We start from the raw sequence: 138,966 nt of genomic DNA, 5'->3' as shown, positions 1-138,966 counted from the left end.
GAGATTGCCCTAGGTAGACTTCCAGTTCTGATATTGCAGGATTCAAACTCCTGCACCAACATCTTTAAGCACCAAAGTCTAACGAAACTTCCACTGAGCATGCGCTGATGAGAAGAGAGGATTCCTTGGGTACCTGGCACAGAGATGTGGGCCATCCACATGTCAGCATCACTACTCTTGGCTTCAGATTTAATTTGATTAAAGCAAATGAAACAAAGTGACATTCTGTGGGTACAAATTCAGAACCCTTTGCCCTGTCTTTGGCACCTGCGGCTGATGTCGACCCAAGATCCTGGAAGCGGGTGATAGTGGGCCCTAATCTTCTGAAATATGGCGGAAGAAAAAGGCCTTAGGTCTCCAGGACCCTTTGGGGCTTCCCTACTGACCAGCCCCGGACTCATGTGGTCAGCGTGGAACTGTTTTGTAAGCTGGGTGAACACAGATGGTGTCATGCCAGTTTTCCACCAGAAGCACTCCATGATACACCATGCCGGGCAGCTGTAGCCTCCAACAGGAACGGCAACGGGACCCAGGTGGTGCCTGCAGGCAGCTGGCCCTCAGCAAGCTCCCTTACATCATGAACTGACGGAGAACTCCTGCCCAGCTCAAATGAGGGGAGAAGCACATTTTGAGTAGTATATCCCATCGCTGGAGACCAAGAACCTATGAAGGAGAGATTAAATAGTCTCGCTGTCTCTGCTCTCTCCTCTATTTTTTCTCTTTTCTCCTCTTCCCTTCTTGTTCTCTTTCTGTATCCTCTCGCCACTTCTTTAATTGTCCCTCCCCTCCCTTCTGTTGTGACCTCTGAGTTGGCTCAGCGTCGTTCAAGAGTTTAGTAACAAAATATGGCTTATGAAAGCAGAATAACTCTGCTGCCTGCAATGCCAGGCTGGGTGAAACCCGGAGGAGAAGAAAATGCCTGGTGCTTGGCACTTTTGGGCTTTCTTGGACGCTTTGCAAGGAGAATCAGCAGAAAAGGGCTTACGTGTTCAGAGGGCACCAGACATCTAAGTCTCTCTTGAGACCAACTCTGTCTTGGAGCTTTCCAATCTGTTAAAAGGCAGAGGAAGAATGTGTCAGAGACAAGGGAGGGTGGGGATGGAGTAGGTGGTGGCAAAGAGACTCAGTGATTAAGTAAATGTGAGAACTAGGGCAAGACCCTTCCATTCTTTCCAAGCTCTGTCACCACCTCTGGAATTCTTAGTTGGCATCTCTGCTGAAATTTTTGCACAATCCACATTAGTTTAGTAGCCCCTAGAAATGTTTCTTGGTTTCTCAATAGTTGTGTAGACAGAGAGGCAGGGCCATATCAATAGCTTCAAGCTCCCAGAAGTGACTTACGTTAACTTTGTCCCCTGGGCGATGGCCCTGGCTCCCAGATCTTGATTCTTCGGGCAGAAATATTAATACAAGCCCCTAAGGGTCCCTCCTGGAAATGCTGTGTCAAGAACATAGAAGTCTTTTGAGGTTTCTAGATTTGTATGCGTTCTACTGGGGACTTGCCTTTCTTTCCTAAGCATCAGAAGCAGGGCTGATCTGTAAAGTCACTTTGTAGAATCAGAGAAAGTGTGGCCTAGGCTAAAGGGAGAATCAATCTCATTGTGTAGACATCTTCTCCAGACATTTCAGTCCAGGTGAAACGTGGACTGCAATGACTGTCAAGGGTGTCTTTGATGGGAAGGAGATACCTCGCAGAGGGGCATGCAGGTCTGGGCTTGTAGTGGACCTAATATGAACGCGGAGGTTACAGCCGGCTTTGGAAGGCCTGACGGAGTTCAGTCTGGGGACTTATTTCCATGCACAAACACAGACTTTGGGGCTTTTTTGGTCCCTGGAAACATTTCCTCTGTCTTCTTGCCCGCTCCAGCTTCCCTGCATGGCTCCCAGAGGACTGTCCTACAGTTTGGGAGGAAGAAAGGAAGAGAAGTAACCAAATTACCCCTCCCTCCCAATTAACTGTGGACACTGAACTGGAAATCCTTAATTCTGCTCTCTGACAGCCGAGAGGGAACACTTAAGAACAGGAATTGAAAGAAGGAAACCAGAAACCTTGAATAGAAGACGTTCTCTGCAGGATAATGCTTCAGTCTTTACTATTGTCTCAAGGCCAAAGCTGCCCATTGTGATCAATTTAAAGATTTGCCCACAAACTCTTTGATATTCCTCCCCTCAAGAGGTAGAGCTTTTCCTTCCTCTAAGTGTGGCTTGGATTTAGGGACTCACTTCCAGCGTATAGAGAATGACAAAAGTGATGGGTTATTACTTCCAAGATTAGGTTATAAAAAGACTGTGCCTTCCATCTCTCTCTGTGTGTCTGTCTCTCTTTCATTTTCTCTCTTGCTTCGCTTGCTCTGAAGACATGTCATGAGTGACAAGGAACTGAAGCCTCCTGCCCAGTCATGTGACTCAGCTTGGGAACAGATCCTGCAGGGCAGTCAAATCTTCGTAGACTGCAGCCCTGACAGTTTGACTTCAACCTCCAAGGAAACCCTGAGGCAGAACCACCCAGCTAAGTCACTCCCAGATTCCTGACCCCAGGAAATCGTATCAGATTAATAAGTTTTTGCTGTTGTAAGCTGCTACATTTTTGGAGTAATTTGTTCTGCAGCAATGGATAATACACTTCAATGCTTTCAAGTTATATATATCTGCCCCTCAGGGATGGCGAGTACTGGGCTGAGTTCTCTGGGGAGGATCATTGTCCAGTGCAGGAGAAACCATTTTCTTTAACCTAGAAGAAATGAGTTTTAAATCACTGCATGGTTAAATATTCCTGTTATTATCCATGTTGCCTCATGGGTAAATGATGAAATGTTGCCTCATTTTTTTCTCCCCAAAAGAAACACTGCTTTAAGTTATGATTTGTTCATTTCTTTCAGACTTCTTCAACATACCTGACTTTCTGAATTCAGTTGTGAACCTTGATCACAAATAAGTAACTGTAAGTTGAAAGAGAACTCATCCCCCAAGAAAGCAAATTCATCCCTCAGCTGCTTCATGGTTCACAACACAGAATTCTAAATCTGGAAGGAATTTCAGCGATGTCCATAGCTTATCTCAGGCTGATTCTATAAGGATGGTGGCAGTTTCTGTACAAATGAATCATTTAGTGCCACATAGTCTAGGTGTGTTCCCAACTGTCCCTTCCCAAGGGCAGGAAGGAACCTGCAAGTGTCAGCAGCTTCTGGGATATAGCAGACGAGATGATCACCCTCAAAGGCCCTGCATTTGGGGTCAGGAGGAGGAGAGTATTTCTGGACCAGGTAATTTGGGATTAACTACAGGAGTGGAGACGTTCATACATAAATCATTAACATTGAAGATTAATCCTTGTGAATTAACTGCCCTCCCACCCCCACCCTCCACCCCAGTCTTCCATCCACTTCTTTTAGCCACTGACCCTGGCAGTGACCTTTCTGTTAATTCAACAAACATTTACCAAAGGTTTACACGGCTGAGTGCCTTGAGTGGGCTAGGCCATAATGTACTTATGTAAAGATGTTAACAGGATGGCAGTTTCTGGTTCCTAAGCCCACCTAGGCATGAGTCTGGTGGAAAGTGGTTTGGGGAGAGAAACCCACTACGTTTATTTTATGATTCCCTCTTATAAAGAAAGCCATGGAGAAGTGGATTCTCCGATTTCCTGTCTCTCAGAACTTAACTCCTCATGTATCACAAATTCCTTCCCAGAGACCAGACAAGTGTTCACTTCTTCCAAAACAAAAACCAAACCAAAAAAACAAAAAAACAAAACCTTCTTTCCTCCCTGCTACCAATATGCCTCTGTACTTCATTATGCCGCATTATTTGAGTTGAGTTACCAAAATCACAAAATCACTTGAGGATAAGCTAGCAACAGGCCCAGAAGTCTCATACCACTTCATGATGCCAGTGACACTTTTAGCTGTAAGAGGGATGGCGATGAAGGAGAGGAAGAGACTTTCCACTCACTTGACCCCATCACTCATATGTTTGCACCAAAAACACCAAAAAAAAAAAAAAATCATGTTATTTTGTCCTCATTCTATCTATTAAATTTTGGAGGTATCTTGAATGCCTCTTCCATTTAACGTCAGTAGAGCAGAAAAATAGTCACAAGAGAGGAGTTACTCTGAACCTTTATCGAAAGGCAGTTGCAGGACGGCTTTCGTGAAGACTTAGATCTGGAGTGGACCTCAGCAGATCTGCTGACGGCACCGTAAGGCGGAGGAGTCCAGGAAGCTGAGACGGTTGCCATCCCAAGACAAGGCAAGTAACTCAGTCTGAAATCTTGAGAAAGAGGACAACACGCTGAGGGCCAAGGCCCTCCAAAGGCAAGTCATCAAATGACAGTAGGAACTGCAGAGACACTTCCTCTGTATCAGGGCACTAGGACACCACCCCCTTTACAGCAGGGGCTCTCTGGGCAGTGAATCATAGATAAACAATTAGCTGGCCGCACCCAAGAACCTCCTGCCCATAAAGCACAGGGGAGTGTGGGATCCGAAAGGGTTGGCGGTAGAATCATGCTTTAAGAATGATCATAGCTTCTATGTCTGGCCTCCCCACTCCTAGTGACGGCTTCTCAGGACTTTTCAGTGAATCCACCTGAATGTGTCCTCCTTCTGGAAAAGATAAAAGTTCCTGTCTCCTTTATAAGGTGCTATGGCTTTGGCAAAAATTTCATGATACCTGTATTGTGTATCTCATGTGTACATACTTACATATGCCCTTATTTGGTGTCTGCGTTTTGTATATGTGCATATATCTGAATACCATAAAATCAAGTTTTTTTTTTATTTAAATGAGTGGTTAGCGATTGAGCTAAAGGCTCTAATCAGGTCAAGATTGTTTACAGTATCAATTTGCCTGAAGCTTTTGGATTTACGTGAATTGCCACTACTCATAAAGCATCGTGGGGCTCTTGGGAGCCTGATCTCAGCCAGACTTAACCAAGCTAGCAGTCATTAAAAATTCAGTGAAACAGAACTTTGCCTTGGTGCTATGGCCAGAGTGAAAACACAGCCAAACCGCTAAGACCTTGTGGGTCTGACACCACCCAACAGAGCTCTGGGCTTAGAACTCACAACACTGATTACTTTAAAATAACTTATTAAACAAGTTCTGCAGGCACCGTGACGGGTCAGGATACAGTCCTGAGAAAGGAAAGCAGGCTCCCTGTCTTCATGAAGTTTGCAATCAGAAAGTCTAGTGAGTGATGGGCTTTGGGTTAGCAAGTGACTTACTAAAGCTTTGCACCTTTCATTGGTATAAGGGCCAAGGAGTAGCTGGAATTACCTAAATGAAGCCTTTGGCAAGGTATCTGGAGCCTGGGCACCATGTATTTGTTTAGGACCTTCTTTTGTTCACTCGTGTAGGTAGCGTGGCAGCCGGCAGCACAGATCTGGCTTGTTAAATGGCCTCAGTAATAATTATCCAAGGAACTCTGGAATCTTCTATTAGCTCCGTGACACTCCTCTATTAGCTTGTGTTGTCATTTAGCTCTTACCAGTAACTGGCAGAATGAAATGAAGGGACTCGTGTTTAAAACTGAGAACGCCTTTTGTGAATACTGGCCTGTCTCTTTAAGGCTGAATGAAGGCTTGGCCGTCATTCTGTCTAATCTATTACAGATAAAGATATCGCATAAGCCAGTGTCTGCTAAATGAGCTATAAAAAACACCTTAGAAATACAAGGGAATTGCACTGTGAACTGAAGGTCAAAGCTAACTCTAGGTAAGAGGGTGGAGAAGGAAATACAATGGTTGTTTCCACCTAAATCCTGATCACATTCATTTAGAATTCCCTTTCAGGTAATCTGTCAGAGATTCGGTTACAATGAGCCCAAAGGCAAAGTGCCTCAGTGCAGTGCAGAATACCCACGTGGCCAAGGACTACAGGAGTGCCCTGGGGAAGCCACCTGCAGCTGGGGAGAGGCAAGCAGAGCTTCAGTTGAAATAATTTATCAGCAAAACCAGGAAAATGCTGAGAGCAACGGAGGGCACTCTCAACAATCATGCCAAGACATGGTGCAACCTGGGACCACTCGGCAAAGCAACAGGCGAACATCAGCCTGCTTTGAAAATTATGTCAGGAGGTAACCTTTCTAGAAAAAATGCACATGTCTAGGATTACCTAAGACTAGAGCAATAAACACTTGCCCCAGAGAAAACTGTCATCTCTAAATGTGCTGTTAACAGTCTCCGGCGACCTCCACCTTTTAAGACAGTTAATACAGGGCACCGCATTTAAAAGACAGTAATTTACTGCTGCCCGCAATACCTGGCACCTTGCAAGGTTAGAAAGTGTTGGATGAGTAAGTGCTTTTGCTAGAGGTGTGTGCACGGCACCAAGGAGCAGGAGGGAGCGCCTGCCCAGCCTGGTGGAAATGAACTAAGGTAGCAGAAGTTGGGAGGACGCGGAAGAATTTCTAAGTAAAGGGACCGAGAGCAAGGGCACAGAGGTGTCAGTGTGGAGTTTTGGGGGACAGCACAAGCAGCTCACTGGTCCAGTGCAAGGAACAGCACATCCCAGGCATATCTGGGTCTGGGTGGCCCTCAGCGCAGCCAGCCTTAGAAGGCTTTTAACCAGGGTAGCAGCGTGGTCAGTATTTGCTATTTAGATGCAGTCACTGGCAGCTGGGCAGAGTGACCAGTAGGGACAGAGATCAGTTGAAAACACACTCAAAACTTTAGGCTACTATAAAATTAAGCCAGAGAGGTGTTCAAAACAACATGTAGCATGGTAGGGCAAAGCCCAAGCTCTGGAGCAGGAAGGGCAAGGTTGGGGTTTGTCCCCTATTACAAAACTCTAGGGCTGGGAGATGCCTTAACCTAGACATCACAAATACCCAAAGCGTGGGGAAGAGCTGGTTGGCAACATGACTCAGGAAAGAGTTTTTTAATTCCAAGAACAGGTAAACCTGAACTTACTATGCCTCTTTTTAAAAAAATCTCTTTTTTTGGTGGGAAAAGAAGGGAACAAAATGGCACATAGGGATTTAAAGGAATCACAAAGAATCAAGTCAGAAGAGATCTTATAAATGTTAGGTTGATTTATAAGAGCTGCTCTGGGCAGTTAACACAGTTTGTTTACAATGAGGAGTTAGTCTAACTCTGAACATACTGTACATGGCAATTAGAAGTCATCATGGTAAGAGAAAAACCACAGCCCATCCACCGCAGCCAACACAGAAACAGCTAGAAACAGGAGGGGAAATGTAGGGATGAAGGTGGGGTTTGTTTTTATTATAAAAGAAAAAAATAACTCCTCAGGAATCTTAACAAAGGAAGGGAATATTTCACACTCAAGAGAATTGACACCAGGATACAAAATTACAAGTGTTTTGACTCCAGTCCTGTCCCCGTCTCTTCCAAGAGCAGAAATGGGAACAGATAGCTGAAGCAAACAAGCAATTCTGTGAAACAAAGACTTAGAAACCCTACAAATATGATTAAAATCTAAACTTGTTTTGCTTTTTAAAAAAAACTTTTTTTTAATATATCAAAAGGCCTGCTTTAGTGACATGCTAGTCCCACCAGAAAATTACCCCAATACCCCTTTGTCAGTAACATGCTCAAGTTGACCAGCCAACTCATATTTCCAAACCTGCGTGTACAAGTACATGTGTGTCTTTGAAACCAAAGCCCCGGGGCTCAGGTGTCTGCTTCTGCTATCATGGGCTTTCCACCTGCTAACTGACCAGTGTCCACCCCTCCAGAAGGGTGGGCAGGGCACAGAGACACCCTGGGGTGGTAGTGAGGGAGTAACAGCCCCGAACTGCCAATATTCAATGGCACCGCTTCCTCCCCTCACCCCGACTCAAAAGGAGATCCTTATTTCTAATCAGACTCCTCCGCTCAAATTTGGCTTCCCGGTGACCAGAACGGTTTTTCTGCCTTAGGAAAAACACACATTTCATCTGCACACCCATATATATAATTTTTTTGTTTTTACATTTAAATATAAAAATACTACTCTGCTTTGTGTTATAAATGGAGGATCAAGCAATAAGGACTTTTTCTTTTAAGGTAGGGCTATCCATCCATTTATGCTGAGCTTGTCCGGGCGTGTAGCCCCAGGGAAGCACCACACCAAGAGATCGAGGGCATTTTTGTACTTGATTCTCACCCAGCCCTCTCCCCTAATTCTCACTTTTAATAAAAGTTCGTTATAACCTTGTAAGAAAGGGGACTTCGCACCAAGAAGGGAAGTCTTAACCTAATCACAGCCAGCCCCCCCCGCCCCCCACTCAGCTACCACTCAGAGAACGTTCTCCCCACTCCCTGCAGACACTATGCTCTCTGTCCAGACAGCTCTGCCTACTGGACAAACATACCTGATTAAGTGGAAGCAGTGGTTATGGTTCCCCGCCCTCCTCCCCGTTAACGCACTAGAAAGCTTCAGTGATAGGGGAAAATAAAGGGGGGGGGGTGAGGAGATTAAGAATGTGACCCTTCTATTCTGGCCCAAGAAAGCAAGAGATATTAACTGGGCATGAGGAATAAAAAAAGACCATGATATTTCGTCCTTTGAGTTACAGCTATTATGACAGTTGAGAAGGAGCGGGATGCAGAATTAGGAGGGGTCTGATGGCTACAAGTCTAGTCCGCTTAGTTTTTGTACTGGAAGGGCTCATCGCCAGTTTCGTTCAGAAGACACGTGCGGATGAGGGCTTCTGTCACCGCAAAGGGGTCACAGTTGGCAGAGGGGCGACGGTCTTCAAAGTAACCCTTCTTCTCCTGGCCGACAGTCCGGGGAATGCGGATGCTAGCACCACGGTTGGCCACGCCGGCAGAAAAGTCGTTGATGTTGGAGGTTTCGTGGAATCCAGTTAGGCGCCGGGCGTTGTCCAGGCCCCCCTTGGGATCGTAGGCTCGGATGTGGTACTGGTGCCGCCTGCTCAGTTTCTCGATGGCCTCCTCGATGTACCTGAGGAAACAGGTAAGATCAGGGTTCCTGTCACCAGGAAACCCACCTCAAGGGCAGAGGAGCAGGTATGGCTCCAAGAATGGAGTGACTCATCTACCAAAGACTGTTTTCCAAGGTCCAACTCCCCAAAACATGGCCCCAGGGGAACAAATACTCCAGGAGGGCAGCATTCTGCCTTGTAACCTGTGTGTCTCAGTGCTCAGAAGACTACTGGGCACGCAGGAGATGGCATCTGGTGAATGAAAAGGCCCTAATCAAAGACTTCCTCTCACCCACAGGTATTAAGTTCACTCATAAGCTTGTGTTGTTATTCATTTCGTTCTTACTAAAGACTTTCAGATGCATTAATCTATGTCAGCTTTCCCCCATCACTATCCTTGAATCCTGTCCCTAGAGTATTTGGGGGTACTTTTCAGGTAGAAACAGAACGATAGGACTAGAAGACAATTTTGGAAGCAGAGTGCCAAGAGCGGAGGCAGAAACCGAGGGGGTTGCTTTACTCATCCATCCCAGGCAAGTATTCCTGCAGAGGGAGTGAAGCGGCCCCAGCAGCGGGCGGCACTCACTTCAGGCCATTCTCCTCTCGCATGGCCTTGGTGCTGAAGTTGGTGTGGCAGCCAGCGCCGTTCCAGTTCCCAGGAATGGGCTTAGGGTCAAAGGTGGCAATCACGCCGAAGTCTTCGCACACGCGGTGCAGGATGAAACGGGCCACCCAGAGATGATCGCCCATGTCGATTCCTTCGCAGGGTCCTATCTGGAACTCCCACTAGAGGGAAAGAGAAGACTGGCCTTTAAAGCGAAGCCAGCTGCTCACCCCAACCCAGAAGCTCTGACACTTGTTCCCGTCTCACCTCTACTCCAAGCCACCTGGAGGGTTTTGGGTTAGGAAGCGGTGCCCCACAGCAGCCCTTGCCAGCAAAAGCCCCCGCTTGCCCCGGCGTGGGGCAAGTGACGGACCAGAGCCACTCACCTGGGCAGGCATGACCTCGGCATTCGTGCCCCCGATCTTGATGCCGGCGTACAGGCAGGCCCGGTAGTGAGCCTCCACGATGTCCCTGCCGTAGGCTTTGTCTGCTCCCACGCCACAGTAGTAGGGACCTGCGGAGGCGCCAAGATGGGGTGTCAAAGGCGGGACCCCGAGGAAATTCCTATCTCTGTGAGAGGCGCGGCCCGAAGCCAGAAACCAGAAAGCCCTCAACACCTGCTCCCTGGAATCGCGATCCGCACCTTCACCTGGAAGGAGGGGAGGGGCTGCAGGGGGCTCCTCTTGGCCACGTCCTCAGTGAAGCCAAAGGTGGTCTCTCAACGTTAATGTCTAAACAGCCACCTCTGGGTTTGCGTGACACGAGGGCTGTATCTCTTTAGTTTTCTTTCAGCCATTCTCAGAGCTGACAAAGTCTCCTAGCTTTCTGAGCCACAAGGATTCACTCCCTTCTCGGGAGAGAGACTTTTCTTGCAAACTAAGCACCTGGAGAGGAGCAAGACTGACCTCTCACCAAGGGACTCACCTTGGGGCCCAGGGAAGCCATTGGAAGGCCAACCAAAGGGGTGCCCATCTGTGCCCATCAGAGTGTATTCCTGCTCCATTCCAAACCAGGGGTGCTGGTTGCACACCATGTCCATTATCCGTTTACAGGTGTGCCTTAAATTGGTCTCTAGGGGAAAAAAAAAGGGTCAACACACAGATGTTCAAGAGGTATGGACAAATGTACCAAATCTCCGTGTGGATGGGAAACGGTCCCTGGATTCCACATACCTGTGATGTTGATTATAAGCTGAAATGACCCAGTGTCAACCTTCCCGTGCCCCGTTGGTATAAGAGGGGACAATGAGAGAAGCTATAATTATGTATCTGTAGGGAGACTCTCAAAGGCTTTATTTATAACTAAACTGGGTTACAACAAAGTCACATGGGAGCAGACCCAGAACAGAGCAACTTTTCACCTTATCTGCAAGCTGGCCCCCTCCCAAGTACCAAATGTCAGGCACTTACATCCTCTATTCACAAGAGCTTCTAGCTGTCAGACTTAGTCCTGGTTTCTCAGGCATTTAGAGCTCAATCTACAGTTTTTATTGAGCATCATTTGTCTACTAAGAGCCTTCCGTTCCAGAAGACAAAGTGCTAAGTTCTGTAGTACTGGCTAGTGCAAAAATAACAAATATTAAAATGTGATGAGCTCAACTGCAAATGATTTCTAAGCTAGAAGAGAACTTATAGACTGGGACAGGTTCCTATGCCCCTGGAACCATTTTAAGACGGTATTATATTAAAGAAAACGAACAACTGAGTCTTCCTAACAACTGTGAGGTGGGTATTAAGAGTCTATTTTTACAAATGGGAACACGAGGCTGGGAGATGACAGGCAGCCCACCCAGGTGACAGCACAAGCAACGGTCAGGAAACCCTGCTCGTCTTGACTTCAGAGCTCAGGCCCTTCGCCACAATGCGATACTTCCTCTCAAAACGATGACACGTAAGGCCCAGAGTCACCAAGTGACTTGCCAAGAAGTCTCACGGGCAGAGTGTGGCAAGAGATTTCACAGAAGTGAGACTTCAGCTGTTTAAAAAGACGAACGATGGAGAACTGGGAGGAACTGGCACGCCCGAGAAAAACCAAAGGGGCAGTTATAGCAAATTTTAAGGCAAAGACACGTCTATCAGTGAACCAAGTTGCTCGTATTTTCAAGCTGTCTGGAATGAAAAGGCAACCAGTATTCGACATACAATTGTTCTCAATTATTTGCACATGTTAATTCAGTCAATCCTCCAAACAACTTGATGTGATGAATTTTACTATTTCCCCCATTTTAAAATTCGGGAATTGAAAAGTATAGGGGTAAAGGATCTTGCCCCAAAACAAGTTCACAGCAAGTAAGTGACAGACCTAGAATTCAAATCCAACATTCTAACTGCAGAATCCACGTTCCTAAAGTCTGCAGGCAGGCAGGAGGGCTGTGACGTGGGGGCTCCTCCCGCAAACAGATCTAGAAGAATCCAGTGTTGTTTTATGCAATCATTAAGAGACGATGGCAGGAGGGGCCGCACCACCTCTCTGAACAGGGATGCTGAGGATGGAGAGATGTGTGCCCAATCCCTCAGACTTCTGATGCAGTTCTGAGATCGGCTGGTGTTCCCAATACTGATTCTGGAATATCCTCTCCCCTGACCTTTACAATTCATGGACTGGGGTGGGGGCACCTATACCCATCCTACACACACCTGCAGGCTTTCGGTTGTACTTGAAGACTTCACAGAATACCAGCTTGTTGGGGTCCTTGCGGAAAGGGTCCCGAAACATGGCAGCAGGGACGAGATACATGTCACTGTTGGAGCCTTCAGACTGAAAGGTACTAGAGCCATCAAAGTTCCACTCAGGCAACTCTGGGGTCAAAAAGAGAGAGGAAAATTTAAGTTAAAGTGCACAGGAGCTTTCCAGGCGCGAGCACAGCCCCTCACCCACCTTTCCATCTCCAAAGGTCCATATTCTCTTTTCCAGAAAGGCAGTGATGCATGACTGCCACTATTAATATGCAAACCCAGACAACTGCATGCAGCCCTACTGTCCTTCCTAGCTGAGTTCCAAGTAAGCCTACTGCATCACTTTCTTAAAAGAAGTCACAGGAACAATCTAAGGATAACATTCCCTCCCTAAATAAAGTCTACTGGACACCAAGGAGATCACCAGTACGTCAGTCTTCATTTAGTTTTGAAATAGAAGTAAAGATTCTCTGGTTTCTCTCAGTAGCCCTCTGTGTTGCTTCTTTCTTTAATTCATCCCCTCACTGTGTTGATGGACAATCCTAGCTCAAGTCGGGTCTTTATTTTTTAGGTGAGGAAACAGATGACTGGCAAGATGTCTTATTCAAGGATACTCCCGTATCATTTATCCACTTTCCACGTTATGTTTTAAAGACCAGTTTCAGACTCCCATCTCATATTCCAGGGATGCCCAATACCTGCCCCACAGCAGGTGCACAATACATTATAGTCATTCATTCATTCACTCAAATATGAACATTATCAGAAGAGTAAGCTACCCTAAAAGTAGGAAAAAGGTGATGGACCATGAGGAGGGTGGCTATGGTTTGCTCTAGACCAAAAACAAAAACAAAACAAAACGAAATCATAACTCACCTAAGAGCTCCTGTGGGATCAGCAATCAGCCAGTTACAGAATCCCAAATGTGGCTTTAACTAAAAGCACTTTTGCTTTGTATTGAGAACCTCAGTGGCATGAGTATGAAACAGCATTCAAAGAGTTTGTAAAGTAGACGGCATAGTCAGGTTAGAATGGTGGTTTTCAAACTGGGTTCCTGTGGGTACCTTAGAGCCAACTAAGTAGGGGTGCCCAAGTCAGCAAAGTCTTCAACTCCCCTCTCCCCCAATCCAGACTTAATCTTTTGTCCTTCAATATATGGGCTTTATACGCAAGAATCTATTTAAACAAAAGGGTCCATTGTTGTCATGCTTGGAGGCAGTGTAGAAGCTTAATGTTGATGGAATGAAGTCTGCAAAGTCCTGTCTTAGAAAAGTTTCACAAACAGAATAAAAAAGAGGCCAAATCTAGTGGTCTGGCCCCAGGCTTCTGTGCACCACTACACTGCTCCCCTCCCAGCATGCACGTGGCACTCTGCCCAGTCTCTCACCTTCTATACACTTGGGCTCACAGTCCAGGGTCCGGGTCTTGCAGCGCAGTCCTTCTCCGGTACCGTCAATCCAGATGTACATAGCCTGGACCTTCTCACCCTGAGGCAGGGACATGTACACCTGCTTGATGCCTTTGTTCAAGTGGGAGCTCGCTGAGGTGGCCATGGTCGAAGGTGTTCTGGAGAGAGAAAAACAAAAAACAAAACAAAATAAGAACACCAACTCTAAACAGAGCCTCTGCAGGAATGACTCAACAAAGACAATTAAATTAAGAAGTCATGGTGGGAGTGGTGGCCTCTCCCCTTGGAAGTCACACACTCAACAGCACAGTATATTTATTTAATTTGCCTTCAGGGAGATCAGTTTTATACTAGACAATCATCTCCTTACAGACTTCCTCACGCTAGAATCTAACCTTGTGAGGACTAAGCTCTATTTTTTACAGGGTATCATTGGTAGAGGAATTTTTTTATTTTTCATACTAAGATGCTAGAGGGGAAAAACCCCAAAACACATACATAAAAATACACAAAAAAGTTCAGACACAGGAAATTTGCAGAACAGCTAACACCTCCAAGTAAAATCCAGCCCCAGGAAGGCTTGGCTGCTAGGATTTCTGGGTATGCGTCCCTTTTCCTTGCACCCTAGAGGGTGCATCAATTTAAAAAACCCTTTAAGATTCCTCCACTTCTGCAAAAATCAAACAACCCCTCCACACACATTTAGTTGGTAGAATGAAACAAGGTAGCCACGTGATTTAAAGGGCTGGCGACTTCCTAAAAGAATGGCCAAGATGTAAAAATAGCTGATCCAAGCTGGACTTGAAGATGCACACTGTCATAATTTCCATCAGTCGGGGCAAAGTTCTCCCTCAGGAAGTAGATTCGAGTTTGAGAGTGACCAGATTACACCAGAGAACTTCTCAAGTAACTAAGAAATTCCCACTTCTAAATCATAAAGGATCTGGGGCTTCAAAAGCTGAGGCATGCTGAAAAACTGCAAGCCACCGCCACAAAACCCCTGCAAGACAAACTGAAGCCACAAGACCAAGCCTCAACACAAGAGGAAACGTTCCACCCCTCCCTCCCCCGATAGCCCAGGGTGGCTGGAAAGGGAACACATTGTTCCCCTCCAATGACTTGGGCAACTTTCTGAAGTACAGTGGCAAAGTTTCTACGGGCAACCGTCCATGTTTGCCCAGCTGAAAACATAACTGCTTCTCCTTCCAAGAGCCTCACCCTTCCCCTGGGGGAAGAGAAGCTGTCTGTCGAGTTGTGTTAGCAGACAACCACTACCATAGCCTATTCCCGCTAGAAGACTGGGGTGTGTCAGATCCCACCCCCCACATCCATCCTGCCTTTAAAAGCCAGAAGGAGCAATCCCTTGACCCTTTCAGCTCCCACTACAAGTTGCAACCCGTCTCCAGCTGTCCTCCCCAAACCATTACACCTCAGACAGTAAGCCACGCTTTCTCCCTTAATAGCCTCGGTTCCTGCTCTTTTCGGGGATGCCAGCTGGGTTCCGTGACGAGTTGGATGTCAGCAGCCTAGTCTACTGTATCAACTGGTGCCGAGATCTTGTGTGTGGGGGCGGGGGTGGCGGGATGGCATGGGATTTTGCAGTTCTTAGCTGTTTCTGCAGCTGCTGCAGGCACCGGGGTCCTCGTCCCTGCCTCCTCACTCACCCCAGCCACATAACTGTGTCGATGGGGTTGCCCTCCTTAGCCCTTCTCCTTTTGGAGTTGCGTTCGCGCCTCTCGTGGGTCTCCGGCTCTGGCTGGTCCACGCACCGGAGCTTTCTGGGCGAGGGGGATGGAGAGGGAGAGGGAGTTGGAGAGCGGTCGGGATCGGACGAGCAGGAATACGAAGGCTGGTGGCTCGCGGTCTTAATCCTGACTCGCGGTTTCTCTCCGGGGTTCACTGAATAGGCGACGAAGCCGAAGCAGTTGGAGGGGGACCCCGAAGACCGCGACTCCAGGTCATTTTCTTCTTCGTTGGTGGTTTTCTTCGAGGATTTGCGGCTAGGGGAGGATCCCCGCTTCCCGCCCCCGGGGCAGTTGGAATAATCCACTTTGAGAGCTGCCTTTTCCCACTTAAATATCCCGAAAGTCGGCGCCCCACCCCTTGGGCCCCGGTGCGTATCTCAGGGCCTCACCCAGGGGGCCATGCCTCTCCAAGGCGGGGGCTGGGTGGGGGAGGAAGGGGAGGGGGTGTCCCGCCGGAGGGACAGCAAGCCGCTGCTGTCCCTGCCCGGCCGCCCAGGCCTCTCCACCCGCCAAGCCCGCCGGCCACGCCGCGCCCCGGGCTCCCCATTGTTCAGTCACAGGGGTAGGCCCCCGGGACCCGGTGGCGGGCGCGGGCCGCGCCACCAAGGCTCACGGCCCCTCGCCTCCACGTAGGCGTCTAGGCACGAGGACCGCCCCCAGGGCCCGCCACCGCGGAGGGAGAGAGCCAGGCTCCCGCAGGGGGACCACTCCATCCACCGCGCACACCACACAGCCGAGCCGGGGGCGCCGGGCGCAAGCAGAGGCTCCACGGCTCGCGCCGCCGAGCGGCCTCCAGGGGCGGCGCTTCGGGCCGCAAGCAGCTAAAGGAAGATCAAAACAACTCCCCACCCTCCTCAACGCCTGGCGACATGCGCGCCCCGCAGTCGCCAGCCCCGGCCCGCCAGGAGTCACGGGGGCGGCGGCGGCCCGCGGGAGGGCCCGCAGGCGGAGGCGCAGAGGCGCAGAGCAGGGGCGGGAAGTGGGAAGGGGCCAAGCCGAGTCGATCGGCCGGGACGCCGCGGCTGGGGAAGAGGTAGGGGCGGCGCGCGTCACTTCCGAGCCCCCCGGCCGGTCAGCCGCTTACCTGAGGCGGCGAGCAGGCGGCAGGGCGGGCAGGCCGCGAGAGCGAGGTGCGGAGAGGAGAGGCGAGGAGGCCAGGGGTGCCGCTCAGACGCCCTACTCTTCTCCCATTCTCGGCTCTGCACGGCCGCCCGCAGCCCCGCACTCTTTATCCGCGGCCGGGGCCGCCCCCGGCTCCCTGATTGGCTCCCCGCGGCCGGGAGCCGGGCGGATCAGCTGATGCGCGTCCCGACACCGCGGCCATTGGGCGAGCCGCCGAGCGGGCGCCCGCGGGGTGGGGGCGAGCCGGCCGCGGAGAGAAAGAAAGGGAAAGGGGCGTGGGGGAGGGGCGCGTGGGGGAGGGGCGCGAGGAAGGGCAGGGCGGAGAGCCGAGTGCCTGCCGGGAAGGCCCCCGGGAAGGCCCCCGGGAAGGCCCCCGCCCGCCCCCCGCACCGCCGCGCGCCCCGCGCCGGCCTGGCCTGGGGTCGTCCCCGCCGCCCCCTGCTGCCTTCAGGTTGGATTTTTTGCGGGAGACCCCTCTCTTTTACGAGGGCACACTGCACACCCCAGAGCCCCCGGAGGAGGATCTGACCCGCAGGCACCCCCTTTTGCCTTTTGTTGGTAGAGAACCTCCCAGGCCCCCTTCCCGGCGCTCGGGTCAAGTTCGGGGGGCGGGGAGCGCGCGGGCCGCGGGGGCCGGGGAAGGCCTGGGCTCGCAGGGGGCGGCGGAGGGAGGAGGCTGCGGAGGTAGTCCTGGAAAAGCCCCCTCTCCGGCTTTCTCAGCGGGTTGGGGGACGTGAACAAAAGTCGAGGATCTCACATTTGTAATCAGCGTGCTGTGTTTTGTATCATCCCTTAGAGAGAGGATCCTGGCGGGCCGAGACACAAAGTCGGGAGACCTGTCGATTCCGCCCGGGCCACACCTGCGGCCGCTCTCTTGGCCTCTCTGGGCCCAAGCTCCCTCCTCTACAAATAAAGCGGTTCCAGAAAGAACCTTTAGAGCCTCCCCTCAGATTTGAAATGCTGTGTGCCAACTGTTTCCCAAGGGCTGCTGAAAGGAAAGCGAGGTCTTGGCATCCCCTCTTTGAAGCCCAGGGTACGTCAAAAATTTAGAATTCTCTCTGGTTTTGCTTTTCAAATAATTTATTGCACTTTCTTTGCCGTCTGGAAAATGAGAATCAGTAACCCTTCCTCCTCATTAGCCTTGCTGTGATGGTTGAGAAAATGCATATGTGAACAGCCTTGAAAGGGATACCTGTCAACATATACACAGTAATTGTATGTATGCATATGGGTACTCGATCATTCTATTTTTACTGCTTGAAACCTACCTGATGGTGTCTAACCTTTATTGCATCTTTCAAGAGCCCCAGTGTTTGAGGCTTGGAGATTTTCTGTTTGAACTCTAAGAAAGTCATGCTTCCAGTGCCCTTGGAAGAGGAAGGGAAGAAGTTTGTTCTTCTGGTTATTTTTTGTACCACAAATATGGAAAAGAAATGTTGCCTGTGGCCACACACACATAACTTGGCTTCTTGGGTCAGCATCCCTTCCCTGTAAGTCTGTCTAACACTACAGTGCTTTAAAATGACAGATGCACGGGATTCATCTCAAACTGGGGCTATTGCTGTGTGTCAGACAGGTGACATTCTGGACCAGGTAAGCCACCCTGCAAATATAAGGGATTCTCTCCTTTCTGTGATCCTTCAAGATGATGATTAAAGGCTGGGCCTCAGGTCAGACAACTGTTAGGTTCCAATCTGGGCTTTGCATCTGACCAGCTTTGTGCTGGCTAGCTACTTAGGCCTGAAGCTTCAGGGTCCTACCTACAGAATCGAGGTATCAGCTACCTTGAATAATGTACGGATTAACTGTGGTGGTGCATGCATGTAGTAAATGCTTAGTAGACAGAAATTATAATTATTATAGGCCCAGATAATCTGAAGAGATTGGATTATTTCTTTCTCCACAGCAACCTACAAAGTACAACTTTGTAACTCAGTGAAGGGCCCCACGTTTGGTTTTCTGAGAGTAGGCTTAGACCTGGTAACAAAGTGAGCTGTCTTCATTCCATTTCTTTCCTCTCCCCTCCTTTTCCTTCGCAAAAGGAGGGGAGAGGAAAGGTCATGTTCTTGTTTTAAAAAATGTTCCTTTCCAGCGGCCAAGCTGCCAGAAGTAAGCCAGGGCCTTTTAACAATGCTCGTCCCCGCCAGCACCCGCAGTGGGGCCGGCACCCAGAGTGGAAAATGGAACAGTGAGAGGCAGGTGCAGCCCCCAGAGCTCCCGGGGTGGCATCCCGCTGTGTGGGCGCCTGCTGCCCGCGCTGTGTCTTCACCTCCTTGAGCTGCTGGTTCGTCTCTGTGTCCCCCCATCGTGTCCAGGGGGAATGTTCAATACCTGCTGTTTGTTGACCACACAGAAGTGACAGCGGCACCATCAAGAGAACACGCGCTTTGAGCTCCTTTTCCAAGAATGGCAGTGGATTTGCTTTGATCCATTCATGTGACCGGGGGCACACTTGGTGAGGGTCAGGGAGGTAATACATGACCGCTGAGTGCTTCAAGAGGGAACAAGGGCCCTTGGCCTCCTGGGCAGCCCAATCCTTACTTAACCCAGCCGAATTAGGGCCCAAATGAGCCCAAGGACTGTTCAGGGAAGCTGGAAAGAGTATGAGGGAAGAAAAAGCAGAAGAAAGTCCTTCAGGTGGTTCACCCGCAGACACCCAGACTGTCCTTTCAGAGAAGTTAGAAGTGGAACGGCTGCTCCATCCAGTTTGACTTTTCTGTGGCTGTTGCCCTTTGTTCTCTTTCCCGTCTTCCCTAAATTGCCCCCCCACCCCCACTCTCCACCCCCTCCGTAAAAAGCCCGAGAGTACTTGAACTCCTGAACTCCTGGTCTCCTGGTCCACCCAGGATCAAAGCTGACAGGGGCTTCTGTACTATTACATGTGCTTTGAAGTCGGGTTTTTCTCTGTATCCAAGGGTGGGTGGAGTGGGAGGGCAGTATCACAGGTAACAACTTTGTTCCAAATCTGCAGAAAAGCCCGGGACTGAAAAAAAAGCGTTTCTTCAATGTTTTTCTGCTGCCTGAAATAAAGGCCTTGTTTTGGGTGGCCTTTGCCTGTGAGTTCTTCTGAGTTTCTTTCTCTCTTTTTTAAAGGACACATTCTCACTCTGCAGGTCACAAGCCCTTCACTGAGTGGTCCGAGCGTGCCTCCCCGGGCTTGTGTGGTTGCCTTCCCTCGTTAGAGACACAATTTGGGGTAAGGCTCAAACATACCCAGATCTTCAACCAGAACACGCAGTTTGGGAAGTGGAATTTTTCCTCTATTTGAATGATTTCAATAGACATTCAGCAAAAGCCTTGACTCGCTAAAGAGACAAAGCTGAGACCCAGGCTTGAGGAACACCCTGCAAACCCAACCCAGAATTATAAACTTAAAAAATTTTTTTAATAAGCCAATACCAATTCTTTCCTAAAGAATAGACCATTGTATAATCTTCACACACAACAAAAATGAAACAAAAGGGAGAAAATGAAACAGCCTTGGAAGTCGATGTCATGACTCTTAAGCCTAATTTTGGGAAGAAGCTGCAGTTGCTGAGTTTTCAAATTTCATGCAACATAATTAAAGAAGGAAAGACCAGATTTTACAATTCATTACCTAACACTGACCCAGAGAAATTATTTTTTATGTCCTTTCTCATGGTTTGATATTCTTAAGCTCAGGTTAGCAAATTAGAAGTTCAAGTATTTTTCTTCAGTCTGACTTCTGTTGAAGGCCCCTTGAAATCATCCAGATAGGTGGAGCATTCCACGTCCCAGCCTGCACCTTAGGACTGAAGGTTTGGGTCTGAGCCCTGCCCCTAAGTCTTGTCTCTACTAGGAAACTGCTTGGATGGTTGGGAAGAATTAAATCCATCTTATCTAACAACATGGGAAAATCAGTCCTACTGAGAGAATTACAGCCGTGCAATTCTAGAATTCATCTTCACATCATTCTGTCTTAGCAGTGAGGAAGCCGAGGCCTTGATCACTTGCCGCATCTTACTGGAATCACCTTCGTGCAGTATTTCACAGCCCAGTGTGCTTCCAAGGTGTAACTCCCTCGAGAGCCCTTTTCTGTTTCCCTTCCTTCAGCCTTCTTGGCCTGTGGATGGTGCCTTCCTGGGCCACCACCTTGAAAACTCTGAAATCCCTACTGTACCCACGAAGGGAAGTACCCAGGGCAGGGGGCCCCCCAGTTTACCACGGAATCCTGTATCATGGTTTACCCAGTGCCTCACGTACAGCGGACGTTCAAGGTATTCTTTGTGAATAACTAGATTACCAGGGGAAAAAAAATGGCTGTATGACAGGTTCTCTTTAAAGGACTCTTTGGAGCTCATTCTGCATATTCAATCTGTCTCATTGTTTTGTGAATCTGGGATTTTCACAGATAAATTTTGTTCCTAATTCTCAATGTACGTATGGATCTTTGTTTTCTAGATTGATTGAAGCATTATTGAAACTTCTTTAAAAGTTCAGAAAATTTAGTGTCTTGGTCAAAAATTGCTTGGATCAGAGTGCGTCCTTTACTTGGTATTCCTCCCAGTACACCCTCAGCTGGACCCACAAGTCCTTCCTCCCGCACCCCCATCCCGTTCATTTCCCGTTCACATGCCAAGTTCCAGTGGGAAACAAACAGCCCTCGGGTTCATTTTCTGGATGCTTGGGCAATACTTAGGCTTGGTCTGTGTTTTTCCTGACCTCCTCTCCCCTCCCCCCACTCGTTTTAAACAGGTTCTTGGGAGACTTGTTTACAGGTTTGGAGCGAGAGGTTAAACTGGGGTGATGTGAATGTAGTGCCCTCTTGTGGAATATTTGGAGAATTACAAATATCTCCCCCCAAGCTTAAGAGTGGAAAGTTTCTCGGCTGGCCCTTCGCCTCTCTGTTACATCTCAAATATAGTAAATAATAACACGCGAGTTTATTACCTACACTGGATATTTAAGTTGGGGGTACCAATTGCTTACCAGAGGTTTGTCCATCATTATAAAATTAGGCCTCAAACGACTACAAATTGGCAGCTAGCGGCATCTGTGCTATTTCATCGTCTCCCTTCAGTATGTATGAGAGGTAAAGGGAAAAGGAGGGCTCCAAGAAAGGCAACTGAAAAGGGTCTCAGGACCAAGAGTTAAGGGGAAATGGCCACAAACGAGTCTTAGCCTCAGCCCTTACCCTGATCTGAGCCCAGATTTTTAAGACCCAGCCAGGAGTTGAGTCTTCCAGACTCTCACTCCCCGGGGGGACTGGCGGGGGCAGAAAGTGTGACACAGACACACCCTGTGGGGGGTCTAGAGTATTTATCCTGTGCCACTTGCTCCAGGTGGGCCTTCTGGCTGAGCCATTCCTTCTCTCTTGTCCGTCCTTCCTCCCCCCTTCCCTCCCTCTTCCTCCCTCCATTCTTTCTTTCCTTCCTTCCTTTTTTTTTTCTTTCTTTCTCTTCCTCCCTCCCTCTTCCTTCCTTTCTCTCATCTTCCTTCCTTCCTTTCTCTCTCTCTCTCTCTCTCTTTCTCTCTTTCCTCCTCTCTTTCTTTTTAATAATTTCATTCTGAGGATCACTCCCTTCTCCATTGCCATTAGTAAGGTCTTTGTGGCCCAGAGGACACAGTCGCTGGCCTGAATCAGAGACACCTGTGCTGGAGTTCCTGCCTTGCCTCGTACCAATTGTAAGACTCGCACAGGTCAACCTGCCGGTCTCAGCTTTCTGGAGGCTCCTTAAAGAAACATACGAGGATTAATAAACAATAACAGTACGCAGTTTGGAAACAGATTAGTGGATTTTGTTATCCCAAGAACGAGGAAGAGAGTGCTTGTTAAGGAGGTGACTCAGGCTTTGGGACTGTTGGTGTCTTCCCGACGTTCCCAGAACCTCGGGCCTGTCCGGAAACGCATTTAGAAGGAACAGGTAGGCGGGAATTCTGGAAGCAAATAAGCCTTTATCATGCATCAGCTATGCTACATATTTGGTGTGTACATAGGGGGTTATGTAACTGGGATGTGAAGGAAAACCTCCTCGGGGAAAATGATTTCAGAAACAGAACAAAGGAAAATGTGTCAGCTGTCTGAGCAAATTAACAAGGAGGATGTACTTTAAGTGCCTAGGGGTTCCAGAGCAAAGCAGTCAGTAAGAATATTGGAGAAGGCCTCCTTGGGGATGCTCAGTGGGGTCAGGGTGAAGGTGGGTTTTATGCTGGGTGCCAAACACATGGCAACAGTGTGATGGTGGGATGGCTTTCTGTGAGTCAAGGCAGTGAAATTTGCAAAGACCCAAGGATAGGATCTAGTAAATTCTGTGTGCAGTGGCGGTGATGCTGAAATACCTAAGTTTTGGCTGGAACAGGAGCAACAAAATAAGAAGCTGGGGAAGTAGTGAGCATTTGAATTATATACAAATTTACAATCTGCAAATTTGAAATGTTGCCATAGCTCTAATGACGTTTCACCCTATTAATCTGAATTTGAAGTGAAGCCAATGCTTAAAAACTGGGGCAGAGCAAAACATTTTCAACCCGTATAAATTAATTATAAATTCGGTTCATGCTACTTCCACATGGTGGCGCCACTTTGGTGCGCAAACAGAAATGCCCGCTGTTCTTTGTTGGGATGAGATTTGAATGGTTCCAGTTTTGAGTGTGAGAAATCAGTGTTCCCTCAGGTAAAAGGCTGGAGAAGCACCTGGTGACGGCATGGCTGCTGGACTCTCCTCAGCTCCCTTCAAAGGCCTCCCTGCTGCGTTCTCTTCCCCTCGTGGCGCTCTGCTCACTTGCCTCTCCCCCCCCCCTTCCCCCAGCCCCCGACCAATCCCACCAATGTCGCCTTCTTGTCTCCGCGGAGATTAGAGATTCGGGGACAGGAGATGTGCCAGCAGATGGAGACCAGGCTCTCCTGCATGGCCATTACCTTCACCGGGGACCAAAGAGGGTACCATGCACACGTCGGAGAGAACCGCAAGGAGGCAGAGGGGTGGACAGCGTGCCCGGCAGCGCAGGCCCGGTGTCAGGGGGAGCTCTGAGCAAGAAGGAGAGCCCGGTCCTCTTTCTCTGACTGCTCCACCTCCTGCAGCAGTTTGTAGACGGGCCCCACTGCGCTCGTGTGACACGGAGTGTCTCTGGACCCGGTCAGCCTCACGCTGGGATGGTGACAATGGTACCAAAAGCAGGAGACACCGTAGATTCCCAGCAGGCACAAAGCGTTGACCATCACGTGCCAGCAGAAGAAGGTGGTGACAAACATGATGTCATTGATGTCATCGTCCTGCCACGGGTAGCCGGTGACTGGTTTGTATAGAATGAAGCCCGCCTGTATCAGCCAGGAGCCCATCATCTGAAACAGAAAGGTCTCGATCACGGAGAGCTGAACCGCGGCCGGAGTCCACAGCGCTGCCGTCAGCAGCAGCGTCAGCAGGGCCACCACCAAGATGAGCAGCGCGTGAGTCTGCAGCTCCACCCCTTCCGAGTCCTGGACGTGTGACACCAGCAGCAGCAGGAGCACGGAGAAAGTCAGCACCAGGGTCCCTTTTTCTAGGAGCAGACAGCGCTGAGGCAGCAGGTTCCTGCTCGTGACGTCTACACAGCCGTGGAGGGTGAGGAGGACGAACATGGTGAGATGCTGCCACTGTTTGGCATACATGAACCTCGGGGGCAGCTCCCTGTTCATCAGTATCAGCCCCCCTTTGACGCAGCTGATCTCGTAAGCTATCAGGACGGAGCCAGCCAGTGTCTTCAGCAAACCTCCGTAGGATACTTGCCACAGCCTGGCCCATCTCCCCCTGTTCCCAGGAGGGGATGAAGGATGCAGGAGAGAGTCATTGAATATCACGGCTTTGGAGACCACGACGGCTTGATAAAGCCCATAGGAGAGTAGAAACAGCCCTGGGTACACGTGACCGACAAAGGTTCCCATTGAACTACAGATCCGTCTGATGAAGGCGAGAAGAGCAAAACTCGGGCACGTCCACACCTTCTGGGGCCACGCCAAGGTCTGGACTTTGGCAAGAATTGCCTTCCACCAACTTTTATCATTTCATGCCACCCACTGCTCCCCCACAGAGAGGAAATGTTTCTTGAAAGCAACCTCTGACTTTGGTGGCATAAAGCCTCATTATTCCATTCCATTCTGGGACATTGGGACCTAACTGGCTTCTGCCAAAGAAGAAAGTTGGTGAATGTGCCTTTGGGGGCTCCCCTCTAGGGCCATTGTGGTGCTTCTGGTCACATCTGTCCCCTTCTCCCATGGCTCCCTGAGCCTTGTACTGCCCAGCACTCAGAGGAGAAGGAGAGAAGGGTGTGGGATGGGGGAGGGGCTGCCATGGTCTTCAGGGAAAGCCTGGGCACTCACAGGTCCTTGAGTGCCCCTCAGTATTTCTCAGACATAACTTTGGCCCAATTGCAAGGTTCTCTTTTTGGACACATATACTTAAAAACATTTGGATATATGAGCATGTAATACATATTTCACACCTACCTGGCTTTCCTGTTCTCTTATAGACCCATTCTGAGGATCACCAAGCAAGCTCCCTCCCTCGCGTCCCCTTCCCTCTTCACATCCCCACCTGTGTCCGCCCCCAGTTCAGCATCTCCACTGCCCAGTAAATGGATTTGAAAAGCTACCTTTTGGCGTTTATTTTAGGGACAGTGGTAGTTTTTGCACTGTGTCAACCTAACCAAGCTTGAGCCGTGTTTGAGGAGTGCCCTTCCCTGTGGTTCCAGGCTGGGTTGGCGACAAGAGACGCTTACGTGAGGGTCTGAAGGTGGAAGGGAAGCAGCAGCCTAAGACACTCTGAAGGCGTCGGGGACCAGGAGCCACCGTAGCTCGGGCCCTCAGTTACTGACTCGCTGGCTCACCTCCCTGCACGGGCAGCCAGGCCTAGAGCTCCCTCAGCTGCTCTTAGTGTGAAGGGCACCAGCTCCCCCCACGGGCCGCCAGCCACTGACGCAGGAGCTGGTGAGAGGCAGACACTGGCTGCAGCCTGTCTTCGTAGGTCTCAGTTTGTCCTTGCTCTTTGTGTGATAGGCTTCTTCCTGACTGCTGCCTGCATTGAGCAGACATCACCCGCGGCCCATCACACAGCCTTCCAAGGCTTCTTCGCTACAAATGCGTAGGGTCTGATAGCCATAAGAAACCCGTATTCCCATGATCTGTCCCTAACTGATGTAAAGGATTAAGGTGAAGCCCGCAAAACGCAGATGCGGTGGACAGGAGTGACTCCAGTGAGCTGTTGTTGGCCATCTGTAGTTTAATGTGAATTAGCCCATCGGCTTCATTTGTCTATCACTCCCCTAGCGCCTTGCATCTCAGAAGACAGTCCTAGGCACCAGATAACAGCCACTTGGGTGAAAGGCAGAGAAGAACAAAGTACAGGGGATATGATGCCCACAAACGGTTGTGGGTTTGTTGTGGGATGTAAACGAAATGGGAGTTTCTCTGGGGGTGAAAATTATGCTGAAGGAGGAGGAAGTTCACTGCTCAACATGAACCGTGTGGATGCCACAGTCTTTGCATAATCATCTGTCCTCACAGTACAAGCAATGCTGGGGGCAGAGAGGCAGCACCTGTATGCCGACAGCGCCCCTAGTGGAGAGGAGGAGAACTTACATCCAGGTCACAGCACTGCCTCTGAGACCGCACTCCTTCCCAGGTACCTACTCTTTCTCAAGTCTACTTAATTCCAGAAAAAATTAGATTTCTTTCTGCTCTTGAGGATGGCAGTAATTCCGATTTCTTTTTGCCACTGAGAGATTTGGTGGGGCTAGGGATTTGAGTGTAAAGGTTGGTTAGAAAAGCAAAGCTTAATTCAGCTTTCGGAGGAAATTTGCTTATTTAAAATTTTAACTTTAGGTATTTACTTAAAAATTCAATTAATGTATAATAACTTTAGAAAACTCGGTAAAATACATTAGCAAATAGAAGAACATTACAAATCATTTATAATCCCATAATCTGGAGGTGACCACTGTTACCACTGACGTGTGGAAATACACTTTTCAGGAGGCAGCATGAAGTGGAAAATGCACCGACTGGAAGTCAGAAATCTAGGTTCTGATTCCCCTTTTCCCTTGATTGTCACACCCCTCAGCTGAAGAAAATTAGCGTTGAACTTAACTATTGAAGTGAAAGTAAAGGATGCGAATGCTGTCGCACAGAGTGAGCATGTGTCTTTCTGTCTCCCTTTTGGCGAGCCAGTGAAACAGCTGGAAGGACCTGTAAAGCTCCACACTCAGACGGAGGCGATTCAAAGGGGGAATGTGAGTGGCACCCCTGGCGTCGGGAGGAGAGAGCCTCAGGGGTGCTCCTGGCTTCCTGGCTTTGCTCTGGGAGGAGCAGAGGGGCCAGCGCTGCTCTGCGCGCATCAGCGGGGCCGGACGGGAAGCCTGGGGCCTGCAGGCCTCAAGAGGGATTGCGTCTGGTGGCTCTTAATGTTGCTTCTAGAACTTCGAGGCTGTGGATGCTAGTGAGGTGGGGGCAGCGGAGCTTCCTCCAGCTCCCAAACTCCTCTCCCCCGTTGCTCCTGGCGGCCGTGAGCTGGTTGCCAGTGGCCAGAGGAGGCGCGAACAACCAGGCCAGGCTGAAAGCGGCCCACCTGAGGACCAGGAGCCCCACTGAAGGGCCCATCCGGGCGGCTCAGCCCCACCTTGGCCGGGCACCGAGGCTACACGGTGCTCATTAAAATATGAACATCCTGACCAGGACTTTGAAGACAGGAGTCGCCCATCCCAAACCAGACACTGCCCACAGGCAGCCGAGGAGGAAGCCAAAGGTGGTGAATGATTAGCAGGACTGGCGGCCAGCGCCAGAGTCTGTGGACACCGAGTACCTGGGAAGAGTTTCATGAGGAAAGCTCAGTTTGACCGCAGGAGCCCACGGAGGTCCTTCATGGCCGGCTGCTCCATGGCGAGACTCCCCTCAGAGCTGCCCCCCACCCACCACCTCACATTCTCGAGGGGCCCCAGGCTCAGCCACTGCCCCTTGTCTGGCATGAAATGTCAGAGTGAGCCAGAAAGTCCTCGGGAATTCAGTGCATGTGAATTTACTAAAGGCTGTGGATCCTACTGGGTGCAGCAGGCAAATAAAATGAGTATATGACATAGTTCTTACTCTCAGAGAACTTAACAATTTGAAGGCACGCACCTCTGTACACACAGCCAAGCACACACACAACGCTAGAGAAGTGGTTAGACTACCTCTGTTCCATAGAAATCAAGTGTCACACAGGTAGTTTTAAATTTTCTAACAGGAACATTAAAAACATACAAAGATGAAATTTTATTTATTTGTCTTGTTTTTAAAATTTTTTTTAACTTTTTTTATTGAGTTATATTCATTTTATAATATGTCAAATTCCAGTGTAGAATTTTAATCAGATATTATATTTCAGTCAGTCTGTGCAAAATATAATTTCAGTGTGTAATTAATAAAAACATTATAAATGAAGAATTTTAGATTCCATATTTCATACTAAGTCTATAAACTCCGGTGTTAACGTTTTACACGAACAGCACATCTCAATTCAGGAAAATCCGTGTTATGGGCTCAACAGCTACGTGTGGCCAGTGGCTGACGTATTGGGTTATGCAGATTTGGACAGTATAGAATGACATGTTGACTCAGTTTTAAAGTTTCAGTGAAAAGACCAGTTCATCATTTGGTCAGAAAAGGCATCCAGACAGCTATGCTATGAACTTGATGACTGAGATTTTAGTACGATGCTTTCCCAAAGCATCTTTTAACTTACTTCCTTTCTGTTTAAAATGGGCATTGTCATCATAATCATCATCAAAAAGACATTCCATCTCACCTTGCCGTTAGGCAGAAATATGCCACAGGAAGAAAGCAAGCCAGAGGTGAGGGCTTGAGCAGAAACACACAGGGAGGGCGTCCATGGAAATCAGAACAAGGTCAGAGACAGCCCGTTTGTTCATGGGTCAGACACTTTTCATCTCATTTCAAGTGAGGGTTACTAAGCCTTGGGGTTTGTCACTGACTTACCAGAACAAAGCCCACAAGAGATGGAAAGCAGCTTTCTTATTTCTTAGTTTGGAAGGACCTACTTGCTTTCTTTCTCCCGGTGCACCAGCTCATAATTTTTCTCTTTGAAATTTCCTAGAATGGGAGATTTATACCTCATTGCACAACCATGACTTAGGTTTCATAGTTTGTAGGGTAGATTTCAGATACTCTTGAGGATCACATTTCAACAGCTGCAGATCTCTTTTTCTTCTGGAAACTGGTGGCAAGGTGGACGCACATACTGACCTCGGTTATACCTGTTTCTTCCTTTATAGCTATGGTATCAACTCGCACCCGTGGCTGAGGACAGAACTCAAGGTTCCTGAGTCTGTCTCACCATAGATCATTCCTCTTCCAAACCAGAATATGCATCCCCAAGTTAGGAGTTCACCTTTGTGCCCTCTTGTGCAGGATTCTTAATTCTGTGTTTTGGGAACCCCACTAAGTTTCAGAATTCCCTGTGGGAGATGCATCTGTCTCTGACCACTCCCCTCCCACGATGTAGAGTGTGGCTGGGAAGTGGCCACCCAGCCAAGCACCACGTTGCCCAGCTGTTCAGTGACTGAGTCTGGGCCAGGGGACTGTGTGTGGAAGACGCACAGCGCTTAGAGACGTGCCCCACAGAAACCTCTCCTATTCTTCACCCTTTCTTTTTCCGTACCTGCCGGCTGAATACCGAAGATTGTGAGGTACTTGAGAAGGACTAAGGCGCAAGAAGGAGAGAGTCTGGCTCTGAAAGGCCAGGGGAGAGCCTGCCTGCTGACCAGGAACGCTGGCATTTAATTTTATGAGTGTGGGAGAAATCACCTCCTGTTGGGTTAAGCCAATATGATTTAAGGGTTTATCTGTTTGAAGTCAGTTAATTAATCTACATTGTCTGTCAGGCCTCCAGCAGGCCCACTGGAATCTCATATGAATTCCACAGGCCGTCAACTTTGATGTGCAAATTACCTGAGAGGTAAAGTTGATTACTCCCACCCACCTCCCTCCTCTGCCTTCTGTATCCCAAAGTCTAGAATTCTCATGTCCTGTCCAAGCCACTGTTTCTGGGGCCCAGGAAAGAAAATTCACAAAGGTGCCTTATGATTATAGACCCAGAGCACGAGAACGTGATGGTCCAGAAGCTTCTCATTCTCATAAGGACCTCTGCTTCATTCTGGATGCGCTCTTCCAGCATCAGGGCCACACACCTTAATGAGACACAGCGTTCCTCATCACTGACCAGCGCTGGGTAAACCTTCACCCCAAAACGAATACCGCCTGTGATTAGTTTTCTATTGCTGTGTAACAAATTAACAGAAAATTAGGAGTGTAGACAACACGAATTGATTATCTCACAGTTTCCATGGGCCAGGAATCCATAATGGGTTAGTTAAGTCCTTTGTTCAAAATCTTACCACGCTGACATCAAGGCATTGGCTGGGGTGGTGATTCTCATCTGAGGCTCAGGGTCCTCTTGCAAGCCCCCTGGCTGTTGGCAGCGTTCAGCCCCTTCCAGTTCTAGGGCTGAAGCCCCCGTCTTCCTGCTGGCTGTCGGCAGCTAGAGGTCGCTTGCAGTCCCTTGCCTCACGGCCCTCACTGCAAGTTCACAACACGGCTGTTTGCTTTCTCCAGGCCAACAAGAGAGCATCTCCTTGACGATTGCCCTTGTGAAGACCACACTTGACTAGCCAATCAGCACAGTCTTTTTCTCTTTTCACTAATTCATAACTCAACTGATTAGTAACTCATCACGGGAGTATTCCATTATATGCTCTGGTTTCACGCACATTCAAGAGGAAGGGATTGTACAGAGCATGTACACCAGGGGAGGGATCGTGGGGGCCAATGGAATTCTGCTTACCACACCATCCAACCCTTCTTTTCATTCATCACTGTAAGTTGCAATATAATTGTGCACATCTTTGGACCTTTTTCATTATTATATTGCTAATTCCTGCATAGTACCTGGAAAATAGTAGCTGTTTTAGGATTTTTGAATGAATTAATTAATCTTTTGGTCATCCTGATTGAATTTGAAAGACCCCCCCCCCCACAATGTATTACCCACATGTTTATAAATTAGTCTTCTTTATTGTATGTTCATTTTTGTGAAATTCAGTTGTAAAAAATTTTCACTTGTCATTGTTCCAAATAATCTGGGAGTGAATTCTGCTTAAGGCTTCTGGCCTCCTGAGCAATGACTCCACTGGTATTTCAGATAAGGTCCCAACAGGAAACAGATGGCATCCCGAACTGGAGTAGTTCAGGGAAGGTTTAATAAAGGTACTTCTTACACAGATGTGGGTAGGGTGCAAGGACATTACAGGGTAGCTGAGTAACAGTTGGAGTTATTACTCCCTCTAGGCTGCAAGGGACATAGAATGGGAGAAATTCCTGGTGTTTGCAAGGACAATGTCATGGGTTGAATGGTGGCCCCTAAGAAGATATTTCCCAGAACCTGTGAATGTGGCCTTATTTGGCAAAGGAGTCTTTGCAGATATAATTAAGTTAAGGATCTCAAGATGAGGTCATCCTGGATTTAGGGTGGGCTCTAAACCAATGGCAGGTGAGCCTGTAAGAGAAAGGGAGGTTTGAGGCACAGAGGAACAGCAATGGGAAGATGGAGGCAGAGATTGGAGGGATGCACCCGCAAGCCAAGGAACACCAAGGATTGCCAGCAGCCAGCAGCAGCGAGGAGAGAAGCATGGGACAGGGGCTCCTTGAGGGCCTCCAGGAGGAACCAGCACTGCCCACACCCTGATTTTGGACTTCTGTCTACATTGCTATGAGAGAATAGATTCCCACTGTTTTAGGATACCAAGTTTGTGGTAATTTGTTATGGCAACCTGGGAAACCGATACTGATGGTGTGGTAGCGGCGGGGTACTGCCAGCCCGAGCTGACCCCGGGGGTAGCAGCTAAGAGAATGACACCCTGATCTCACTATTCTTTCCATCCTCCTGCGGGAGCTCGTCATTGGCTGAGCGCTGCCCAAAGCCAGAGGATAAAGGAGCTCAGTGATGTGCTACAGACCAGGACACACTCCTGGGAAAGGGAGAAGGGTGGAGACGAAAGATGGATTTGGAGGGGCAGATTGAAGATACACAGCTCTTTTTAGGTTATGATAGGGTAACCATGGATCCTTATTTGTCTGAAGTTGTTTGGTTTTTCCCTATTGTTTCAGTGGAAGGATTAATTTTGTGTCCTTTCCTTTTCCAGTGTCCAGGTTTGATAATAAATTACAGAGTCACGTTAGTTATAGATTAAAATCCCACTGGATCATTATTCAAATGGAGATAAAATCTGCTGTGGGGTGCGTTAAGCAAAGCAAGTCACCACGCCCATGAAGATGTCCCATTTCATGAATGCCCTGTGGTCCTAACCATTCTTGACAAGTGTCAGGAGAAAATGTAAGACTTTCTGAAGTTAACATGAACATGCTTGTCTCCAAAACCTGGATTATATGCCCCATATCTTCTACATTTAACTTTTTCCACTTTTATCTTGAAGACCTTTTCATGTCAGGACACAGACCTTCCCTGTTCCTTTTAACTTCTGCATAGTACCCTATGTTGTATTTACCCTTTCCCCTATTGGTGAACGCATTATTTAAAGTTCCCTATGGACACAATGATTCAGTGACCATTCCTGTACATGCTTTTTTGTGTGAATGTGTATTTCTGGAATAGACACAGTGTAAGAGATTCTTAGCTACAGACAACGAGAATCCATTCTGGCTAGTTTAAGGGAAAGGAATTTACTAAAATAGCAGTTAGTTCACAGAATCATTAGGGAGGCTGGAGAAATGCTCCAGGTTAAGTTTGACGGACAAGGGTCCAGAGCTTCACTGTCAAAATGGGCTTCGGTTGCTGCTCCTGGCACTGACCTCAAAACTCCAGGGCACTTCAGCCTGGTGACGAACAGAGGTTACCATCTTTCCCACTGCTCTTGCTACAGGAGCGAAACCCCATGCAGATTCAATTTCATTACACTGCTCACTTCTGAGTTGAAGCCTTAAGTGCATGTGTCCAATTGGTCACAGGCCTGTGCCCTAGCTAGCCACAAGGGAAGCCAGGCTTTAAAAACAGAAATCTGCCAGGAAGGCAGGCCTGACCATGTGGAAACTGACCAAAATGTTGGGAATCTATTTCAAAGATATGGTTAGGCTCACGTGACAGATGTCCAGTACGGGTAGCAGGAAGCAGGATTGTCTGCTTGCAGGATATATGCACTTGACATTCTGGCACACTCTGCCAAACTGCCTTCAAGAAAACGTAGACCACCGATATATGTAGGTATATGCATGACTGGGATGTTGTGCTGTACACCAGAAATGGACACATTGTAACTGATGGTACTTAATAAAAAATGAAATAAGTAAATAAATAAAAAATTTTAAAAAAAAAGGTAGACCACTTCACCAATTGCCACCTTCACTGTATGATAATCTGTTTTCCCCTAATCTTCTTCAGCAATAGGTAATACTGTTTTTTCAATTCTTGTGACAATTTTTGACAACCTGGTGAAAAAAAGATCCAACTGTATTTAAATCTGCTTTTTCTCAAAATTGTTTAGGTTAGCACATTTTTGTTTGTTTTTAACCATTTGTTCTTCTTCTGAGACATAGTTACTTATATCTTCTGCCATTTTTTATATTAGGTTGCCTTTTTGTTTCTTTGTCTGTTAATATTTGAACATCTCTATATATTCTAGGTGTCGATTTTCTGTGTGTGTGTGTGTGTGTGTGTTACATACATTGAAAATATTCTTCCTAGTGACCCTTTATCTCTTTTTCTTGTGTCTTTTATTTATAGGAAATCTAAATAAAATGGATAATCTTTTCAGAGTATTTTTTCTTGCTCAAGAAAGCTTTTCATGTCTTTTAGTATAAAATATCTTCCTTTATTTCCTTCAAAACTTTTTTAGTCTTATTGCTCATATTTAACTTTTCAATCCCTGTAATTCTTTTTTTGTGTGTGTATTGTATGAGGTAGAAACTAAGGCTGTGTTTTTTTTTTTCCCCCAAATAGAGTCATTTACTCCTCACATTGATTGAGGAGCCCGTTCTTAACATTTATTTAATTCTCACATATTTCTGTTTCTGGGGTCTCTGTTACATGACACTATGTTAATGTCAGCATATGGTACTTGCTCCTACACCACAGTTTTAATTATTGAATATTTATAATGTATTATGAGATGAGGCAATTTATTCCTCATTTTTCTTCTAGGGGGAAAAAATAAGAAACCTGGGCTCTTCTCTAAATTTCTTTCCCAGGTATATTTTAGAGTGGGTTTGTTGAATTCTATTAAAATCATGTTGAGAATTTTTTTTTTATCGGGAGTGACTTTAATTTAAATATGTTTCTACAAGTGCAGGTATGTTACCAGAAGATATGTTTTATGAGGTATTCTATTGGGAGAAATTCATTAATTATCAGAGATTTGTTTAGAACTGGGACACAAATGACTTGCTAAGCAATGAGCAAGCGTTTTCTGCATTTCTTCATCACTTACCATGACTGTATTAAAAAATGGGGGAAAAAAATGAAAGCCCAGAAGGAAAACAATGGGAAAGAGCCCAGCAACCAAGTGCGAAGAAGCAAGAGGGGTTAGAAACAGTCAAAGCAGCATGTCCCAGGCTCCGCTCTGACCTGTACCCACTTTCTACCCATTTTGTTGTCTGGATTGGTCACCCCCATCTCTGCAGAAAAGTCAGTGGAGCCCAGATGACAGAAGCAGGGGCTTGACTTTCTCACCTATCAGCTTAAGTCCCTGTGCCTTCTCTGACCAGCCCTGAGTCTTTGGACAAATCAACTCATTGGAGTCTTAGTTATGGAGGCTCCTGGAAAGCTACCAGGGCATACCTGATGTAGAGATAAGAAGCAACTATATACAGAGAAACTCATCTTTTTTTGTTGTTTTTCTTAACATGTCCAATTTTTTTTTGTTTACTTATTTGGGGGCGGTAATGTATTTACTTTATTTATTTATATATAGACATTTGTTTTTAGTGGAGGTACTGGGGATTGAAACCAGGACCTCGTGCATGCCAAGCATGCACTCTACCACTGAGCTATACCCTCCTCTGAGAAACTATTTTAAATAGCTCAGTGGAGTGTTTTTACACACAGACCAGAAAGAGAGTGGACCTGCTGTTTAGGAAACTCAGACTTCAGACCGTTGATGCCTCCCTGAGCGCTCACAGAGCAGTCAGATGTTACACTGAGGAGAGACAGGGCAGGGAGGCTCTGGAAGCAAATGAGACTTTATTAAGCATTAACTGTGTAGAAGGAAACATTATACTCTTCAGGAATGTGCAGAGCAAATTAGGTACCTAGGATACGACAGCCTCTGCCCTTAAGGAGGCTATTTTCTAGCTGGTGAGGGCAAAACCTCCCCGCCAGCAACACGAGAAACAGGACAGAGCAGAATGTATCCATCTAACGGAGGAGAGAAGAGTAAAACTCAGGACCTCTCCCTGAAGGGCCCCTCAAGTTTTGGGCTGTGTATGCAGAGCTAATGTCTGCTTACTTTTATCATCTCCCTCTGCCCACTGCTCCCAGGCAGGATGGAAAGTTCTGGACAGGAGCTGACACCTTTGGTGGGGTGGGTCTCACCGTTCCATTCCATTCCAGTACACTGGGGACTGGGTGACTTCTGCCAAAGGAGGAAGATAAATATTTTCCAGTGTGCACCTGTAAGAATATGTGCTCTCACGCGGTCTCTTTGGGCCTTCGAGATGTTTCTGGTTACACTTGTCCCTCCCTCTAATGGTTTGCTTTCTTTTGCTCCTGCTGTCAGGCACTTAGAGGAGCCGTGGACAAGGTGCAGAAACACAGAGACTATCCAGAAAAGGCCTGGGTTACCCACACCATCTGCACATCATTTAAGATCCCTTACTCCTATCTTAAGTCTTATGTTGAAAGCATAAAACTTAATAAATATTTGGGAGTGTGCTCACATTAAACATACTGAGCATCTATCCAGCCTCTTCATTTGTCTGTAACAGACAGATTTGGGGGACCACCAAGGAAGCCCCTCCGCTTCCCCCAAATCTCTCTCCATTGGACAGTAGATGAACCTGAAAAACCACCTTTGAAATCAATTTTGGGGCATTAGGGTGTCATTTCTTATTAAAATGCAGGTATGTTGAGACAAGTAGACTTAGTGAGCTACTTATATTTAATATGAATTAGCTCTTTAACTTTATTCTAATTGTCACCTGCTATGTGTCTGATACATCATACAGTTAGACAGAGTCCTGAGCACTAGATGGCATTCAGCTGCATTAGAAGGACTGTATCCAAGGCAAGCATCTTCATGTTAAAGGGGATGGCAAAGAACAAGGTACAGGGAATGTGAGGCATGCCCTGGGCATACAAATGGTCCTGGGTTTATTGTAAGAGGTACATGGAATAGGAGTTTCTCTGGGAGGGACAGGCTTGCTGACAGGAGAGGAAATTCATGTGATGCTGACATCACAGTCTTCTGCATAATTGTCTGTCTTTACCATATTAGCTATTAGTGGGGCAGAGAGGCAGCATGCATATGCTGACAGCGCCCCTAGTGGAGAGGAGGACAGTTTACACCCAGGCCACAGCACTGCCTCTGAGCTCTGTCTCAGCCCTCAGCTTTTCCCTTTCCTACACCCATTTAATACCAGAAAGCCTATTCTGTCCATGCCCTTGAGTGTAAAGGTCATTTCTTGCACGTGGGAGAGTGAGAATCTGAATGTAAAAATGCTGCAGAAGAGAGAGAACTTAAGGTTGCTTTAGAGAGGCACTTACCTTTCTTATTCCATTTTAACTTCGACTTTCTTTTCTTTTTCTCACCCAGGTGTGGCATAGGTGGGCTAGCAATTCACTGTATTCATTTCTTTTTCTTCCTTTGTATGCTGATAAACTACATTTGTGGATGCAGACTGGCAACTGAGCTCTAGGCAATGGAGTGTGAATGGAAATGATATATATTATTTTCTGGTCATGAAATCCTGTCTGACACACTCTTCCATGCTACTTTCCTTGCCTCTGGATTTATACAGACTATCACAGCTTACCTGGAAGCCATCTGTTGTTGCGGGTGGAGGAGCCCCAGCACGAAGTAACAGGTTACCTGGATCACTCCTTTCAGGAGGACTATACTTCGTTCAGGAACACTCTTTTTTTTTTTTACTACAAGTGGTCAGGAAATACTTTTTTTGTTTCAGCAATGGATATTCTTCACGTTGTTTGTCACAGCAGCTAGTTCACCAGAGCTAATGCAAAACCAATACGTAGCCTCTATCGACAAATTTGGAAAAACCCATAAGCAACAAATGAGAGACAAATAAGCACCTACAATTCCAAACCTGATGACAACCACTGTTAACGTTTTGCTGTAGAATCCTAGCTTTAGGAAGGCAGGGTGGTGAAATGGGGGAGGGGAGATGACTGGGAAAAGAGAACAGGATTGTGGTCCCAATTTCCCCCTAAGTAGCAGAGCTTTGGTTTCTCTATTAGAGAAGAGAAAAAGCTTTGGCATCTGTGTTTTCCAAGGAGAAAGAGAGAAAAAGAGAGAGAGGGGGGAAAGAAAGGGAGGGAAGGGGAGGGAAGGGAGGAAAGAGAAGAGGGAGGGAGACAAAGGGAGCGAAACATGGCATTGCTGCATAGAAGGGAGTGATTTTGTTACCCCACATTTTTTTCTTTTTAGCTGGTAGTTTAAACACCCAGAAACCTTTATAGAGCTAAATGCTCAGGGAGAGCAGGCGCAGAGGGAAGCCCTGCGCATGGCGCTGTAAGAGTAAACCAGGGAAGGGAAATCTCCGATACTGTCTTTGGTTCTTGCCTTTGCTCTGGGGGATTGCTGAGCTGCTCTGAGCAGAAGTGGCCTCTGTGCAGCCAAGTCCGTTACTCCCCCAAGTATTTACCATCAGCAAAGAGCCAGCGCCTGTTTCTAAGTAGTCCAGTTCCACCTAGATTGGACGGCAGTGTCAGAAAAGGCTGTGTTAGGTCACTAGCCATGATACCTACAGCTCCTCAGAGCTGTGGGTCTAAGGGACATGGTGGACATGGAGGGACAAACAGACACCACTCACGTCCTGACCACCACAGTAATCTCCACCTCTTGGCCATTTCTGGCAGCTGGTTGCCAGTGGCCAGAGGAGGCGAGAACGGCCAGGCCAGGCTGAAAGCGGCCCACCTGAGGACCAGGAGCCCCACTTAAGGGCCCATCCAGGAGGCTCAGCCCCACCTTGGCCGGGCACCGAGGCTACACGGTGCTCATTAAAACATGAACATCCTGACCAGGACTGTGAAGATAGGAGTCGCCCATCCCAAACCAGACACTGCCCACAGGCAGCCGAGGAGGAAGCCAAAGGTGGTGAATGATTAGCAGGACTGGCGGCCAGCGCCAGAGTCTGTGGACACCGAGTACCTGGGAAGAGTTTCATGAGGAAAGCTCAGTTTGACCGCAGGAGCCCACGGAGGTCCTTCATGGCCGGCTGCTCCACGGCGAGGCTCCCCTCAGAGCCGCCCCCCACCCACCACCCCACATTCTTGAGGGGCCCCAGGCTCAGCCACTGCCCCTTGTCTGGCATGAAATGTCAGAGTGAGCCAGAAAGTCCTCAGGAATTCAGTGCACGTGAATTTACTAAAGGCTGTGAGAGAATCTTGTCCTCACAAAGCTTACAATATAAAGTGAAGTAGGGGGTGGGTATAGCTCAGTGGTAGAGTGCGTGCCTAGCATGCATGAGATCCTGGGTTCAGTCCCCAGCACCTCCACTAAAAAAATAAAATATGTAAATAAATAAACCTAATTACTTACCACCCCCCAAAAAAAATCAGAGGGAAAAAACCCAGAAATTTTTTTAAAAAGTAAAAAGTAAAGACACACACACACACACAACGAAATGTACAAATACACACTTGTTAGAGAATTGTTAGAATTCGAGAATGTCATGCTGAGTGATGTGTAGAGTGCATATTAGAATATGTCAGTGACAGGAGGTGTTCAGGCAGGAGGTTCCAGGTTAGTCAGAATCAACCCTAGGTATATCTCAGAAAACTGCCAGTAACTCGGGGAAGGCTTCACTGTCCAGTTCTTTCAAAGGCCTTTAGAGCCAGTCTAAAGGAATCCTTCCTTTCTTATCACTGCAGGGCCGATATGGCTAACAACCCAGTGCTGTACTGTATGGCTTGTAGACGGGCAGGGCCAATTAAATGCTTGCCCCACCAGTCCCTAATGCCAAGATGAGAGCACCTGTCGGGGAAGGCGTGGGACTCAGAGAGTTGGAACAGGGAAACAAGTGAAGCTGAGAAATCTGAACTCCCCAATTCCATAGGACCTCTCTTTCTAATGGAGGAAACCTCTCTCCCCACCTGCACAAAAGTCTTGCTCTGCATAAACACCCGTCAATGGCCGCACCTGGGAGCGTTCCATCACAGGGGGATGCTAGTCCCTGTAGGACCTGCTCCCACCACTCTTACTACCCCCACGTCCATAACGAGAGTAGATCCCAATATGGCCCAGAGAAGGGTGTACGAGGCCTGGGCTGAGGTGGGAGAGGAATCAACGCACCAAAAGGAGTGTAAACTCACCAATCCGGATTGGCCAGAGTGTGGGGAGCCGTGGATGTGAACGAGTCCTACAGGTGCTCGGCCATGTGACGTGAAACTGGAGAGCTGAGTGAGCCACAGTTATCAATATGAGTTTACTTTCCTGAGAGTCTAGGTTTAATATGTGGCTTGAGCACCTGACAATGCTGTAAAGAGTCTGCTAGGTTGGCCAATTGGCACCTGGCCTCAGTGGCGGCCATTGGTGAAGGTGGCATGTTGGAATTTCCCTGGCGAATTCTAGAGAAGCACTGCCAGATAAAACTTTCTGTAAACAGTAGGAATTTTCTATAATCTGTTTCTGTAAAGGTAGGAATTTTCTAAAATCTGTTTCTATAAAGATAGGAATTTTCCATAAACTTCTAGCCATTTGTGGATATTGAGCACTTGAAATGTAGCCAGTGCAACTAGAGAATTGAATTTTTAATTTTAGTGAATTTAAATTAACTAGCCACACGTGGATAGTGGCCATTGTATCAAAGGATGTAGCTCTAGTGTAGAGCCTGAAGGCTCAGGGGAAATGGCAAGGAGGCTTCCTTTTTTGTTGTTCTTGATGGTGTGTAAATGAGCGCTTACTGTATAATTCTTTCAATTTTTCTTTTATTCATTTATTTTTTATTGAAGTATCGTTGATTTACAATGTTCTGTTAGTTTCTGGTGTACAGCACAGTGATTCAGTTATACATTTATATATATATTATTTTCATTACAGATTACTACAAGCCATTCAATATAGTTTCCTGTGCTCTACAGTAGGACCTTGTTGTTGGTCTATTTTATATATAGTAGTTTGTATCTGCTAATCCCAGACTCCTAATTTATCCCTCCTCCACTCCTTTCCCCCTTTAGTAACCATGTTTGTTTTTTATGTCTGTGAGTCTCTTTCTGTTTTGTAAATAAGTTTATTTGTGTTATTTTTTTAGATTCTACATATAAGTCATATCATATGATATATGTCTTTCTCTGTCTGACTTACTTCACTTACTATGATAATCTCTAGGTCCATCCATGTTGCTGCAAATGGCATTATTTTATTCTTTTTTATGGCTGAGTAGTATTCCACTGTGTGTGTGTGTATGTGTCTGTCTATCTATCTATCTATCTATCTATCTATCTCACAACTTCTTTATCCAATTGTCTGTTGATGGACATTTAGGTGGCTTCCATGTCTTGGCTTTTGTAAATAGTGATGCTATGAACACTGAGGGGCATGTTTCTTTTCAAGTTAGAGTTTTCTCTGGATATATGCCCAGGAGAGGGATTGCTGGATCATATGTTAAATCTGTTTTTAGTTTTTTGAGGAACCTCCATACTGTTTTCCATAGTGGCTGCATCAGATTACATTCCCACCAACAGTGTAGGAGGGTTCCCTTTTCTCCACACCCTCTCCAGCATTTATTGTTTGTGGACTTTTTAACAATGTCCATTGTGACCTGTGTGAGGTGATACCTCTCTGTAGTTTGGATTTGCATTTCTCTGATAATTAGTGACCCTGAACATCTTTTCATGTGCCTGTTGGCCATCTGGATGTCTTCTTTGGCGAAATGTCTGTTTAGGTCTCCTGCGCAATTTTGGATTGGGTTTTTATTGTTGTTGTTGTTACTGAGTTGTATGAGCTGTTTATATATTCTGGAAATTAAGCCCTTGTTAGTTGCATCATTTGCAAATATTTTCTCCCATTCTGTAGGTTGCCTTTTCGTTTGTTTTTGGTTTCCTTAGGAGACTTCCTCGTCTATCTGAGGCCACTCTGGCTGCATCCCATGGGTTTTGATACATGGGGTGCTCTCATTATCACTCACTTTTGAATAATTTTTCCATTTCTGTTGTTTTTTTCTTTAACCCAAAAGTTATCTAGAAGAACATACTTTAATTTCCAAAGAAATTGTATCTTTTTTCTTTCATTACTCTTCACGTTGACTTTTTTCTGCTTCTTAAAATATGTTGTTTTTCTTCATTAATGCTATGATAAGTACCTAATGATTCTATATTCCTATAGTTTTTATATGATATATATGAAGATTCCTGAGAGGTGTGTGTTATGTTCTTTGACTATGACTCCATATTTGTTCATTTCTTCTTCTATTTCTATCAGTTTTTATTTTATGCATATAGCTGCCCCAATGTTAATGCATTAAAATTGATAATTGCTATATCCTCTTGTGAGTTACATGTAATTGAAAGAAGAAAATATATTTTCCCTTTTAATTGTTAGTGCTTCTCATCTTTAATTTTCTTTTGTCTGATGTTAATATTCTAACATCTATTTTCTTTTATTATTTTTCTAGTGTTCTTTCATGCCTATGTTTTCAACGTTTCTGTGCCCAGTTTAAGCATATATCTTGTACTCAGCATATAGCTTGACTTTATGTTTTAACCTGTTCTGAAAATCTATTACTTTGACAGAAGAATTTAAGGTGCTTACATTTATTGGGATCATTGATATATTTGGACTTATTTTTAGCGTTTTATTTTATGCTTGCATATTTCTTTTTTTTTTTTTTTTGGTCCTGACCCCAATTCCTCATTGAAAAGTATTTCCATAGGAATGAATAACTTACATTTACTAGAATTAAAATTTCCGCTGAAACAAAGATATGTCTGTTAGAATGGAAGGTATGGGAACTTGGGATTGGCAACACATTACTGTGCTCCTGTGTTCCCCGGCTTCCCTCACCCCTCCGATTCCGGCTTAGTAACACTTTACAAACTGTCCTGCTGAGTCTTGGGGCCTTGACGTGCCGTACGGGCATGTCATGTAGGCAGAGTTGTCCTTGGGTTCTCATGGCATCACTTGCTTCTGTGACAACCTCTATTCTTTCATTCCTCAAATAAATGAATTTTTATATATGAAATTTCATAAAAACCAAGGCCTGACCCACTGGTACCTCATTCAGAGCGGCACCGTCCAAGGCGGCAGTTACTCGTTAATCCCTTTCCTGCCTGCTAAGAACACATTTTGAGGTAGCCTAACAAAGCAACAGGATGAGGCGGTTAGTAGCCCAGACCCTGGGACTGCCCTGCCGTGGCTGGAATCTCAGCTTCATCACTTTCTCTGTCATCTGGTGGTTGTAAGATCTCAGTCCAGTAACTGTATTTCTCCTGGTCACGCTTTCCTCATAAGAAAAACTGGGATCAATTGTAGCATCACCTCAGATGACGGGGAGCATTAGAAGACAAAATCCACGTGAAGGCGCTCGGCACAGTCCCCAGCACACAGTAAGAACCAGAAAAAAAACGGTAGCTGTTACTGTTAACAATCATCTTAGTCCACACCCAGGACTCTAGACAAGGCTGTTTTCACACCAACTGTCATTTCTTAATTACCTTCCCCTTCACTGAAGGAGAGCTGTGGGACTCCTCGAAGACTTACCATGTCTCTAGGAGAAGACACAATCTACTTCTCCTGATAGTCTTAGCATCGCAAGGCTGGTGAAGTCCATGAACAGAGGGTCCAGGGTTTAGACAGGTGCTACACACACTGACCTCGTACTGATAACCTCTGCCCTCCTTGTACGTTTTGTCTACAGTCGCTGGATTAAGAAGACCTGGCCTGAATGAAATACTCAGTCCTGGGTCTTTTCATGTTCCAAATCAACTTCAGTGAGCAAACAGGGAAAGATCAAGAGGGCTGCGACTGGGACGTCGGGGGAACTTTGAAGTAGAAGCCAGGAGGGGGTAGATGCCCTCTGGACTCGCGCCAGCGTTTGCTCTTGATGACAGCAAACCCTCAGATCTCGTTCAGCTGAGCTGCAAACAAGGGGCTCTGGTACCAGCGTACCTGAGATTTCACCTTTTGCAATGCCTCCGTGTTCCTCATTCAACAAACATGAGTTGAATACCTACTACGAGCAAGAAACTTGCTCTAATGCTTTTATTACATGCTTTGGGTAATACCAAGGTGAATAAGACACTGTCACTGCCCGCAAGGATTTTTTTTGTTCTAGCAGAGGAAACGAGATATACACAAACGGCCACATTATAAAGGGGAAGATGACATGTTGGAAAAGAGGTAAAATGTTCTATCAGATTGAGGAAGGAGCAATTGCTTCTGCCTTGGAGGCACCCAAGACTGCTGTGCCAGGTAGTTAGAAGCGAGCTACCCTTTTAAGAAAGATGGGATCTGGACCCACGGGGATGAGCGGTGGCCTTTCAGCTGGCGCGTACATGGTGAGCACTGGCAGGGGAGTCCCGGGGATGTTCTGGGGACGGCAGGTTGTACCTACCCTGTCTCTTCTAGCTGTGTTTTCATGGGAAAAAAATCTCTTAAATAATTTGAGTCTCATTTTCTTCATGGGACTAGTTTGGTATATGCCTCAGAATAATTATAAAGTTTAAATGACTTGTAATAGGCAAGTGTGTAGATCATTGTATGTGCTTCAGTAATGGTCATTAGTGTCCCTCTTGCCTGCTTTCATTTCTCCCCTTCATTCCAGTCCCTAAGCTAGTGAGAAATAGATTCTTAGGAATTTCTACTGGGATATGGAGTTTGGGGGCAAAAAAGGGGGAGATCTGCAGGTCAGTACTGATGTTTAAATACAGAGGTTCAGAATTGCCACAGGCAGCCCGCAAAAGAGACAGTCCCCTCCCGTCACCAAAGGGCCCTAGTGTCCTGGATAGAACTGTCCCCAGCTTTGTTGCAGACTCACGGATGGCATGGGCATCTTTTCCAAGTGTCTTGTCACATCCACATCACCAAAGAGCTTGTCTTTCACAGTCATTTCCTTCACTGCTTCCCCAGCCCTCTGGTTGAAGACTTTCCCAGAAAGGAGCTTAAGGAAGCCTCAGCTGCTCTGCTCCTAGCGGAGCCAGTTTTCTGTGTCAGGAGCAACAGACCTCATTTGGAACTCTGTCTTGTCATTTTCCACTTTTTGGTATTCGATTCAATAAATACTTGAAGCAGGATCTTAACTGTAATTCACTCTTTTGTCTCCAAGTTTCAGCAGAGGCTTCAAAGGCTAGTAGTACAACTGTTGATGAGAAATCTTATTGTTAGTCCCAGGGGAGGTGCTGGGGCCTCTTGCAAGACTTTCAAGGGAAGGCCTGGAGTCGTGCTGCTGGTCTTTGCCCATCTCATCCAGCTTAGCCCATATAAGAAATTGAAGTTGACAAGAGATGGGAAAGCGAACATTTCTTTGCAGAGAATGTCAGTGAAAGGGCATAAATTGCCTCCAGCTTGCACCCAGACATGAGAGCTCATTCAGCCAATGAGAGTCTGTGCCACAACCACACTGTATTAAGAGTCATGGGGGTCACCAAAGTGAATAAGCCTATTACTTGCAATCTAGGAGCTAAGGAACAGTAACTCCTTTAATGACAGGCAAACCCTGAGAAGCCTGACAGCAGCATTCCACTGGAATATAGGGAAATGGGAAAGAAATCCCATCTTAGGACCTGGAGCCTTTGTAGAAGGGGATCTGAGCTGGATAAATGGCACTGGTGGGGCAGAGGCATTTAATACAAACAGAGCTGCTTGAGACAAGATAGGTGTACAAGAAAGCACAGGAATGCTTGGAGATCAAGATCATACAGTCTGTGCACCCAGTGTTCATAACAGCACTGTTTACAATAGTCAAGTCCTGGAAGCAATCTAAACGTCCATCGACAGATGATTAGATAAAGAAGCTGTGGTGTATTTATACAATGGAATACTACTCAGCCATAAAAAAGAATAAAATAATGCCCAGAAAGAGAGAAAAATACCATATGATATCACATATGTGAAATTAAAAAAAAAGACACTAATTAACTCATTTATAAAGCAGAGACAGACTCATAGAAAACAAACTTACAGTTACCAGAGGGAAGTGGGGGTGGGGAGGGATAAATTGGGAGTTCAGAATTTGTAGATTCTAACTACTACATATAAAATATGTAAACTACAAGGTCCTACTGTATCACACAAGGAACTATATTCAACACCTTGTACTTGACCTGTAATGAAAAAGAATATGAAAAGAAATATATATGTATAAATGAATCACCATGCTGTAGACTAGACACTGATACAACATTGTAAGTTGACTATACTTCAATCAATCAAAAAAAAAAAAAGATCCTGGAGAGGGTGTGCACAGAGCGAGTTGAAGACTGAATGCCAGAGTGCTTGGATCTCAGCTAAAGGACTGTATTCCAGTTACTGAACTGTCACCAAGTGGACCTTTTAAAGTCATGATCTTCTTCGAAAAGGTTTTTCCTGTGTGAAAAAGGAACTTCTGCCCAGTCATCCTCTTGAATTATTGGAAAAGAATTTCCAGCTCAACCAAGATAAAATGAACTTTTCCGCACTGAGAAACATCCAGGGTCTATTTGCTCCACTAAAGTTACAAATGGAATTCAAGGCAGTGCAGCAGGCCCAGCGTCTTCCATTTCTTCCAAGCTCAAACCTTTCACTGGATATTTTGAGGGGTAATGATGAGACTATTGGATTTGAAGATACTCTTAATGACCTGTCACAAAGTGAACTAATGGGGGAACCACACTTGATGGTTGAATATAAGCTCGGTTTACTGTAATGCATTGTGCTGTTCATGGAAACAGAGGGGCTGCTTCTTGTTTATTTAGTCTTCTCTTTACTATAATTTGATGTGCACAACATTGAAAGTACTGACATCTAAGAATTTTTGCCTAAATAGTATCTGTGACCATTTGAAATTATTTGAGTCTTTGGTTTAAGGCCATGTGGTAATTGAAAGCACTAAAAGGGAGGTGATTTTAAAACTTCTCATTTATATTAAAACAGTAGCCTTCTATGTCTTTAAAAAATTGTTGCTAATTAATATTATAAAACCGTCCACAGGTTCCAATTCAGTCTGTTTCCTAGTTATTCAAATGGAATATTTGAGTCTGCAGCTTCATAGTAGCATTTTTCAGAATAAACCTTTGTAGTCGATTTCGGTGGCAACACTTCCAAGTAAGTACAAAATAAAAGTATTGTATTTTACCTTGTTTCAGTATATAGTCCATTAATACTCATAAGGATAATATTTGCTATTCTGATGCTACTTTAGAATTATAACTATATTCTTTGATTCTTTCATGTTGAAAAGTATAAGTTCAGAGGTTTTGATTTTGGTCTTTAAAGTGAAAAATAAAAGAACAAACAGATGTTGATAAGAAAAAAAAGATCCTGTAGTCTGTGATTGTGACAATGGGAATGAAAATTGCAGTATGTTTTAAAGATAAACATAAAACAAATTCTTACAGTGCTTTATAGTTTGGAAACCTTTTTTGGATATCTTACTAAATTTGACAAATACCGCAGCCCATGGAACAGGTGGGGACTGTGCTCTTTAATCTTATTTAACAAATGAAAAAACTGTAGGTCAGCATTACTATCTTACCCAGCAGAACAGGGCTAGCCAACTAGGATCTGAACCCAGGCTGCCTGGTTTCAGGTTTTGTTAGTTGTTTCATAGCATTTAATCCTGTCCCTCCATGCAAGTTAGGTGCAGTTTATTTCTCACGACTGTTTCAAATTTTACTTTTGGAATTATAGGGGTGTGTTGTCAAGATTATATTGATTGATTCATTCATTCAACAGATAATTACATTTTAGTGGGAGGAGACAGATGATGAAAGATGACCAAGATAAGCAAGCAGTGTACGTATATGCTAGATGCTGGTAAAGGTTAGAGAAGAATAAAGCAGAGAAAGGGAATAGGATACTCCAGGCCCGCGAGGGGTTGCTATTTAAAATAAGGTCATCATTGAAGGCCTGGGTGATGCTGGTGAGATTTGAGCAGAGACCTGAAAGAAGCGAGGTCAGCTAGTGGCTCCCGCAGGTGCCTGGGGAAGAGACCTGTTAAGATGACAGCAGTTATCCAGGTGGGAGATGATGGTGGAATAGACCAGGATGAGAGAGGTGAAGATGGTGAGAAGTGGCCAGGGTTTGAACAAGTTTTGAAGGTAGCGTCAAGAGGATTGAGAGATTGATAAGATGTGTGGTATAAGGGAAAGGAAAGTATCAAAAAAAAAAAAATACAAAAAGCCAGCAACAGCAGTAGCCAGAGAACCTGCCTTTTCCTGCCCTATTCTCTGAGTCTTTGTTCCCCAAGGCAATGTGGAGGGGAACACAGTGGGTCGAGTGACAGGAAAGGAACCCCAGGCTGAGGAAACCTGACGCCTTTGTAACAGGCAGTAAGCGTGCCTAGCCTTTGTTCTGAGATGGACATTATCTGTATGTTCCAAAGCTGTTTGCTACACAGATGTCCTTGACAAGATAGTCTGGAATAAAGCCAGTCGGCATCTCTGCACATGAACCCTGCAGAAATGCGGGGGACCATGGAAAATCGTCACCCCCGAAAGAGCATTGTGGGAATCTTAAGGGGCACTTTGGGTTTTTTACAATAATCAGGGGTGCTACTGGCCTTTCACAGGCAGGAACCAGGGCTAATCAATAGCCCTGCAATGTATGGGACAGTGTCACGCAAAAAGAATGACCTCATGTCCCACGCAGCTTTTAATGTGCAATCAGGCATTCACTTCAGAAAAAGTAAAAAATACATATATATATATAAAATTATTTGAATTATTTGAGCCTAGGCTCTATTTCCACTTTACAAAATATTCTGAGTACAGGTTAATATACACTTAACATTTAATCATTTAAATCAAAGGAACATTGTCCTTTGCTCTATCTATCAAAGGAAGATTACCATCTGGGGGAAAAATTCATTGCTAGCAGCAATACCAGTTATTTGAGCAGCCGCATTTATATCAGATTACAGTCACAGCTGATGCAGTTGCAGTAACTTTAGCCGTGTGTTTATATATATTTATTCAGCCTTCATTTCACAAGACCAAATAGGAAAAATAATTTTTGGGATGTTATCTAACTTCTCTTAAATAAAACTTACTCATTATAAGAAGATATGGTAGAGTCAGATGCTTGTATCAAATCCTATTGAAAGGTCAATGAAAAAGAGGATTGGAAAGTGACCAGTGGATTTAACAGCATAGAAATCATCAGTGACCTTGAAAAGCACAACTTCAGTGGAGAAGTGGGGGCAAGAGTCTGTCTGAAGTTGGTTCAGAAGAGCAGGAGAGGACAGGAACTGAGACACGAGTATAAACAATTTCTTTGAGGAGGTGTCCTGTAAAGGGGGGCAGAGCAAGAGGGTGAGGTGCAGAGCACTCATCCTGGTGCCTCGCACGCAGAAGGGGCTGCAAAAAATGGTGGCCAGAGGAGGGCTTGATGTCTCACGGGAGGTGCTCGGTAGGTGTTGGTGAGCTGAGTAAGAGCTAATGGATAGAAATGTAGGTTTGGGGCTGGGTAGGAAGGGCTTCTTGGAGTCTTGTGAGTCTTAAGGGAAATGATGGATTTAGGGGAGGAGGATGGAGGTGAGAGGGTGTTTCAGGCGTGAGCCAAGGCGCCAGATGGGGAGGAGTTGGCAGGGGGCTGCCAGCCAAGCCAGAAAGCTTTGAGGGGAACAGCCAGGCTTGACTAGAGAGCCCTGGAGACACAGCTGACAGAAGACCTTGAATGCCAGACTGTGGCATTTATCTGGGGTCTGCTGAATCAGCAGGGAGCCGGAGATCTCGAGCCCTGAGGGACATAGCGGGAAAATCACATTAATTGTATTTCTCACACTACTGTGCTGTGTTTCGATTCTGAGTGTTGACGTTGGGCAGGTTACAACCCATGCCGCAGCCAAGCTAATGAGAAGCACATGTTTTTTTGCTAATCCAACCTTCAGTTTCTTCCCTGAGTTAGGGCCATCCTGGGAATAAAATTCTGGGGATTAAGGTTAATAGGAAATAGAAACTCACTAGGGGTTTCAGGAGAGGCAAGGAGAAGAGGTCCTCCTGAGTGAGTGCATTTGATGCTGGCTTTAAAACAGACTGTTTCTGCAGAAAGCCAAGCTGGCTGTTAGCAGGCTCTCGTTTCTCAGACAGGGACTCCATCATCATTAACAATTATTGTTATTAACAATGCCTCTTCATGTCCGTAAATCAGGGTGAGAAAGCTGTGTCCTGGCTGGGTATTTTAGAAGTAGCATTCTTCATCTTGTCACACATGGTGCTGAGGCGCTGACCAGGCATGGTTGGCACAGGTTACGCAGGGACATGAGTAGTGAGGGTGGGTCTGAGAGGCAGGTGGCCCAGGGGCAAGCACCAGGCTTTGGCCCCAGCTGAACATGGATTTGAATCCCCATCTTTCACCTCCTGGCTATGTGACCCTTGACAAGTCCCTGTACCTCGATTACTTTATCTGTCAAATAAGGATAATGCTTACTGTGAGGATTTGCTATTCACAGACGGTGTTGCATAAGAAGGTTTATTACTGCCATTCGTTTTTTTTTTTTTTTAATGCCATCCAGTTCTACTGAGTCAATAAATGTTGGAGACCCATGGAAGAGAAGCAGCAATACTTTTTGGCCAGAACTTGACAGTTCCACCCATTTAACCCTACTCAGCCCAGATTATAGTCCCCTTCGGCAGTCCTATTTTGTTCACGTGGTCCAGGTTATAAGGAAAGCTCTCACAGGACATTGCAGTCACTTCTGAATTCTTTAGATTATTAGGTTAACACTCAATATCCTTTTTTTTTTTTAAATTGAGGTATAGCTGATTTACAATGTTGTGTTAGTTTCTGGTGTACAGTATAGTGATTCAGCTATACATTTATATATATTGTTTTTCATTATAGATTATTACAAGATATTGAATATAGTTCCCTGTGCTATACAGTAGGACCTTTTTGTTTATCTATTTTATATACAGTAGTTTGTGTCTGCTGATCCCAAACTCCTAATTTATCCCTGCCCCACCCCTTTTCCCCTATGGTAACCATAAGTTTGTTTCCTATGTCTGTGAGTCTGTCTCTGTTTTGTAAATAAGTTCATTTGTGTCTTTTTTTATATTCCACATATAAGTGATATCATATGGTATTTTTCTTTCTCTTTCTGGCTTACTTCATTTAGAATGATAATGTCCAGGTCCTTCCATGTTGCTGCAAATGGCATTATTTTATTCTTTTTATGGCTGAGTAGTATTCCATTGTATATATACCACAACTTCTTTATCCAGTCATCTGTCAGTGGACATTTAGGTTGCTTCTGTGACTGACTATTGTAAATAGTGCTCCTGTGAACATTGGGGTGCTTGTAACTTTTTAAGAGTTTTCTCTGAATATATGCCCAGGAGTGGGATTGCTGGATCATATGGCAACTCTGTTTTTAGTTTTTTAAGGAATCTCCATAGTGTTCTCCATAGTGGCTGCACCAAGTTACATTCCCACCAACAGTGTAGCAGGGTTCCCTTTACTCAACACCCTCTCCAGCATTTATTATTTGTGGACTTTTTAATGATGGCCATTCTGACCCACGTGAGGTGACGCCTCATTGTAGTTTTGATCTGTGTTGATATCCTTTCTGATCTTGGGGCTTTTCACATAGAGAGATTAGGCAGGTACATAGCTAGAGGGAAAGGGCAGGCAAAGAAAGTGCTTATAAACCAGTGCCCCTGGGCTTGATCAGCAGCTCAGAGCTATAAGGAACTATACAGAACTATAGGGTCCTATTAGATCATCTCCTGCTGGTTGGGACGATGAAGCCACCAGATATGTTTCCATGGGTGTTAGGGCCCTGCTTGCCCCACTCCACCAAGGGAAAGCTGCAGTTCCAGCCACATAGGGGCAGCCACAGAAATTCACCATGGCCCACGCGGGGGGCGGGTCTGACCTCTCCACCTGGAAGGGAGGTTGAATTCCTCTTGGAGTGGAACTCTGAAAGCTGGCCGTGGGGATGGGGGGCCAGGGCTACTCTGGGCCTGAACAGAGAGTGACGGAGAGACACTGGGGCCTGATCTGAGGGTCCTTTGCTACTCTGCTCCCCTAACTAGCCCCTCCTCCCTCCTGCCTCCCATCAGCCAAAACAGCTGAATTCTGCCATTGAATGGAAACTGGGAGCTGGGGTCTGCCTGAACTTAAACCCTGACTCTTACACTTACTAGCTATGTGAACTTAGGAATTATTTAGCCTAAGTGTCAGTTTCCTCACTCTCAAAATAAGAATAATAATTAGCATTATTATTAGCATAAATTAGGATTTCTTTCTGATAAAGATTTAATGAGAAAAAAACTATAAAGCCTAACTCAATGTGTGTCACAGAACAACTCTCAGCAAACATTAGCACTAAGGACATGTGAGAATGTTACGCTGGGTAATGGCAGCATTTTTAGAAAATGCTTTCACAAGCATCACCACTTTCAGTTTTCACAACCAAGAAGAACCATCACTCTGTTTAATTAGGAGATCGAGGTTCAGATCAGCTATGTGACTTTCCAAGTTTATGGCATAAGGAAAATTAGGACTTCAACTGGATGGTCCAACTTCAAAAGCCAATTTTTTTTCATTGCAATATGCTGCCAGCATCAATGCTTTGAGAGAAGGGGGCAGGATCAGATGGGAGAGGGAGAGAGGGAGGGCACACAGAAAGGAAAAAATGAAAGGGTGTCCAAATCCACACTTTTATGCGTGGAGTTAGGTGTTAAAGAGTGGAATTTCTGAGAATAGTATCTACAGTTACACTTCAGTCACCCTTGAAAGTTCATATATAGGAAACCGTAAGTTTCCAGAATATAGAGACTGTCCAAGAATAAAAAGCATCCTTAAAAACTTTAGCTTGAATCAACGTTCTAAAGTTCAAGCAGTGACAATCACGGAGAGGCACCTAGAAACCTCACTCAGCACCAGTTCGCTCTCCTTTCATGTGCAAGGTTAACAAGTTTGTCTTCCTGGTTCATTTACTAGGTCATAGATTAGAAATAGCATATTAATCGAAGAAAACATTGACATATCGACAGCAGATAAGAACTAGCTGGTAGCCTAGAGAAAAACCTCTTGACAAGCAAAACAAAACTTAAACGATTTTAACAGTTTGGGGTTGAGTGTAGATAATCGCAGTGTCCCTTCGTACCCCACCCCCTGCCTCGTGGTGATCCTTCTTATATGATAGCACAAGATAACTGATAAAAAGCTATATTCACCATACCGTATTAAAGGCAGCAGAGATATTTCAACATATTTCAGTAATATTCACGCCTAAAATCATTTTAAAAACTAGGGGGAAAAAGCCCTCCATTTTAATTCCGGCTTCCTAGACACTTTGATGGCAAATAAACTTAAGTTTTATTGTCACTAACAAGTAATTCATTTGCATAAACATTATTAAGCCCAGGGGACTAGCAGAAAGGTCAGATCTCAAGGTCATGGCGCACCATTTCCTGGTTTAACGGAGTGAGCCACCAAAACGCTACTTGAATGTTGTGTTTCAGTGGATCAGGAGGGCCCTGTGGGACTTCTAACCTGCGTGTATGTATGTGTCCCTGCTGCAGGAGAAGTCTCCTTGTCTCCCTTGGGAAAAGAGATGGAAACTCACCAAGAGGAATGAAAGGTACGGTCCTGACTGTAGTGCCAGGGTGGCAAACGGGCCTCTGGGTTCCTGAAGTGTGGCTCCTGCTTGCCTCTCTGGAGGGTGGGTGGCTCTCTTTTTGTCCCAAAAACACAGACTCTTCCTGGTGATGCTCACACTATGGAAGCAGGAGGAGTCAGGATGGATCCTTTGTGTTTTAGGAAGTTAAAAAGCTGGCAGCAGCCCAGGCTTGAGGGAGATGCTCATGGGAAGAGTATGAGACTCAGGACTTGGCTGGGAGTAGATTCAATCGCTCCTCCTGAGCCGGACCGCAGAGGGGACGGGCAGCAGGGGTCTGGTAGGACTGAGCGGGGAGACAACGTCCCAGGGCCCTCGTGGGGAGAAATGGTGTCTGAGGTCGCACAGAGTGGCCTTGGCAGCTCAGAGTGGCCCCAGCCACGGGGTTGCTGGAGGAAAGAGGAGACGGGTCCTGGTGGATGAGGCAGGATCCATTTCCTGGCAGTCTGGCTGACTGGGGCTGGAGCCAGAAGTGAGTGACATGCCTTCTGCCAGAGAGTGTGAAACCATTTACGTGGACTTTTTTACATCTGCAGGAAATCAGGAAAAAGGGCCACGTGCTGTCCTGTCTGGGGTTCACATGAGCGAGTCACTGATTCTTACAGCCACTTCAAGGATATGAGTGATTCTGATGTCCCTGGGTCTGCTTTCAGAATGACCCCAGTAACCACAAATTGCTCTCTCACTTCTCCTGATGGAGATTCAAGCAAGTTTCCCCTCTCAGAGGCACATCCAGGCCCAGAGCTGATGTTCAGTGTGACGTGCACAAGGCCGGCGTGGTCCTCGGAGGCTGGCTCACCAGCTGGCTGAAGCATCGCGGCGCGGAATCTCGCAGATGCAGGCGGATGGCGGGAACCAAACCGCGTGGGAGGACTTGAGATTCCCGGACGGCCTGGAAGTAGCAGCCCCTCTGCTGCTTCCCTCACCTCATCGGCTTGAGGATCCTTAGCTCATGTGGAAATAATGCCAACGAGAGCGGGCAGGTCCCCATAGTTACAGTCATTGCCACAGGGTATGAGTTCACCGGGGTATGTCTAATGGCTCTGACCCTGGCTTAAATAGAGTTTTCTGTGTGCATCTCTCTACGTCTGTCCTCCTAAGGAGAAGAGAAATCAAAGTCCTTTTCAGGTGGTTTGGGACCCCGTTACAGTCCAGCAACGTTCTCTGATTTCTCACCAGCACTGAAGGCCCCTGACAGGCGTGGCTGTGCCGGGGACAAGGGCCACGCTCAGGGTCCTCCTGTGGGAGTGACCTCAGCCCGCGGAGGAGGCGCCTTCTAGACCGCAGACACCCTCTCCCACCCACATGTGCACACAGCGGCTTGGCTGGACCAGAGCCCCCGTGCCTGAGAACACAGCAAAGTCCCCATCTGGGGGTGAGAACTGCCCCAACTCAAATGCCCTGCTCCCTTTAGAAAATGCACTTCTCTTTAATAACTGCTCCGGGGATTTCCATTTTCGGCAACACAGCAGACTGATCTAATACCCCCATCCTTGCTCCGTAGGGAAAGACATGCTGGATAAAATAAATAAGATGTAGGAGAACAAGATTATTAATTTCCATCCAAGATCTAAATAAGAAACCCCAAATCCCCAAGTGGTAAAATATAAACTGTGACTCAGAGCTGGATGTCAGGCTGATGTGGGTCCTGTGGCAGGCGGCGGTGGTGGGGAGGCTGGGGGGCTGGACCCAGGTAGGAGCTTTACCAGCTGGGGTTTTCATGCCAGCAGCATGGACTTGGGCTCAGACATTGGGGGAACTAAAACGCAGGCTTGTGCATAAAGGCTGGATTTGGAAATGTAAGGGAGATACTCAGCGTAAGGGAAATAAACTCCCTGCAGCTCAGAAAAGGGTAAGGGAGCTGCTCTGCTAGGAGCTCAGGATAGAAAACAAGGCAAAAGTGAGAATCGGAGGACTCTCTGAATTCACACCACTCAAGTTTAAAGGATGCAAGGATTTTTTAAACATTTTTTTATTGAGTTATAGTCATTTTACAATGTTGTGTCAAATTCCAGTGTAGAGCACAATTTTTCAGTTAGACATGAACATACATATATACATTGTAGCATTCTTTTTCGCTGTGAGCTACCACAAGATCTTGTATATATTTCCCTGTGCTATACAGTATAATCTTGTTTATCTATTCTACATTTTGAAATCCCGGTCTGTCCCTTCCCACCCCCTGCCCCCTTGGCAACCACAAGTTTGTATTCTATGTCTATGAGTCTGTTTCTGTTTTGTATTTATGTCCTTTTTTTTTTTTTCTTAGATTCCACATATGAGCAATCTCATATGGTATTTTTCTTTCTCTTTCTGGCTTACTTCACTTGGAATGACATTCTCCAGGGACATCCATGTTGCTGCAAATGAGGATGCAAGGATCTTGAGCCGTGAAATTGACATAAAAGCTAGTTAGCCCTGGACCAGTGAGACTCGTGGGGTGCCCAGCAGGAGCAATGAGACTCCCAAAGAGAAAAGCAAGCCCAGTGGGAGGCGGGGTAGCACCTGCCCAAGGAGGCTGTATCAGTTTGCTGGAGCTGCTGTAACAAAGTACCACAAACTGAGTGGCTTCAACAACAGAAATGTATTATCTTTCAGTTCTGGAGGTGAGGCGTACGAGGTCAAGGTGTCAGCGGGGTTGGTTCCTTCCGAGGCTCTGAGGGGGGAGTCTGTTCCACACCTCTCCCCAAGCTTCTGGTTGTTTATTGGCCATCTGTGGTGCTCCTTGCCTTGTTGAAGCATTGTCCGGGTCTCTGCCTTCATTTTCATGTGGCAATCACTCTGTGTGTGTGTGTGTGTGTGTGTGTGTGTGTGTGTGTGTATGTGTGTCCAAATTTCCTCTTTTTATAAGGACGCCAGTCTCACTGGATTAGGGGCCCACCCTACTCCAGCACGAACTTATATAATTACACCGGCAGTACTCTTATTTCCAAGTAAGGTCACATCCTGAGGTGCTGGAGGGAGGACTTCAACTTATGAATTTGGGGGTGGGAGGTGGGCATAATCCAGCCCAAAATAGATAATCCACAAAAAGGAGGGTGAGCTGATGCACATGGTGGGGGAGGAGCACCCCAAGAATGTACCATAGAAAGTAATAGAAGAATCTGAAAAAGACAAGGCTTGTGCCACTCTCAGACTCAGTCCCTCAACCTCACAGGGAGGGAGCATCCTTCCCCTGACGTGGTGGTTATGATGCTCAGACCAGATAATGTGCAGAGAGCTCCACAAACTGTGATAACATGAGTGTTCATTTTTTATTATATTAATTAAGAACAATGACTCCCATCTATTGAGGGCTGTGCTAAATTCTATCTCGTTCAGTTCTTACCGTAACCCTGTGTGGTCAATACCCTCACTTTACGGATAAGGAGTCTGAGACTGAGAGCTTCTGTCAGTGGCCTGAAGTCACGTGGCTCGTGAGCGGCAGAGCTGGAACTGGGTCCAAAGTGTGAGCCCTAACTTGTTCTGAACATTTCCTGGAATTAGGGCTGAGTTCTGGGCAGCGGTGAGGCTGAGGAAGAGGCAAAGGAAATTCAGTGCCTCGCTGGGACAAGGGTCCAGCTACTGAGGAGGAAAATCCAGTCTCGTGAGGAGAGTAGATGGAGGTTTATTTTAAAAGCAAGTAAGCATGGCATTAGAGGGTGGCGAAAAACGAGACAGAAAATGATGAATGAGTCCCTGCCCTGGAGGAGGCGGGGCGGGCACATCACAGCTGTGCAGTGCGGCCTTGAGGGCAAGATGCCGCTGACCCTGGAGTGAGTGACTGAGGTCAGGGAGGCTGCAGGGGGCAGGTGGCTTTGACCTGACCTGGAATGTGCCAGGGTATGGGCTCTGCTTTGAATCCCAACCTGGCTGCTTTCAAGTTGCATGACCTTGAACAAGTTAATTAATTCTCGAAACTTCTCTTTCTTTTTTATTTTTTGGCAGTTCTTTTTTTTTTTACATTGTTTTATTGAGTTATAGTCATTTTACAATGTTGTGTCAAATTCCAGTGTAGAGCACAATTTTTCAGTTATACATGAACATACATATATTCATTGTCATATTTTTTTTAGCTGTAAGCTACCACAAGATATTGTATATATTTCCCTGTGCTATCGAAACTTCTCTTTCTTAAACTGTAAAATGTAATTTTTTTTTTTTTTTTTTTTTTTTTGCTTTTTTAACAAGCCATTTGCCTTTTCTTTCTTTAGGTGTGGGCACGAAATCCAGGCCCAGTCAGGGCGATGTGAGGGAAGCTGGTCCAGTTACTCTGGTGAGTCCTCCCCCATCGTAAAGAAATACACACATACACACAAATGCGGAGGGGCTGTCTTCTCTGCCTCTGGATCTTCTCTGAGGACGTGGTGTCTGGAAGTTGGCAGCATCTTGAAACCGTGGTGGTTGCTAATCTGAGGACAAGGCCCAGGAGAATGGCAGAGAGAAGAAAAACTAGACACAAGCTGGACCCTCGATGGTTCCATTCCGTTAGCCACCTCTGGAGCCACATACCTCTGGAGTTCTTCAGTGAGACGATGTGTGTCTTAATGCTTAAGCCAGCAGCACCAAGGTTTTCTATTATTTACAGGCAAAAACATACGAAATGACTTACTGCCGCATAGATTTGAGTAGAATAAATGAAGTCATTCCTGTCAATTGTTTAGCACTATGAAGTATTAACACTGATCATCAATAGAACACTTTATTGTGAAATTATATACTGCTTTCTTCTTAATTAATATGTGTCCTATTTGTTCAAATGTATATGACATTTTTGGCAAGAATCTAAGATTCTGCATCTTTGGTGCCCAACTCAGTTGCCAAACAAAATGCATCGTAGATGTTTAATATCTGTTTCATAATTAATCTATATATATATATATTTTTTTTTTTTCCTCTAAATGTAACCCTGATGGACAATATAATCCAGCTGCCCTTGTTAGCTGGGTGGAGATCCTGTCCCCAAGAAGATCGTTTTATTTTGCCACTGAGCAGTGAATTCCAGAAGAATCTAAGCAATTTGAAAAAAGGGAACAGGCAAGACCTTTGTAAAACTAGAAGGTTCCAGAGTCACAGGCGGTCGGGGCTGGGGAGGGCCTGAGGATCATCTGGTCCATCTTCCTCATTTACAGCTGAGGCCCAGAGACTTCCTTATGGTCACACAGCCAAGGGCCAGGCCAGGACTGGACTTCAGCCTCCAGCCTCCACCTCAGTCCCTTTCCTTTCTGTGTCATTACTTTCTCAACTTTCTCCAGAGTCAGCTTCTCTTACAACCTGAATAAAGAGGACACCGTCTCCCCAGAGGCTGTCTGGGCTGCTGGAAACCCGTGGGAATCCGTGGGAATCTGCGCATCCACTTCCTACCAAGGTCGTTCTGCAGAGTTGTTGCCAGAGACCAGGTGGCCTGGCATGAGATCTGAGACTCGGCATCCTTTGCTGTCTGCAAACATCAGCCCCTCATCCCCAAGGGGTCACCGAGGGCCAGGAGTGGGAAGAGGCCTCTTCCTGTCCATGCACTGGTCAGTCCTGGCCTGGGGTGCTGGTAACGAGGGCCGTGTACAGGCTAGCACAGCCCTGCTGGCTGGGCGGCCCCATCCATCCCGGGGTGAGGCTTCGAGCTCTTGAAAGGCCACTGTTCCGGTCTGTCTGCAGCTGGTTGTGTGTGTGGCCCACCCTCACCCTCACCCCACCCCCACACAGCGTGCGCAGTCAGAGCTTTGTTCACGCCATTGTCCACAAATGAATGCTCCTACCTACTCTCGGTTGCTCCCCGTCCCAAGTTGTTGGCCAGTTCAGTCTCAGTGCCAATGGCTGCTCCTTTCTCAGAATTAACCACAACCTACCTGATGTTCCCCTGACACTGGGTTTATTCCATCATCATAAAATTTACTTCAGGATGGCTTTAGCTGGATCTTTCCTACTAGATCAGTGCTTCTCAAACTTTATATGCGTACAAGTCACCTGGAGATCTTGGCAAAGTACATGTCCAGATTCAGGAGGTCTGGTCTGGGGCCTGGGAGCCTGCATTTCTCACAAGCTCCCAAGTGTCGCTGACACTGGTGACCTGTGGACCCACGTGGCATGGCAAGTACTTCCTCTGAGTTCCTTGAAGGCAGCTGCCATATCTTACTCATCTTTGTAATACCAGCTTTTAGTACAGTGTCTGGCTGATTACAGCTGGTTAATAAACATTTGTTGAATTGAAATGAAATGGGTTAAGGCACTGGTGTCTCTGAAGTGTTTCCTTTAGGTATAAATCTGTGATCTGGGCAGTGTTAGAGGATGGTTGTAGCCGAGACAGCTGACAGGAGGGTAGGGCAGGTCTTGGGACTCAAAGGAAGGCAGGATAAATCCTGAGTAGGACCAAGACCTCAGCTTTACAAGACTCAGAAACTCAGTCTTTTTATCAGTCTGTTCAGGATCTGAAGGACTGACTGACACTAACATATAAACCTGAAGGCCAGTGTATTTATTAACATCAAAGGATATGTCTTTCCACCCATCCAGGCTCCACCCCACCGCCCCACCCCTTGCCTGGGATCAAAGTAGCAAGGGATGGCTTAGCTCAGAACATCGACTCAGAACATCAATAACCAAGTGTACTTGTGGGGAAAACAAAGTCGGTGAATGAAGACCTTGATAGGTTGTCCCTTCTCCAAAAAGATTTCGCTGGACTTCAGCCTCCAGCTGAAGAGTAATAGAGTATTTATTTTCTCCCAAATATAGCCTTTCACTGGATGAAGACAGATAAATTCTTGCTCCTAAGCATCTATGTTTCTGGATTCCATATTGACCAACTACCCCCACTTCAGCCAACACATCCTTCTACTAGGAAGCCCAGCTTCAAAATAATGGATCCACTGACGACCTTTTCCAGCTGTGCTTTAGTCTTGAGGGTACATTCAAGCCGGCAAGTTCATGATGGATGTGTGTGTGGTGTCTGGCAGCTCTTAGGGTGGGATGCTTCTGCAGAGATGATTCTGCTTATTTGACACAGACTCTGCTGGACTTCCAGTTCTGGGGGTGCCTCATTTGGCCTCTTCTCTTGACAATACCCCTGAGGGGCTGGGCAGGGTGGGACAGACCAGCATCCAGCTCTTGGGCCAGCTGCAGTGCTGGGCTCTCCTGTGGCCTTGGAGCCATCAGCCGAGGGGGCTGCCTGGGAGAGAGGGCTCACAACCTTGGCCCATGTACCTTCCCTTTTGCCTGATGACAAGCTGAAGTTCTCTTGTACTTCTTACTGACAGTCAGCTTGTACTTTGTTACTAACTAACCCACTAACCACGTGACATCTTGTGAGTCACTTTTCTCTGGGCTTCAGTTTCTTCCTTTGTGAAAGAGGGGATTTTGAAGAAATAGACCCTATGGTCTCATCCAGCCCTAAGGTTAACAACTTAAAGTACTTCATATTAATAACCTGCTTTAAAATACAATATTTCTTGGGATCCTCACAATTAGAATTCCACATTTACCTATGAGGAGAATGAGTCTTAGAGAAATACCTTAAATATCTTGTCTTAAAATGGCCTCTTAATATTTATACAATGGAATACTACACAGCCATAAAAAAGAATAAAATAATGCCATTTGCAGCAACATGGATGGACCTGGAGATTGTCATCCTAAGTGAAGTAAGCCAGAAAGAAAAAGAAAAACACCATATGATATCACTTATATGTGGAATCTAAAAAAAGAAAAAAGAAGATAATAATGAACTCATCTACAAAACAGAAACAGACTTGCAGACATAATAAACAATCTGATGGTTATGGGGGAAAGCAGGTGGGAAGGGATAAATTTGGGAGTTCAATATTTGCAGATATTAACTACTATATATAAAAATAGAATAAAAAACAAATTTCTTCTGTAGAGCATAGGGAACCGTATTCAGTATCTTGTAATAATCTTTAATGAAAAAGAATATGAAAATGAATATATGTATATATATGTATGACTGGGACATTGTGCTGGACAGCGGAAATTGACACATTGTAACTGACTATACTTCAATTTAAAAAAAATATCCACCTAGTAACTGGCCAGACTAGGTCTCAAACCCACACTTTCTTAATCACTAGCTGGTAATGTCACCCGGGCCTGGACAAGGAGGCTTTTTTACTTCTCTCCCACCCTTGGGAAAGAAGGCACAGCCTTCTGACTCCCTCACTCTCCCCTCTCCTCATGTCTCCTTTCCAGGATTTGGGCTGCTTTCACCCTCTTTTTCTTTTTTCTGTGGAGGTCTCCATGTTCCCCCTCAGCTTCCTCCATCTCCCTTTCTCTCTTCCACCTTCCCTGCCCTCCCCTGCCCTCCCTGCCCTCCCTCCTCCTGCATGCCAGCCTGTCTTGGTGGGTTTTGCTTTTATGAAGATGTCACCCCCATGCTCCTGTGTGAATCTTGGGGTCAGTGAGGGCAGGAAGGTAGCATCCAGGTGTGGCCTGATGACCAGGGGGCTGTTTTCTAGTCCAGTGCAATGGTTTCCAAGCATCAGGTGAAGGAGGGCCTGCGCTGGACTCACCGGTGACAGGAGAAGGGGTATGATTCAAGATGCAGATTCCTGGGCCCCAACTCAGAGTCTTTATTCAGTAGAATCATACAAAACTCAGTACTCTGTGTTTTAAAAAAAAAAAAAAAAAAGCTCTCTGGAGATGACTCAGATGTGTAGCAAGATGCATACTTTACTGCTGGGGCCTGTGCCCATCAGACCCACCCCTAGGGGTAAGCCAGTGAGTGGCCAAGTGTCCACAGTAGTACCAGGAGGGTTGCCTCAGGCGGAGGCCTTGCTTCTAGGTCACGGAACGTCAGTTAGTGAGTTTGACACCTGCTCCTCCCCCATCCTGGCTGGATGCCCCCATAGAGGTATGTCTGGCTTAATAGCGGGGAGCTCCTTGCTTCCGCCGCATTTGGAGAGGCGAGTCTCCTGATTTGCACTTCGTCTATTTTTGGCTGCAGGCTGTACATCAGAGATACACTCACCCCTCTCATCCTGTTAGGTGTCACTTCCTCCTCTCCCACAGTTGTCTCCCCTGTTATCCACTGGAGAGGAAACCAATTTTCACTCAAGTACTTCTAATTGAACATGAGTTTCCTAATTAGTTTAATTAGTTTCCTAATTAAATTAGTTTTCTAATTAAATACCAGGGCTTTCCCCCCCGAGATCTCTGGGCTCTGACAGTCACGTTTGCAGAATTTGGAGGGATCTTTGAAGTCATCTAGTCTACCTCTCACTAGGGACCCACCCCCCCAGCCCCCACTGCCTATCACTGAAAGACAAACGTTTTTCGAAAGGAAATATATTCTGAAGATGAGCTCTGTACTGCATCACCAGGCTCTTTGCTGGGATTACACTCTGCTCCTGGTTTACACTATGTGCTCTCAAAGGGGGAAGTACCACCCCCAAGGAAATAAAAATTTGCAATTTTAGATATTACAATGGATTGTGGCTTTCCAAGAGGCCACAGGACATAAAACAGATAGACAGTACATCTAGGTATTAATTATTCATGGGGGAATATGATGAGGGAACACATGTTGAGAAGCTTCCTTAGGGAGGACAAAAATGAGAAAGGGCCTGAGAAACACTGGTTTATGCAAAAAAGAGTCTGTGTCTCTGGGAAGTTATAATTATGCCACGTCATCTACACCCTTTCAATCTGCCTCTTCTGTGTTTAATTAAGGACAAAGGAATCAAAGATAAAATCTGGACACATATATGTTAGTCTCTCCAGCTGTTCACTGGGAATGACCCCATTTGCCCTGACTTCTGCAGCTGGGATGAGCCCTCGCCTCTAGTTCCATAGCTCTGGTCATTTGTTCTACACGTCTGGTGTTTCACCCTTAGCATGAGTGACCTTGCATCATTTGAATGTATCTGTTCTGTCTTTATAACTAGATTAAAAGCATTTCATGGTAGAGACCACGTGTTTATGTGATAGCTCATTCATGAATTCATTCATTCATCAAACATCCATTGCGCACCTCCAGGCATGAGGCTAGATTCTAAAGAGACAAGACAGGACATGGTCTCCGACTTCAAAGACTTCCGAGTGAATGGAGAGTGGTGCACAGCACGACAAGTGTAATTCTAGAGACGTGTGGATGTTGGAGAGGTCTCCTTCCCGGTCGAGAGGAGACAGTGCTTGAGCTGGGTCTTAAAGGAAAGGCAGAGTTTCTCAGACAGAGGAAAAACGTGTAATAGGAAGACCATTCCAGACCGAGCTGGAAGGTTCTGACATGACTGGAGAAAACGGTACAAGGGGAAAGGGACCGGAAATGAGGCCAGGGCAAACCATGAGGGGCCTTGAAGCTCGTGCTAAGGGCCTGGATTTTATTCACAGTCAACGGGATGCCACGGGAGAATTTAAATTAGCCAGGGGCATGGCTCGCTCTCTATTCCCAAAGCTCGCTCTGGTCGCAGCGTGGTAGGAATCGATGAGGACTGGAACCCGGTTAAGAGATGCTGCAACAATGCAGGGTTGGTAATGGCTGAACAAGTGGGTGGGAGGGGGCGGGAGGAACTGACCAGAGGAGTTACTTAGGAAGGAGAATCTGGAGAACTCGTTAATTAACAAACAGGCGGTGGAGCTGAGTGAAAACTGGCACCACTACTTTGAAGGGACATGTATCAGCGCCTGTTAAAACTGAAAGAGGAGATACTAGCCTATGACTCAGAAACTAACTTATGCTTATCTACCCCGAAGAAGGATATTTATTCAGCATGTTTGTTTTTTTAAAAATCGGACGGACCAATGCACGCATCAATAAGGAACTAGATAAAGAGTATGACGGGAACAGGAGCGAGCAGAGTTTCTATATAAAAAAACGGTTCTGTCTCCATCACAGTATATGGCTGACTGAAAAAAGTCAGTTGTAGAATAATGCATATGAGTGTGATGTCCTAGAGAAAAGCTCATTTTGGCATTTGAGAGAGCGCCTTTGCAAACAGCTAACTTCCTACCTTCTCACCCCAAAGCAGCCTTGCTTGGCACCAAGTCTCACCCACACAGCACTTTTACTCCGTCTTCTTATTTCTTAAAAAAAATTAACATTGAATAAATACAAAATAACATTTATATAATGCACGGACTCTACAGAGGTGGGGTACAACCCTCTTATTCTTATGCTCACCACACCGTGAGAACAGGAAAACACTGCCATGATTTTCTATGTCTTGTGTGTCCCTCTCATATCTATCTCATCCCTTCCCTCTCAGAGGTGACCGTTTTCCTGCATTTTGTTTATGGTTCCACATACGTGTTCACATTGTTCAGTTTTGTGTGGTTTTGAACTTTATATATAATCATCCAGTATGTATTATTTTGTGACATTCTTTTTTCATCCAAAATTATGTTTTTGAGGTTCCATGTTTGTATTAGTCAAGGTTCTCCAGAGAAATAGAACCAGCGGGAGACACGTATAAAGAGATTTATCACAAGCAAGCGGCTCACGCAATCCTGGAGGCTGAGAAGGCCCGCCACACGCTCTCTCCAGGAAGGCCAATGGTATCGTTCCAGTCTGAGTCTAAAGTCTACTTTATTCATTTGACATAAATCCAGTGCAAGAGCAGAAGACCCATGTCCCAGCTCAGTAGACAAGCAGGACAAAAAAAAAGGGGGGGGTGCATATTCCTCTTTCCTCTGTCTTTTGTTCTTTTCAGGTCCTCAACAGATTAGATGAGACCCACTCACATTGGGGCAGGCCATCTACTTTCCTCAGTTACCAATCCAAATGCTAATCTCACAGACACCCCCAGAAATGATGTTTAACCTGGGCGCCCTGTGCCCAGACAAGCTGACAGGAAACTTATCACCACAGCGTTGTTATTGAATGTAGCTGTAATTTTCATTTTCACTCCCCTATGGTATTATTTTATTTTATGAATATTTTATAAATTTATCTGTGCATTTAAATAGTGAAGGACATTTTGAGTATTTCTGTTCCTTTCTGCCAATTATAAACAGTGCTGTTGTGGGCATTCCTGAGAGTTACTATGTGCTATGCGCAAGTAAGAATGCGTTGTCTTCAACTTCACTATCTCATGCCGTATGCTGCCAAATTCTTTCCCAAAGTGGTTGTATTAACTTACATCCCCCCTCATAATGTATTAATTATTCTATTTCTTTCACATTTTCAGACTATTTTCAGGCTATTTTTTGTCAGTCTGTTAGGTGTAAAATGATAGCAAGCAAATGAGGGGACCTCAGTCCTACAACCACAAGGAACCAAATTCTGCAATAACCCTGTCAGCTTGGAAGAGAACCCCGAGCTTCGGAATGAAACGCAGCCTGGCTGACACCATGATCACACTTTGTGAGACTCTTGAGCAGAGGACCCAGCAAAGCTATGCCTGCATCCTGACCCACAGAAACTGAGAATAAATGTATGTTGTTTTAAGCCACTAATTTTGTGTTAATCAGTTACACAACAACAGGTAACCAATACAATATGGATCCGTGGAGAAGGAAATATAACCCGAATACACGGCTTGTTTCTGCAGTGAACAGAAGCCATACAGTCTGTGAAAAGGCTGAGAGCTATTGTCTTTGGTTAAAAAAAAATCTGGTGAAGGGCTTAGGTTGCCCTGCTGGGTCATGTGCCCATCTCGTGGCCACTCCGTGGCTAGGAATGCAGAATCTGTTGGAAGATGACAGCTCCCATCTAACCCAGATGGTTTGACGGGACACTTCCCCAAAAGAGGGAAGCTTTCACAATCAAAATGATAGATTTCTACCATGCCAATTCAATTAGAAAAGCCAATTAGAAAAGACTGAAATATATCTAAAAGGACACAATTTCCCCCCCCTTATTTACAGATAATATGATTACATAAAATCATTTGAACATTAGTAAGAAGAGTATGTAAATGCAACAAGATGGTGAATATAAAGATCAACATAAAAGTATAGTTTCTTACATCAGCAAAAGTTATAAACTAAAATGGAAGGTGCATTCATAGTAGCAACAAAAAGCAAATAAACCAAAATGGAAATCCATAAAGTCAATATAAAACACAATAAATTTGAGACACTCCCTGTCCTTGATTGGCTGTCATGAGGGGTAATATGACCAGGAAATGCTTTTTTCATGAGCGGGAATATCTGATGGTTAATTCACATGAAGTTTACTAGCTTAATAGGACCTTCTTTCCTATCAGTACCTACATTTTACTCAGCGTTTCTCAAAATTTGGGATGCTTAAGAATTACCTGGGATGTTTACTGAAAGGCTTATTGCAAGACACCAGCCCAAGAGATTTCAAATCAGTACGTCTGAGTAGAACCTATTTACCTGCATTTTAACTTGAAAAAACACTGAAACCCAAGGAGAGGAATCTCAGATGGTGGCAGCTCAGTCCTGTCTGGAAAGGAGCAGAAGAGATTCTCAGGGGTGAACTGGCGTCCTCAAGTAACATCAGAGTCACTGGGCTGTGTGTGCTTCCTTGTGGCTCTTAAGACTGCTTGTACCCAGAAGAACAGACTCGTACCTCGTGTTTGTGTGAGGTAACCTGTGTGTCCTCCCCGTTTCCTCTGAGTTGTTCCTTCCGTTCTGTGAATCTGGGGGAAAGTAAGGAAGGTAGAGACCACATCAGGGACCAACGGGGGGAGAGGCATGGTCTCTGAGAAGGGCAGAAGCCAGGCGTTGTGCTGGAGAATATGCTTATTTCACCATTTGGCAATGGTTGGTTAGCCATCAGTGAACCAAGCAGAAGACCAGAACGGAAACCAGGACACCCACCCCACCGTAAGTCTGGGCCTTCTCCAAAACCGTTTCCCTTTTGCATGTGCATGCAATGAGCTGAATATAAACAGACTCCGAGAAGCTCCCTCCACATCCTAGAGCCCAGCACGGCCATTCCCCGAGCCTCTTGCCTCTGCTTGTGGTCAGACCTACCTTCAGTTCCATGGGAGGCTTCGAGGGTCATCTGTACCCAGGACTGTCCCTCTTCTTCTATGGACTTTATCACGCGCGACTCGTCTCCAGGGCCTTGATATGCAGCCAGCCTGCCCAGTACCCGCCACGTCCTCCCTGGAGCAAAGGCAGATGGGCAAAGCTACGGCAAGTTCACTACGTGGGGCTGCTGAAGATACTGAGCACCTTCGTTCTAGTGGCCCAAGAGCTGCATAACATTTCCGGGCCGTTTGTACTCATCAGGAAGACGTACCACGCGAGAGACTTCCTGTACTGCAAGCAGTGGCAGCACCTCACCATATACATGACCTTCGTCCTGAGCGGCTGTGTTGACGCGGTGAGCCAGAACCTGCTGCCCCGCAGGAGTGCCGCGCTGGAGCAGGCCGCCCAGGCCCTGGGCCTGGCTCTGATCCTGCCCCTGATGCTGTCTCACTTGCAGGGCTCGGAGGGCGTGGACCTGCAGTCCCACCTCCTGTTCATCCAGGCCCTGTTCCCGCTGGTGCTGGTGGCGGTTGCCGAGCTGTGGGCTCCCGACGCGTGGCAGCTCTGGGTGATGAAGGCCTTTCTGTACATGCTTACGGGCTCTTGGCTGATCCAGATTGGCTTCATGCTCTACAGACCGATCTCCGGCCATAAGTGGATGGATGATGACAAAAACAATATTATGTTTGTCACCACCTTCTTCTGCTGGCATGTGGTCGTCCTCGCCTTTTTGATGGCCTGGATCCACGGCGTCTCCTTTTTGTGGTATCGCTACATGTGCTAATGCCTGAACCAGGTGAGCCCGGAGTGGCTGCTGTCACCTGCACACGCTGGGACACCTGGAGGAGGACTTGCCGGAGGTCGGAGCTGCAGGAGGGACACCAGGTGTCCTTCCTCCAGAGGGCACTCCCGAGCCAGCCAACTCTGCGGGAGGGGCATCCCTCTCTCTCCCCCTTCTTGGCTGCCCTCCGTCTGGTTTGCCAAGCAGTGTGCAGAGAAAAGGCGAATGGAGCCCAGGAGGCATGTAGACTCTGACCTTCGCTTTCAACTCCCCAAGTATTTCCCCCAACGCCCCTCAACTGTCCTCAGCTCCAGCCACTGCGGTCTGCTGGCCCTTCCCCTTTCTCCCCACCCCTGCCCCCCTTACTCCCCCCTCCCTGGTAGAGCATGAAAGTAAATGTACTATATCCTGCCTTTGGGTTTTTATACATACCCCTCGCCCACCTCATGGAATACTGACATTTATTGCATCCTAAGAATTTGCATTCTTTAGCCCAATTTACCCATCATATGAACCACCTCCTCATTCTTTCTCTTCCCGGGTCTCTTCAGTACTCATACTAAATCTGAACTATCATTTTAACCATCTAGAACTCACAGAACTGTTACTGAGGTCTTTCTTTCTTTTTTTTTTTTATTACTTTATGGTTTATCTAAGAGAAAGTCAGATTCTTTTTTCTTTTAGCTTTGTGGAGGTACACTTAATGTACAAGCAATTGTGCATATTTAATGTATACATTTTGATGAGTTTGAGCATCTCTGTACTGTGAGACCATCGCCACAATCCTTAAAGGCAGTTTCCTCTGCAGGGTCCAGTAGAACAGACCAGCATCCTGCACGTAGTGAGGGCTCAGAGGGTATGTCTCCTTCTAGAATTTCTCCACCCCTGTCTCCCCAAGTGCAGAGTCTGCCAGATTCTTCTGCCTGTGTAGATCAACCCATTGCTCTGCACACACTTCAATTTCCAAGTAAGACTCACCTGGACCTGCTCCTTTCTGGTTCTCATATCACATAAAAGCCAATGGTTTGTTTATTCTGCACACTTTTCTCTCTAATCCTCACAACTCTTCTCTGAGCTAGGCTTACAGATGGTGATCTAAAACTTCAAGTCTTAGGAAACTGGCTTAAAGTAGCTAGACATTCAGCCGTGTCACATAACACTCTGGCTGGGAGTATTTCATACGTGCCATCTGTATGTCACAGGGAGTGGCCTTCTGAGAGGCAGAGTTAAATTCCTGGGGACTTGCAAAAAAAAGTGTCTTTCTGCCACCTGTTCTGCTCTCCTCCTTGCCATCCCCAGGATACAGAGAATCTGTTAAGCTTCCCTTGCTCGTGGTCACAGCTAAAACATCCATGCTTAGGACAGAGTGAGGCTGGGGCAGGGATTCCAGAGGGCCATCATCTTTCTACTTTCCCCTTTGCTTCTAGTCCCTAGGAAAACTAGGGGTAGCCCTCTTCCTCTGGTTCTGGCCCTGTGCTTCCTTGTTAATTTTCTCATTCAGAAGTTAAGGAGTAGCAGGGGTAAATTGTCATCCGGCTGTTAAGGGCAGCTCCCCTCTGGTCTGGGGGGCTGGCGAACATCCTGAGTTACTGCAAAGGAGGGAGGTGCCTGCTGGTGTTACTCACAGGGGGCGCAGCGATGTCTTGGAACGCCGCCTGGCGGGCACATGCTGGACGTCGAGCGTGTGACCAGCAGGCGGCTCTCCACGGAAGGCTTACCCCTTGCACCAGCAGGATGGCCCACAGGAGATGAGCAGTGGTCCCCGGGGCAGAAATAAAATCTTCCCAGTGCATTGGTTCAGCTTCGGTGCATCTCTGTGCTCCGGGTGACCGCGGAGCTCCGCACCGTCCCCTGGAGGTCCTGCCCTGTTCCTGCTCGTCACCTCTGGGGCCTGTCCCCTTGTTTCTCGCCCACCACCGTGGGTACCTTTTCAGGCCTTGCCCAGACTTGTGGCTCCTCCGTCCCGTGGCCCAGCTGAAACTCCTCTAGGGCCCTGAGGTTCGGGTGGTAGGGAATCCCTTTTCCTCTATACTCTTTCCTAGTGATTTGGCAAAACTGTTCTCTACTTCACTCAGGCCTCCTCTTTTTCATATTAAAAGTATATTTTGTTGTTGTCTTTTTTAAACCTTAAAATTGATTCTTTTTTTGCTATTACAATCTGGCCTCATCTTGAGGTCATTAATTAGGAGATAAGTTATTATACACAAGGGCAGAAAAGCAAATCCCAAATATGAATATTTCAAGGTGTTCTCTCTCGACAGCAGTAGAAGCTGAGGAGATGCCAAAGCCACCTCTTGGCAGATGTGTCCCGTTTCCGAGTACTTTTGAGGTCCTGTCAGATACCAACGAGCTCATCTCCTGTAGTAAATTAATGCCTTCAAATATTATTATGTATCACAACATGCATCTTTGAGGTGAAATAATAAATTTTAGCAGCGGCCTTCAAAGCCACAAAGGGATTATTCCTGAGGCCTGAAGGTGGAATGGACAGGCCTGCTGTTTGGGTGATAAGGACCTTTCTGTATTCCTCACATCACAGCACCTACGAGCACTCTGCCAGGAATCCTAATCATGTAGAATGTAAAACCAACCGAAGATAAATCCAGGAAAACAAAACAAAACAAAGCAAAACAAAACAAAACACTAAAATAAAAACCCAAATGGAGTTTTAGAGAAAAAAGTATAAGCTTTACCACCATCCACCAGAGGGCACCATGTTTCCATGAAATGGGAAGGGGCCCGTGGGCTCCATTTGTACTAAGTTATCAATTTAAAAGAAAGGCAGGAAGGGTGAAGAGGAGGGTAGAAAAACACATAAGCAAGTGCTTTCCAAGTGCCTAGTAAACATAATGAAGGTGGACGTGAATGAGCATAGAATTCAACCTGATAGATGTAGGACACATATGTATAGATCACACATAGATACATAGATACACGGATACATAGATGTATACATGCCTATATAGAGATGAAGTATCTGTACGTACATAAATATATAGATATAGGGGTATGTGTGTACCTCAAAAACACAGCGGTGTCAAAATGCTTGAGCTAAAATGGCTACATTTTTACAATTCTATAAAAATCATCAAAATGTTCATTTAGCTCATTGCATATCAGGCACGCAATAAATGGCTGATGAAAGAGTAAATAAAGCAGCTAGTACAGGTGTAACGTGGATGAAATGTCAGTTTAATTATGATTTGGGTTTTGAGGGGTAAATAGGAGTTTGTTACAGGAGTTCAGGGCAGGCATTCTGAGGTCTTGTACATTCCTGTACTCATACGCCTGGCAGTGCAGTTCCAGTGATGGGATGCCATGGCCCGATGATACCAGAGAAGGCTGTTGAGTTCTTGCCCCCGAGGAAGGGTAGCTAAGGAAGAGCCACACAAATTGTTTTATAGAAAGCTTGATAATTTGCTTTTCAAGTTAATGACAGAAGATTATTAATGGGCTCTTACAATGGAACATGGTGCCATTAACAACAACAAAATGCTTGCAATGGCTTTATTATAATCAATATTCAATATACACATTTAATAAACTAATTATTAAGCTTTTTAAAACATTTTTATTGAGTTATAGTCAGTTTACAATGTTGTGTCAATTTCCAGTGTAGAGCACAATTTTTCAGTTATACATGAACATACATATATTCATTGTCGCATTCTTTTTCTGTGAGCTACCACAAGATCTTGTATATATTTCCCTGTGCTATACAGTATAATCTTGTTTATCTATTCTACATATGCCTGTCAGTATCTACAAATTTTGAACTCCTAGTCTGTCCCTTCCCACCCCCCTCCTCCTTGGCAACCACAAGTTTGTATTCTATGTCTATGAGTCTGTTTCTGTTTTGTATTTATGTTCTTTTTTTTAGATTCCACTGTGAGCGATCTCATATGGTATTTTTCTTTCTCTTTCTGGCTTACTTCACTTAGAATGACATTCTCCAGGGACATCCATGTTGCTGCAAATGGCGTTATGTTGTCGTTTTTATGGCCGAATAGTATTCCATTGTATAAATATACCACATCTTCTTTATCCAGTCATCTGTTGATGGACATTTAGGCTGTCTCCATGTCTTGGCTATTGTGAATAGTGCTGCTATGAACATTGGGGTGCAGGTGCCTTTTTGAAGTAGAGTTCCTTCTGGATATACGCCCAGGAGCGTGATTACTGGGTCATATGGTAATTATTAAGCTTTTAAACTTGGCGTATGGAATTACTTAGAATTACTTTTAAATGTAGTGATTTTATTTAAAATTGCTTTCACTTGTTCATTATTTTTCAATAATATGGTACATTTGATACGTAAGATTTTCCTAAACAGATACCATTTCCATATTTTTGTTAATTAAAATTCCTTAGACATTTCATATTATGAATTTAAAATATGATTTTAAAAAATACTTTACATATACCTAACAAGGCAGTTTTATAAACCTAACAAAGAAAATTCTAAGAACTTAAAAAGACTCTTGTAAATTTAATGTCATATTTTAAAATAAATGCAAAACAAAAATTTGGCATTTTATTCTAGAAAAAACAACATTCACAGGATACCAGATGTTTTTTTTAAAGTATATTTGCATGAATAAAACTTAAACAAAGGGAAATATTTTTATATGCTTGGGTTTAAATTTACTCACCCAACCAAAAGAAATAAAATTAATGTCTCCAACTACCTGGGGCTTCTTTGCCTGAAACTTGGAAGTCTCAAGTATATTTTGGGTTAACGAATATAGAAGCAAGAAAGACCTTCCAAGGCTGACCCTACAACTGTTGGCTAGACTCCTTCATATGATCATACACATGAGAGTTCTTTTTTTTTTTTTAACCTTTGACCAGGACTTAGCCAATCACCAATCACAGAAGACTGTACTTCTTAATACTCAATATCTTCCCCTGAAATGAATTGTTAAAGTTTATTTTAGTGGAAGACTTTCCAGCTTTTATTTTCTTTCTGTATTACTGCAGTACAGTTGCATCAACACCTAATATGCAGCCATAGTATCTTGAACCCTTTGCTCAGAAGGAAAGTGCGCCTCTCTTGACTTTAAATCTTGTGTGTATTGCACTGACCACCATTCTGAGGTCTTAGTGCTGAAATCTGTTTTACCCGCGAAGATCACAACAACAAGGGGTAAAACACAAGTTCTGTGAGTTCTGTGTGCTGTGTCCTTCCCTCAGGTGACTGACCAGGGGCAAAAGCAGACGCCAACCTCTGAATCAGGAGGCGCTGTTCTGCCCAGGAGGACTCCATGGGTTGTCAACATTATATCGAAAGCTTTTATAAGTGAACACTGGAACAGTAAATGTGTTATTCGCTCAGTCTCTCCCTCACCCTCTTTCAGTGTCCTGACCCTTTGCTGAGACAGTTGTTAGATCTTTGTATTTGTGCAGGACTTAAAGCTTTCCACATTGCCTTCACATCCATTTCTCTGCCGAATCAAACAAATGTTACTGAGCACCTACGAGGGCCAGGCCCATGCGGCACGAAGATGAGTTGGACATTGGAGGACCACCTCCTCTGTTGCCGTCTCTCCTGAGTCCGTTCAATTACTAATTATTGTGACTTCTTTTTCTACTGTTAAAATAGGATGCCATGTTGCAATAACAGCTTGGGAAAGTGGTAGCTACTTATTTCATTGTCATCCAATTTTCTATTTGCTTAATAACCTCTGAGTGCCTCTCCATACTGCGCCATCCTCTCCATCCCTGGGGTGACTTCTGCATTGCTAAACTCAGCTCCCAAGGGTTTTGTATACTCTTATGTGTGATGTCATTTTAATAAGCAACATCTCCTGGATATTCTGTCTGCTTAAAACATCAACTTCCAAGAGCTTGAATTCCCTTTCTCTGAAAGGCTGTCAGGCACTCAATTTTCTCCTTAAACAACTCTTCTACTCCTCTGGTCCTGTTCTCATAGGAAGTGAATATCAAGATGAAAGACCGTCAGCTCTGTGAATGCTAATAATTTAGCCCAAAATTACTGGGAAGGGAGGAATTCAATGTCACATCCAAGAGAGAGAAGAGTTTGTAAGTCCTCGGGTTGTTGGGAAGGGTATGTATATCTCAAAACCCTTATCCTGTGAAAGAAAAGAAATTTGGAAGTTGAAAGGAATGTTGTTAATAGTGAATTGCCAATAATATATCACTTACATTTGAAAAAATGTTGTACTTTCTTGAGTCTATGTAAAGACCAGAAAGTTTTTTGAAGTGATTTGGCTAAGAAGAGATTCTTTATCTCTTGATGTTTTTGGGTTCCGAGATGAGTTTGTAGCCTACCGTATTTCTTCAATCATCAGTTACTTCATTCATTAGTCAGTATAACTAACACAAACACACACACTTCTTAAGATAATTCAGGGTGACGCTCTGGATAGTTTAATAATCTCATTTTATTCCTTAGGTTATCACCTTTGAAAAAGAGCTATCATAGCCTGGGCAAAAGAAATTCTTTTAGGTCTTTTCCTAAAAGAGCAACCTATATAGCACTGATATACACCTACATTCCTTAAGACACTGTGCTTTCAGACTTGCCTTCAATGAAGCTGTCTGAAGCCACTCTCTACTCCTAATCACTGCCCCACTGCCTTCCCTGCAGCTGGAAGAGGTTGACTACTGGAGCTACTGGCAGCCAGATGGAGTGTTGTCACCCCAGTAATAGCAAGGACTAAAAGCCAGCATTGCTGGCTAGAGGCTTGAATTCCATGATCATTAGATCCCTGAACTTTTTAAGACTTATTTTTAATTGAAATATAGTCAGTTATGGTTATTGTGAATTTCTGGTACACAGCACAATGTCCCAGTCATACACATCTATACATATATTTGTTTTCATATTTTTTTCATTAAAGATTATTACAAGATATTAAATACAGTTCCCTGTTCTATAAGAAGAAATTTAGTTTTTTAAATCCATTTTTATATATAGTGGTTAACATTTGCAAATCTCAAACCCTCAAATTTATCCTTTCCCACCCTCTTTCCCCCAGTAACCATAAAATTGTTTACCATTTCTGCAAGTCCGTTTCTGTTCTATAGATGAGTTCATTAGTGTTCTCTTTTTTTCTTTTTTTAGATTCCACATATGGGTGATATCATTATGGTATTTTTCTTTCTCTTTCTGGCTTACTTCACTTAGAATGACATTCTCCAGGAATATCCATGTTGCTGCAAATGGTGTTACTGTATTCTTTTTTGTGGTGAGTAGTATTCCATTATATAAATGTACCACATCTTCTTTATCCAATCATCTGTCGATGGACATTTAGGTTGCTTCCATGTCTTGGCAATTGTAAATAGTGCTGATGTGAACATTGGGATGCATGTATCTTTTCAGATTAGAGTTCCCTCTGGATATATGCCCAGGAGTGGGATTACTGGATCATATAGTAAGTCCATTTTTAGTTTTTTGAGGAATCTTCATATGGCTGCAGCAAACTAACATTCCCACCAACAGTGTAGGAGATTTCCCTTTTCTCCACACTCTCTCCAACGTTTATTGTTCTAATTCCCAAAGTGAAAGGGTTCCAGAAGTGTCCTGAACTTCTGTGATGATAAGAATCACCCAGGCACTTGTTAAACGCATATGTTACCAAGTCCTTCCTCTGTCGATTCTGATTTAGCAGAGTCTGGGTGAGGCTCAAGAATCGGTATATTTAACAAGTGCCCCAGATGATCATTATTATCAGGAAAGTAGAAAAAAATATTGTTTTCTAAAAAATTATACTGAGCTCATGTCTTAGCTCTAATGTTAACTTACTGGTTGTGTGTTGAATCAGACCCAGTGTGCAATGATTTCTCAAATCTCTGGGCATCACCTTTACTCCAGGGCACACTTACCCTCGAAATGGCAGCAGACCTCTTTGGCAAAAGTTAGGAAGAAGATTCACAGTAAATACTTGCAAGAATATTCCAAAGTTCTTCCTAAAAGGCAAAATGCTTTCCTTTCATTTAAGATCTTCTGGTTCTGACTCAGGATTGAAAATTGGATGAGGGACCTGGTATCCTACATGGTGGCTCATTTTTTTTGTTCTTATTCATATCAATTCATTCACTCAAATATTTACTGAGCACTTCCATGCGACAGAAACTGCTCTAGGTGTCTGGGATGCACCTTTGAATCAGTCAAAAACTCCCACCACCATAAGCTTATGTTCTCAGGTGGAATCTTAGTGAGCTGCCACACATTTTTCCTAAGGGTTGCTATGATGATAGCCCCCACTAAGAATCTGTGGGTTAGATCAGTCTGATACCCACGCTGCCATGGCTGCTATTATATCTACATACCCTTTGTCTTTGGTGGTTAGCACCACCTCCCACTGAAATCAAAGCTAATTTTCAACTGAGGCATCTTCTTTCAGCCTTTGTGGCCACCCCCACAGTGCTGCTGGCACCGTCACCACCGAGCACTTGTTGTCATAGGCACCACCATGCATAACCTCTCATTGTCCCTGAGCTTTTGAGTCACCCCTTCAAGATGAAAAGTTCTAGATGGAGAATCTGATTGCTGGGTCTAGGACAGCTGTCCACGTCCTCGGCCCCTCTGGCATCCATAACGGGAGGCAATTCCTCTATTACTCACACAATTTTTCATCCCGAATAGGAAGGATGGTCAGAGACTGAAGGACCAAAACAAAACCCCACAAAATCCCAATAAATGCACTCGCTCCTGACCCAATCAGTGCTCTGGACCCTCTCCGGGCTAATTTACAGGTATCCTAGGACGTTGTAAAGAGGGATCCAAATGTGGCAAATCAGACCGGAAGCCTGGATGAACCCAAAATGATTTCCCTCTCCTTCAAGTGAACAACAGTATAGTCTTCAAACTCTTTTGAAGGCAATAAAATATGAGTACAAAAAGTTAATTTCCAGCATTAAAATATTCTATACACTTGTGTTAAAACAAGTTATTCCCTGTGAGTAAACTCATGCTGAGTTCCAAATTTCCAACTTGCAACAAATGTTTTAGTCCTTGGTAAGTTGGGGATATTCTAGAAATTTCTCCCATCTCCTTTCTCATCATTTATTATTGTCTTCTCATTTCTAGGACTATTTCTATGTGGACAAAATTTTTCTGCTCCTTTTATTGAACTGGTCATGATCCTAAAGTAGGCCTGGCCCAGTATACAGTTGAAAAACATTATAGCATCCTGAGAAAAATTTAAATGAAGGACAAGTTATAACTTTTCCCCCATATAGCCTCTTGCTTGCACTGTCTTTTCTGGCATGATCAGGTCTAGATGAATGAGGGTCTGATTAGGATTAGAACACTGGTCAAAACTGGTCACAGAAAATCCTCCAGTTCTTTTGTTTGCTATAATTTGATGAAAATATTAAATGGCATCGTTTCAATCTTCTGGTAAAATTCTTAGATATGTGGGGTACCTTTTTCTAAGTAATTTCTTTCCATATGGATATTGCATAGTTCTTCCTTTATTACGTCTGTGGCAAAGAAAGGCTAATTAAACATAAAAGGATACATAGAAGAAGTGGTGGGGGAAACTATACAGAAAAGACAATCATTGTGAGGAAGTCCGAGGGGGCTATTTTTAAGCCCCTTAAAATATATTTTTCATGTAAAAAGGAGGTTTGATTTCTTGGCACATTTGAACTAAGATGGGCACTTGAATCAAATAGAGTCTGATCTCAGTGTGGCATTTACTATCTGTCATTGCAAAGAGGGTGCTGATAATCTCTATTTTGCAGGGCTGAGAATTGAATGAGAATAAAGGATAATCACCTAGCCTAATTCCTCCTCGTGGAGGGCATTCAGCTAGTATTTATTCAATCTCTTTTCAAAGTCAATGGATGTAACCCACAACCAACCAGAGGAAACTGGGAAGAAACAGAGCGGGTAGAAAACAAAAAGTGGATATTAGGTTGAATTTTCCAGCTCATCTGAGTGACATGTCAAATCATTAAACATCCATTGAGTACCTGTTAAATTTCTACAAGGATGTTAGATCCAAAAGACACATCAGAAATAAATGAACAGACCCCTCCTCCCTCAAAGCATTAAATCAGGTTAAAGAGACAGAACTTAAACTCAGGATCCATAATTACACAACAATTATAAAGAAACTGTCAATGCTCACGAAACAGTATGGACCAAAGGCCTGAGTGTGGGAAGAGTCCGCACGTGCCAGGAAATCCCGGGGATCAGGTGACGTCCAGACCTATCCTCAGACTGAGGTCTATGCCAGAGGCAAGCAGGCCACTTCCGGGTAGAATCTGGAACCCCGTAGAGGAGGTGTCACTGTGCAGTCACAAGGTGCAGAGTTCTGTTGACTGGAAACTAATTCTGTCCCTAGTCAGTCACAGTGGCAGGAAGAGCATGGCAGCATGAACAATGCTGGTGAGTCCCCGAGGGGGAGGTCTCCGAGGCTTCGAGCCCCCAGATGAGGCAGACCACTCCCCTGCCCAGCCGTTAACAGGAATGAGTCATTCAGGGACACCACACGAAGACTTTGTGTTACTCAAGCCCTTTGTTTTTCTTCTCTCGTGTCCCCTTTACCCACCTTATGCCACCAGATCTTTGAGAATCAAATCGGGTCCCATTCATAAGACAACTAAGGCAGCTAGGAGGGATCACTAAGAGGGAAGAATTAAATTGCACGCACCTCCTCCAGGGAGAAGGCTAGCATGAGGGGTGGGGTTATCCAGCAGTTTCTTTGTTAACCAGAACAGTATCAGGATTGTGTGGAATGAGTGCTGAAAGCCTTCTCAGGTTCTTAGGAAGTTTGAAAGCAGAACAGGAGAGAATGGAAACCCAGGAATGAGGGAACAGTCGGATGGGGAAGGGGCAGATATGAGAGCCTTGTTCCTAGACCCCACGAAGACTGTGCTGTTAATGCAAGCACTGCCACAGTCAAGCTCTGGTCACCAACAGTGTGTGCAGCTACAGGAAACAACTGGTGGAGAAATTTTCTTCCAAACTTTGCTTCCTGCATTCAGATCGCCTTAATAATCTTAGTCAACAAATCCATGCCAGTCTTTATGAAGGACAGAAAAATAAAAGCCCAGAAGATTGAAGATCTTCTATCGAAAGAACAATTCATTCAACATACAGAAAACTTAGATGCTATGCAAACACTCTTAGTGTCTAGAAGAAGAAAGACGAAAAGACAACGTCTCTCCTCTCATGGAGCTCAGTCTGATGAGGAAGACAGATGCATCAATGAGTGAAAACAATGATGTGTTAATTGTCGTGATGGAAGTTGTACGTGACCATGTGGGGCAGGGATGGGGAACGTAGCAATCAATATTACTCTTGTGGTGGGTTCTACCATTCTTGTCTCACCAGGAAGATTATATGTAACCAGTTCTTGCCAGATGACTAATTTGCAAAGCAGGCCGGGGTTGAAAGGACATTTCAGGTGATTGGAATGTGGGACAAAGATGCAGAGGTTGGATGTGAGAGTTCATAGCATGTGCAGGAAAGAGCAAAGTCTTGTCCACAGGAGGCAACGTGGTGTGGAGTGGCGGCAGGTGAGGCTGGGAGGGAACCCAAAAGCCAGATTGGGTGAAGCCTCAGATACTGTACTAAGGAATTTAGACTTTACCTTGTAGGACATTGAAGAGTCTTTGAAGGGTTTTAACAAAAATATGGTGGCAGTGACTAAATTAGGGAGAACATTTTAAGAAACTGATGCAGTAGTCTAGACAAGAGATGATAGGGGCCTGAAATAAGAGTGGCTTTGTGGATGGAAAGGCAAGGACAGACATGTAGGAGAAATCACGTGCCCCTCCATCGCGCAGAGGAGTATTGAGAAAGAGAGGGAAACAGAGAGTAAGAGGAATCAAAGGTGAATTTCAGGTTTCTGGTTTAGACAGTTGCATGGTGGTTTCAGTAACTCAGACTAGGAATACAGGAAAAGGAGCAGGTTGGGAAGAAATATTACCAGATCAGCTTTGAAAACGTTGAAAGTGCCTGGTGGATGTCCATGTAGAGATGCCCCATAGCTCACTGGATATTTAAAACTGGAGCCAAAGAAAGAAGTCTGGACTGAAAACATAGATTTTGAAATTATCCATGTGGAATAGATTCAATAAATCAGGGAATTCTCATAAAAAGATGAGCAGAGGGCTGAGGAGGGAGACAGAAAAAACATATAAAAATTACAACACTAGATAGCAAAAAAAAAAAAAAAAAAGACATCTATAAAACGGAGGGCAAGAACTGGTATCAGCTCTGTTACAATAGTGTTTGATGGCCTGGGTTTCCATTTCTATTGTTTCTATTATAAGAAGACAATAACCACCGAAGTGTCATTAGGGGAAGCAAGGAGGGGATTGCTCAGTTTTCTTACGTTTTTGTGACTTTCCTCTAGCGGAGAGGCACGTACTGTTCTCACCAGGTGTTTAACTAGACTGAGAGATAGGACCCGTGTATATTTGTCTCTCTCATTTTATAAGTCTTTCATTATAAACTTTAGGTATGATGGAAAAATGCTGGGCCACTGATAGAACAATTAACTTCTTCACGAGTTAACCACTGTACCCCAAAGAGCATGGACAGTGACTTAGAGAAGTCACCTGGCCCACCTGTGGTCTCTGTGCTTGGCTTTGAGAGTCCGTTTATCTCCTTGCATTAACTCGGGCAGCCCAATGATCAAGCTTGAGAGAAATAAATGTGTTGCCCCACCAACATATTCAAAAAAGCTCTTTGGGGGCTTCAATGTTGGGTCCAAACCAACAGGTTGAAATTTAACGGGAATAAATGTAAATTCCTGCTTTGGTTGCTGAAAAGTGACTGTTTAAATAAAGGATGGTGGCGTTAATAGTGTAATGTGTGCATGCCCAGAGCCAAGCCCACTTCCGGTCACACTGATGTCACGTAGAACGTGGGATGCAGTTCGTTGTCTTATGCTCTTCCCTGGGAAGCACGTGGGACGCTTGAGTCGTGGGTGCCACTCCTGCCACCGAGACAGGAACCAGATGGAAAGGGGGCCATGCAAGGAGGAATCGCTGAAGAATTGCTTAGTGGCCCGTCAGCGTGGGGGGAGGTGAGCAGAAGGCTGTGCTGTCTTTACACGTATGGGAGCACTGTCCCTTAAAAGAGGATGTAGGTGACTTCTGACTAGCTTCAGAGGGCAGAATTTCAGCAAATGGAGAGAAGATAGAGGAAGGCAGGTCACGGTAGGAAAGACCTTCGTTTCATCTCTTCATTGATGGAGTGGGCGGCTTTGGGGAGGCGGCGAGCTCCCACAGCTGGGAGTGTGTGAGTGATGTTGAAGAGGGGCCTGAAGAGGGGGAGAGATTGAGTTAGATGACCCTAAGGGCCACCGTCATGCTGAGGTTTGCCCTTGCGAGATCATTCATTTAGTTACTTCATTTTCTCACCCTAAAAGCAATCTTGCTTCATAAGAGTTTATTTTTCTCTCCCTATATAGAGATCATTGGTTCTACAAATCTTATTATTCTGCTAGAGGATGAAATCTTTGCTGATTTTTTCAACACGTTTCTTTCTCTCCCGGTAAGCATTCTCAGACTTAAATCCAAATGTTTCCTCGACAGCTGAATAGTGAGCCTTACCGAGCTGAGTGCCTGTTTTGTTTTTTTTTTTAATTACACTTCTTACCAAATCAAAACAATTTCATTTTGAGCAAATAAATATGAATCAGAATATCCTCTCGAATCTCCAGGAGTCCCCATGATCAACACAGTCAAACCCCCGCCGCAGCCCCCCTGGCCACCTTTGCACGTCCACAGTTGTTCCCCATCAGGCCCTTCACTGGTGCCCAGGGCTCCAGGGGCAGCGGCTCCAGCCTCCCAGAGGACACCTGGCGTTCTCCCACCTGTGCACCTGTCCTCGGCTGTGTTCTTAGTTTTCCGTAGTTTCCCCTACCAAAGTCTTAACCACTTTTCAGATCTCTGCTTAAGCCCTGCTCTCCTTAAGGACTTCCTAAGCCCTCCCAGTCGGAACTAATTTCTCCCTGCCACTGGCCCCCTTGCGCTTTTGCGGCTCTCTTGTGCTGTATGTGAGTCTCTCCCCCTGGACCGTGAGGCTGCGAATTCCTGCAGGACCAGGACTGTGGGTTATTTGTTCTGCTCTAGTCCCGTCACCAGGTGTTTGGCACATAGCAACTGCTGAGTTGTTAACTGGAACCAAATCTGTATATTTTCTCAATCTATGCAATTAAAACAAACCTCAAACATCAAGGTAGTCTTGAACCCAAACCTACACTAATCCTGCATCGTTTCTGGCTTAAATCTTTGGTTGCATCTGAATGCTGGTGCCTTATAAATTCCTGTTTCCATGGAATGCTACCTGCTGAAAGATGAAATTTCATACAATTGGGGAAAAATACTCTTATTATCTCACAAACACCTATCGGGTGGTCAGCTTGTGCAAGCCGCTGGGCTTAGCACTGGGGACAGAGACATAAATGACACCACGTGTGTCCTCAAGGAATTCCCAGTCTAATGTGAGAGACCCAGTCCCTAAGGTGAGTGCAAAAAGGGCTGTGGGTGACATGACTGATGTCTCTAGGCGGGAGTGGGGTACAAGTGCATCGGAGGGAGAGGCCATTTCTGCCGGGAAGGTCAGAAAGGATTCAGTGAAGAGGTGACACAAGCCAAGCCTTGAAAGAAGACTCTGTGTTTGACAGTTGTCTGGGCACGAGGATGGGCAGGAAGAGTGGATAGAGAGGCAGGAGGGAAAGGCTGGAGAGCTGAGTATCGAGAGGAGCAGAGGCCTCGGAGAGAGAACAGAGTGAGTAAAGGCAGCAGGGAATACAGTCCCCTGGCGCTTTGGGGGAAACTTTAAGCAGCTCAGTAAGACTGAAGAAAAAGTCGTGAGAGGCAGACACAGCGGGAGGCAAGGCCGCACAGCTTCTCCATCCCTGAGAGCAGGTGGGCTGTGCTCAGGGGCATCACCCTGAAGGTGAGAGAGAGCCACTGAAGGGTTTTAAGTAAAGGAGTAACGTGATCTGACTTTCATTTAAGGAAATTATTTCAGCGGAAGTCTGGCCATGGGCTGGGCTGTCGGGACCACAGTGGAGGCAGGGAAACCAGTCAGGAGTTTGTCTCAGTAGTCGAGGTGGGAGGTGATGCAGGTCTAAAGGCAAAAATGATGCAGAGGATGGGATGGATAGGACAGATTTTTCACAAAGCGAAATGCAGGACCTTGTCACTTTGAGTGTCGAGGGGAGGTGGTAAACAAGAAGAGCGGAATCAGGGTGTCAGGCTTGGGTGCCTTGATGGGTGGTGCCAGCGACGGGGTGAAACACGGAGGGAGGACGTGGCCTCTGAGAGCGTGTGTTCGGGGGGACCCTCACTCAGGATTGCATCTGCCACTGTCTTAATGAAAGGTGTCCGAAGTAGCCGTAAGGCATTGTAGCTAATCAGTTTGTCAGCTTAACTACGCAGCCCTCAGTAACGTTACAGACGCGGAGGAAGAAGAATGCCGAGAACGTAAGCAAGTCCTGGCCTGCTGAGGAGGCTGTGGTCTGTTTAGGAAGACACTGGTACTTCATGTTGAATCCTGCTGTCAGTTTACAGATCTCTACCGTTTAATTTCCATAGTCACCCTGCGAGGTCACCATCACTCCCTTCTGACAGGTGGATCTCCTGAGATCCCACGGCCAAGCCTGGGGCAGCCCTGCGGCCAGGCCAGGCCCCGCGGCTCCCAGCCTGGCGTGTTCTCCGCGTCAGTCTCACTGCCCTCTGTGGTACAAATGTCATGTCATGTGGGGAACCTGCTTCCACTCACTAGTCCCACCTAATCGCATGCCTTCACGCTCCCACCGTACATCCCGCAGAGGTGACTTCACATGCCGGGCAGGGCGTGTCCAGCACCGAGTCCAGAGCAGGGAGGGGTCACTCAGGACCCGGTCTCCTTTCTAGACCAACATCTGTAACGTGCGGGCAGCGCCGTCACCTTCCCTTACTACAGCCAAGGGCAAAAGCAAGAGAAGGAGGGGACACAAATGGACAAAATTTGGGGCTGTGAGTACTTTCGAGATGGTCCGACTGACATGATGTGCTGAGCAGTTTAGCCAGGAGTTGGGGCTTCACCCTCGTCTAGTTTATCACAAATACTTCGGGGACATTTTATGACATTTTGGTGCCTATGATGAGACTCTAAGCTTAGATACCTACTGAAGCATCGAAACGCTTTCCCATTAGTCTCAAAGCCGGTTGCCCAGGGCACAGTCCCTTCTCCATGACAAAAAAGGACAGTAGCCTAGAATTATCTGTCCATTTTGAACACTCAATGCCCCCCACCCAAAGTAATTTGTATCCTTAATCCTCACATCCTCAGTTCTCTCTACTTTCTTCAGTTCAAGGACTTAGATAAATCCAAAGCTATTTCTCTTTATAAAAAGGCTTTGCTCTAACTTTCTAAGTCCTGGAGAAATGAATAATGCAATACACAGAGTCAATACCTTTTAATGTCATGGGCTTTGGCCTTTGTGCACAGGCAAGATAACTCCCAGGTCTGGGCAGGATGGAGCCAAAAGATAAACAAATCTTGCAATGTAGTCTTTCTTGGTTATTTTGTGCAGAGCAAGTTGATTCAGTGGAATAAATTTAACAATTGATGTCCCTTGAAATAGGAAAGCCATGGAACCCCTCTTCCCCTGTGGCTGCAGTTGGACCGTGACTCGTTCAGGAGGAGAAGCTCTACCCCTTTGGCTGTTTCTTAGCTTTCTTTTGCAGGTCTTTGGTCAGACACCATTTTACACTGTTGAAAATTCACAGTGGAGCTTGTGGCCAGAAATACCTCATGACTTGGTGAGTATGATTCTTGGATGGCAGAGGGTTTGGGATGGGAGAAGAGGGAGCTGGATTTGAAGTGTGGATTGGGAGAGGGTGGGGGAGAGGAGCTCCCGAGGGTAACCATGAAAGAAACAATAAAGTGGGCGAAGTAGAACAAACGGCATCCAGCCAGGTAGGCATTCCTCCTTTTTGCGTTTTTACCACTTGGGCAGGCGATTGCTGGCGAGCTCTTTCATGGTTAGCAAAAGCGACTCATCTCTCTTGTCCACTGTGATGACTGGGTGGTAGGTGCTTGGAGCACTGTGTTGAGAACCCTGAGGCCACACCTAAGCCAGAAGGAGTCTGGGAATCGATTGGTAATGCCTGCCACGGGTGTGGGATAGGAAGCGTGGGCCACGGGCCACATGGCAATGACTGGCGTTATCAGGTGTAGCGCAAGTCAAGACGCCACCTTGTGGTTCCTAATGAAGGCTTGGCCACGAGGCATGTCCCCCAGGCTTTTTTTCTCTTTATATCTTTTCCCCTTGTCCTTGTGCATTGTCTTCCTCCTCTCCTTTCCCCCTTCCTGTTCTCCTTTTCCACCTGCAGAACTTACACCTCCTGATGGCTTCCAGCTGCCCGACCCGTGGCGTGTGGGCTCAGAAGGATCACTCTAAGCAGTGCTCACGACAAGGTTTTGTTTTCCTCTGGCATCTGGAGGGTTGAGAAAAAGCCTCCACTGAGATTCTTCCCTTTGGTTTCTCTAGGAGAACCCTGAAACTTATGAAGTTTTATTTTCTTCTCCCTTCTCTGGTAGTTCAATCCCTCAGGGATCCATCCCGCACTCTAATGATGTTGTATGTGAGTCTGTGTGTGTTTTTGTACATGTTGTGCAGTTGATATGGGCTGAGAGCTTGTGCGAAGTGATCAGTGTGCTTACAAAGAAGCAAATGAGTCAAGTTATGACCTGACACCATAGACTGAAATCTCTTCTGCTTCTCTTTTATCAAGCAAAACTTAGATTTTTTTGTTACTTAGATCTTAAAAAAAAAAAAAAAAAAAAAAAAAAAACTTCACCCAGGAATAAGACTTTTTGATGAAAAAGGCAAGCTTTTTTTCTTTCCTACCAATCCATTCACTCCTTTGGGAGCCTCAACCCCAGTCTCCACTTCCCTTCGATACTATTTTTAATCAATACAACTCTCCTTTGGGCCAAATACTGCAAACGTGAGGTTGGTTTTTTGCCCCTTGCTAAGCTGCATTTCTTAGCAATTCAGTTCCATTTCTCATTTCTGTTCCTGTTTTGTTTGGACTCTAGATTGCAAAGTACAAAGGATTATTGACCTGGTTGGAAAAATACCGGTTACCTTTCTTCTGTAAAACCAACTTGTGTTTCCATTACATTCTCTGTCAGAAGTTCATCAGTTTCATTAAGTCCCCAGAAGGAGGTAAGCACGTGGGGGTGTGTGTGGAGAAACATGGGAAGCCAGGTTGGCATAGCCATCCTGTGCCTGTCAGTCCTACAGCAAAGCACAAATACTGGCCGCCTTTGTAGCCCTAGGTGTGCGGGGCCTCAGCCTGTGCTGTGGCAGTAGATGAAATCTTAGAGTGAAAAAATTGGTACCTAGAGCAACAGGCAGGAGTCACGTGGGCTGGGCTATTTGTCTCACTGCAGCCGGAAATGAGAGAGTTAATCACGGCCACAGAACATGGTCCACCTAAAATACATTCAGAATCAAAGCAGCTCGCCACCTTCATGCCGCCACCTGGCCTACGCCATCTTCATTTCTCACTTGGCTGTTGAAATCATCTCTCAGTCAGTCTCCTCCCTCCTGCCCTTGTTCTCCTGCTTCTAGCAGCCAGGGGGAGCCTTTTCAAGCTGCACTTAGATCATGTCACTCCGCTGCTCCCTGTCCCCTCCCCGCCACCACCTTACCACTACCAATGGCTCCCGTCTCTCACATTCCCATTTCCAGCCTCTGCGCTGGCTGTTCACTCTGCCTGGAATGCTCTTCCTGCATATACTCACACTGCCCCCTCAACCTCTGTGCAGTTCTCACCTCCCCAGTGAAGGCTGCCCTGATGGCCCGATGTCCACTCATCCAGCCCCCGCCTCCGCACTCCCTGTACCTGCTTTACTTTTTCACTGTTCCCTGTAGGGCTTAGAACCTTCAACCTTACTAGAAAATGTGGTTATCATACTCACTGCTTATGGTCTGTCTCCTTTGCTAGACTATAAGCTCCTCGAGGGCAGGAGGTTTTGTTCTGTTTGCTGATGTATCCCAGACACCTAGAAGGGTACTCGGCACCTAGTGGGCATGTGATACATATTTGTTGGAAGAATGAATGAATAAAATTTCCATCTAAGGTTGATTGGTGACTTGACTCCTGCCTCAAGCAGCCGAAGGAAACTAGGGAAAGTTAAGATTCAGGAGATCCCATTGAGTAAAATGTTGCAACAAATGTCCACTCTACTCATGACCCTCCTTTAATATGTGTTTTGGGGAAATCACTGTCAGGTGGGGACCATAGAAGGCAAGGGGCTTTGTTTGGAGGGTGATTTTGATCTATTGTATGCATGCTTGTGGGTCCCTCGCATGTCACCTGTGCATGTCACTAGAGGGTCTGGTGCCTAGCTTCAAAGGCACCACATAATCAGGGCCCTACTCATCTAACTGGCCACCATTCCCCCTCACTCAACACTGAGTGAATGGGGGTCTGAGCATGTGCAAGGCTGAGAGAGGGGCCGGGGAAAGAGCTCATTCTAGTCTCTCACCATGGACTTTTCCTGGCAGCCACGATGATGAGATGGAGGAAGGCAGACCAGTGGCTGCTCCAGAGATGCATTGGCGGGGTCAGAGGGATGTGGCGCTTCTGCACCTACCTCAAGGGCAGTGCAGGTGGGTTCTTGGAGTTGTTTCTGGGGCTTTGCAAGTTCTTAACAGCTTCCAGGTTACCCCTGAACACAACTGACAGTTGTGTATGTCTATGGTGAATATAAAAAATGCTTTGTAATGCAGTTTGGGTAAAAGTCTTTGAAAACGGGGATCCATTGTGTAAGTTCAAGAAAAGCAATCAGAGTCCCTTTCATTCATTCATTCATTCATTCATTCGTTTAACAGTGTTTCTTGAGCGCCACTCTATGGCAGCCACTGTGCTGCTGGGTGGGGATACAAAGGTGAACAAGAGTCATGAGTCCCTGCTTCCCAAAGCTGCCATGACAGTGGGGAGACAGACAAGGAACAAGGAAATAAACCAGTCCCTGTAGCGAAAGTGTTGGGATGTCCTGCTTTCTGTTCTACTGGGTCCAGGAGCTGTTGAGTCGGAGGCTGGCCGTGAGCACTGGCTGACACTCCAGTTCAGCATTATTAAACTTCAAGCAGACGCAAACCCCAGTTTAAGGGTAAAATCCTGGATCTCCAGTGATCAGGAGGAGATAAACTAGACAGACTATCTCGCACTTCATCTCCCTGGCCAAGTTGTAAAACAGAGAACACAGTCTTCCACGTCTTTTGGCTCCAGTGTCCTTCTGCAGGCTGCTCTGGGTCCATGATCTAGGAAACATTCCTTTTCCTCTAATCTTTTATTTTTTGACCAAAACTCAAATGTCTCATGATTCTTCCGCAGGGTTGTGCAGTTCTCCTCAAGTGACAGTTTTTCTAATAACCAAAAGCGAATCATGAAACATTCCTATCCACTGAAGTCCCTTTTTACCATGCTTCCCATCTGCTCCCAAATTAGGACATTTCTGGAGATGATGCTTTAAGCCAAAGGAGTGATGAAAAGTGATGTTGGAGGCAGTACAGCAGACTGGTGGGGAGGTGGGGTTTCAGCTGCTACGCTCAGATGCAGCCACTGAAGGGGCAAGACTGGGGTGCAGCTCAGTGTCCTACCCTGTCTGGTCTGCAGGTGAAGAGCTGGTAGATTTCTGGGTTCTTGTTGAGAAGATCCTGAGCATAGATGAGATGGACCTGGAAGTGAGAGACTCCTACCTGTCCCTCCTCTTCGTGCTGAAGGCCACCCACCTGCAGGAGAGCTCCAGGGTGGTGACTCTCTGTAACACGAACATAAGTAAGAATCATGAAGCATATCTGAAGTGAAATCCCTGGGAGACTGCCAGGGAGAAATCAACCTGGTGTCTGACTGTCTTCAGTATCTTGCTGTGCAGGCTGCTACCCTCTCCATCTTCTGTGTATCAGGAATGCCAGTGAGAACCCCAACCCTTAACAGGGCAGGGTTGAGAGAGACCAGCTGTCCTTGCTGGTATGTGCCTCTTCCCGAGACATTGCTTATCTCTGAAGATGGGCTGGAAAGAGTGAAGAGGAGGTGGGACAGGGTGATTGAACAGCTCATGCAACGTCTAAGCCTGCATGCCTTGATTTTTTTTGCTTTGTTTTATTTTGTTTTTGGTTGTTCTTTTTTCAATTGGGGTTCTTTAGAGCAAACTACAGTCCAGAGGCCAAATGCAGTGCATGTGGCCTATGGGCTAAGAATATTTTTGCATCTTTAAAGGCTTAAAGAAGGAGGCTGTGCAACAGAGACTATATATGGCTCACAAAGCCTAAAATATTTACTATCTGGCTCTCTACAGAGAATAGTTTTCCACTCTCTTTTCTAGAACATTAGATTTATTCAAATTTTTTCTTTGTTACTGGAAGAGGTGTTCCTAACCCAAATAGAAATGTGTTCCAGAAGATCTGCTATTTGGGATTAGTCATGCTTCTCTCTAATAATATAGGTAATTGAGCTTTAATGACATTAAAATCAAGGCTAGTCAGAACTTTTTCAGATTGTCCAGTCCAAACTCCTTCCTTCAATCAGATCTAACGTTGAGAAATCTCATTCAGAGGTACATGTTTTTTGTTCTTAAAAATATTTTCTTGTACCTTTTGCTTTTCTTTACTATAACATTCAGTAATCTGAAAAATGACCAGAGGAATCCCATAAAATGGCTTATTTCTATGAAGAAGAAGGAAGGTAATCAGAGAAAGGGGTCACTGTGTGCTGAGCAAACCCTAGAAACATGCACACTGTGTAATTGACCTGTCTACACCCCAGGATTGCATGAGGAATGAATGAAGTGCTGTGCCCACAGACATCTGGAAAAATTCAAAAACCACACCATCACCACATCATTGTCATCCTTTATCTCTCTTTATTCTTTCCAGAGTCCCTCCTGAACCTTTCCATCTGGCATCCCAACCAGTCAACCACCAGGAGAGAGATCCTGAGCCATATGCAGAAAGTGGCTCTGTTCAAACTCCAGAGCTACTGGCTCCCCAACTTTTATACTCACGCCAAGGGGGCCATGGCCAAGGAGGAGTCGTGCCAGGTGCTGATGCAAGAATACGAGACTCGCCTGTACAGTATTTGCTACACCCACGTAGGAGGGCTCCCTCTGAACATGAGCATCAGGAAGTGCCACCACCCCCAGAGGTGGTACTCGAGCAGGAAGACCAAGAGGAAGATGTGGCAGTTGATAGACCCTCGATCTTGGTCTCTGGAAATGGATCTCAAGCCAGAGAGCAACCTTTGCCTCCCCCAGGAGCTGTGTCCTTCAAGAGAAGGTGGTTATACAACTGTCCCCCCTGAAAGAGGCCTCTTCAAAGGAGAGAAGAAGCAGTTTTCTGGAAAAAGATATTCTCTGTACCAGGAAGTCCAACATGAAGAAGAAAGCCAAGAGCCACCTCCACATGGAGGGCCTCTTTGAGACAGCATTCTCAACCCACCTGAGGACTGTCACCCCCATCATCAGTCACTCCCACCACATGACAATGAGGAAAGCCATCAAGCAAAACCTCTCCTTGGGGTACACCCACTGGGCCTTGTGTGCTGATGCCTGTGCGGGGGGTCCTTTCCGGGACCACCTGAAGAAGCAAAATTTGAAAGAGGAGATCCAACTCCTGGACCTCTGGCAGGACCTGCACCATTTCCTCAGTGTCCTGATGAGTAACAGGAAGACTGGGAAAGCCATCTTTCGGCACATGCTGGGCAACCGAATCTGTGAGCTCTACCTGAATGAGCAGATCGGTCCACGCTTACCACTGAAGTCCCAAACCATCAAAGGCCTGAAGGAGCTGCTGCCTTCTGGGGATGCAAACCCCTGGATTCCCAGAGCTCAGAAGGAGATCTGTCAGGTAGGCCATTAGTATACGGAAGGTTAGGTCAAGACTGACCAAAGACCCCGTCTGGTCATCCCCACTGGCTAACTTAATCATACAACTACCCACACAGCCCTTTACATATTGAAGAGTTGGTTCAGCTCTTAGGAGCAAGCTGTGTAAATTCTCCAGAAGCAGCCAAAACCCCAAGTTAGGATGGAGGGAGAGGAGTGGTCCCTAGCCTCCTTTCATTCCTTCTTCAAGTCCGCCATCTATGGAGTCTTACTGCCTGTGTTGTGTGCTTTTCTGAGTTTTCTTGAAGCTCATTGAGTTTCTTCATGACAGCTGTTCTGAATTCTCTATCAGTTAGATTGCAATATTTTATGATTTTAAGTTTGGTTTCTGAAGAACTGTCATTTTCTTTTTGTGATACAGTGTTACGTGTTTTTTCATAGTGCTTGATGAGTTTTTCCCTCTGCCGGTGCGTTTAAAGTAGCAACATCTTTATTCTTTACGTAAAGCTTTTAAACTTGATTCTAACAATTCATGACGTTAATAATTAGGGTCTTTTCTTTTGGTGCTGTTGCAAAAGTTTTTGGTTCCTCGACCTGAGCTCCTTCTGACTATATTTAAGAACTGGCACTTTCCATGCTCCACCAGCTCTGCCAGAGTTGTCCCTGGTGCCCCTGCTGTCACTCCTTGTGCCTTGCTGGTCACTGGTGCCTTGCTGCTGCCAGTGCCATTGCTGTTGCTGGCGTAACTGCGTGGGGCACTGGGATGGTGGACACCGCCATCGTGCCTGGGTATACCTGGACCGTGGGCTTAGCTGCTGGGAGGGCGGGGAGAGGATCGGGGTAGGAGCTGGACTTGTGCTTGCCTCTACCTGTCCACCCATCTTTGTACAGATGTGTGGAAACCTTTTACATCCTGGTGTGTTGGGCAGAGGAACATTTGTTGAATTATGGGTGTTTTATTATTCGTAAATTGAAGGAGAAAGACAGAGGGAGTATCTCATTATACCATGATGCTGACATCACTCATAAATCTTTTAAACCAAAATAGACATGAATAGACTACTCATTTTATACATCTTTATTTTTCATATTTAATATATATATTTAGAGCTTATCCATTAGTAACATTATATTACATTATATATTGCTATTATTCAATCACTGAGTTTCATTCTTTCAGGAAGATACTTGACTTTGGTTCCCCGAGGAGCCTAGGAGAGCTGATAAAGTTACTAAAATTCATACTCTTAACCTCTGTTCTTGGCAACGTTACTTGGGCAGTTTCTGGAGACAATCTTACATTCCTTAAAAAATTATTATTGGCAACTTAATTGCCTGCAAGATAATGCCCAGGCTACTTACCAAAGCACTCAAGTCCCTTATGTGCAGTCCCAGCCAACCTTCCCTGTCTCATCCGTTGCCACCGCCCCATCCCTGAGCTCTTTGCGGTGATGCGACAGCTCAGCCATGCTGGAGTACTCATCATTCTCTTCCATGTTCTTTCCCATCTCTGTGTCTTTGCTTGAGTTCTTCCCACCACCTGGATGGCCCTTTACTCCACGTGGTGAGCTCCTCCTTATCCTGCAAGGTGCAAATTCTGGTTTAAACCCCCTTGTCTTTATGAACTTTTCCTGGATTTCCTGAACTCAAAACATAAATAATGGTTTCCTCCTCTCTGCTCCCAAAGAACTTCATTCTTACCTCTGTCTTAGCACGAGTCCCACTGCTGTTCATCCTGCTAGAAGGTTAGCTCCTTGAGAACCAGCCTTGTAGCACGTTGATCTGTGTATTCCCAGCCATGTGCACAGCGCCAGGCACCCAGAAAATGTTTGTCAGATAAATGAATAAGAATGAGAGTGCAGATAAATAAATCTAGCTAAGCACTGACTTGTAGGGGATGTTTTTGTTTGTTTGTTTGTTTGTTTGTTTGTTCTAATGTAATGAAATATTCTTCACAAATGGGTAAGGTCTTCAAGTGGGAGATATTAAGAGTAGACATATTAAAGGAGATATTTGGTTTCCAGGACCATTTTAAGAATTAAATGAGATAGTACTTTGCAAAGTAGCAAAGACGTATGAGGATGTCAAATAGTTGTCCTTCAGTAAATTGTTGTATCTCTTCTTAAGTAACTGTTGATTATTATTGTCTGAGATTCAGAGAGAGGCTGCATGAGCTGCCGTATTCAGAGAGGCAAAGGAATACCCCCTGTGTGGTCATGACTGGTGTTTGCTGTCTGGAGAATCCAGAACCCGCAGCCTAGTCTCCTCCCACATAAATGCCAGCAGGAGAGAGCCCGCAGGCATCTCATAGCACTTCCGTTGTGTTTGGGTTTCAGATGCTCAGCCCCTGGTATGCTGAATTCCTGGATGAAGAGGACTACTGGTTTCTCAGTTTTACAGTAGGAAGGATTTTGAGTTGGGGAGGAATCATGAAGTTGAGGGAATAAAAAGAGAGTAATCGCTCTTTTAGACATGCTATTTGTTAAAGCAAATGAAATTCTGATTTTTCCTAGTAACACCTAGCGGTTGACATGGTCCCTCGTGTTCTAAAGATAAATCTCCCCAGGAAAAAGATTCAAGTGCATACACTGACTCTGAAGAAATCACATTCATATAGAATTTCTCCCTTATAGAGAATGAGTTTGATTTGAAGAGGGATGGGGGTGGGTTTGTGTGTAAAGGAGCAATAGTTCTCAACACATTGAAAATAATCTGCGAAGTCTATGTGACTGGGAGGCACAGAAGGACCGGGCTGTAAACATCTTGCTTCTCGTCTAGTTTCTGTGGCAAATGCTGTCCGCCCCCACCCCGTTCTCTTAGACGCAGACCAAGGTCGTCAGCACCAGGTGGCATAAAAGAGACTCGATAAGCAAAGAAGAGAATCTCCTTCTTTATAAGAGGTTTGAGGAATCTCTAGAGTTAAGCCAGGGCTTGACTAACATGGAAGAAATGGAATCCATGCAGTGGCAGAAGATCGCTACCGAGGACCTGAAGCAAGGCGGATCCCTCCGCGTAGAAAGGAGGTCGCCAGTGTTTCTGGCAGGTAAGGACAGTCACCATCACTTTTCTTGTCCTTACACATAGGCAGCTGGGAAATGTCAGTATTTAACATTTAGTGAGTGTTTGCTGTGTGTCAGCGCTGTGCAATGCACATGACCTCATCTGATCTTCAAAGTAACCGATGAGGTAAGTCCGGAGTCACTGAGGCACAGAGAAGACAAGTTGCGTTCCCAAGGTCACACAGAAAGTGGCAGAGCCAGGATGTGAATCCAGACTGAGTGACTGAAGGGAGCCAGAGCACTCAAACTGGGCCAGACTCCTGCCCACCGAGGCATCACCCCCTTACCCTGACTGCTTCGTTTCATGCGTCCAAGAAGCATGTTCCACCTCACCACACCTCCCCCAGAATCAAAGCGTTTCTGTGAAATATTTTTAACACCTACCCCACCCCCAACATAATACACCGGCCCCCCTGGCAGTGGGGAGGAGGCTGGGGTTACATCCTGGCTCTACTGGTGACTGTGTGAACCTGAGCACTGAATCTAAACTCTCTTTAAGCCCCCGTTTTCTCGTCTGTAAAATGGGAATAACAACAGGCTTGTTGTGACGATGTCCCAAGACCATCTGTGAAAGCTGTTAGCACGACATCTGGCAACAGTAAGAGCAGCCGTCACTCAGGCTGAGCGAGCTGCCTTAGTTATCGGTGCTGAGGCAACAGAGGGCTGTGGTGCTTCTCAAACTTCGGTCCGCAATGCATTTGGCTTCAGGATCCAGGGAGTGTACACCTGTGAATATGTGTGTGCATATATGTAGAAAAATTTTTCACAAAGCCACACCTGCCCTTACTGCGTAAGATGATACACTCTCATATATTCTGTTCTATTCTATACATATTACATATTATACTTACATGCTCTTCCATTTCATTCTGTGAAAGCTGGTGATGACTCTGTTTTTTGACATACTGTAGAGTCGTGACCTATACTTTGAAAAACACAGATAACTAGGAGTAAGCTAGAGCTCTGAGAATTCATTTCCATGACTCCTTGGCTCTGTGAGCTTGCCCAGCAAGTTACTTTCTCTCTCCGGGCCTCATTTCCTCCTCTGTAGAATGGGGATGTTGGTGCTGTTGAAAGGACTGGAGGTGATGCATTTGCACAGCAAGCAGGTCCTCGATAAGCAGTACTCGCTAGATTTACACAAAAAGATGTAACACTCAACTCTTCCGTGCACTCCGTGTACAAAGCCAGAGGCTGTGGCTGCCTGCCCCTCAGAGCATGCTTGGGCATGAGTTATTTAAACCTAGTATGAATGGGCCTTCTGTTTTATCTCAGAATTTCACCTTCCTTCTCTCTAAATCCCAAACATTCCAAATCCTCTTCCCAGAAATCAAGAGAAAAGTGAAAGAAAGGATGGCTGGTAAACTTGACCCCACACACATACTGGGCAAGGGTGTTCCCTTGGTGGCCACGGAATGCCAGGGAGGTAAGGAAGGGGAGAATCACCTCCATGGGGACGCCTCCTCCCTCCCCGCAACACACCCCAGCACTTCCTCCACCAGAGCTTTTTGGAAAGCAAATCTAACCTGATAAAGGGCCACCTGTACATTTGTCCAAGCCAGGGCCCTGCCTCCCGGGTAGGCTGACACCACCACTCAGACTGCACCCTAAATTCACTGAGCGCCAGAGCTGGAATACTCTCATCTTTCATATGGAGAAACTGCATCCCAGAGACGTGAAAAGACTTGCCCAGGGTCTCTCAGCAAGGCAGGAACTGATCTAGAACTGGAAACCTGGGCCGTTGCAGCAACAATCCACGTGGCTCTCACCACTCACAGGTTCCCCTGGGTGAGAGATGACAATGATGACAGTGACAAGGCTGACATGTGGACAGCGGACATCCGTGGGTCCACAGCCCATAGTCCTTCTAGACGCCATCAGTATAACCTCAGAAAGTACTGGGCTGCCCTGGAGAGTTCCAGGAGAGCTGTGTGTGGTTAGACTTTGCCCCAGAAATCACAACACACATGAGCGTTTTCACCTTGGTAGGTGCGGTGCTGCTGCTCAGCTGTTGCCCAATAATCATGAAAACTTCTCTTGCTGCCTCAGTCTTACTGTCCCATGTTATTTGGGATACAGAAAGGTGTTCCCTCTCGAGTCACCATGCATGACTAGAAACTGTATATTTAGCTATCTCTAGAAAAAAATTGTTCACTCTCAGTGGACAATGATTTACCACTATTCACGATATTCAGATATACGAGCTGTCAGTTCTGAAAGTAATTCCCAAAGGCAGAGCCAAGAAAGAGAAAAAGGCCCTAGTGAATCATGTGCCACATGCTATCCCTAAATGCAGAAAATTATTTGAAGCAATAGCAGAATGTTTGGAATGCATTTGCAGCTCCTCCCTGCAAAAGATGGGGCTTGAAGGGGTCAGTATTCATTTGGACGAATCACTTCTGATATATGTGTTAACAGTCAGTACCTCTTCCAAAGTCATATCTCAGTTACCCTAGCATACCTCAGGTAGACAATCTCCATGGGTCAGGTGTCACCAAGAAGGGCAGGAAGCTCCACTCCGGAGAGCAAGGGAGGCTGTATTTTCTTGCTTCTAATTTAGCCTAGGAAACTTGTATTCCCTGTGTAAACATTCCACTAGAACACTATTGTCTTACTTAAATAACATTTTAAAGGCATTACCTTCCAAAAAAAAGTATGAGAGTCTTTGAAACCAGGATGGGCAACTAAAGGCTTCCCTGTTTTCCCCTATTTGATAGACATGGAGAAAATGTCCTTTGAGGAACTCTGCTATCAGTACCCAAAGGTGGCCATAGAGAAGATCAGTGATGACTACAAGACGTATTGCAAGAAAGCACCTCAAACAGGTAAACATTTAAATTCAGGGATAGGTTTGAGACAACCAGGTAAGAGAGAATCTCCAAACTCAAGATGCAGAAGCCGAAAGAAGGATGGTCAGCAGAGAATCATCGTGTCTTTATTTTCTCCTGCAAACCCATGGAAGGGCATCGTGAAAACCAGATGCAATTATAAATGAATGTGGATGAAAATGAAACCATTTATTTCTACCTTCTCACCCAGTTATCACTCTGGGGTTTTAGATAATGCAGGTTTGTGTTTCTGCCAAGGTTCCTGGAGTCAGAGATTTGTGAAAGGTGGTTTGCTGTGGCGTGTTCCTAGGAATAACTCCCATAAGGGAGCGAGGAAAGCAGGACTGGGCAGAGGTGATGCTGAACCATGCGGCAGTTATGATAGACGTCAGCATAGCCTATAGGAAGCGCTGAAGCTAGGGTCGCCCTTCAGAGTGGCGCCCCATTGAGGCAGAAACTTTCGTACCTCCACATTGATTTATACGGGATGTGGATGCCCTCAAGGGGATACAACCTTGGGTTGCACAGTGCCCGTTGGCCAAGGCCGCTCCCAGAGGGACCTCAGCTGTGGGCTGTCAGCAGCCAGCACTCCAGGCAGCTAAGGGAATGAATGCTTTGCTCATAAAGGGAGCAGCCAAGCCAAGCACCCAGGACTGTCCACTTGCTTTGTGAGGAAGTCTTGCCCCATCTTTGAAACAGTTCTTCCCGGAGTGTGGTTGGTTTCTCTTCCTAGGCGGCTGATGCAGGAAAGGCCAACACGCACTACTACAGCTTGTCTGGAGGTCACAGCAAATTCTCCTGTCCAACCTCCTCTGCTGCCTGCCGTAGATTCCTTTTGTGCTCAGCTAAGGGCTCTGCTCGTCTTGGGGGGTTTACCTGGCAGGATAGCCTAGACCTTCATCCGTGAGGGACATGAGCTCCTGGTCATGATGACTTCTCAGGCTGTGGCCACTCCCTTGTTAATTTATCCTCAAAACCGGACAAGGGAATACAAGAGTGCCAGATGAATTCTCCGCTGCCCCTCCTGTGTAACCAATGGCCCTGACGATTGTCGTCAACTGCCCTGCCAGAACAGTGAGTGCTTTGCTTGCCTGCCAGCCTCTTGGCGTAAATAAGGAACTCGAAGTGCCCGAGCTCCTACTGTGTCCCTAGTAGAAGCACTCCCATCCTGGGAACCAGGCCCTCCAGGCTGGCACTGTCCAGCCCAGGGAGCCACTAGCCCCATGTGGCCACTGAGCAGTTGAAACACAGCCAATACAAGTAGGTTAAATAAAATATATTACTGAAATTAATTTCTCTTTTCCTTTTAGCTTTTGAATTTGACTAGAACTAGAAAAATTATATATGTGGCTTACTTTATATTTCTGTTGGACAGTGCTGGGCTGGACCCACAGAACCTAAAGTTGTAAGGATGAAAAATTTCCCTAAGAAAAACACTGATGCTGGTGGTGAACGGATCACGTTTGCTTTCATCCCTTGATTCCCACACCCAATAATCTACTTACTGGGACCACAGCATCTTTTAATGGTCTTCAGTTTATCCTGGGGAATGAGGTCCCATTTTCCCAACGGATCACCTTCAAGCTGGTTTCATAGCTAGACCTTCAGAACATGGCCCTGTCACTCTACCAAGCCAGCAGCCCTCGTAGGTGACAGACGTGGTGGGTGCCCTCCCCACATGCCCGTAGCCAGCCTCCTTTACTGTCAAGTGTATCCCTTGATCAGAGGCAATGTTATGTGGGATCCTATCCAGGGGATCACACACTTGTAAGCCCCCAGACAGTGATGCTGATGGTGGCCTTACAGTTAGGAATACGAGTCAGTTCCAGTCCAGATGAACTACTGCCCCTTTCAGAGTAGGAAGGTCCAATGCCATCAGTCTGCCACCAAGTGAGTAGCTGGTTTTCTGCAAGGGATGTTAAAATATGTGAGTTCAGCATCGGTCTCTGTTGCTGGCAAGTTGAACGCTTGGCAGCATTGGTAGCTGGGTCAGCCACGGTCCCATGCTGTTGGGTCCATACCCCGCCTCCATCCCTGCCACCTACCTACTCCGCTCATGAGCTCACTGTGCCAGGGCTCGGGTGGAGGATGGCAGAGACTTGCTGATACCATCTGGCTAAGCCATTCTGTTTTCTTGGCTGTTCAGTGCTGCTTTCATCCTGGTTGCTTATTGCTGGGCTTTAAGATACAATACAAAGATCTTCACGCTGCAAATACATATGTATGTTAAGATTGTCTGTTTCTCCTTGTGTGATTTTTAGCAAATTTTGTCCTTCAAGGAATCGGTCCGTTTCATCTATGTTATCAAGTTTGTGGCATAAAGTTCTTAGCATTCTTTTATTCCCCTTTTTCTAACCATGCTATTAGCAGTGACATTGTTGTTTTCATTTCTGATGCTAGTAATCTGTGTCTCCTCTGTGTTTTTCTTAGTCTAGCTGGAGCCTTATTTATATTATTGATCTTTTCAAAGAGCCGGGTTTTGGTTTCATTGACTTTTCTCTATTGATTTGCTGAATCCAATTTCTTACATTTCTGCTCTAATTCCTGTTGTTTCTTTTCTTCTGCTTAATTTGGATTTTATTTGCTCTTCTTTAGTTTCCTAAGGTGGAAGCTCAGATGATTGATGTAGACAATCCTTCTCCTTTTCTAATATACACGTTCAATGCTATGCGTTTCCCTTGAAGCACTGCTTTTACTGCATCCCCCAAATTTTGGCAAAGTTGTGTTTTTATTTTTATTTTGTTCTAAATATTATAAGATGTCTTCTTTGACCCATGTGTTATTAGAAGCATGTTGTTAAATCTCTGTCTGTTTTGAGATTTTTCCAACCATCTTTCCATTATTGATTTTTAGTTTAATTGCATTGTGATCTGACAGCAGATTATAATTTCTATTCTTTTACTAGAATATTAAAGCAGTAATTTTGTTGGCTGCCCATCTGTTTAAACTATTCATGGTTAATGTTCTATCAACCACATTTACAGCTCTCTGAGGGTCAGATCCTCCCGGCTGCCACTCTGACCTTATTACTCATTTCAATGCTAGCATCTTCCTTACTTCTGATAGCTAAGCACCTCCACCTCGCTTCTTTGATTTTAGGATTTTACCCCCATGGCTATTAGAAAACTCAATTTGATCATAGTCAACTGTGACCTACAGAAGGAAGTGTATTAGAAAGCTTGGAGCTGGTGTGTTAAGAATATGCAGATTATGACCTGCTGAAGGAGAAGGCACAGGCCACCTGCCCAGGGTCAGCAGGCAGTTCCCTAGACATCCAGGCTCCCACTTTGGGGAACTGAAAACCCCAAAGCCATTGTGACTGAAGGCACAGTTTCGATACACTCACACAAAGGAAGTAAACGTTATTACTTACAAGTCCCCAAACAAGGATACAGTGAACCAGGGAAGGGCCGTCCTCCATCCCAGGTCACGCGGGGGCAGGAGACAGTGAGCAGGGCAGTGAGCACCTATTACCTGGAGGAGGTCGAGGCAGCAGTCACTAATATTTTTGCTAGCTCAGACTTTGAGTGGTCACCTTAAAAGGTTCCTCAAGAAAAGCAAGGCGGGAGCTTGGGATGGGAAACCTAAGCTCAGGTCCTTATTTAAATGTCCAGACTCTGGCTGAGCAGAGTTGCCACACCACACAGAGCCTAGGCAGCAACTCAGAGCGACTGTTTCCTCACCACAATTGGCCCTGTGATGCCCTGGCGTTAGTCTTTGGGGAAAATCATGGGCACTGTCTGGATGATGGAGCTGTTAAAAGCCACTGGCAGGGTTTTGGTCACCCGATACCTGAAACATTTGAGCAAGAAACAAAAACTGCCAATCAACGATATCAATAGACAGATTATCATTTGTAACCCTGTCCATAACCACCCCCCCCCCCCATTTATTGGGGTCCATCCAAGAAAATAAATCAAAATCCCTGGATAAGGTTAAGGTAGGTATTTCATTAAAAACTTGGGTGAGACTACAGAATATCTGTACCTGTTGGGCCATCTTTTGTTAAGTTTGTCTGAATTTGTGCAGAACTATTAACACACATGCAGCAGGTGGTGCCCTTTGCAGTGCGTATACCTCCCTCTGTGGCCAGTAAGCGATCTGCAGTTAAAGCGTTATCCAAAACCGTCTGCGCTAGTCGTGTCGTTGTTGCAGTTAAGGCTGGGCGTTGGCAGTAGCAGCCCATCCTGCTCAGACAGGGTGGCAGACAGGTTGGTGTTTGCCTTAAGGACCTCTTGTGGTGCTGCCTAACCCAGTTCTTTTTTGAGGGGTGGTAGCAGACCTACTCCCACCTTAATCGGGATGGATATCACATGCTTTTGTTGGGAGGGGGCAGAAGGTTTGATGGGTGTGTCCGACGATCTGTGAGGGTAGTCCCGGGGAGACTGAACTGCATCGGTATGAGCAGACAGGACAGACTCCTGGCGGCCAGCGAGGAGGCGAACGCGTGGGAGGTTGCGGGAAGGAGAAATGCATATGTGCAGAACCACGGGTGCGTGACGGCCCCGGGGCACAGACCCACAGTGCACACCAACCGTTTGATCCGGGAAGACAAAGTCAGCTGGGGTTCTCCCGGGCAGCGGGACCCGTGGGAACTGCGCTCCTTGGGACAAGGTGTGGGTTATAATCATCCACCTGGTGTCAGTGTCTGGGCAGATACGGAGGATTTCAGAGGGCACACAGGGGTTCCTGCCAGGCGTCACATGCTCTGTTGTAAAGTGTCCTGCGTGAGAGCAACTGAGCACTGCAAAGATCAGCCAGGCGAGCTGCAGGGTAGTGTGGGGTGCCTGCTGTTGGACAAACGGGGACAGGGTCAGCCAACCAGCCAGGTAGGCCATGAACTCAGGCAGAAGCCTTTGTTGAACTGGTAACACGCTCAGCAATTACCATGGGCCAAAAATGAGACCTAGTGCCTGCTCATTACAGTAAAATATTAAGATTATTAGAGGGTCTGAAAGGGAGGATTGTGGGGCCCTGAGTGGTGCCGATGGGAGAAGGTCCCCTTTAGGGTGGTGCTGGTGTAGGAAGATGACCCTGTGGCTGTGGTCCTGGAGGGTAGTTGAGGTGTGGTGGGGGCAGCGTCCACAGCCAGGGAGGGGGTCCTCCCAACAGAAGTTAAACCCCCAGTGGGGCCAGTTTAACAGGTATGATGAGGGCAGGCAACCAGGTGTCTAAAGGGGCCCCTGTAAGGTCATGAGACTTGACACATACTGCGGCCTTGTGAAGCGCAAAGGCCCTCCAAAGGCAGAGCAGCAGCCTGGCGGTCAGAGCACCGCCTCACTCTCGAGCAGCAAGCGTTGTAGTAAGCAAGGGGGCTCTCGGGGTAATCACACAGTTAACTCTGCAAAGTGCCACTCAAGGGGGTTGTCAGTAGTAAGTTGAGGTAAACAAGCATTTAGCTCAGAAGCCAAGTCCTGGGGTGCGCTGGCCGTCATCGGCCGCCGTGTCTTCCTGGGGGTCAGCTCTGCTGCAGCGGGAGGTTGAGGTTGTGGAGGTGGCATTCAGGATGAAGTCACATCCTGTGACATTGAGGGCTGGGGCATAGCCTCTTCTAACATTGTCGCCGCTGGAGGAGGTCATCCCAAAGGGCGTGGCTCTCCCAGGTAGCCACCCGGGAGAGAACTTAGAGGCCAGGGGGTCTGAACAGGGTCACAAAGATTTGGGACTCACTGCTCAAGTTTTGCTTGCACCACTGGGAGTGTCTGCTAGCATCACAAATTCTCAGGAGATCTGGGGGGTTCTCAAGGATGCTTCTTGCAAATGAACTGGGCGGTGTTCTTTTTTGAGGTATAAGAGGGTTCCGTCCATAAATAATCAAGGTTAGAGGCACATATGTAAACTTAGTTTAAAGAAAATTTAGTTTTATGCTCCTGAAAATCTAATGTTTGGCTCTGTATGGCCAGAGGTGGGTCTGAACTGCATAAGCCTCTCAGCCAATTAGGGTTAAAAGCAGGGCAGTGTTGTGGCCAGTGCCCAGAGGTCAGGATGCTGGTGACTGTTTGGGCAGGGCTGGTGGCCTTCAAGCATTTGTGCCGTTGGTCCCATTTAAGAAAGAGGGCCGGAATCACCCAGCTGGCATCCGTGCCTGGGGGCATTTCGGGTGCATCCCCTCTAGGGCTGAACTTCCACCACTTGCCTACCCCCATCTTGAGTGCAATTGTGGTGCACACTGTGCAGTTCCAGCTCATTTCTAGTGTCGCCTCTCCAGGTTTAAGGAGAAGCCCCATGACCCAGATGGCACAAAGGCACAGAGTAAAGGCAACAGCGGCAAGCGCCTGCACTTCACAGTTTCGTGCCTGCCCACTGACTGCCCCACCTGAACACTGATCATAGGGCCCTTGTGGGTCAGCCACTTGTTGGGGGCCCCTCCTCAAAAGTGGGGTAGGGCCAAGGGTTATAAATGCCGCGCGTCACGTGTAGGCCAGCAGCAGCGTGGTGAGTGCGTGTTCTTCTAATGGGCCAGGGGACCCCAGCTAAGCGCCCTTCCCCGATCAGGTTGCCGGTGAATATTGGAAGGCAAGATGATCAACATCTTAAATCTGCAAGGAGACCCAGAATTGCTGGGGAAAATGTAAATGACATTGTTCTGTAAGATGAAAGCATTAGATTCCACCATATTAACGATCATAAGCAACACGGCCTGGCCAACCCAGTTGGGACAAGGACCGTGGTGGCCACAAGGCCTAGAGCTTAACTGATAAGTGCTTTTAGCAGCAAGGAGCCCTTTTACGGCCCTGTAACTTAGGGAACAAGAATTTTAGAAGACCACTGTGGCATTCAGTAATTCAGAGGCCTCTGGCCAGTGTGGGAAATGAAAGTTCCATGGGATGCCCCGTTGGAGAGCCCAGTGCTGGGTTGTACAGGCAGTAAAATGAGGTAGATCCCTGACCTGAGTCCGTGATGTCAGGAGGGCCAATGAGGGCAGGATGTATTTGGAAAAGAGATTACCCGCTCAGCAGAGGCGTCCTGGCAGATGTGGCTAGCTGCCGGCCGGTGGAAGCATCCGCACGTGCACTGGTGAAGCAGGTGGTGCCTGCAGATGGAGGCAGCAGCCCCGTGAAATCCACTCACCAGCCGTTGAAAGATCCCCTTGCAGAACTGGAGCTTGCCAAGGCAGTTTCCAGTGTTTGGTTTGGGAGCATAATTTGCAATTTAAAGCAATTTTTGCAAGGGCTGCGGTCCGAGGAACACCCGTGCAGCAGGCCCAGGCCAGTGTGGCAGCAGCTCCCCCATGACTCAGAGAGAGATGGGACCGTTCAGCCAGAGAATAAAGAGTATAAAGTGGTGACTAGGGAGGGCCAGAATGGTGGGGATGGGGGTGGGGGAACTGGGGGGGTTATGGTTTTCTGGTGGTGGGTGGAGCTGATGGACTTGGTGAAGAGTTGGAAGTTGAGAGTCCTGAGCAGGTGGTGAACTGGATTCAGACAAGCATGCCGCTTTGAGATTGAAGACAGCCTCTGCTGTGGTAGCATTTGTGTCTGCGGGAGCAGGTGCAACCTTATTTATGACTGGTGCTGAGGCAGGGTTCCTTCAAATTGGGGCACCCCAAATGGGACAGCCTTGATCGTGAAAATCACCCCACTGCCATTGGCCTTAACAAACCACTGGCTCGTTAGCAACTGCTCACGAGTCAGTAAAAATACGCACAGAGCCTTGTCGTGGGCAGTGGCGCTGTGCATGGCCATCTGTACCACCACGGGCTCAGGAAGCTGAGATCACCCCGACTTGCTGTCTTTGATAAGCAGGCTCCATCGCACACGATGGTGGCACTGCAGTCCGTGTAATACATGGTCTCCCTTTCTTGTCCCGTCAGCTCTTCCCAGGGGTTAGCCCAAGTCACCAGAGGTCTAGGCAGCAGGGGCGCCCTCATCAGCCCCTCAGGGTCGGGACTGGGGAAGTCACATCCTCCTGTATTTGGAAAGACCTGCCGTGTCAGGCTGAGCCCATTCCTGAAGGTACCATTTTCCTGTGAGGAGGTGGATATGGTCGTGCTGAGCCACTGTTGGGGGACATGCCTTATCCACGATGTGACAGGAACATGGGTATGGAGGACAACAGGCTCCACTCCTGCGGGAGCCTCTGTGTCTCCCAAAGCCCGACAAGCAGAAGAATCCGATGTTCTAAGGGAGCATGAGGAGATGGCTGTGGAGAGCAGCCAAGAGGAGCTGTGTTTAGTCTGCAGACTCCAGGGCGCATGGTCCATGGTGGCCAATGCCTCAACCCAAAAGAGGGAGCCAGGGGAATCGGGGAAGAGCTTGAGGAATTGACCTTTGTGCCTCCTATAAAGACCATCATTAAGCTTGTCTCCAATAAGATGTGGATTTGCACGTGACTGCATAAATGGGTCTGAGAGTGATGGACAAGTGTGGTGAAGGGGCCTAAGGCATGTTGCATGAGGCTGAAGTGTAAACAGTTGACGTTTAACTGCAAACAGAATGTCCCATCCTTTAGAGGACCACTTCATGCCCAGACGTTTCACACCTGTGGCTTGCCCTTGAACTTTGTGTGGGGCAACAGCCCATCTCTATGTCGTAGATTTCATTTTTGAAGAACATAGTCTCTGGATGTAGAATTCTTGTTGGAGTTATTTTTCTCAGCACTTTGAAGCTGTTACTCCGTTGTCTCTTGGCTTCCTTAGTTCACATTGAGGAGCCAGACTTCAGCCTTCACCGACATTGCTCAGTAGAAGGAAATATTTCACCTTTTCCGTCCACTCATTCCCTTTTTTCTGTTTGTCTTTGCTCTTACGCAGCTTCACTATGATGCGCCTAAGTATTTATGTTGTTCATGGTGTTAGGACTTCCTGCATTTCTAGCTTGGTGTTCTTTGTCAGTTTTAGGGGAATTTCAGTCATTACCTCTTCAAATATTTGTCCTGCCCTGTTTAATCTCTCCCCTCGATCGTACTACATATATTTTTGAAATTTTAGCCGTATGTCATATATGCTTTTTTCTGTATTGTTTTTGTATTTTTTCTCTCTGTTTCAGTCTGGATATTTTACTTTTATCTAACTCCTAGTTCAACAATTCTCACTTCAGCTGTGTCATTTGTCATTAAACGTTTTATTAATTCTTAATTTTCTAAGTTTCTGTCACTAAACTTTTTTATTTTTTAGAATTTCCATTTTTTTTCTTTCTTTGATATTCAGTCTGTGTTGATGATTCCCTTGTTCTCTTTTACCTCCTTGATGTATGTTAATAATAGTAATTTAAAGTCCATATTTGGATCTCCTGTCTGTGCTGGAAACATCTATACATGTCTACAGGTCAAACGTCATGTTTTCTCCCCTTGATTTTTGGTCACATGTTTTTAAATACCTTATTATTTGTTTTATTTGTGAACATTATTGGTATAAATTTGTAGAGGTAATTTGAGGCTCTGGGTGACGTCATTTTCCTCCAGAGAAGATTCTTCCTTCTGGCATATACTGAGCTAACAGCATCCGGAGACCCTTAATCCATTTAGGGATTGAGTTGGTTCAAAGCTGCGTTCATCCCTTCTGATGGATGAGCTGTTTCTGGTTTCCCTGACTGCGTGGGGTCCCAGCTGAAACCCAGGGCGTTTAGCAGGGCCTCTTCTCCTTTGCTGTTTTGCATTTTTTTTTTCCCTTCTGCCCTGAAAGCCTGCCAAAGATTTACTCAGCTTCTCAGCAGTTGTCATAATTGCCCAGTGCCTTTAGGGTAAAAGCAGCACTGGAAGGGCTTTTCGGCCCATTTTCTAAAGGCCTGTAGCCTCGTCTTCTGTCTCGCTGAGGCTTCAGCCCTGCAGACACCTCTAAGGCAGCTAGCGCGTTGGTGTCCGCCTACCTTTCTGGTTTCCAGCACTCCCTTTGTTTCTAATCTCTACACGTTTTATCTTAATTCCTTACACATTTGCTTACGAGTTTAAAAGGGTGTGTGTTTTTATCCAGCACTTCTAGGTGTTTGGGGTTTCTTTGGTTTTTTTGTTTTTTTATACCTAACGTTTGATTGTCTGGATTTTATTTTTTACCTATTCAATTGCATTTATTTAGATCCAGTACATAGTTCTATTGCTTTCAGTCGTTTTTGTATGCTGTTACTAAAAACATTAGCAAACCGCCCCCAAATTTCCTGTGGGCTACCATCTAGTTAACAAACGTTTTAAAGCATAAACTAGGCTACGTTCTAATTTGGGGGGTGAGCTGAGTAACATGCCATCCCTACCCCTAGTGAGTTGATAATCTGTACTTTATTCTACAATATTAAGCTCAAAAGGCTCTTCTAATACTGAGATCCTTGGAGTCTACTACTCTTCAATAGTAATGTTTTCATTTATTTTTTTTTAAATAATGGTTTCTAAACAGCTATGGGGAGCCAGATGCCCACTCTGAATTGTGTGTGGTGTGGTACAATCCCACTTGAGAAGCTTGCAGTGGAAGCAGTGTCCTCAGATAAGAAAATGTTTCAGGTAAAGCAAGAAGGTGGAGGATACTCTTCATGAAGAGGTCAAGCGTCTGCAGGTGTTGGCTGGTTACAAAGCAGGAGTTCCAGAGGGCGAGTGGAGGGGTTTAGGATAGGGGAGCAGAGGTGTCAAGGAAGACTGACTGCCGTGCGGAGTATGGTCTAGTACCAATGGCTGACTGAGGGAGCGGGGACGTTTGGAGTTCAAATGAGAAGTATGATGGACTTGGTCTCAGCCGTCTTCTGAGGAAGGCGAGCCCTGCCTAATGGCCAACAGACTTAGATAACACTGGACTGGCGTGAGTATCGGGGTGGAAATTGGCACTGACGGCCTGAGAGGGCAGCACTTATGGGGACCCCGTGCATTCGATGTATGATTAATGCCCTTGTTACTTTGTACCTTCCTAATCTCTGCAATGTTCTTTATAACACGGTGTCCCCCAATATTGTGATTTTTTAAATTAGATTTTACAGTGAAAATTGTCGAAGAACCAAGGATGCTTTCAACCTCGCGTAGGAAAATGTCACGCTTCAGAAAGACTGCTTTAAGGAAGCCTTCAGTAAGACCCAGGTAGGACATAGGATCTGGCTATGGCCACATGTCTGGGCACAGGCTGTCTTTAATCATACATACATGCACAAATCATTATTTATTTTCTAAAATTGGCCCCGTGCTCTCTATATTATAGAATTACTTTTTTAAACTTACTGAATTATCATGGGTATCCTTTCATGTGAGTATGAATAGATCTACCTCCTTCCATAGTATGGATGTAGCATCATTTACTTAGCTACTTTTTTTTCAGTTTTCGATTTTATTACGTAGAATTGTTACAATTTGACTGCACATACACAATGTATTGCATGTAAATGCATATACACAATATACTGCACATATTTTTTAATTTACATTTATGTGCTGTTCATTCTTTCTAAGAACATTTAGAGCTTTAGCTTTTTAAACTTACATAGTGATCAAAGGAATAAAGCCAACCACAAAATAAAAATTAATTCAAACGGATACATAGACCCTGCTATTAACAGCAACATTATTTATAATTGACAAGATATGGAGCATCCTAAGTGCATGTCAATAGATGAATGGATAAAGAAGATGCAGCATATATATGTGATGGAATAAAACTCACCCATAAAAAAGGGGCATATTTCACTTTTTTTTTCACTTCAAAAACCAGAATTTAATAACTGGCATAAACATTTCCATTGCATCAAAAACAACAAAATACCTAGAAATAAACTTAAATAGGGAGGTTACCTATGCTCTGAACACTGTAAAACATTGATGAAGGAAATTGAAGAAGACACAAAGAAATGGAAAGATATCTTGTGCTCTTGGATTGGAAGAATCAACATTATCAAAATGGCCATACTACCCAAAGCAATCTACAGATCCAGTGCAATCCCTGTCAAAATACTCACGACATTTTTCATGGAACTAGAACAAACAATTCCAAAATTTATATGAAACCATAAAAGACCCCAAACTGCCAAAGCAATCTTTTGTATGCTTTTTTTTCCCTCTCTCTTTTTTTCTTTTTGTTCTCTTTTCTTACGGTTTGATGACTAGAGAAGGTCCGTTAGCATTTGTTGTAAGGCTGGTTTGGTGGTGCTGAATTCTTTTAGCTTTTGTTTACCTGTGAAGCTTTTGATTTCTCCATCAAGTCTAAATGAGAGCCTTGCTGGGTAGAGTATTCTTGGTTGTAAATTCTCTCCTTTCATTGCTGTAAATATGTCCTGCCACTCCCTTGTGGCCTGGAGAGTTTCTGGTGAAAAATCAGCTGATAACCTTGTGGGAGTTCCCTTGTGTGTTATTTGTTGCTTTTCTCTTGCTAATTTTAAAATCTTCCCCTTATCCTTAATTTTTATCAATTTGATGACTATGTGTCTTGGTGTGTTCCTCTTTGGGTTGATCCTGTGTGGAACTCTCTGCACTTCTGGACTTGGGTGAGTGTTTCCTTTCCCAAGTTGGGGAAGTTTTCAGTGATTATCTCTCCAAAAAACTTTCTCAGGTCTTTTCTCTCTCTCTTCTCTTCCTGGAACCCCTATAATGTGAATATTAGAGCGCTTCATGTTGCCCCAGAGTTCTCTTAAACTGTCCTCATTTCTTTTCATTCTTTCTTCTTTTTTCTGTTCTGTGGTAGTGATTTCCACTAATCTGTCTTCTAGCTCACTGACCCACTCTTCTGCCTCATTTAGTCTATTCTTGGTTCCTTCTAGTGTATTGTTTATTTCAGTAATTTTATTCTTCAGCTCTGGGTGTTCTTTATATTTGCCAACTCTTTGCTAAAAACTTCACTCTGTGCATCAATACTCCTCCTGAGTTCTCTGAACATCTTCGCCATCATTACTTTAAACTCTTTCTCAGGTCAATTTCCTGTCTCCTCATCACTTATTTCTTCTTCTGGGATTTTATCTTGTGCCTTGGCCTGGGAGATATTCCTCTGCCACCTCATATTGTCTATCTTTGTATTTGTACTTTTAGGTAGGTTAGTCACATTTCTCAACCTTGGAGAAGTGGCCCTCTGTGGGAGACGTCCTATGTGTCCCAGCAGTGCACTCCCCTCTTGTCACCCAAGGGCCAGGCTCCAGCCGGGCCCAGGGTGGAGTCTGGCCTGTGTTTGTGGATTCCTTCCACAGGCTTTGGGATTGTTCTTTTCTTATTTCTAGTACCTGCCCTTGGTGGATGGGGCTGGACTAGAGGTTTATGCAGGTTTCCTGGCAGGAGGAGCCAGTGCCTGCCCACTGCTGGGTGAAGCTTGGTCCTGGTCCTCTGGTGGGTAGGGCCCTGTCTAGAGGCCTTGGTGGCTCAGGAAGTCTGCTGATGGGTGGGGCTCTGTTCCCACCCTGCATGTTGTTTGGCCTGATGCTTCCCTACGGGCTGTTGGGTGAGGCTAGGTCTTGGTGCTAATGATCCAATCAAGATGTCAGCCTCCAGGAAAGCTCATATAGATGAACACTCCTGAAATGTCTGCCACCAGCTTTTATGTCCCCTGGGTGAGCCGTAGCTGTGCCCTAAGTTCCCAGGAGACCTTCCAACGCCAACAGGCAGGCCTGGCCCAGGTTCCTATGAAATCACTGCCTCTGCCCCGTGAGATTCTGTGTATGCATCCCAAGAGAATGAAGTCTCTGTTTCCCCCAGTACCGTGGGGCTCTTGGAGTTAAGCCCCACTGGCCTTCAAAACCATATGTCCTGGGGTCTCCTCCTCCTCCCAATGCTGGAACCTGGGCTGGGGAGCCGGACGTGGGGCTTAGAGCTCTCACTCCTGTGGGAGGGCCTCTGCGGCTTAATTATTCTTCAGCTTGTGGGTCGCCCACCCTGGGGGTATGGGGCCTGATTATATTGTGAGAACACCCCTCCTACCGTCCCCCTGTGGTTCCCTCTTTGTGTTTCCAGTTGCAGAAGATCTTTTTTGTTAGGTTCCAGTCTTCTTTCCGATGGTTGTTTAGCAGTCAGTTGTGGTTCTGTTGTAGTCACGACGAGAGGCGAGCTGTGGTCCTGCCACTCTACCACCTTGACTGGAAATCTCTTAACTATATATTGTTAATGGACATTTACATCAGCTTTAATTTTTCATTGCTGTGAATAGTACCCCAATAAACGTCTTTGTACGTGTGGCCTCGCCAGGTTGTGCTTTTCTGGATTGCATATTGGTGTAGTACCTCCTACCTGGCTCCTTATTCTTGTCTCTCCCCCTCATAGTCAACCTTAGAGTCAGCCTCCCTAAGGTCTCACTGCTAAGGAAAGGCTCTGTGGCCCTTTTCTCTCAGGAGTGTCCACTCACCTTTCTTTCCACTTACCTTAGCACAAGTTCCATCTCTACGGAAAAAGTTCTCCAGTTGTATGCCTGCTATGACTTCCGTCTCTGATATACTAAACCCTTAAAATATAACATCAAGAACTTACTGTGTACTATTTTTTTACTGCTCTTTAATTTTTAGATATGTTTTCTACCTTCTCAACTTGACTATAATTTGTTGTAAATCATGGCAATTTGTTCAGCCATTTTTTAAATATTTATTTATTTATTTATTCACTTATTTATGTACAGTCAATTTACAATGTTGTCTTAATTTCAGAAATTATTTACAATGTTGTCTTAATTTCTGGTGTACAGCATAGTGATTCATTTATATTTATATATATATATATATATATATATATATATTCTTTTTCATATTCTGTTTCATTTTAGGCTATAACAAGATATTGAATATAGTTCCCTCTGCTGTACAGTAGTAGGACCTTGTTTTTTTAATGTTTTATATCTAGTAGTTAGTATCTACAAACCCCAAACTCCCAATTTATTCTTCCCCACTGCATTTCCACCATAAGTTTGTTTTCTATGTCTGTAAGTGTGTCTCTGTTTTCTAAATAATGTCATTTGTGTCTTTTTTTTTTTTTTTTAGATTCCACATATAAGTGATATCACATGGTAATTTTCTTTCTCTTTCTGGATTATTTTGCTTAATCCTAAAAGTGGGACGATCCCCAGGTCCATCTATGCTGCTACAAATGGCACTATTTTATTCTTTTTTATGGCTGAGTAGCATATATTCCGTGTGTAAATATACCACAACTTCTTTATCCAGTCATCTGTCAATGGACATTTAGGTTGTTTCCATGTCTTGGCTATTGTAAATAGTGCTGCTATGAACACTGGGGTGCGTGCATCTTTTCAAATTAGAGTTTTCTCCAGATATATGCCCAGGAGTGGGATTGCTGGGTCATCGGGTAAGTCTACTTTCAGTTTTTAGTATTTTCCATAATGGCTGCACCAAACTTCATTCCTACCAAAAGTCATGGGCACACACACAGACTAAAAGTGACAAGATGGAAAAAGATTTCATGCAAATGGAAACAATGAGAAAGTGGGGGTAGCAATTTTCATATTAGACAAAATCGACTTTCAAACAAATTATATAACCAAAGACAAAGAAGGGCATTATATAATAACAAAGGAATTAACACAGAAGAAAGTATAACCTTTGTTAACATATATGCACCTAATACAGGAGTAGCTAAATATGTAAAGCAAATATTAATGGACTTTTATAAAGGGCAAAATTGACTAATACAATAATACTAGGAAACCTTAACACCCCACTTACATCAACGGACAGACCATCTAACAGAAAATCAGTAAGGAAATGGTGGTCTTAAATGACACATTAGACCATTGGACTTAATAGATATTATAGGACATTCCATCCAAAAATAGCAGAATACACATTCTTTTCAAGTGTACCCAGAATGTTTTCCAGGATACATCACATGTTAGGCCACAAAATAAGTCTCAACAAATTTAAGAGGCTAGAAATTATCTCAAGCATTTATAAGTGTCCATCAACAGATGAATGGATAAAGAAATTGTGATACACACACACACACACACACACACACACCATGGAACGTTACTCAGCCATAAAAAAAGAAAAATTCTGTCATTTGCAACAATGTGGATGGACCTAGAAGGTATTATGCTGAGTGAAATATTATCTACATTATCAGTTTTATGTGGAATCTAAAAAAATAAAGCAAAGGAATGTATATAAACAAAACAGTACAGACTCACAGATACAGAGAACAAACTAGTGGTTACCAGTGGGGAGAGGGAAGCTGGGAGGGACAAGATAGGGGTAGAAGATTAAGAGATACAAATTACTACATATAAAATAAACAAGCAACAAGGATACATTGTACAGCACAGGGAAGTATAGCTACTATTTTGTAATAACTTTAAATGGACTATAATCTATAAAATTTTGAATCACTATATTATACACATGAAACTAATATAAAATTATAAATCAACTATTCTTCAATAAAAAAGAAAATGGAGACTAAAGTTGGTGAGATGATGCTAGCAAACTATACTCAAGGTAAGTAGAAGGCAGTAAATAATAAGTATTAGAGTGGGAATCAATAAAACAGAGAGAAAAAATAGAGAAAATCCAGGCATGAGTAGGTTTTTTGGTAATGATCAACAAAATTGATAAACCATTAGCTACACTGACAAAACCAGAAAAAAATGAGATGACACACATCGCCAAAATCTGGATAAAAAGAGAGGGCACAACCATTGACCCTACAGAAATTAATACATATGTAAGAAAATGTAAGGAGTAAATTAGACAACTTAGATGAAATAGATAAATTTCTAAGAGCGACTGAGGAATAGAAAATGTGAGTAAATCTGTAACAAGAGGAGAAACTGAATTAATAATTTGAAGTCTCACAGAGAAAAGTCTAGACACAGATGGCTTCACTGCAAAAACTTGTGAAATATTTAAAGGATAAATAATGCCGATCATCTATGACCTCTGTGAGGAAATACAGGGGAAAAGGACACTTGCTAACTTATTCTATGAGGCAGGCAAGTAGCATCCTGATCCCAAAGCCGAACAAAGTTATCAAAAAAAAAAAAAGAAAACTACAGACCAATGTCCGTCTTAAATCTAGATATAAAATTCCTCAAGCCAAATTCACCCACATGTAGGAAGGATGCCATAGCTTGGCCAAGTGGGATTTACTCCAGGAATGCAAGATTGATTTAACATCTGAAAATAAATTAATACAATGTGTCGTATTAATAAAATAAGGGAGGAAAATTTCACTTGATTATCTCAGTTGATGCATTAAAAGCATTTTACAAAATCCAGCACCCATTTATAATAAAAATTCTCAATAAAATTAGAAGAGAACAGTCTCATCCTTTAAAAGGGAGCATCTATTAAAAAAACCTATAGCTAACGTCATTCTTAATGAGATAGGTGTGTGACGGAGGAAGAGCAAGTTGGACAACTTGTGGGTTTATGTGGAGAGATTGAAACAATAGCAATGACATAAAGACAAGGTTCAATGGGCAGCTGAAGTTCTGAAGTGGGGCTCATAGAAACTAGAGACACAGCTTCACCATATCAATGAAAATCGAAACCACTTCCCCACAAGAATGAAAATTGAAACCACAGAGGATGCAGAGATTAACCGCGGTTGGGGGGAGGAGGGAGGCAAGGTTCATAAGGCAAAAGTAAAGAGGACTGAAGGTGAAACATTAGGGGCACCTGTATTTAAGGAACCATGAAAGAGGAAATTAGTAATGGAAACTTAGAAATATTGATCAGTAACTGCTGATCACTCGTGCTCTGCCTCACTGAAATGATTGCCCATTGAAGCCACAGTGTAAAAAGATTTTCTTGAAAAAAAAATGTCCCCTTTAAAATACTCCTTCTCCTCTTCCACTGGGGTTGTCACATGACTGGACCAAGCTTAGGATGGGTAAATAAAAGTTTAAGTTTATCTCCAAGGAAATAAGGTGAGTAATTCATTCACCCTGCTCTTCAGTCATGGCCAGAGCCTTGTAGTCTGGGAGGTGCCCTTCCCCATTCCCCAATCAGAGCAGAATCCTGGATCACCAGCCCTGTCTCTCCACCAGTGATGCCTTCTTGTTTTCCAGAAACTTGACAGAAGTCCTCCTAAACCCACACCACTTGGAGTTCTTCATGGAGTTCCTGAAAGAACGGAAGGCTGACAGCCCATTGCAATTCCTGATGGCCATACAGAAGATCACTGTTGAGAGGAATGAGAAGATTTACAATTCTCTCCTTGAAAACATAGTTAAGACTTTCTTCCAGGGCAAAAACTCTCCTGGTATGCATCTTTCTCTCCTGATAATGTTTCCTTTGCCCTTTCAAATCTTAGGAGAGTTTGGGAAAGAGCCTGTCTTTCCCAAGGCAGGAAACAACAGAACAGAACAGGACTCAAGACATAGAACAGGAGACAAGATAAACAGAAAAGAGCAGCAGAACTGGCTGCTGCTCTCAGAGCAGAGCAGCGGCCACACGAGGCAGTATTGAGACAAAGATGAAGAAGGTCAGCGAGCAGAGAGGGATAAATTAGGAGTTTCAGATTGGCAGATACATACTACTATATATAAAATAGATAAACAACAAGTTCCTACTGTATAGCAGAGGAAACTATACTTAATATTTTGTAATAACCTATGATGAAAAAGAATATATGTGTAACTGAATCACTATGCTGTGCACCAGAAACTAACACAACATTGTAAATCAACTACACTTCAGTGAAAAACAGGGACAGTGAAAGCAGGAAATAGTAAATCCATTTTTTTAAATTGAAGTACAGTTGATTTATAACATTATAATAGTTTCATATGTACAGCACAGTGATTCTATATATTTTAAACTCCATTTAAAGTTATTATAAAATATTGGCCATATTCCCTGTGCTGTATAATATATCCTTGTATCTTACTTATTTTATACCAAGTATGTTGTACTTCTTAATCCCCACCCCTATCTTGCCCCACCTTCCCTTCTCCCCATTGGTAGCCACTAGTTTGTTCTCTACATCTATGAGTCTGTTTCTGTTCGGTTATAGTCATTCATTTTATTTTTTAGATTCCACATATAAGTGATAAAATACAGTATTTGAAAAAGGAAAAAAATGAATCAAGTTTATCACTATTTTCCTCCAAGAAAAAAGAGGAGAACTTAAGGAAGCATAGGCAAAAAAAAAAAAACAAAAAAACAAAAACAAAAAAAAAAACCCTATCTGCTTTGTTATTCTTTGATATGCAACCATTCTGAAGTATAATGTTCAAAAGACAGAATGGATGGTTGATTAAAATCAGAATTTGCTTGTAGTTCTTAAGCAAGAGTTTTACTTAAATTCTCAACATGTGCTAGTATTTAGTTTTTTATAATAAATAAAATCGTTTTAGAAAAACTGAAATAATAATATAATAATAAATCTAACATAATAGCAGCAGTGAAAGAAGCCAAGTGCAAAACACTTGCACTTATATGTAAAATATATCCTCTCATTTAGCTTTATTTAACCCTGAGAAAAGGATTTTATTTAATCCTTAAAAGGTAGGGACAAATAGCTCCATTTTACTAATGAGGAAGGTAAAACACAGAGAAGTTAACTAGTCCAGTTGTTGGAACTTGAATTCAGACTCAAGTCATTCGATCCTCAAATCAACCAGACTGGAGTTAGATACAAAAACAAGAGTTAGCAGCATGCACAGTTGGCATGTCCACCCCCCATAGGTTGTGAAGAGCGCTGAAAGGTACTGAAAAGGAGAGCTGTCTCCCTGAAAATCCTTGTTTCATCAATTTTGTCTCACTTTCTTGCCTAAGGCGGGAAGGTAAATCTCACCCATGTAAATTGATCTCGGCCAGAAGCAGAGTTGCAAGTACTGACCTATAATTCTAGAGGAAAACAAAAGGAAATGAGCGTGGTCCCATCCTGGAGGTAAACAAATCTTAAAGCAAAGCAATGAAGATAAAGCCTCCTATTTTGGAACAGATGAGCAGATAGGTTGGTGTGCATTTGGCTTGTGGTAAACCGAGAATAAGATTATACATTTTATGAAAGTAGAAGAGATAAAACTGGCAAGTATTTACTTGTAAGTAATATTTATTTATTGAGTCTCAGGAAATCAAGTTCTGGGCATCATTTTGAATGAGCTAGAAGAGAAAGACGAGTATGTAGACCCTGTCCCTGATAAGTTTTTAAGTTTTATTACTGAACACAGCAGTCTTTGAACACCTGGAAAATCATATTGCCCTTAGAATACTTATTGGTAATCTTGGATTTCCCATCTGCCTCAGCCATTTAACTTTAATCCTTTATTCCTCAACTCTCTTTCTAAACTTCAAACTTACAACTTTAAACGAGCTGCAGAAATGAGTCCTTTAAACATTTCTTTCCCCTTAAGCACTTACCTTTGAAATTTGAATGGAACCAAACCAGGATAGGATTTGCTCTACAAACACACTTACACATAACAGTCCAAATGTGCTTGTGAGATTTTCAAACAAATTGTAGAGAGCTGAGTGTAACCAGATTGAGAATAAGGAACCATAAGGCTCTAAGATGAGAAAAAACAAACAAACAAACAAAAAACAAAACAAAACAAAAAAACAGCTATCAGAAATGGTAGACAAGAAAATGATGACTTTCTTTCTCTCTCCTGCATTTTCTAGAAGAAATACTGCAGTGCGATGCCCCTGTTATCAAAGAAGTCTCTCACATGAGTCACATTAGCACAACCATGTTGTTACTGCTCCAGAGCTATGTCATGAAGTCTCTGGAAGACAGGTGGTGAGTGTTGCCGGGGGACAGTGAGAAGGCAGTGATTCTCTGGAGCCGCTGGTTGGCTTCTGAAAACCATCACTTACTCAAGGAGTCTCATAACCCATTCTCATAATGATAGGTTGGCCTTGACTGTTACCTTTTATGTGCTGGGTTTTTGCCTTCTTTGTTACTTATTTTAATTGAAGTATAGTCAGTTACAGTGTGTCGGTTTCCGGTGTGCAGCATAAATGTCTCAGTCATGCACATATATACATATATTCATTTTTATATTCTTTTTAATTAAAGGTTATTATAAGATATTGAATATAGTTCCGTGTGCTATACAGAATAAATTTGTTTTTTAATCTATTTTTATATATAGTAGTTAATATTTGTAGATCTTGAACTCCCAAATTTATCCCTTCCCGTCTTTGTTGGCAGGTTTAAAGATTACCAAGATCTGTTCCCACATCACCGTCAGGAGAGGGAACATGAAACCCTAACTTCGACCAGGAAGTCCTCAAAGACAACGGCAACTTACCTGCATGGATCCCAGGTCAGTGCGGAAGATGGTGACGACAGGACACTGGGGACAAAAAAACAGCCTAGGCATTGTCACTACACTGTTAGGTTATTTATTCACCAAAACAACTACCTTTTGGGGTAGGTTTTCAAATCCCCATTTACAAAGGCGGAATCTGTGGCTCAGAAGGATTGATCTAGTGGGAAAGCAAGGGAATCCCTGTCCTCGCTACTTGTGATTAGAACCAGTTGAGTGATGGGCCCAGGGAATGGTCGCATGGAGATCAAAACAGCAGGTTTTTCGTTTTGTTTTGTTTTTTACTGCTGAAAGCTAGTTTGGAGGACATTTGACAATCCTCTCTGCACCCTTACTTAGTTACTGACACATCCAGTCACTGGCATGACGGAACAATTAGGCCTCCATGTACCCGGGTGAGCCCCTTACTGTACGGCCAAGGGCAGGCCTCAACACAGGGGTCTGCAGACCTGCGGCTCCCGAGGGGACGCGGAAGGCCGAAGAGCAGGGCATGTCCTTTTCTCTCTTCCAATCTCATCAGTCATCCAGCTCATTCTCCCGTGGGAGGGGAGAAAAAGGAAAGAAAGAGGAGACAGGAATGTCATTAAAGAGACTCTTCGTATGGTTGGAGGGAAAAAAAAATACACGCTCCTCTTAATCAATTGCTCATTGCGTCGCAAAATTGGTTATTATCAGAAAGATTTGAGCCCAGCTCTGCCTGACTCTAAAGATCGTGCTAAGGCCCCTGAAAACAACGCCTGTGTCACTCCCAGATGGACAGAAAAACTAGGGGTTACCGGTGGGGACAGGAACGAGGGGAGGGGCCAGATAAGGGTGGGGGGAAGGGTTATTATGAGATGATATGAAATCACATGTGGGGAACTTCTGAAAATTGTAAAGCACTATAGAGTTTCAAGAATCATTCAATTAAAAAACATGAGAAAAAATTTTAAGAAAAACAGCAGATTCTCAAATTGTATATGTATTATAATCACAACTATATAAAATTATATACACGCTGGCTGAATTAAAAACAATTACATTAGAATAGTGAAAAAAAGCAATGCCTCTGCCCACTAATGCAATAAATGTGCCACTCCCTCCTTCGTCCTCTTTATTTTCATCATATGTGGATAGCTCCATGTCAGGGTACCACAAAGGATCATGTGTCATATTAAAGCACCAGGATGCTTTGTTTTCATTTCTGGCCTTCCAGTTGCCCTCAGTTAAGAAAGTATGAAAAGGATCCAGCGTGTACTTAGTGCCTACTTTGTGCCAAGCACTGTACGTGGTGATTTACATATATCATCACTAACCTTCACCACAGCCCTGAAGGCTGCTGTTTCTGTCTTACACATGGAGACATTGAGACATAAGGAAGTTGACCCGAGCTACCCAATTAAGGTGAAGCTAGGCTCCAGACTCAAAGCTTCTGTTACTAAATCCAGTGGTTTTGTACTTAACCACTGGCTCGCGAAAGCCAAGCTTACACTGAAGTTCCCTCTCTACAGAATGAGACAGCCGAACTAGTTGATCAGGAAGGTTCTTTCAGGCTCTAAATAGCAATTTATTAAGGGGTAGATCAACTGGAGAATGGTCACTGGGTATCTATTAAGAAATGGATGCAGCAAGGAAAGTTATAGCTCAAGTGGTAGAGCGCATGCATGAGGTCCTGGGTTCAACTCCCAGTATCTCCTCTAAGAATAAATAAATAAACCTAATTACTTCCCCCACCAAAAAGAAAAGAAAAAAAGAAATGGATGCAGAAACATAACATGCATTTGTTTGTGTCCGTGTGGTGTGTGCATGTAATTATGTTTTTCTTTAAGTATTGCTTAAAAATGGTTTACTCATTTCCTTATTTCTTCAACATTTCAAAATCTGTCTGAGCCGTTATTCCTTTCTCATGAGTCACACTTATCTCTGTCCTCTGTTTCTTCCTGTTTTTAGCTCTCACACTTCCTCTCCCAGTCGTGGCATCTCAAATCTTCACCGTAGAAAGACTGTAGAGTTTGGAGAATTGCCAAGGGCCCCAGCCATGCCTGGGTGAAGCCAGAATTTTCCACCCACAAAGAACTTGCATCACCTTCCCAGAATAAGATACCAATTTATTAAGGGCTAGATAAACTGGGGAATGACCATCCGATATCTCTCTGACCTGAGTTTCCTCACCTTTAAATTGCAACTAAAAATTACTCCTTTTAAAGTACTGAATGTCAAGTTTCTGGCACATAGCAGACAGCCCATGAACAGCAGGCTATACTAAGGAAAATGTCTTGCTCCTTTCTCTTTCTGCAGAAGAGAGGCTTGCTGAAGATGATCAGCTTTATCAAGAGCTTTTGTAAGTACCGCCGATGTATGTCTAATCTCCAAAAGCGCCGGGAGTTTGAAGACTATCTTCACCTGGAAGTACATGATAACAAGGAAAGTAAGTCACTTCTCTGTTTATTCCCCTTTCCCACTGGTATTTTAGCTACCAGGGTTAGTCCCAGCAAGAAACTGCAGAGCTTACTGCTTTGTGTCATGCTGCGACTGAATCTAACTTGGGTCCAGTCATCCACATGTGGTGCAGCCAATCTACCAATGCCAGGTTGTGGTGAAGGAAAGTACAGCGTTTATTGCAAGGCACCCAATGTGGAGTCAAGCAAAGAGAATGGGCAGCTCATGCTCAAAAGACCCAAACTCCCCGATGGCTTTTAGGGAAGGGTTTTTAAAGGCAAGCTAAGGGTGCCTGATCATCGGTGTGTGGACATTCTTCTGATTGGTTGGCGGTTAGGTCATTGAAGTCAACATCATCAACCTTCTGGTTCCAGCCAGTCTGGGATCTATGCGCTGGTGGTCAGCATGCAGTTAACTTCTTTCACCTGATGGAGGTTTTAGTATCTGTAATACAACTCAAGGATATGGATCAAAATATTATCTAGAACCCCTGAGGAGGAACTAAAGGTCCTTGACTTTGTTTTATGGCTAAACTCTTATTATTTTGTCTTGATTCACTGTTTTCCTTTGTCTCTGCATTTTCTCATTTCTCTGATAAAATTTCCTCTTTGGAACTCAGGAAAGACCTAAGAAACTAAAGCTTTTCTACTAACAAGAGTCAGGGGACATGGGGAACAGGGGTGTCTGTCCCTGGGAAGGCCCTACATGATCCTACTCAGTTTCAATGCCTGCGTTAGCCTGGAGTCTAGCAAGGACTCCAGGCCCTGGGTGCAAATCCAAGCCTAGCCCGCCCCCCCACCAGAGAGGATGTGAGCCCAGTAGATTCTGCTAAAGGAGCCAGAAAGGGGAAGGAATGATTAGTCTCAGGCACTTTGAGATCTCACGTTTTTATAAAACTATTTCATTATGTGGTTTGTCCATAGTATCGATTTATTCTGCTGCTTCATTCATTCATCCGTTTGTTAGTTCGACACAGTTTTGAGAATCCACAGTGTGGCGGGCACTTTGTCAGGTGCAGGAGGTACAGTAATGAACGTACAGCATAGGCTCTGCCCTCGTGGCACCTACAGTTTTGAGGACAAGACAGAAAATGAGAGTCAAAGATGTTGGAGCCAGAGGGCCTGGATTTGAATCTGCAACTTTCTAACTGGAGGGGGCCTGTGAACGTGACTTTGTGCCTATTTCCTCATCTGCAGAATGGCAATAATAATTGTGTCTTTCCCATAGGGTTGTTGTGAGAATTGAGTTAGTACACATAAACCATCTTAGAACTATTCTTGGCAGCAGTAAGTGCTATAAAAAGGTTCACGAATATTCTTAATGTTTTTATATAATTGTGATGAGTGATTCCAATGATAATTGCAGAAAGACCATAACTAGTCAAGGAGAACTGGGAAGACTTCTCCCAGAAAAATGATATAAAAGTTGAGTTTTGGGGAATGAGAAAGTTAGACAGGCAAAGTAGGAGACGAGCAACTTCTAGGTGTGCATAGAATCCTAAAATAAGAAAGAGGATGGTACAGTTTAGGAACTGCAATCAGGCCAGTTGGACTAGAGTCCTAAGATGGGGAAAGTGCCTGAGAGAAGGCTGGAAGGATTGGTAGTAACAAATCTCACCTCTCTTGATGATTTTTAAGTTGTCCCAACTTTGACTTTTAACAAAAATTTTTTGTATGTTTTATGAATTGCTTCACAATCAAACATTTAGGATTTAAGAATAGCTCTTTGGTTCCTTCTCTTTAAATAAAACTAGCTCAAGAATGGTAGGAAGTTCATGTTCACCTTCCTTCAACTTCCCACACCCCAGCATTGTATGAGAGCCAATAACAAAGGTGCTTCTGCAGCTCAGTGGGAGACCTGCTTGATCAGCAGTCTGCCTTCTACTACTATAACTTAGCCTTTCCTAGGATTGTCCTGTCCTTCAAGTAACCGACCCATTTATCATTATGAAAGGACCTTCTTTATCCTTGTAATATTCTTTCCCTGAAATATACTTTGTCTGATACTGAAATGGTTCCTCCAATTCTCTTTTTATTAGTGTTAACATAAATACCTTTTTTTTCATTCCTTTACTTAGAATTTATTTATGCCTTACATGTAAAATACTTTTCTTGTAGCCAGCATAGAGTTAGGCCTTGCTTTAAAAAAATTCGACCTGACAACCTTAGCCCAGTGGAGAGCCAGTTGTTAAATATTCAGGAATGTTGTGAGCCAGTTGACAGACCATCCATAGCTTGAAATCAACCGTGGGGGAGTGTTTACTACAGAAATTGGCAAATAACCCAAACTGGGTCTTCCCCTCCCCTACCAGAGCCAGTTTACAAGTACAATATTGCTTTCAGATTTTGGGGGTGGATTTAGCATCCTCTTTTCCTAAACTACTTGACTATCATTTCAACTTCCACTGTTATCCAGACATTTTTCCCCTTCAAACTCGAGGCTGAGAGATAAAGAAAGAGATTGTAAGGTAGTAGGGAGGGACCTTATGTCTTATTCAGTGTGGTAACCCCAGGACATAGCACAGTGGGACATAACGGGAAGCAGGTATTTACTGAATGTTGTAGTTACCCTCCTGTCCTATGTGTAACACTGCACCAAAAGGAACCCTAACCCTAACCCTAACCCTAACCCATAGGGGGCACTATACCCACACCAGTTATTCCTGAACGGATATCCAGAATAATAGGTTTATTAGTACGTTTATAATGTATGTTAGTAGTTTATTTATAGAGTACATTCTAGAGCCAAATTAAACAATTTTCTTATATCAGGCATGTCAGTGGCCTCGGATGAGTAGGCGGGACTCAAGGCCGAGGCCACAACAACATGCTTGTAGTATAAGGTAAATAATGATTGTACGCATGCGCCAGTTATGTAAGTTTTAGAAGAAAGAAAGTAGAAGTACGCACGCGCTGGTGGTGTTACGGAAGCCTCATGAACAAAGAGATGAGCACTGCACATGTGCAGGCAGGAAACAGATAAAAGCAGGACACGTGCACCGCGGGGGGTGGGGGGGGCGCCATCATGTTAAACTAGAAGAAAGTGCCGCCCGCTTGCACTGCAATAAAGTGCCGTTTTGCTCCATGTCGGCTCCTCGCACGTTTTTCCGGTTGCACAGCTCACCTGCTCGAATCCCTCTTCAGCCCCCCTCGGCTGACAAGGCAGTTAACCAAGGTCTACCCGTCAGCTCCAGCCCCAAACTGTTGTCAGCCCTGAATCCCTCTGAATGAGTGTCTTTGGCTACATCTTAGTCAAGAAACTTGCTAAAATAAGCGTCTTATTTTTCTGAGACACAATCCAAACTTTCTAGAAGTGTCTGTGCTTTTGTTTACTCATTTCTGTCTTTTTTCTACTCAGTTTCTTTAATAAACTTCTTCTCTATTCTTCGTGGCTTAGCTTTTCCTTTGTGCTGTTTTCCTAGTTACTTCTAAATTGCCTCCCCAATAACCCTTGATAAGCATCATCGGACCCACTCACTGTATTTTGAAGATCTCGTCCGCATATTCGGCCTCCGAAGAAACGTTAAGGATTAGCCCAAGTACGGTGTTGATTGTATTTCTATTAGTCAAGCACCAGGAACACACTGTACTCAGTTGATTTTTTTTCGGTCTGTGTGTTGTCATACTAATCTGAGCAGATGTTTTTTCAGCACGTTCAAGCCTAAGTTACAGGTTGAACCCAAGGGTAGGGAATCACTATTTCAACAGGACCAAAGGTGGGTGCACAGTTTCCTTTTTTTTTTTTTTTTCATTTGGGTTATGCCCAGGTCAAAAGCCTCATGCTTAAGAGTGACATCTTGTTAATTCCTCTCTCGTTCTCTCTCAGATTTCTCCATATCCCCAAACATACCAGGGCGCCTGGCCACAAATCCCACCAGTGTCCGGTGTGCAGACCATGAGAATGGAGACATAACCCTTGTGAAGCGCCGGATTTTTGGCCACAGGATCATCATTGTTAACTTTGCCATCAATGATTTATATTTCTTTTCTGAAATGGAGAAGTAAGTGTCTGGTTTCTCCTTCCTTTCACAGCTTTCCACCCCTAGTTTTTCCAACAAAGACTGGAGTGGTCTGGAAGTGACACAGGGACTTCAGCTCTGCTGGGTAGGACTCTCCATCTGAAAATCTCACTGCAAGCTGTCACTGTATCCATGTCCGCCATTCTTTCCTTTGGGTCCTAAAGGCTCCACAGTATTCTGCAGCTCCCGGTGTTGAAATGCACTTACCTACGCCCCGGATGTGGAGCACTTTTTTCCTGTTACTTATTGATACGATAGAAGTCCTCTTGTGTAGCACCACTGGGCCAGGAGTTCTTTAGTTAAAGCAAGGAATGATAATAATAAAAATTGCGTGTGTCTGTGTGTGTGTGCATGACATTAAACAGATACTTTCAAGTTAAAAAAATATTAATGTACATTCGCTCACTTGTTAAACTTTTGAAGTAAAGCCAAAACCATTCCACTAATTGGAGGTTCACATATTTTTCTTGTATAAACAATACTCAAAATGCCATCTAGTATTTTTAATTTTTCTCCCCTTACAGTGGAGGGAGAAACTGTAGGTTACTGCAAAGCAATTTAATCCTTCTGAATTTCTATCCTTGTTTCCTCAATGTTTTAAATCTCAGTGCCACACATATCTAACTCAATAGCAATTTTTTAAAATAGCAACTTGTCTTTATGGGAACGTCCCAAAGCATTCAAGTGGGTTTTCACAGAAACAGCACATTCCTTTTCTTTTCATGTTCATTGTTTGTCAATTTTAATCAATTACAAGTTATAGTAACAACAGGCAAAAATATTTGGGAAGCGATATGAATAACTCTTGGTAAATATTTGCCTCCATTAGTTGGAGAAACATGAGGAAGTCCGTGAAAGGACACCACCAGTGTATACGGTGGATGCGCCAGCAGCATTAGGCAGGGTGTTCTCCAGGTGTGCAGGGCACCGAGTAGCTCAGCACCCCGGTTAGGGCCACTTGGTTAAGGGATCTTCCGTGGCCCCCCCAGTGAGGGATTTAATTCAGTTCCACCAATGCTTATTGATTTTTCTTTTCTTTTCTTTTCTTTTCTTTCTTTTCTTTTCTTTTCTTTTCTTTTCTTTTCTTTCTTTTCTTTTCTTTTCTTTTCTTTTTGATCTTTCTTGTGTGTGTGTGTGTGTGTGTGTGTGTGTGTGTGTGTGTGTGTGTGTTTTAGGGGGGAGGTAATTAGGTTATTTATTTATTTATCCATTTTTAGTGGCGGCGTTGGGGATTGAACCCAGAGCCTCGTGCATGCTAAGCACATGCTCTGCCACTGAGCTCTACCAACCCCCACCTGACTGTTTCTTAGGCACTGGATTTGGCGTGGCAAATACAAAAAAACAGCTAAGATGTTCTGTATTCTCCAAGGTCCCACAGACTAATGAGGGTGGCAGACAAAACACACAAATGAAAGTTAGGAAGTAGGGTGATAGGTGTCAAGTCAGGCCCTGGAAGTGCACTGAGACACCTGGGTCCTTAGGTGGGGTTTCTTGGGAGACAGGTCGCCTCAGCTGAACTTTGAGTAAGGGTGGTGAGATTTGGGGAAAAAAAAAAAAGGTGTGCAAGGGGGAGGATAGTGAGCAGGAAAAAAACCAAAAAAAACAAAACCCAGAGCGAACAGCCCTCCCTCCGCTGCTCTGTTGCATCACCACCGTCTCTGCTTTCTCACTGGCCCCCTGCAGGCTGTTCTCTGCACAACAGCCAGAGTAGCTTTTTCTCAGTGGAAATCACATTATATCCCTCTCCTGCCTACCATGTCCCGGTGGCTTCCCGTCACCCCTGGGATAAAGTCCAAACCTCCACTCATCGCCTAAAAGGATCTACATGAACAGGGCCTGCCTGCATCCCGGAGCTCGCCCCCTCCTACTCACTGCTTGCTCCCCCCTCTAGCCATGAGGGTCTCTGCTCTGTCCCACCCATGCCCCCTGCACTGGTGCCTGCTTCAGAGCCTTTGCACTTGCTGCCCCCTCTTCGGGAAGAAGCCACTGCCCCCAGGTCTTCAGATGACTGTCTTTTTCTTTCTCATTGTTCAAGTCTCAGGGTCCACCCCCTTCCCAACCATGTCATCCCCTTCTGTTGTCTTCATAGCTCTCTACCGCATATTTAATTAGTCCTCTATTCATTTATATGTCGTCTTCCTCTCACTGCTCATGAGCTCCTGGAAAGCAGGACTGTGTTTACAGTGTGCACTGCTGAATTCCTGCTCCCAGAATGGTGCCCGCACGGAGTAAACCCTTTATAAATGTCCACTGATAGAATACATGAATGGACATGCGAAACAGGCTTATAGTGGGAACCCCATTATATTCTACTCCTAGGAAGATTTAAACTGGTTAAGATTGCAAATGGCCTGAGAGCAGCAGACTGTGTGCTTAAATCAAGATAAGGTGTACCTGACATGTGTTTCAGTTAGTGGAAAGATGTCGCTAGGAGGGACAGACAGTAGAGTGGTGATCCCCCGGGGCTGAGGGAAGGGAGGAATGGGTAAGGTGTTTAATGGGCACGGAGTTTTAGTTTGGGAAGATGAGAAAAGTTCTGGAGATGGATCATGGTGATGATTGCACAGTTTACATGGATTACTTCATGCCGCTGAACTCCACGTTTAAAAATGATTAAACTGGTAAATGTTATGTTGTGCTTATTTTACTAGAATAAAAATGTTAAGAAAAGGAATGTGTTGCTCCAGAGAGCGGTGCTGGTAATTGTGAACTGGTCAGCACAGGAGAGGAAAGAAAGAGTCAGAGGCAAAACTGATGAAGGGGCCAAGATGGGTAAAGACGGGAGGATGGGGTAGATGAGGGAGCTTGTGGTGAAGAAGCACTCAGCGCTTCATCTGACATGTGGCAGGTGTTCAATTAACATCTGCCGACAGATGAATTACAATTGAACGTACGAAGTCACACCTGGGCCCAGAACGGTCCTTTCATTTTTAGGCCACAGATGGGTCTGGGCCGGCAGCCCTGCCTGGCCTTTCATCTTCTCCTCGGTGATTTCCTTCTTTCTGCCTCTTTTTAGATTCAATGATTTGGTGAGTTCAGCTCATGTGCTGCAAGTCAACCGGGCGTACAACGAGAACGATGTGATCCTCATGAAATCCAAAATTAACATCATCCTAAAGCTCTACCTGCATTCAGAGGTCCCCCCGAGGCTGCGGGTAAGGGGGACCGCCACTCCTCTCTGGCCTTTTGCCAAGAAGCGTTTTCCCCACAAGAAACCTGAAAGCTAATTGTAAGGCACTGCGAAGTCAGGGTCAACCAGATGTCCTTTACCTATCAACCCCATGAGAAGCTCCCACCTTCTGGGGAGGGTGTGGTCTTGAAAGTCCTGGGGGCCAAAAGAGGTTTTCTACCTTCCCTGGAGCCTCTGCCAGTGACAGGTTTGCACTCTGTGGGTAGGTGAACATCTCTGAGTCCCAGAAGGATGCCATCCTTGCTGCCATTTCAGAGGGCCACCTAGACCGGAGCATCTTCCACGGGGCTATCATGGCTCTCTTCCCCGTCATTATGTACTTCTGGAAAAGGTAACTATCTCCCTTCACCTGAGGACCACGAGGTCAGGAAAACACATTCGACTTTCCAGAGACTTTTCTGGCTTCCTCTAGCCCTCGGTTTCAGTTTCCAGTTTCGTGGGAACTGAGATGGTGTATCTGTATCCTACTCACTGCACTATGTCCCTCACGCTCGCACACTGCACACTGAATCTGAGGGTGGAAGGTCCAGCAAGACTGGGGATCAGAGTGCCTGGCTCCCACCTCACCCGAGCTTGCGTGGAACAAGTGTTAGGTTTTCTTAGGTCTGGGTTCCTCCCCTGAGCAGGCCTGTGGACCGCAGCTACTTGGGGAGAAATTCTGTCAAGACTAACACAGTTGTGCTTGCACATAGGAAGCCTCACGGAGGCAGTAAGCCAGAAAAGCTTTGCTCCGTGACGCCCAAGTCGCACAATTGTCACCAGGGGCACAGTTGCTAGATACTCAATTTCCAAGAGGAGGAGCTACAAATTCAGATTTGTATGATTACAAGATTGAAGTGGCAAATGTGTGGCAACTGATTCAAAAGGGAAACGTGGTGAGGAAGCTGTGAGGAAGCCAGCCCGGGTTCTCCCGTCTGGTGACTTACGCCTGTGATCCACTCCAGCTCCAGCTCATACCACCCATGTAGTGAATGGCAGTGCCCCGGGGGACAGTGACCAGAGGACAGCTGGCTGGGATGCCCCCAGACCAGACTGTCTGGGACATCCAGATTATTACGTGATCCTGGCTCTTTGGAGTCCCCCTCTCCTACTCAAAAAATGTTACTTTATTAAAATAGAAGTGCAGAGGTCGCTTACCCATCACCAACCTTTACTTTAAAAGCTCCAAGATAACTTGCTTAATACAGGATTGAAAGAATTTCAAAAATCCAGGTTCAAGATAATCATTTTAGCCTCCTGAACACCAACTGTCATCTAGCATTTAATGCTAGACTTGATTCTAGTTCTAACCAGGAGAAAAGCTTCCTGAAAATTTCTGAAGGATCAGAAGCCCCTGAGATACATATGCTGCTCCTGGTTGGAGTCAGTGCTGAGCTGTCCCTCATACCTACTGAGCGGTATAGAGGGGCTTCCGGCAGACTTTGAAGCCCTCATCCTCATGCAGCTGGTTCTTGACTTGCTTCCCTATACACTTATAAGTAGTTTTATATCATGCAAACTGTGTCCATGTGCGTCATCTCTGATGAACCTCTCAACAACAGTGTGAGGTGGGTGGGGCAAATATTATCCCTATTTTATAGATGAGGAAACTGAGGTTCAGAGTGGTTAAGGGACTTGCCTACGATCACTTGGTAAGTGGTAAAACTAGGCTTAGAAACCAGATCTCTTGGTCTCTTAAGCATCATAAAGAATGCACTTATGGCAAATTGGGTGGTTCATGATGGGAGGGAGACCCAGTTCAGTGAGTGGAATGGGAGAAACCAACTGTGAATGAATAAAGTACCCCTCAGGGAGGAGGAGGGAGGGCAGCAGGCAAGACAAAGCAGGAGAGAAAATAAATCCAGTCTTAGCCAAGACCGACCTCCAAGAGGTCCAATCCCAAGGCAGGCTGAGGGACGGCAAAGGGTTAGAGAGCAGGGAGGAAGAGATGGAGAGGGTTACAAGGACTTCTGGGGAGCAGGAGTCCCCAGGCTGCCGTGAGTACGCGCGCCTCTGTGAGGAACCAGGGTCCAGTCCAGGGAAAGGGCCCAGGAGGAAGGGGAGGGAGTCACAGCCCTCAGTTAAGGGGCAGGATGTAAACCAAGGGTCAGGACCAGAGAGGAGGCCAGTCAGGCACTCTGGCTGCACCGGGTGGGGTCAGATAGTCACCTCAGAGTCTAGTGCTGGAGCGAGCCCCCAGCGGTCACCCACCACCACCCAGGCCCGAGCGCTGCGCAGTCTACCCCATTGTCTGGTGTGTCCAGGAGGGGTCCCAGCCTCCTGCCCAGGCCAGGCCCTCACCGGAGCCAGGCCTGCACAGAGAGGAGGCCTCAGATGAAGGGCCTCTGGGCCAGGTGCCCCCCTCGCCTCTGTCGGACACCCTGCCCTCCGCGAGGACTGACCCCTTCCCCGCCTCTCCTGTGCTCAGTGTTCCCGCCTTGCTTGGTTTTTCTCCCTGTGACCAGAAGCCGTTTTTCTCACAGGTTTTGTGTCTGGAAGGCAATTTGCTCTTACTTCCAGTACAGGGGGAAGAATTTCGAGGACAAAAAGACTGCTTCTAAATCTGTGTGCAAGTACCCTCCTTGGAGCGGAGGTGAGTCCCGCCGTGACCCACAGCCCCATTGTCTATAGCAGACGATGCTCACGCAGGGAGAGGGAGGGCCGGAGGGACCAGCTGTGAGACTGCACAGAGGGGGTCGCCGGAGGGGTGGCCGTCTCATTCACGTGGCCCTCACAGGTGCAGTAACACATGCTTTATCTGTGGCGATCAGTGCTGGCAGAAGGGCACCCGACCTGTGCCTTGCTCCCCAGCAGTACCTCCCAGGACGCCGCCGGGTACGCGGGTCCCAGACTCCGCGGTCGGTCAGTGGAGGCGATGGACGGCTTTACCGCTGTTGGTGGAGCCCCCTGCTCCAACTGTCTCCATTCAGTCCCACCATTTGAAAAGCATCTGTTTTATAGTGTTAACTGAGAAAATTAAAAGTGGGTGTAGAGTAGGACTTTCATTTGGTAAATATATATAAATCTTTTGTATTTATGTAATTTCTATGAAAATATGGGAAAGAACTCAGAAATAAAGCATCAGTAGAATTATCTCTGGGTAGTATGATTATGAGAGGTTTATACATTTATTATTCATGTGTTATATATTATTAATATCTTTATTAATAAATAAACATATACACATATATACTTTCTTAACGCAGAGCAGATAAATTCAGTTCCTTTCCTGACATCTGCGCTGGGATCAGTATTTGAGCAAAAGGGAATTTTAAAGAGAGGAAGGAGGAGGGTGCCCAGGGCAGTGCCTGATGTGGGCAAGGCCGGATATCTCCGCAGTGAAAATTTCAGGGAACTAAAGATAACAGGTCTGTGAATCTGGGAGCAGTACCAGCATTGGAACAAAATATGGAGATAGGACAAGAGTCTTTAAGAGCCTTTAAGAAGCAGCTAACTGTCCCATGATGGAGCTAAGCCTTCTGTTGTTCCGGCTCAAACCTGCCCCATCCTCCTGTCCATCTCCCCATATACTTACCCCGCCCCCACTCCAGCCCTCGCAGACCAGCGGCCCACCCCCTTCCTGGAGTGCAAATGAGAGCCCCTGAGACCTCAGTCCACCTCTGACCAGCCTGGATGGTCAGGGAAGCAACTCTGGCTGACTGTGGAGCCTGGCGCCTGCCCCTCTGAGAGGGTCTTCTCCTTAGTGCAAAACAAATCACCTACGTCTCTGGCTGCAGCCGCCCCAAGGGTCCGTGAACATTGCTTATTATCTGGGCCTTGCCAAGTGTCACATCAGTAAACGGAAATTAGCAATCTTTTCAGTGTGGGGTGGGGCAGAAGGTCCCTGTGGGTGCAAGGGCTTATTTAGGATGCGGGTGGGGGTAGGGGAAGAGGAGGGGAGTAGTAGGAGAAAAAGGGGAGGGAGGCGGGCAGGCAGGATGGGCAAGTGATGCTCACTCAGAGGAGCCAGAAAATGTCCCTCGGTGGTAGCCCCCGAGCTCCCAGCCTTTGGCTCACCTCCTACTGCTGAGCTCCTAGAAGTAAATCCCCCGTTCCTTTCTGATGTCTGGAGTTGGAAGAGGGCAGCAGGGTGCCCTGAGCTGAGGGGTAAGGCCACTTGGGCTCTAGGCCTGGAGGGTCAGGGTGTGGGGCTGAGGGACCCTGACTGTCGCACGGCCCCTCCCTCTGCCCCAGACCCCGATCGATCGCAGATCTGGAGGCTTGGCTTGGGCGGTGTTCTGTCATTAACATCCTGTCACCCAGACAGCGTGGAGCAGGAGCTTTCTTGCTTACTTACAAAGATTTGTTTTGTTGGGTGTTGCCGTGAGGGTTTTTGACTGCTCCCCCTTCGTCCTCCTCCAGGAGACCACGCCGTCTTAAGATTCACCTTGCTCAGAGGTATCGAGTGGCTGCGGCCCCAGCAGCGGGAAGCAGCAGTAAGCTCGGTCCAAAACTGTGAGTTGAGTTGGAACCCCACTGGTATCAAAGCCCGCTACCCACTTAGAGGGTGGCTCGGGGGCCCGCTCGGCCAGTCTCCTACTGGCCATGAGGAGACCGAGACCCCCAAAATCACTCCTAAGGGATGCGGTGAGAACCGGATCTCCCGACCGTCCCTCCAGGGTCTGTGCACAGCCCTCCTTTCAGTACTTCTGCCTCCCTGATTACAGCCCCTGATACGGCCCCCTGAAGGCGGGTGCGTAAGCTTCTCTATGTACCTCCTGGCACCTCGGCCCACTCCCAGGTTTGGTGTGTGAGCTTTATTAAGAGACAGTTCATAACATCCCAGTGGTTGGTTTTTCCTCCCACTGAGAGCACCTGCCGGCTGGAACAGGACCCCCGTCCCATACCTCCTACTCCCCAGAGGCCCCTGATCTTCTTATCCCTGCAATGAACACGCTGGCCCTAGCCTCCCTTGTCGGGGCCCTTGTTAACATCCTTTTTCTTCCCCATCTTCAGCCTCAAGGAGGCACTCCTTCTCCTAAGCTCTAAACCCACCTCTGTTTCTGCGTGGGCTCTCGCAGCAAGCCTTTCCTTTCTATCCCAACGGTCGGCATCTATTTCCAGGTTCTTTTCTGCTTCTTGAAGGTCTGCGATGCCAGCTTACCCAGCCTGCTCATTTGTATATGTCTCCTCATTGCTTAATGGGGGAGGCCACTATGAAACATTGCCCGTGATCTATAGGACCCAAACAGCCCTAAAGTCTTGTGGTTCCTGTGTTCATCTGGCCTAATATTCTTACTTTACTTCCCTGGGTTTATGAGGTTGGCATCATGACCTTTGCATTCAAATGAAATTCTCCTATGACATAAAAACACATTGCAGCATACCCACCAGGTCTCCTGAAAGTCCCTGGAGCATCGCTGCTTCCTCTTCCCTCTCCCAACTCCTCCCCTGGAGGTTTTCCCTGGACGCTGTCCTGGAATGGCCCTCCAGGGAGTAGCGAGTGCCTTGACATGAGTCCTGATGCATTTTTTTCTCTGTATTTGTCTTTAGCTTCGTCCAGCATCCTTACCCAGTCAAGACACGTGTTCTCCTCCATGCAGCTGTGTCCTGTCCCGGGGTAGGCATGAGCCAGAAGTCCTCTTCTTCAGTTCAGAGCTGTTTTGTCCAAGTGTACGATGGGAGATGGAGGAGAAACTTCCCTGAGACCTCCCTCCGCATCCTGACGCTCCTTGGCACACGGAACCAAGAAGCTGAGCTTTCTGCTTCCCGAGAGGCTTATAGTCAGGGTAGTGAGGGAGAGGTTTCTCTGCGGGCTGTGATCCACCTCCAGCCAAGACAGGCACTTTTGGGAAAGTGGAGCCTCTGACCTGCCTTCCAGTAGAATGCTGTTACTGAGGGAAGTGTCCCAGGTGATCTTTTTTTGCTGGCTCCCCTAATGCTCCAGAGCTGCGGGGGAAGATGCATAAGGTGGGAAGGGAGACCTGTTCTTCTGCTTGGCAGGATACTGGCAATAAGAATGGAAAGGGTTCGAGGCTGTCAGAATCTGATTTAGCCTAATTCACTTCTGTACAAGCATCAGAGTGGGACTGTAGGGGGCCGTAGGGGGGGTCCCCAGGGGATCAGTGCTTGAAGGTCAAGGTTATAGGCAGCAGGCTCTGTGGGTGGCGGGCCTGGCTTCTCAGCAGCCACCCCACCTTCTCAGGCCTGCTGCAAGTCCAGCAGGCGTCACCTGCCAGTGCTGGTGCCTGGAAGACAAGCCGGATACTTGGGAGTGCTTCGCACAGAAAGGCCACGCATCGCTTCAGAGGTTACACGTTGTTGGGGAGGATGATGAGAATAAGGATGCGAGGGGCCCTGCTTGAAGGCCAAGGGTTCTGGTTTTGACCATTGCCATGCTTAAAGGGAGTGGCAGCAACCAGCCAGCAGAGGGTGCAGCGCGCTGCCTCACTGCCACTGTGACAGCTGGCGCCCTCCTCTCTCCCTTCAGCCTGAAATTAGCCGGCACCAAAAAGGAGAAGTAGTCGAGTCCGGCCCACGACAGAGGCACGTCGTCTCTCAGGAGCCTCCTCCCACTGACAGAACCTTCTCTGGCCGGAAGCGAAATGCCCCGACGCCATCTGCCCCGGGACGATCGCTGGGCCGGCAGCCCAGACGCGGCAGGACCGGCCGCAGTGGGGGAGCCGCGGGCAGAGAGCACCAGCAGGGGCACCTCCGCCCTCCCTGGTCCTGGCGGTCCTGTCAGAGCACGTCTTCTCACGGTGGGCCTGAGTGTCACAGAGCGTCTACCCTTGGGGTCAGGAGACCTGGGTTCTAGTCTGACTGCAGCTGCATGGCCTTGAGCAAATCCCTGGCTCAAGGGTGTTGAAGGATCCAGGAGAGATGTACGTAGATGGCATTAAACACTCTGGGAAGCAAGTGCTGTTTTTTTTTTTCCAAATGGGATGGTTTATTGCTAGGATCCCCCACTTGGACAATGACGCACACCCATTGTCTCAGCGAATCCTCCCAACCCTCTGAGTAACCTAGTGATCTCCCAGGGTCACCAGGGAGTGAACGGCAGAGTCTGGACCAGAACACACCTCTTCTGATTCTTCAACCAGTTCTCGTTTCACGGTCACCATCCACACAACTTTTCACACACAAAAGGCACAGTTCTTCCCTGGAATCCTGTCCATTTGCCAATTAATAGATAAAGAGACTCTTGGGAAAATCTTTGACCTCACGGTTTGAGAGTGACTAGACTCATTTTCTGTCCTTTGAACACAGAAGTAGTATGACCGAATGCCCTGAATGCGCCCTCCACTTGAGATCCTTGAGGAGAGGTTGGCTCATTGACTCCACAGGTTGCAGGACAAGGAAAGACTAGAAAGCTTACTGGAGAATCCTTTCCAATTTCCAGCCGAAGTTTCCTGCTGGACTGATGTTCTTAACTTCCTAGACTTTTCTCAGGATGACCAATGGTGTGATGGCAGGACGGGGCTCATGAACACTAGGACTGCGAGGTCGTCTGCGGGGGGCTGTGGCTGTGACAGCTTCAGGAAGGCTGTAGGCAGACGTGGCTCGGGGAGGACTGGATGTAGGCGAGGTGGGCAGAGCCTCTCAGGACACTGGGCCAAGGTCCAGCGAACCACGCATTCCGCACGAGGAAGACCCAGAGGAAGGCTTCCTGCCCTAACAGGACCAGGGCTCCAGAGCAGGACTTAAGAGAAGGAGCAGAGGGCAGGATCTCCTCCCATGCCCTCTGCACGTCCGCCCTGAGCCCCTCGCCGATACGTTAAAATATTCACACTTCATATGATAGGAATTGTAAGACTCACTACAGATGAGCTGATAGAGGGGCAGAGAGGTCACATCTCTTCTAGCTTCTTGCTTGCCTGACTTCCGAGGAGTCAAATGTAATTCTTACCTTTCCTTCTCTGTAGGTAAGGTGTTTTATTCCTTTGTCCTCTTTCAAGATTTTTCTTCTGTATCTTTGATATTCTGTAGTCTGAATATGGTATGCCTAACTGTAGCTTTTTGGTAGATAATCTTCGTGGTTTTCTCTAAGTTTCCTGGATCTGTGATGTGGTGTCTAGCATTAATTTAGGGAAATTCTGAGTCACTGTTTCTTCGTATATTTCTTTGGTTCCTTTCTTTTCTTTCTGGTTTTCCCTTTGCGTATTACGTTATGCCTTTTGTAATTGTCACACAGTTCTTGGATATTCTGTTCCTTTTTCCCCATCTTTTTTTTGATTTTTCAGTTTGTTCAGCTTTTACTTACTGCTGGGACAGAGTGATAACTTCTAAGCTCCTTATGTGATGGATCAGAAACCTGAAGTTTCCAGGAGATTCTTTTAAAAGATTGAGCCTGGGCCCCACCAAGGTTCTGGCTGGTCTCGGATGGGACCCAAGTGATTCTAACATACTGATGGTTTCAGGAACTACTGATGGTGCCACCTACACTTTATTGCTGAAGAAGGAGAGAGGTAGGCAATGGGAAGGAGCAGAGAGGGCTTTGTCCTCTGGTCACTCGTCAGCCTTTTCTGAGCAGGATCTGATTCTTTGGGTATTAAAGGAAGTGTCCATATGACATTTGTAGAATTTTATGTCTTTTTAGTATATTCACAGGGTTGTGCAGTCATTGATATAATCTAATTTTAGAACATTTTTGTTGGGGGGAGGGTACAGCTCAGTGGTAGAGCATGGGCTTAGCATGCACAAGGACCTGGGTTCAATCCCCGGTAGCTCCATTTAAAAATAAATTAATCGAATTACCTCGAGTCTCCCAAACCAGGAGACACCCAGTGAGAGTGTCATCAGTTTGAGGAACAATGAAGAAAAAGCTTCAACCTGAAGCCTAAATGAAAGGATGTGAGCCTGCCTGCTCACAGACCTAGAGAGTTGAGAAAAAGCCCTTAGCCATGGCCTTGAGGTTGAAAGCCAACCCACAGGGAAGGGAATGACCCCCAAGATCAAGGTGAGGGAGGGACTGGCAACTAGAAGCAGTGAGGTTTCCATCACAGTGAGAAAATATTCTGAGATGGAGCATCAGTGCCTTCAGGTCCCTTGTGATCTGTCTCCCGTTGCCCCTCACTCACAGCTCTCATCACAGTCAGCTAGGACAGCTTTGTTCCTGGAATCTGACAGGGAGGAAGAAATTCTAAAGCCCAAATGAAGCCCTTCACATTGTCAAGGGGCAGAGGAAAGTGGGGCGGACACGTGTGTGTCCTGCTGTGAGCCCTGATTCAGAGCTGCATCTGCCTAACGTCTCTCGAATTCACACCGAAGGGCTTAACGGGCAGCACCTCCAACCCGGGACACAGAGCGTTACCCTTTTTAGGTGAGTTATTTCGCGTTTTCTGACTGCAGACCCAAAGCTTCAGGGCAGTTTTTAATCACTGTTCTCTGTCCCTTTAGAGTCAGTGCTTGCTTTAGCACCTACTGGCCCCTGGACTTCCTCTAGACCCTCCCCTCTTTGTTCCATATCCAAGACAGTCCCATCTCGTCCCACCCCATCCCAGATGCTGGGACTCGGACTTCTTTCACGGTTCTGGTCCTCCCACGGGTCTGGGAAAGAGGTTAAGGACTGAGAATGGCCACGCTCTGCTAAAAGTATTGTTATGAGCTGGAATTTGCCATTAGTGTCGACATGATTTTCTACATTCTCCTAGTCGATTGCAAACACACGTAAGTGGCAGGGAACAGAGGAGCACAAACCCGTGTAGACGTTGCTCGCTGCAGCTCCTGGAGGGAAAATCCAGACGAGTGCGTCTCTCTCACAGCCTCCAGGGCACCTGGATGACCTCTTTCCCCTGGGCTGACCTCCAGCCCTGGAAGTGCTCTCCAGGTTCCTCCCACAGAGGGACCAGCAGAACCACAACGAAGGTCTCCTGTTCTCTGCAGAACAAGAAATGCTGTGAGCACACTTAGACTCTCAATAGTTTTGTTTTGTTTTTTCTTTTTTTTTTTTTTTTTTTTGTCCAGGTGATTTCAAACCCCTTCTCTTTCTACCTGCGCTCGCTCTCACGGCTTTTCGTGCACCTGTCAGCCGACGCACACATTTCTCTCCATCCAGGGTCTTCCTGCAACCCTTCCTAATAACAGATTTAGTATGTGTGATAGCTCTATTTAATGTCTCATGAGAATCTCCCCTTTCGTGTCTTCAAATACCACACGCTTGATTTTCCCTATAAACCTTCTTCTCTCCTTTACTGGCAGCCTCATCCTGGGCCCCTCTCTTTCCCTCGTGGCCCACCCCACTCTGTCAGCAAATCCTGCTGGCTCTACCACAGTCTGACTACGTGAAGTCTGCCCCGCTGCTCTCACAGATGCAAGCTTCCGATCTCTCTCTCAGGATGATCCAGCAGGCTCCCAGCTGCTCTCCTGGCCTTTCCTCTCCCCTCTCCCCAGAGAAGACTAAGTGACTCTCTTCAAATTTAAGTCACAGCATGCCAACCCTCTGCCCACAGTCCACTTGGGGTTTCCCATCTCACTCAGAGTAAAAAACCCAAAGCTTTATTTACATTTGCCGTAAGACCCTCTTGACTGGTGACTGGTTTCCTGTCTTCTCTCTGTCTTCCCACCTCCTTCCCCTTCTCCTGCTCACTTGTTGTATGACATACCTTCCTTGTGTCTATTCCTCAGATATGCCAGGCATGATCCTGCCCCCAGGACCTTTGAACCAGCTCTTCCCTCAGATATCCCCAAAGCCTACTCCTTTACTTCCTTCTAGTCTTTGCTTGATTATCCCATTCTTGATGAGGTCCACCTGACCACCTCACTTAAATTTCTCCTGCCCTCCCTAACTTCCAATCACCTGACCCTGTCTTACTTTTCCTCCTGGTCATTATCCCCTTTTAATGTGCTATAACTTTATTAATGCTTATTTCCATCTTCCACCTCCCTAATCCCCACGAGGGCAGGGATCTTGGTCGGGCTTGTTCACTCTAGTATTTCCAGTGCTTTAGTCACCGAGGATAGCAAAGCATGGTTCTCTTCCTGACTCGTGGGGCATAAATGCCTGCTTCCTGGACCACCGGCCAGCTGAGTCTTTACCATGAAAGAAATGCCAAACTTCCGCCTCACGTAAGTCTCTTTCATTTAGTCTTTATTAAAAAGAGCTGCTGAGTGAAATCCTACTTAACTTCACAAAATCACAAAAACAAAATCCTACCTAACACTCCAGGAGAAGAGAGAACCTTCAGGAGAAAGAAGGAAGATCTCTGGGCTGATATTTCTCACTACTTGTGTTCATCCCTTCGGGGGACATGAAATCACTGCAGGATTCTTGTGTTAAATCTGCACAGGGATAAACACAGCGAAGGGCACATGCTAATCTTCAAAAACAATAAAAATAAATATTATTAACATCTAATCCTATCAGTGGTTCTCTGGAGCCTCAGAAAATCGCCTGTTTTTTCCCACCCGCTTCCCTCTCTTTGTTATTACCGTCTCTTGGTCTTTAGGCTAAGTAAACAGGCCATGAAGTCACTGAGAGCGGGACTCCAATGGACAACACCGTGGTGGAGGTGAGACCTTGTACCTTGATAATTCTGCTTCCTGGAACAGGTGGCGAGAGAAGGGGCGCGAAACACTTGCCGCAAGCCTGGCCCGAGCGGCCACCGAGATTCAGGGCCACTGGATGTCAGGCGCTGTGCTGGGCGTGTGGGCCATCCTGAGAGCCCCACAGAAAGCAAAAGGGAAAGTTGGCCTTCCCAGCGCCGCCTCTGGAGGGGGAATTCGGCTGTACTTCTCCCAGAGCATCTAGAGTCCCCACTGTGCTAGAGTGGAGGTGAGCCAGGAACAGGAAGAGGCTGCTAGGAGTCAGCTCCGAGACCTCCCTCTCTCCCAGGCTGCAGCTCCAGGAGGAACCCTCCCAAACTCTGGTTTAGAAAGTTTCTGCTCGATTCCAACGAATTGAAGAAGCATCTCCTGTGTACCCAAAACACGCCAGGCACTGTGCTAGGCTCTGGGGAGTCAGGTGTAAACACCACCCACTAGTGAATAACGCACATGGGCTAGAGCTGTTGCCTTAAGTGCGAGCAAGCTGATGCCAGAGAAAGTTTCACCTGGAAACGAAACCTCAGAGGGAGCGGGGCTGGTGTGAGTGCACAAGCTGGGCTGTAGGACTTCTGGGATGCTCCACAGGCCATGGGGAGTTAAGGACCCAGGAGCTGCTTCTCTTATGGCAGATGCCTTAAAATAATTTGAAAGATACCAGAAAGCGCCCCAATGTCCTTCCCTACCTCCTGCCATGACACCTGAAGCCACACCTTTCAATTGTATTTTAATTAGGGCCTCAAAGCCTCTGCATCATTGAGAGACCCATGTTAATATGACAGGGTCCCCTAGCGGTGGGGAGTTCGACCAAACACAACAGATTTTTATCAAGCCCCTATTCGGTGCCAAGCACAATGAACAAGGAAAAAAAATACTGGCCTTATAGGTGGTTATATTTTAATGAAAGATTGTTTAACTGATGGTGAAAGAGAATATGAAAATGAAATAAATAAAGGCTTATAACAGAATAATTGTAACT

At 45.7% G+C, this 138,966-nt stretch overlaps 5 protein-coding genes and 1 pseudogene across 7 annotated transcripts; 4 read left to right on the top strand and 2 right to left on the bottom strand.

Moving 5' to 3' along the window:
- Positions 1–7,013: 7,013 nt before the first annotated feature.
- Positions 7,014–16,549, bottom strand: GLUL (glutamate-ammonia ligase). Of its 3 annotated transcripts, XM_032463588.1 has the most exons (8): positions 16,407–16,549; positions 15,242–15,355; positions 13,557–13,735; positions 12,131–12,292; positions 10,419–10,565; positions 9,881–10,008; positions 9,477–9,676; positions 7,014–8,910 (listed from the first exon to the last, which is right to left on the bottom strand). In XM_032463588.1, the coding sequence occupies exons 2-8, from the start codon at positions 15,250–15,252 to the stop codon at positions 8,592–8,594; spliced, it is 1,146 nt and encodes a 381-aa protein (XP_032319479.1). In that variant the 5' UTR covers positions 15,253–15,355; positions 16,407–16,549; the 3' UTR covers positions 7,014–8,591. The 3 variants fall into 3 exon arrangements, with proteins under 3 accessions (XP_032319479.1, XP_032319481.1, XP_014421761.2); XM_032463590.1 differs by lacking the exon at positions 15,242–15,355 and having other exon boundaries at positions 16,407–16,545; XM_014566275.2 differs by lacking the exon at positions 16,407–16,549 and having other exon boundaries at positions 15,242–15,374.
- LOC116658815 (translation initiation factor IF-2-like) lies at positions 16,192–27,746 on the top strand. The gene is made up of 5 exons (XM_032464749.1): positions 16,192–16,355; positions 16,399–16,895; positions 17,241–17,477; positions 25,944–26,061; positions 26,412–27,746. The coding sequence occupies exons 1-5, from the start codon at positions 16,192–16,194 to the stop codon at positions 26,464–26,466; spliced, it is 1,071 nt and encodes a 356-aa protein (XP_032320640.1). The 3' UTR covers positions 26,467–27,746.
- LOC102510891 (transmembrane epididymal protein 1A) lies at positions 23,421–24,326 on the bottom strand. Its single transcript, XM_006193003.3, has one exon. The coding sequence runs from the start codon at positions 24,324–24,326 to the stop codon at positions 23,421–23,423; it is 906 nt and encodes a 301-aa protein (XP_006193065.1).
- A 15,252-nt stretch (positions 27,747–42,998) lies between the features above and the next one.
- LOC102512823 lies at positions 42,999–57,713 on the top strand (annotated as a pseudogene).
- Positions 57,714–66,309: 8,596 nt separating this feature from the next.
- On the top strand, positions 66,310–67,453 carry LOC102510660 (transmembrane epididymal protein 1). Its single transcript, XM_006193002.2, has one exon. The coding sequence runs from the start codon at positions 66,310–66,312 to the stop codon at positions 67,081–67,083; it is 774 nt and encodes a 257-aa protein (XP_006193064.1). The 3' UTR covers positions 67,084–67,453.
- Positions 67,454–77,433: 9,980 nt separating this feature from the next.
- Positions 77,434–133,547, top strand: RGSL1 (regulator of G protein signaling like 1). The gene is given in 22 exon segments (XM_014566273.2): positions 77,434–77,446; positions 80,484–80,566; positions 83,755–83,829; positions 85,112–85,241; positions 87,703–87,864; positions 88,962–89,350; positions 89,352–89,930; positions 92,245–92,307; positions 92,729–92,951; positions 95,685–95,792; positions 106,682–106,787; positions 113,692–113,885; positions 116,252–116,369; positions 116,784–116,898; positions 119,179–119,308; positions 123,145–123,319; positions 126,354–126,492; positions 126,734–126,858; positions 128,990–129,099; positions 130,869–130,961; positions 132,000–132,066; positions 132,937–133,547. Coding segments are annotated over 22 exon segments (3,231 nt in total). The 3' UTR covers positions 132,971–133,547.
- Positions 133,548–138,966: the final 5,419 nt, after the last annotated feature.

Source organism: Camelus ferus, chromosome 21, assembly GCF_009834535.1.
Source record: "Camelus ferus isolate YT-003-E chromosome 21, BCGSAC_Cfer_1.0, whole genome shotgun sequence".
NCBI classification, from domain to species: Eukaryota; Metazoa; Chordata; class Mammalia; order Artiodactyla; family Camelidae; genus Camelus; species Camelus ferus.
Note: the sequence above shows the minus strand (reverse complement) of the source record. Positions and strands in the feature narration are given on the sequence as shown.

Coding starts and splice junctions, on each gene's coding strand:
- GLUL (XM_032463588.1), bottom strand. Junction 10,009..10,418: donor TGGCTTCCCTGGGCCCCAAG/GTGAGTCCCTTG, acceptor GCGCCTCCGCAG/GTCCCTACTACTGTGGCGTG. Junction 8,911..9,476: donor CGAGAGGAGAATGGCCTGAA/GTGAGTGCCGCC, acceptor CTGTTTCCTCAG/GTACATCGAGGAGGCCATCG.
- LOC116658815 (XM_032464749.1), top strand. CDS start 16,192: ATGCGCGCCCCGCAGTCGCCAGCCCCGGCCCGCCAGGAGTCACGGGGG. Junction 16,896..17,240: donor CCGCCCCCTGCTGCCTTCAG/GTTGGATTTTTT, acceptor ATCATCCCTTAG/AGAGAGGATCCTGGCGGGCC. Junction 26,062..26,411: donor GAGACCGCACTCCTTCCCAG/GTACCTACTCTT, acceptor TACACTTTTCAG/GAGGCAGCATGAAGTGGAAA.
- LOC102510891 (XM_006193003.3), bottom strand. CDS start 24,326: ATGGGAACCTTTGTCGGTCACGTGTACCCAGGGCTGTTTCTACTCTCC.
- LOC102510660 (XM_006193002.2), top strand. CDS start 66,310: ATGGGAGGCTTCGAGGGTCATCTGTACCCAGGACTGTCCCTCTTCTTC.